At 42.7% G+C, this 134,608-nt stretch overlaps 2 protein-coding genes across 3 annotated transcripts; one reads left to right on the top strand and one right to left on the bottom strand.

Annotated features, from left to right (window-relative positions):
* The first annotated feature begins 16,036 nt into the window (after positions 1–16,036).
* On the top strand, positions 16,037–40,838 carry ankk1 (ankyrin repeat and kinase domain containing 1). Its single transcript, XM_060847011.1, has 8 exons — positions 16,037–16,239; positions 19,815–20,106; positions 21,530–21,672; positions 23,774–23,823; positions 28,287–28,442; positions 34,231–34,346; positions 35,062–35,137; positions 39,541–40,838. Exons 1-8 carry the CDS (start codon positions 16,037–16,039, stop codon positions 40,836–40,838), a joined length of 2,334 nt encoding a protein of 777 aa, XP_060702994.1.
* A 1,346-nt stretch (positions 40,839–42,184) lies between these two features.
* Positions 42,185–88,197, bottom strand: LOC132829627 (transmembrane protease serine 5-like). 2 transcript variants are annotated; one of them, XM_060846941.1, is made up of 13 exons: positions 88,079–88,197; positions 79,283–79,649; positions 77,936–78,034; positions 68,923–69,039; positions 65,285–65,420; positions 61,573–61,686; positions 60,514–60,557; positions 55,996–56,158; positions 52,646–52,824; positions 48,078–48,176; positions 47,847–47,989; positions 46,627–46,779; positions 42,185–44,374 (listed from the first exon to the last, which is right to left on the bottom strand). In XM_060846941.1, the coding sequence occupies exons 1-13, from the start codon at positions 88,079–88,081 to the stop codon at positions 44,351–44,353; spliced, it is 1,641 nt and encodes a 546-aa protein (XP_060702924.1). In that variant the 5' UTR covers positions 88,082–88,197; the 3' UTR covers positions 42,185–44,350. The 2 variants fall into 2 exon arrangements, with proteins under 2 accessions (XP_060702924.1, XP_060702926.1); XM_060846943.1 differs by lacking the exon at positions 46,627–46,779.
* Positions 88,198–134,608: the final 46,411 nt, after the last annotated feature.

Genomic DNA, 134,608 nt, shown 5'->3' with positions numbered 1-134,608 from the left:
TTGGTCCAGGTCGATGTGCTTATTGATTGAATCTGTGGATGAGTGCCATGCCTCTAGGAATTCCTTGGCTGCTCTCTGCTTAGCTTGTCTTATAATAGTAATGTTGAACAGTTGAACTCATGTTGCTTGTCATCTGCGTGTGTGGCTACTGAGGATAGCTAGTTGTGTCGTTTCGTGGCTAGTTGGTGTTCATGGATTCGGATTGTTAGCTATCTTCCTGTTTGTCCTGTGTAGTGTTTTGTGCAGTCCTTGCATGGGATTTTGTACACAACATTGGTTTTGCTCATACTGGGTATTGGGTCCTTCGTTCTGGTGAGTTGTTGTCTGAGAGTGGCTGTTGGTTTGTGTGCTGTTATGAGTCCTAGTGGTCTCAGTAGTCTGGCTGTCAGTTCCAAGTGCTCTTGATGTATGGCAGTGTGGCTAGTCCTTTGGGTTGCAGCATGTCCTCGTTCTATTGTCTTTCCCTTAGGCATCTGTTGATGAAATTGCGGGGGTATCCGTTTTTGGCGAATTCATTGTATAGGTGTTCTTCTTCCTCTTTTTGCAGTTCTGGTGGACTGCAGTGTGTTGTGGCCCTTTTGAACAGTATCTTGATGCAACTTCTTTTGTGTGTGTCGGGGTGGTTGCTTTCGTAGTTCAGGACTTGGTCTGTGTGTGGTTTTCCTGTATACCTTTGTGATGAATTCTCCGTTCGGTGTTCTCTGTACCATCACGTCTAGGAATGGGAGCTGGTTGTTCTTTTCTTCCTCTCTAGTGAATCGGATTCCTGTGAGTGTGGCGTTGATGGTCCGGTGTGTGTTCTCTATTTCTGTGTTTTTAATGATTACAAAGGTGTCATCCACATATCTGACCCAGAGTTTGGGTTGAATTTGCGGTAAGACTGTTTGTTCTAATCTTTGCATTACCGCTTCTGCTATGAGTCCAGAGATGGGTGAGCACATGGGTGTGCCGTTGATTTGGACTCTGGACTCATAATAGAAGCAGTAATGCAAAGTCTTACAAACAGGGAATTCCTAGAGGCATGGCACTCATCCACAATAAGCACATCGACCTGGACCCAATATACCGGGAAGCGGCAGATTCAAACCACTGCAAATGGTGGAGGAAAGATCACAGAAGTGCTTCAGAGGGGGCTCCCAAGTGCTGAGGATGTCACCTAGACAGGGGACGAAACGTCTGCAACACAAATTCCCAGCTCGGTGAACAGAACCACAACATCCCACACTGTTCTAAGCTCCAATGAAAATTAGCCCAGCATGTCCAACCTACTGACATAAACAAATCCACATTGCAGGTATCAATTTGGTAAATTACTTCTGAACTACCTCCAAAGCATTTATTCTTAAATAAGCAGACCAAAAACTACACAGAATGTGCTGTCACCAATGCCCATTACATGTGAAAAATAATATTGTTACTTTAATGTAGTAATCCTCTCGTAATAAAGCATCCCGTTGGCTTTCTTGATTTGGTGCTCCACCTACATACTAACTTTTTATACGGAACCCCTGGATCCATTGGTACTTTGGAATTCTTCGGATGTTCTTCATTTAAGTAATACCTTGCTTCTTTATTCTTCTTGCAAAAATGAACAACTCCACATTATATACTCTATCTGCCACAATTTTCCTCAATCGATTTGTATCTGCCTTCAGTCATCTTATGTTGACACAACCAAAATATTTTCCTATCTATCTCTGCGTTACTTTCTCATCAAATTCATTGGTATAAATTGTAAAAGGTTGGGTCTCCAATTCATATCCCAGAGGGATTTGGCACATCCAGTCAACAAGACAAAGACTCATTGCTGCATGTTTAGTTTTCTGCCAGTTAGCCAGTCTTCTATCCCGGTCAGTATTTTCTCCCTGAAGCAAGAGCTTTTATTTTCCACAATATCCTTAAATGCTGCATCTTATCAAATGCCTTCTGAAAATCCGAATACTGTATCTCTGCAGGCTCCCATTTTATCAACAATGCATGCTTCTAATTCAAATAACTCTAATAAACTCTAATAAAATGTCCCTTTCACAAAACTGACTCTTCCCGATTACCTTGAGTTTTCTTATGTGGCCAACTATAACCTCCTTCATGACCGATCCTTAAACTTTCGCTTTACAGTTATTAAGTACCTTATTGTTTCCTGTTTTATGCCTCCCTCCCTTCTTGAATAGAAGGGTTATATTTGCTACTTTCCAATCTGATGCAACGTTTCTTGAATATAGGGAATTTTAAAAAAAAACAGCCATGCATGTGCCACCTCATTCAAGTCACTAGGATAAAACTCAAACTAGAAACTGAACCGAAACACCAATTTCACACAAAAAAATTGTGATTATCCTTCTTACATTGATGTGTAAAATTGACTGTTAAAGCTTATAAGCCTGTCTCATTTTATATAATTCAACCCCATCTGCTATTAATCTTGCCTTATCCATTAATTTTCATTTTCTCCAAAAATACATTAATTGTATGTTGAGTTTCAATTTACATTGTCCATTCCAGTGGCTTTTCCTAGTAATTTATTCCACAACTTTATTTCATTTTGGTTATGAAATTTTGCAGCCTGAATACTTTGTGCCATTTTACTAGAGAAGTTGATCCAATAAAATATGATTTACACCTCCATTAAAATAGAGAATAATAAGATTATGCACAAATGCATTAAGCATTTCATGCTAAGATTTCCACAGCAGTGTTTGAAGGAGTTCCAAGAATGCAGATCTGATTTGTCGGAATTTAAAGAACTGTTAGATGACTCCTGCTGGTAGTAAATCCTGTTCTTTCAGAGATTAGCACTGCATTATAGATACTGTGAGCTTTAATTTGTACTGTAACTTGTTTGCAGGATTGAGTCTTTGCATTACTTAGCTCTCACAATATATGTTGGAAAATTAGATTTGTGTAAAACTCATCTGGACTGTTAATGTCAGTTTCGGCCCTTTCTCCTTTCAACCCTGTACACTGAAGCAATTCTTTCATCTTTGATGTTATTGTAAAAATCAAAATTAATTTCTTTGTGCATTTGAAGTCCTTTGTGTATAGTGCAATACATTATGAATTAATTAATTATTTTCTCGTGTATTTTACAGTGAAAAAAAGCAATAAAATTCGGCAAAAAGCTTTCCCACTGTTGCCAATATCCAGCACCATTTTGAATAGTTTGAAGAGTAAGAGAAAAAAATAGAAAGATATAGTTTAAAGAAAGTCTATCAGTCCTGAGCCAGTTCTTCATCAATGATGCTTGGGCTAATGTTAAGATTCTTGGTAGTGTGGATGGGCGGAGAGATCTCGGTGTCCATGTGCATAGATCCCTGAAAGTTGCCACCCAAGTTGACATGGTTGTCAAGTAGGCATACGGAGCCATGAGGTCATGTTGCAGCTGTATAAAACTCTGGTCCGGCCACACTTAGCGTATTGCGTCCAGTTCTGGGTTGCTGCATTATGGGATGTGGAAGCATTGGAAAGGGTGCAGAGGACATTTACCAGGATGTTAGAATGTATAGAATCCCTACAGTGTGGAAACAAGCCCTTCAGCCCAATAAGTCCACACTGACCCTCCAAAGAGCAACCCACCCAGACCCATTCCCCTGCCTTATTATCTTATATTTACCCCTGACTAATGCACCTACCCTAAACATCCCTGAACACTATGGGAAGTGTTGTGGTTCTGTTTGCCGAGCTGGGAATTTGTGTTGCAGACGTTTCGTCCCCTGTCTAGGTGGCATCCTCAGTGCTTGGGGGCCTCCTGTGAAGTGCTTCTGTGAATTTTCCTCCAGCATTTATAGTGGTTTGTCTCTGCCGCTTCCGGTTATCAGTTCCAGCTGTCCGCTGCAGTGGCCAGTATATTGGTCCAGGTCAATGTGTTTGTTGATAGAATCTGTAGATGAGTGCCATGCCTCTAGGAATTCCCTGGCTGTTCTCTGTTTGACTTGTCCTATAATAGTAGTGTTGTCCCAGTCGAACTCATGTTGCTGGTCATCAGCGTGTGTGGCTTCTTAGGATAGCTGGTCGTGTCGTTTCGTGGCTAGTTGGTGTTCATGGGTACGGATCGTTAGCTGTCTTCCTGTTTGTCCTATGTAGTGTTTTGTGCAGTCCTTGCATGGGATTTTGTACACTACGTTGGTTTTGCTGTTGCTGGATATCGGGTCCTTCGTTCTGGTGAGTTGTTGTCTGAGAGTGGCTGTTGGTTTGTGTGCTGTTATGAGTCCTAGTGGTTGTAGTAGTCTGGCTGTCAGTTCAGAAATGTTCTTGATGTATGGTAACATCAAGCAACAACGAGCACCCGAGCTACAAATCTTTTCACAAACTTTGGACTATGGGCAATTTAGCATGGCCAATTCACCTAACCTGCACATCTTTGGATCATGGGAGGAAACTGGACCACATGGAGGAAACCCATGCAGACACTGGAAGAATGTGCAAACTCCACAGAGAAGTTGCCTGAGGCTGGAATTGAACCCAGGTCCCTGCCTTGTCAGGTAGCAGTGCTAACCGCTGAGCCATCGTGGCCTGGTATGCAGAGAATGTCTTATGAGGAAAGGCTGAGGGCCTTGGGGCTGTTTTCGTCAGAGAGAAGATGATTAAAAGGTGACGATCAGAGGATTAGATAGTCTGAACATTGAGAGCCTTTTTCCTCGGATGGTGATGGCTAGCATGTGGGGTCATAGCTATACATTGAGGGATGATTGATATAGGACAGATGTCAGAGGTAGATTCTTTACTCAGAGAGTAATAAGGGTGTGGAATGCTCCGCCTGCAACAGCAGTAGACTCACCAACTTTAAGGGCACTTAAATGGTCATTGGATAAATATATGGATGATAGTGGAATAGTGGAGGTTAGATGGGCTCCACGTTGGATTCACAGGTTGACGCAACATCAAGTGCCGAAGGGCATGTACTGCGCTGTAATGTTCTATGTTCTATCCCTCCCTCATCACCTCGCCGCCATCAATACTGGACACAACCAATATTGAATTCACCACTCTTTCAGGTGCCATCTTTTGCTGCTGGGCCCATTTCACTCTGCCATTGCCTTGCCACCAGCTACACTGGCCGCACCAAAGTCAGAGTGTCATCTGTCGTTGCTGGGTCCACCTCATTGATGACATCATGATCCCCTTCCACTTTGCTGACCCAACCAACAATGAAGACACCAAGTCTTAGCGTTTCATGACATTCTGTTCGAAGAGCAGAATCTAAAAATAAAGCTGTTTGTATTCAATTCAGGGTGTAACAAAAACCATAATGTCTCATAGCCATGATAACTTTTCAGAAAGGTTGTCACTCTTCGGTAGGCAAACATGCCAGCCAATTTGTCTACAAGCACAATCACAAAAAGCATATAAAGGGAGATATAGTGAGGGAGAATTGTGATTAGGACAACAGAAAAATTCCTTTTTCAGTTAGTGCTATGGAATCTTTTGCGTTCTCCTGAACAGGCAGACAAGGTGTTGCTCTGACATTAGATATAAAAGGCAGTACCTCATCAATTGATGCTCCTCTAACCATTCACCATCTCTAATCCTTGATGCATAACTGGAATCTGCCTGTTATGCTCTGAATGGTTAATTGGGCAGGTCATTTAACCATCTGAGTTTGTCAGATATGCTAGGGTTGAAAAAAAAGCACTATGTGAAGACACAAAAACAGAGAGGTTTCAATTTCAAAGATTGGGCTGCCAATGATTACTAGCAATCTGCCAATTTAGATAAGCAAATTTGGCAATTGTAGCAATGAGGGGCCAAGTGTTCTACTGCTCCTAATTTGTATGAATGCCACTGTTGAGTGCAAATTCAGTGCCGATTGCTATAATCACTACACCAATTTATCTTCACTAAAGGCTAAAGACTTTGAATATTCAATTATAGAATGACATGTTCCTGACTGATTTCTCACTGCATAAGAAAACTCTGCAAATTCAAAGAACCCTCTGAAGTCATAATTTGGGATGAAAGAAGCTCATTTTGAGAAGCTATTGCAAATTAATGAAAATTTCCAATGATGAGTGGCCAAAGAAAATTTGGGTACATTTCAATAAGCAACATAAAAAACAGAAAAAGTTGAAATTTAACCCAAAAGTGATTTACTTATTTGCTTCAAGCAAGTTAAGAGAGTTGAAAGGATGACTAGCCAGGTATATTTATATTACCTGGAAAAGCGCAGCAGGCCAGGCAGCATCCGAGGAGCAGGAGAATCGACGTTTCGGGCATAAGCCCTTCTTATGCCCGAAACATCGATTCTCCTGCTCCTCGGATGCTGCCTGGCCTGCTACGCTTTTCCAGCACCACACTTTTCAACTCTGGTCTCCAGAATCTGCAGTCATCACTTTCTCCATATTTATATTACCTGTTGACTTTCACTAGTTAAGCTGTGTTAAATGTTGCTCATTGGATAACATTCTGAACTCAGAATTTGTATGTTCATATCCCATTCCAGAGACCGGAACATGAATTCCAGGCCAACCCTTTAGTGCAGGAAATGCAGGCAAGTGGGAAATCTGGTCTGTGACTTGCAAGTGCTGCAGGAATAAAGACATTGCTTGTTAGCTTGATGCAAAGGATCCTATGACACTACTTTGACCAGTTGTGTCCTGGCCAATGTTTGTCTTGCACTAAATAGATTATCTCGTCATTATCACATTGTTGTCCAACTGATCTTGCTATGTGTAAATTGGCTGCCTTGTTTCCTTCTTTATGGCAGTATCTGCATTTTAAAAGTACTTTGTTGCTGGCAGGATAGTTTGGGATATCCTGATTTTAGGATGTGAAATGCACCATACAAATGTAAGTCTTCCTTAGAAAGAACCCCTTACAAAGGAGTGGCATTGTGGCTCAGTGGTTAGCACTGCTGCCTCATGGCACCAGGGACCCAGGTTTGATCCCTGCCTTGGGTGACTGTCTGTGTGGAATATGCACATTCTCCCCGTGTCTGTGTGGATTTCCACTAGGTGCTTCGGTTTCCTCCCACAGTGCAAAGATGTGCAGGTCAGGTAAATGCCCATAATGTCAGTTGCCCTAGTCGGGGGTAAATATAGGGAAATGTGTCTGGATGTGGACTTGTTGGGCTGAAGGGCCTGTTTCCAGACTGTAGGGAATCTAATCTAATCTAACCATAAGTGCAATATTTCTGAGGGGTGCGATCACGGGCTGTACAAACACTTGATTAGACTAGACGGGATAAATTCAGGAAAGATGTTCCTGATGATTGGGGAGTACAGAAGTAGGAAGTCACAGCCTAAGGATATGGGGTAGACATTCAAAGCTGTGAAGAGATATTTCTTCACCCAGAATTTGATGAACTGAGAGTTCTCTGCCGTGGAGGCAGTTGAGGCCAAAATATTGAATATAATTCTTCAGGATAAAGGGATCAAAGGGAATGGGGAGAAAGCAGGAACAGGGTTCCAAGTTGGGTGATCAGCCATGAATGGTGGGGCAGGCTCAAAAAGCTGAATGGCAAAAGTGAGACTCTCCTGCTCCTCGTCTGCTGCCTGACCTGCTGTGCCTTTCCAGCGCCACACTCTCAACTCAAATAACTCAAAACTACTTCTGTTCCTATTATTCTATGTTCATATTTTTCAGCTTTCCTGGTCATTCAGTCAGAGAAAACCAAGATGAAATATTGAAATAATTTGGCCATGAATCTTTATTACGCCAGCTTGGGGAATGATGTGGAGGTGCCGGTGTCGGACTGGGGTGTACAAAGTTAAAAATCACACAACACCAGGTTATAGTCCAGCAGGTTTAATTGGAAGCACACTAGCTTTCGGAGCGACGCTCCTTCATCAGGTGGTAGTGCAGGGCTCAATCCTAACACACCGAATTTATAGCCAAAATTTACACTGTGATGTAACTGAAATTATAATTTGAAAAATTGATTGTCTGTTAAACCTTTCATCTGTTTGAATACCATGATAGTTTCACTTCTTTCAAGTGTAAATCACAAAACCTTTTTTTTTAAAGTTGCATTCTCAGGCTAGCTGTTAACAATGGTGATAGCTAGACAATATGTTGAAGGTGTTAGCCCCCTGTGTCCAAATCATTTCTGACTGTGCACTGCCTTTTTCAGCTACAATGAGAGTGCCTCCAGAAGTGTAGGTAGTATCCTGTAAAGATTCCGGAAGTAACCATGGTTCAATCCGATCTGTATCAGCAAACTTCTTGAAGAATGCTTCATTTTTTGACAGTGCCAGTTTAAAGAGAAAACCAAAACCAAAACTTTAATAAAGATGGTCTTCTGAGCCAATTAACATCAGGTCATTTGTCACCAGAGGTGGGGTTCACTCAGCTCCAGAATGAAACCCAATTCAGAAACCTTTTTATGTCCTCGGCCTTTTAAGGCAAATAAAGCCAAAGAGGTAACACTTACAGGCTGGATGCTTTACAATGCAGAGTAACACTAACAACATGGGTTCAATTTCTTCAGTGACTGAGGTTGCAATAAATTTCTCCCCTTGCCTGAGATGTAGTGATTCTCAGATAAAACCACCACCAGTCATCAGTCTCTAATGACAGAGTAGCTCTATGGTCCACTGGAAATGTTGTGACCTCATTGCTAGAAACGCTACAAAATATAATTCCAAGCACAGACTTCTCCGTGTCTAATCATTCCTTACTCTCATCTGTCACTTATGAATTAGGAAATAATAGCCAATTAGTTTCACAACAGTTGCTACAGTAAATTATTTTTGCAATAGTATTGCACCAAAGGAAGGAGTTCTAGGATCTCCAGCAGTGTAAGAATCCACCTGAAACACCTTCAGCCCACAGAATGACCCTCTGGAAGCTAGAAAGGATTTTTCACAGACACCCAGTTCTCCCTCTGCCTTTGACTGATCAAATATCCTGGTACCTGGTGCCTTTAATTGCTTCTCTGTTAGTCAGCACCTATTTCTAGTGCAATAAAAGAATGACTTAAAACACATTGGCCACAGAAGGCATAGGGCTTCCTCTGAAAGTGTATGAAATTTAAAACTTTTAAGCCATCATGGCGACCCTCATTAGCATTAAATTAAGTGACCAAACTTCTGACAGCTTATTTTTCGCACATTATTCAAATGTGCACTTGCAATGCCAAAACAGCAAAGGCTCCTGGCCAAGTGCTGCAAAATGGGATTACAATAGGAACATAGGAAGAGTAACACTTCGACCCCAGGGCATCAATGTGGACTTCAACAGCTTCCTCATTTCCCCTTCCCCCACCTCATCCTAGTTTCAAGCTTCCAGCTCAGCACTGTCCCCATGACTTGTCCGGACTTGTCCGACCTGCCTAGCTCCTTTTCCACCGTCTCCTCCCTGACCTATCACCTTCATCTCCTCCCCCACTCACCCATTGTACTCTATGCTACTCTCTCCCCACCCCCACCCTCCCATAGCTTATCTCTCCATGCTTCCGGCTCACTGCCTTTATTCCTGATGAAGGCCTTTTGCCCGAAACGTCGATTTCGCTGCTCGTTGGATGCTGCCTGAACTGCTGTGCTCTTCCAGCACCACTGATCCAGCATCTGGTTTCCAGCATCTGCAGTCATTGTTTTTACCTGGTCGTCCATTTAGCCCATTGAGCCTGTTCTGACATAAATGAGACTATGGCAGATCTGTGTCTAATTCTAAGGCTGTGTCCACGGATCCTAGTGGACGCTAGGAAGTTGTTTCCATTAGGCGAGGAGACAAGGATCATAGACACAGCCTTAGAATTAGAGGGGGTCAATTCAGAACAGAAATGCGGAGACATTTCTTCAGCCAGAGGGTGGTGGGCCTGTGGAATTCATTGCCACGGAGTGCAGTGGAGGCCGGGACGCTAAATGTCTTCAAGGCAGAAATTGATAGATTCTTGTTGTCTCGAGGAATTAAGGGCTACAGGGAGAACGCTGGTAAGTGGAGTTGAAATGCCCATCAGCCATGATTGAATGGCGGAGTGGACTCGATGGGCCGAATGGCCTTACTTCCACTCCTATGTCTTATGGTCTTATGGTCTTAACTCCATATACATGCCAGTGGCCCATTTTGCCTAATCTTTAATATCTTTGCTTATCCAAAATTTACTAATCTCAGATTTAAAATTAACAACTGATCCAGTATCCATTGCTGTTTGTAGACGAGAATTCCCAATATCCACCATCCTTAATATATAAAAGTGCTTCCTAACATCTCTCCTGAACAGTCTAGGTTAGGTGTTTGGTTTTGGCTAGTGCAGACTTGATGGACTGAAGGACCTTTTTCTGTGCTGTAGACCTTTATGAGTCGCTGACTAAATCAGCTCTGAAGTGAATCCAGAATGAAACACAATTCAGAAACCTTTTTATGTCCTCGGCCTTTTAAGGCAAATAAAGCCAAAGAGCTAACACTTACAGGCAAAGAGAAATTGCACTTTCTCAAGAACTTAACAGCAGAAAGGGATATAGAAATAATAAGAGTCATCCACAAACAATTACTTTCTCAGGGAGGTCAAGAGTAAGTAAAAGGGTTTTCACCAAAAGAAAATGAGGATAAAAGCACATAAGATGATAGATATAAAGCACAAATTCCTTGACTTGTCTGAACACTAAAAAGCGATTTATCAAATGCATAGAGGAATCTATGTTAGTTCTCCATACGGCACTCTATATGATAGAACGTCACAAACTGACAATAGCTTTCAAAAATTCTGAAATCCTGACCGAGCCAGTCCCACAGGACAGCACTCCAATAAATGTAGCATTGTTTCACAATACAGCCAGTTAAACCAACAAAAATCCTGTGCTTTCTTACACACATTTCTCCAAAACCAAACAATGTACCAATGGAACCACCTCCATTCAAAGAACCATGCAAGTTAATCCGAAAGCAAGAGACAAAAGGTGATTTTAATACACAGTCCTTGGTTGACACTTCAGAAATAATGATACACCTTCTTTGTTACATGAGATTTCTCACACTTCATTAATAGTTTAATATTGTATACAAAAGCTCAAGTCTCAAATTCCTGAAGCTCTGCAATACCATTAACCATCAGATTATAGAAGGAAACATCTTGAAGCCAACAAATTATAAATTCATGGGAGCTAGCACTCATGACAAGCAAAAGAGAGTTAATGTTTTGGGTTTATGACCTTTCATACACGGATACGACCTGATCTGCAGAGTATTTCCTGTATTTTATACCTATACTTTATGATGTCGGTGTAGAAGTAAGCCAATTGGCCCACCTTTCAATAAGATCACTGCAGATCTGGTAACCCTCACTTCTGCTTTCCTGTCTTTTCCCTATAATCCTTGATTCCCGTACTGATTAAAAATCTGTCCATCTCAGCCTTGGATTAATGTAACAATCTAGTTTTGACAGATATCTGCAGTTAAAAATCTCACAGCTTCACTCCACGCTTTGAGAAATTCCTCCTCACTTGACTCAAAACATTAGTTCTGTTTTACTTACCCCAAATGTTGCCAGACCCACTGAGTTTCTTCAACACTTTCTGTTTTGGCTTTAGATCTCCACCGTCCACAATCCTATGTTTTATGTTAAGGGGAACCGATGGGCAGATTGTGAGAAAAAGTTCTGCTAATTCGGGAATTAGAACTAGATTGTTCAAGAGGCAAATTGGGTCACACTTTCTCACAGCAAGGGCAGTACATATTTGGAACTCTAGGCTAAAAATGACAATTCTTTGCTAAAGTTAAAAATCACACAACAACAGGTTATAGTCCAACAGGATATTTGGAAACACTAGCTTTTGGAGTGCTGCTCCTTCATCAGGATTGCATAGTTACCTGATGAAGGAGCGTCGCTCTGAAAGCTAGTGCTTCCAAATAATCCTGTTGGACTATAACCTGGTGTTGTGTGAGTTTTAACTTAGTCCACCTCAGTCCAATACCGGCTCCTCCTCATCATGGAATTCATTGCTAGACCAGCAAATTTTCAATCTGAGATTCACATTTTTTAAATTGAGAAGCTACTAAGGGATATGTAGGGAAGGCAGGAATGTAGAATTAGGTCACAGATGAGTCATAATGTTGGATGGACTGAAAGCGCTTCTTCCTGTTCCTGTGTTCCTAAATGAGGAACTACCAATAATAAAAACAGAAAGATCTGGCAGCCTCTGTGGACAGAGAAAAACAGAGTTAATGTGTTGAGTCCAATAAGACTCCTCTTCAGAACTGAAAGGATCTGGAAAGTTTGGGAGAAGATTTGTAGCTTGGTTGCTCGTTGTTGTAGTTCTGTTCACCGAGCTGGGAATTTGTGTTGCAAATGTTTCGTCCCCTGTCTAGGTGACATCCTCAGTGCTTGGGAGCCACCTGTGATGCACAAAACACTACATAGGACAAATAGGAAGACAGCTAATGATCTGCATCCACGAACACCAACTAGCCATGAAACAACATGACCAGCTATCCTTAGTAGCCACACACGCAGATGACAAGCAATATGAATTCGACTGGGACAACACTACTATTATAGGGCAAGCCAAACAGAGAACAGCCAGGGAATTCCTAGAGGCATGGCACTCATCCACAGATTCTATCAATAAGCACATCGACCTGGACCCAATATACTGGCCATTGCAGTGGACAGCTGGAACTGACAACCGGAAGCGGCAGATTCAAACCACTACAAATGGCGGAGGAAAGATCCCAGAAGTGCTTCACAGGAGGCTCCCAAGCACTGAGGATGTCACCTAGACAGGGGACGAAACGTCTGCAACACAATTCCCAGCTCGGCAAACAGAACCACAACAGGATCTGGAAAATTGAGGTCTTTATGCTTGAGTGGAACAGATGATGACGGGGCGCAGAGCAAAAGACAATGTTAGTGATAAAAGGCGATAAAGGTGTAAAGTGGGTGTCAATCCAGATGTGAAAAGGCCAGTGAAGAGGGGAGGGAGTACATGATTGAGCAAGTGTTACGTCTTCTGCAAATGTGCTGGGTTGGTGAGGAAATATTAAGAGTCAGCAAGTCATACAGTCATAGAGCTGTACAGCTTGGAAACACATCCCTTGGTCCCACTGGTACATGCTGACTGGATATCCTAAATTAATCTAGTCCCATTTGGGAGAGGTGCTGGCATAAATGGATGGGCCAAATGGCATGTTGTTGTTCTGTTGGCTCATGATGAGAGACTGGATAAACTGGGTTTATTTTCTTTAGTGCAGGGAAGGTTTAGATGGGAACTGATTGAGGTGCACAAAGTTCTTAAGGACATCGTCAGGGTAGATAAGGAGAAACTTTACCCTGAGCAGATTGGCTAATAACCAGGTTTTAAACTGAGGAGCAGAAGGTTTCAAGAAAACATATCTTCACCCAGAAGGTGGCGAGTGTCTGCCTAAAATGGAGATGGAGGCAGAAATCTTCAAGACATTTAAGAAGCGGCACGGTGGCACAGTAGTTAGCAATGCTGCCTCACAGTGCCAGAGACCCGGGTTCAATTCCCGCCTCAGGCGACTCTCAGTGTGGAGTTTATACATTCTCCCCGTGTCTGTGTGGATTTCCTCCCACAATCTAAAAATGTGCAGGTTAGGTGAATTGGCCATGCTAAATTGCCTGTAGTGTTAGGTGTAGGGGAATGTGTTTGGGTGGGCTGCGCTTTGGAGGGTTGGTGTGGACTTGTTGGGTCGAAGGGCCTGTTTCCACACTGTAAGTAAGTATTTAGATGATTACTTGAAATTACATGGCACATAAGACTACGGGTCAAAGGTGAGAAAATGGGTGTAGAATAGAGATATATCTGATGAAGGTGGTGCAGACACAATGGACTGAAGGACCTCTTTCCAAGAAACAACTTGCAGCTGCTGTACTAGGTTTCCATTTTTGTCTGCTCTGAGGGAGTGGGCTGAGGTCAGTGAAGGAGCACCAACTGAGGGGACCAACTTTGCAGTCATCAGTGGTGGAGGTAAACTCTGTGGTGCCTGATTCCTGATGAAGGGCTTATGCTCGAAACGTCGAATTCTCTATTCCTGAGATGCTGCCTGGCCTGCTGTGCTTTGACAGCAACACATTTGCAGCAGTGATCTCCAGCATCTGCAGACCTCATTTTTTACTCGTAAACTCTGTGGTATCAGCTTTCATTTCCCCCTTCCACAGTCTTGGACCACACCGAACTTCTGGCATAAAGTATGCCCTCAGAACTCCTGGCAGTGCCATTTTTGAGACTGGCTATGGCTTTCTAGGTACATCTGCGGGATTCAGGGAGCCCTTTCGTGCCTGTGGGAACTTTGCACCACCTAGAGGGACCGTTAGCAGCATTCACAACCAATTACAAAACATAACACTTTCAATGTGCTCAAGGTATAGTTGCTGAAAATGATCCTCATAGTTGGGAAGTCTAGAACAACAGGGTCACAATCTCAGGATAACCTATGGTCTTTAAATCAGTAAGGATATCAAGGGAAAGGCAGAAAAGTGGAATTGAGAGTGATCAGATCAGCTATGATCTCAGAGCAGACTTGATGGGCTGTATGGCCTACTTCTGCTCCTATACCTTATGGTCTTATTAAGAGAGTAGCACGTAGGACTGAGATGAAGGGAATTTCTGTCAGCCAAAGGCTTGTGAATCTTTGGGATCCTCTCTGTGTGCTCCATTAACATATAGTTTATTCCAGAAAGATACAATACATTGTGGGATATTAAATAAATTAAGTGTTTTAAGGATAACACAAGAAGCTGGAGTTGAATTAGAATTTCATCAATAATCATAATGGTGAAGCAAACATGAATAGGTGAAGAACCTATTCCAGCTTCTGCTGCTTATGTTCTGAGGAGGAAAGTCCACATTGGTTCAGTTCAGTTATTCCAGTAGAGTCATAGAGATGTACAGCATGGAAACAGACCCTTCGGCCCAACTCATCCATGCTGACCAGAAATCCCAACAGAATCTAATCCCACCTGCCAGCACCTGGCCCATATCCCTCCAAACGCTTCCTAAGCATATACCCATCCAGATACCTTTTAAATGTTGCCTCTACCACTTCCTCTGGAAGCCAGTTCCACACACACACAGACACACATCCTCTGCATGAAAGAGTGCCCCTTAAGTCTCTTTTACATCTTTCCTCTCTCGTCCTAAAACTATGCCCTTTAGTTCTGGGCTCCCCCACCCCAGGGAAAAGACCTTGTTTATTTACCGTATCCATGCCCCTCATGATTTTGTAAACCTCTATAAGGTCATCCCTCAGATTCCAACACTCCAGGAAAACAGCCCCAGCCTATTCAACCTTTCCCTGTAGCTCAAATCCTCCAACCCTGCAAATCTTTTCTGAACTCTTTCAAGTTTCACTACATCTTTCCGATAAGAAGGAGACCAGAATTGCATGCAATATTTCAACAGTGGCCTAACTAATGTCCTGTACAGCCACAACATGACCTCCCAACTCCTGTAGGAGAAAGTGAGATCTGCAGCTGCTGGAGATCAGAGCTGAAAATGTGTTGCTGGAAAAGCGCAGCAGGTCAGGCATCATCCAAAGAACAGGAAATTCGACATTTCGGGCATTCCTGATGAAGGGCTTATGCCGAAACGTCGAATTTCCTGTTCCTTGGATGATGCCTGACCTGCTGCGCTTTTCCAGCAACACATTTTCAGTTCCCAACTCCTGTACTCAGTACTCTGACCAATAAAGGAAAGCATACCAAACGTCTTCTTCACTATCCTATCGACCTGCGACTCCACTTTCAAGGAGCTATGAACCTGCACTCCAAGGTCTCTTTGTTCAGCAACACTCCTGAGGACCTTACCATTAAGTGTATAAGTCCTGCTACTATTTGCTTTCCCAAAATGCAGCACCTTGCATTTATCTGAATTAAACTCCACCTGCCACTCCTAAGCCCATTGGCCCATCTGATCAAGATCCTGTTGTAATCTGAGGTAACCTTCTTAAACAAGTCAGTGCTTTCATTAACAGGAATGCTTCACAACAAGTCTCTTTCCATTGAAGATATTGCACAACTTAGTAATTGCCAATTTTCTGAATTACAACGTACTTGTCTTGAGACAGTGTGGTTTCATTTTACACTTGGTGCACCACCCTGACTCTGAACCAGGAAGTTCAGTTGCCAGTGTTTTCTCCTCTCACAATGGCAGGTGAGCCCATGAGCTCTCTCCTCCAGCAGCCATTTGCCAATGTCAACTATTTCACTGAGGACGACTTTGAGCCTTTCGACAAGATTGCGTCAGGAAGCTTTGCAAATGTCTTCAAAGCAAAACACAAACTATGGAGGGTGAACTTGGTTGTGAAGTGCTCCCATTTGTTCTGTGAGGAATCATCTTCATTTGAGAGGTGGGTGGTAGTCCTTATAGTTAATGGTGAGAATCAACCTCCTGGTGGTACTGTCTTTTCTGTAGATGGTTCAACCAAACCTGTTCAATATGATCAAAGTAAGAGCATGATAAACTAATCATTTAGGAAGATATGAACTGGTAATTAATACTTCATTAAACAGCAACTCAACTTGGTTAGTAATCTTTATACAAAGACAGTGTTTTACAGTAATAATAGCTACTAAACATGCGTGTCGTGAGCTATATGAAGACGATATAAGGAGCCTACGGGGATATTTCATAGAATCCCTACATGGAATCCCTATGTGGAAATAGGCCATTCGGCCCAGGTCCACACTGACTCTTCGAAGAGCATCACACCCAAACTCACCTTACCCTCCCCACCCTATTCCTGCATACCTCCCATAGCTAATACACCTAGTCTACACATTCCCAGACAATTTGGGCAATTTGACATTGCCAATCAACTCTAACTTTGTATCTTTGGACTGTGGGAGGAAATCAGAGGATGTTCCGGAGGAAACCCACACAGACATGGGGAGAATGTGCAAACTCCACACAAATAGTCACCTGAGGGTGGAATTGAACCCGGGTCCCTGGCGCTGTGAGGTCACTGTGCCGTGATATTGATAGGTTATGTGAGTGGGCAAAGATCTGGCAAATGGAGTAGAATGTGTGAAATGGTCCAATTAACAGAGAGGATAAAAAGAAGCATATTGTCCAAATGGTGAGAGGCTGCAGAGCTCTGAAATGCAGAGGGATCTGGGTGTTCTCCTGCCTGAATCACAGGTTAGTCCGCAGGTACAGCAAGTAATCAGGAAAACTAACAGAATGAGGGGAATTGAATATAAGAGTAGGGAGGTTATGTTTCTGTGTTCAGAGTTTTATGAGAGCCACATCTGGAGCTCTGTGTACAGTACTGGTCACTGTACTTATGGAAGGGCATTAATACATTGGAAGCAGTCCAGAGAAGGGTTACTTGCACAATCTCTGGAATGGAGAAAGTGAGGACTGCAGAAGCTGGAAATCAGAGCTGAAAATGTGTTGCTGGAAAAGCGCAGCAGGTCAAGCAGCATCCAAGGAGCAGGAGAATCGATGTTTCAGGCATGAGCCCTTCCTGAAGAAGTGTTCATGCCCAAAATGTCGATTCTCCTGCTCCTTGGATGCTGCCTGACCTGCTGCGCTTTTCCAGCAACACATTTTCAGCTCTAATCTCTGGAATGACTAGATTGCCTTATAAGGAAAGGCTAGACGGGGTGGGCCTGTATCGTCTGGAGTTTAGAAGAGTAAGAGGTGACGTAATTAAAACATGTGAGATCCTGAGGGGACTTGACTGGGTAGATGTGGAAAGGATTTTCCTCTTGTGGGATAATCTAGAACAAGGGGTGATAGTTTAAAAATAAAAGGGTGCCCATTTAAGACAGAGTTGAGGAAAAAAAACAATTCACTCAGAAGGTTGTCAGCGTTTGGAATTCCTTTCCTCAGGGAAAACAGGTGATGCAGAATCTTTAAATATTTTTAAGGCAGCGGTAAATAGATTCTTGATTACCAACAGAATGAACGATTATTGGAATATGCAGCAATTAGAGTTCAGGTTAAAATCAGATCAGCCATGATTCATTAATGGTGGAGCAGGCTTGAATCTTATTCTATGTGCATATGTCATAATGATGTCAGATCGCATGGAGCTAGGACTGAAGGCAGCAGAGTTATAGAGATGTCCTTTCTTATGCTTTATTGTATCTATACCTGGTTAGAGGCTAGGAATTCTGCAGCACGTAACTCACCTCCTGATTCCCAAAGTCTGTTTACCATTTACAAGGCACATGTCAGGGGTATGATGGAATACTGCCACTTACCTGGATAGATGCAGCTTCAACAACATTCAAGATATCACCCCAGACAAAACAGCCTGCTTGATTGGCAACACATCTACAAGCATCCACACCCCCCATACCCTCCACCACTGACGCTTAGTAGCAGCGGTGTGTACAAACTCCAAGATATGCACTGCAGAAATTCACCAAAAATCCTTGGATAACATTTTACAAACCCAAAACCACTTCCATCTCGGAAGGGAAAGACAGCAGATATGTGGGAACACCACCACCTGCTAGTTCCCCTCCAAGCCACTCACCATCCTGACTTGGAAATATATCATGGTTCCTTCAATGTCACTGAGTCAGAATCCTGAAAATCCTATCAATCAACCAGATGGATATCGCGATCCCTTCCCTTTCATGTACCCATCCAGATGTCTTTCAAATGTTGTAATTGTACCAGCCTCCAGAACAGGAAGGCAGATTACTATCTAAATGGAATCAGGTTAGGTAAAGGGGAAGTACAATGAGATCTGGGTGTTCTTGTACATCAGTCAATTGAAGCAAGCATGCAGATACAGCAGGCAGTGAAGAAAACTAATGGCATGCTGGCCTTCATAACAAGAGGAATTGAGTCTAGGAGCAAAGAAGTCCTTCTGCAGCTGTACAGGGCCCTGGTGAGAGCGCATCTGGAGTATTGTGTGCAGTTTTGGTCTCCAAATTTGAGGAAAGACATTCTGGCTGTTGAGGGAGTGCAGCGTAGGTTCATGAGGTCAATTCCCGGAATGGCAGGACTATCATATGTTGAAAGGTTGGAGCCACTGGACTTGTATGCACTTGAGATTAGAAGGATGAGAGGGGATCTGATTGAGACATATAAGATTATTAAAGGATTGGACACTCTGGAGGCAGGAAGCATGTTTCCGCTGATGGGTGAGTCCAGAACCAGAGGACACAGTTTAAAAGTAAGGGGTAGGCCATTTAGAACAGAGTTGAGGAGAAATGTCTTCACCAGAGAGTGGTGGGTGTATGAAATGCCCTGCCCCAGATAGCAGTGGAGGCCAAGTCTCTGGATACTTTCACGAAAGAGATGGATAGAGCTCTTAAAGATAGTGGAATCAAGGGTTATGGGGATAAGGCAGGAACAGGATACTGATTGTGGATGATCACATGATCATAATGAATGGTGGTGCTGGCTCGAAGGGCCAAATGGCCTACTCCCACATCTATTGTCTATTGTCCACTATTGTCCAGCTCATTCCTATACGCACTACCCTCTGTGTGAAAATGTTGTCCCTTAAGTCACTTTTAAATCTTTCCCCTCTCACCTTAAACCTCTTCCCTATTTGGACTCCCCTACCGTGGGAAAAAGACCTTGAAAATTCACCCTATCCATGCCCCTCTTTGAATCGTTAAAAAAAACTTCACAGTCTTTGCCTTAAGTTTTAATTCTAAAATTAAGTTTTTTATGTACGCCATAACGTTATCAAACAACTGGACATCTAGATTGGCTCATACTGGCTTCATATATGGAAGAAAGTTAATTCATTGCTTGTTAGTAACTGTCTCCTGAAGGTCAGCTGGGGATGGGAGATAAATGTTTGTCTTGCCAAATGATGTTCATGCTCCATGAATGAATTCCATACAAATCTGGGTAGAGTTGACATTTCAAGTGGAGTGAAAATTGATTCATAGCAGGATTACTTGAGGAAATGGATAATTATGACTATCTTTTCATGTCCATTTGTTAAAGGAATATGAGCCATCTACTGCAGGAGGCTGCAAGGATTTTGGAAATAAAGTTCAAGTATATCCTACCAATATATGGGATTTGTACAAGACCGGCCGGAATTGTAGTGGAATACATGAACAATGGTGCTCTGGATAAACTGCTTGTCAGGTGCACACTAACCTGGATGATGAAGTCTCGGATTATTCATGAGATAGCAATGGGAATGAACTTCCTGCATAGTATGAAACCACCCCTCCTTCATTTGGATCTGAACCCTGGAAACGTTCTGGTGGATGAGAATCTTCATATCAAGGTTGCCATGTTAAATATTCAAACTTATATCTGAGATTTTAAGTTCGGGGTTATGTCGAGGTCAAGTCTATCCTATCAGGTGGTTCAATGACAGGATTCAAAGGAAAACAGGGAGGTTTCCTGCCTAACATTAATATGATCATCAAAACGATTACCTGATTAGAATCACATTGCTATTTGTGGGCACTTGCTGTATGCAAGCTGACTACTTCATTTCCTACATTATAACTGTGTTTCAAGTCTTAATGAGATACAAATAGTTTTGGTCAACCTGTTCAAACAAAACTGAGGAGTAGGTGGGGTCTGAAATACAGCTCTGTTAACCGACCTGTTTAGACATGTTCTAACACACCTCTGGAACAGATAGGAATTGAACCTACGCCTTCCCAGCTCAGAGTGGCCTTCCCAGACCACAAGAGCACTCCTAACTAGGTCATGATGTGGAGATGCTGGTGTTGCATGGGGGTGTACAAAGTTAAAAATCACACAACACCAGGTTATAGTCCAACAGGTTTAATTGGAAGCACACTAGCTTTCGGAGCGTCACTCCTCCATCAGGTGATAGTGGAGGGCTCATCACACTGTAAATGTTTGCTATAAATTCTGTGTGTTAGGATAGGGCTCTCCACTAAGCTTTTCCATCATTGAGTCAGAAGGCTATGGGTTTAAGTCCTACTTCAGCCACTTGAGCATATAATACAGGCTAACATTCCACAGCAGTAATAAGGGAGTGCTGCACTTTCAGAGATGCTATTTTAAGCAATTTTAAACTTGACTCATCTGTAAGGAAGGCAGGCAGTGTTAGTGACTGATGCAGCAGAAAGACATAGCTGGAGAAATTAATTCACAAAGTGTCACTTTCTGCAATTCAGTAGGAGGGATTTCTTGAGGGGGTGGTGGTGAGCTACTTTCATGATCCTTGACAATCCGACTGAGGCAAGTATCGTAGATCTACTTTAAGGGGGAGCTAGATAAACTCATGAAGGAGAAGGGACTGGAAGGATACGTTGATGGGAATAGATGAAGAGAGTCAAAGAGAGACAGTATTCTGCAATATCAACTGAACGAGAGTGGTGGTATGCTATTGTAAGAGCTAAAAACATTGATGTTTTCCTTTTAATTTAATCTGCTTTGTTATATGGAAAACACACAAATTTTGTTGTAGCTGTTATTTAAGAGAAGTCCAATTTCTGACAAGTGGTGAGAGGCTACTTCTGGGCAATATTTGTGCAATAAGTGTGAATTCACCTGATTAAATATTGGTGAGCAGAGCTGTCTGTAGAGAGTGGGATGGAACCAAAATATTAACTACTTCTTCCTCTGCACTTCTCAACAATGTGAGTAACAGTCCCAGAAGAAAAGAATCATAACAGGCTTTTACCATTACAAAGATATGTGAATGTTAAACAATGTCCATGTTTTAGATTGCCAATTTTGGATTATCAAAATGGGAAGATTACTTGAGTAGCAAGGAACTAATTGAAAGGTCTGTGATAAGAGGAACTATCAGTTATATGCCACCTGAACTATTGAGTGGACCTTCTGGAGTCAAACATGATGTTTACAGGTGAGTGTTTCCAGGTGTTTTAGACTCAATAATGATTTTGAGTTTCCCTTATGAGTTTTGAGCATGTCAGTTCAAAGCGATTGCTGCACTGTTGGAGGTGCCGCCTCTAAGATGAGGTGGACATTGCAGGTCTAATGACACTTTTCAGATGAAAGTAGTGAGTTCTTTCCAGTATTCAGTGTAGCCTCTATCTCCAAATCAGTACTAAAACAGATTATCTACTCAGTATCATGGGGATATTGCTATGCGCAGATTGGCTGCTGTCATCATTAAAACTATGACTATGCTTCAGAAGCACTTCATTGTTGGAAGGTGTTTGGTATGTCGTGAGATCATGATATATGCGATACAACGTATTTCCTTCTGTTTCTCCTTACCTCTTTCTTTGTGTTAGTTTGCTTTACATTGTTTGACCCGATGTTTGTTCCATAAACGGTCAACCATTATTTGTATTTGTTCGAGAGAAATGAAAATCTCAAACCCGCATGCAGTAACTTATATCACCAGCACAAGTTAGACACCAGAGTGGTAATACCATTCACCATTGATGAGTTATAGTGTCTTGGTTAAGTATTACTTCATTTTAAAATGTTCATAATTGTTTTAGTAACACAGGAACGTGACTAGGCCATTCAGCCCTGCCATTCTAGATCAGCTCCTCAATGTTACTTCCCTGCACTATCTCCATATCCCTTAATGTCTTCAGTCTCCAGGAACCTATGAATTTCTGTGTTAAACTTGTTCAACAACGGAGTCTTCACAGCCACCTGGGGTCAGGAATTCCAAAATAAAGTGATTGGAACGAGGGCCAGGAAGATCTAATTAAGTATGAGTTCCCTGATTGGGGCTGTTAGCCTGGGCTAACTAAGGAGCCCTGGCTGACAGATATAAACAGGAAATTCAGAGAGTCTCCTCATTCTAGGGACTGGCTCTAAGCTGACTGGTCAGAGTCCATGTAATGTGTACATAAAAATAAAGGCTGACTTAGTGACAAAGGGATAAAGGGATATTGGCCTCTGCAGATATTTCATAAAGATTGAAGAAATTCCTGCTCAGCTTAATCTTAAATGCCGACTGCTTATTTTGAGATTCAATCTCCTGGTTCTAGTGACAGTAACTGGAGTAACATTCCATCTACTTCCGGTCTGTAATTATTTTTTAATTGTCAATAAGATCACCTCTCATATTTTGGAACTCTAGAGAGTACAGGCCGCTCTTGCACACTCCCCATAAGAAAATCGCACCGTTCAAGGAATACGTCTGGTGAACGTCCATCCTTCTCCCTTTGTAGAAAATATTCCCTTCCTGGGATACGGTGATCAAAACCGGACATAATCCTCTAGATAAGGTCTTATCAAAGGCTCTATACAGCTGCAGCAAGGCATCTTTACGTCTGTATTAAAAGTTCCTGGAAATGAGTCCGAACATTCCATTTGCTATTTTCTCAAATCATTTTCAAATCCCTTCCTGGCTTAACACTTGCCTATCTCTGTAACTTCCTCTAACCAAAAACACTTAGTTCTTTGTATTCCTCCAGTTCTGACCTCTTATGCAATTTGTAATCATGTGCCTTCAGATTTGGAATTCCTCACCTACACCTCTCTGTCTGTATTACTGTCCTTCTCCCATTAAACCTATATTTTTGATTGAGAATTTTGCACCAGCTATACTCCTGATGTGAAATGTATCTATTAATGTACCTGTTAAACACCTTGGAATGTTCCACTGTGTTAAAGTTGCTTTACAAATGCACATGAAAACAGAATTCTGTGGATGCTGGAAATCTGAAATAAAAGCAGAAACTGCTGGAAGAACTCAGCAGATGTTGGTGATGTTTTTTAATGTTTTGAGTCTGATATGAGTCTTCTCAGTGTTGAACTTGAAGAAGAGTCGCATCGAACTTGAAACATGAACTCTCTTTCTCTCTCCACAGATGCTGCCAGACCTGCTGAGTTTCTCCAGAACTTTCTGTTTTATAATATTATATAAATGCAAGTTATTTCCTTTATGTTGCATAAAACAGTTACCTGTTCATTCTGTTTAAGATGCCATTACTTGTTTTTCTGCCTTGAGGGAACTTACTGGAGACTTATCATTCTAGCTTTTCGATTGTTATGTGGGAGGTCCTGACTCAGCAGAAGCCCTATGCAGGTAATACTGTCTCTGATAGCTCATACATTCATTCAGTGTACGTAACAACTATTAGTCCCTTTTTCAGAATAATTGACAATCCTTGTGAGTAGGTTGAATCATTTTAAGAAAAACACATTTTGTTCAAGCTTTTCTTTTCGCACACATCGCAAGAAATATCAAAGTAAATTGAAACAAATATTGATTCTATATGAGAGGAGAATGCTGATTAGAATTTAGGTGGACTCTGACTGATAGAGGAGTTGATACAGACCCTGCACCAGTAGATGATGACTGACAATTAACGGCAAAACTGCGTGGCATATTGGTGCATACTGGAAGCTACAGATATTAATACACAGGGACCTATTCTCCTCAAACATAAAGAAAAAAGATTTACATTGTCCATGTTTCAACTCAACAAAATAGATGACAGCCTTTCTCTGGTTCATTTTTAGGACAATGTCTTGGCCAATCAGAGTCAATTAAAATTCAAAGCAAGCTTGAATGTTGAATAGGATATGATTTTTCAAATGGGATAATCTTGATTTATTCAGAAAAAGACCAACTTTCCTTTTTCTCCACCATGGAAACATGAACCTTTTCATAATTTCCAAAACATTTAATTATATAATAAATTCTCATTTTGATGTATACAGTATTCAGTCCTTACTCAGGATGGGTATGTTTGTAATGGAAAAGAAAATTCACTTGGCCATTCCCTGGAATGAAAGGGTTTCTTATGAAGGTGAGCAGGTTTTATATATATACTCATTGGAATTTGAAACAATTTTGTTTTTATTCATTCATTGGATGTGGGCATTGCTGGGCATTTAATAGTCGCCCTCAATTGCCCAGAGGGCACTTTGAGAGTCAACCACATTGCTGTGGGTCTGGAGTCACATGTAGACCAGACCAGTTAAGAATGGCAGTTTCTGTACCTAAAGGACATTAATGAACCAGATGGGTTTTCCAGACAATCAATAATGGTCATTGTTAGACTCTTGATTCAAGACTTTTATTGAATTCAAATTCCGCCATCTGCCATGGTGAGATTCAAACCTAGATCCCGAGAACATTACCTGGTTTCTGGATTCATAGTCATGAGGTCAGATGTACTGATTCTGGGTCCACTGTTGTTTGTCAATTCTATCAACAATTTGGATGAGAATCTAGGAGGTATGGTTAATAAATTGGCAGATGACACCAAACTTGATGGTATAGTGGACAGCGAAGAAGAATACAATGTGATCTTGAGTAGATGGGCCAATAGGCTGAGAAATGGCAGATAAAGTTTAATTTAGAGAATTTAGTTGTTGCATTTGGTAAGGCAAACCAGGGCGTTACAGTCAATGGTGGGGCCTTGGGCAGTGTTGACAAACAGAGGGATGGAGGGATGAAGCTTCATAGTTCCTTGACAGTGGCATTACAGATAGACAAAGTGGTGAAGAAGATGTTCCAAATGCTTGCCTTCATTAGTCAGAGCACTGAGTATAGGATTTGGGGCATCATGTTGCAGTTGTACAGACATTGCTGAAGCCACTTTTAAAACCTTGCATACAAGTCTGGCCATTCTGCTATAGGAAGGATGTTTTTAAACTAGAGAGTGTACAGAAAACATTTACAAGGATGTTGTTGCGGGGACTGGAAGGAGGGTTTGAGATATAAGGATAGGCTAGGACTTTTTACTCTGAAGCATCAGAGGCTGAGGGGTGATCTTATAAAATCATGAGGGACATAGATAAGGTGAGTAGCCAAGGTCTTTTTTCCAGGGTTAGGAAGTTCAAAACGAGAGGGCATAGGTTTAAGGTGAAAGAGGAAGGATTTAAAAGGAACCTAAGGGGCAACTTTTTCATGCAGAGGCTAGTGCGTGTATGGAATAAGCTGTCAGAAAAAATGGTGGAGGCTGGTACAATTACACCATTTAAAATACACCTGGATAGGTACATGGATAAGAAAGTTTTAGAGGGATATGGACCAAACACAGGCAAATTGAACTAGTTCAGTTGGGGACACCTGGTTGGCATGGACGAGTTGTGCTGAAGTGTCTGTTCCCATGCTCTATGACCCTCTGACCCTATGTAAGTTTGTTTTAGCTTAACAGCGTAGATGCTGAGCCGAGATTTCCTGTAATGGAGTGGTATAGAATTCAGCAGATGACATAGTTTAAAAATGAGAGTCTCCCATTAATGAAGGGGATGAGGGAAAATTTCCTCACAGTTTTGGTTGTATTTGGAATTGAGTTGAACAGAGAGCAGTGGAGGGATGGGTTATTGACTGTATTCATTACTGAGATAGACAGATTTTTGATTGATGAAGGATTGAGTTGTTGGGGGGAGGGTGTGGCGTGGGGGAAAACAGACAGAAAAATGGAGTTGAGACTACACGGAGATCTTAGCGACTGACAGAGCAGGCATGAGGGCTGAAATGGCCATCCCCTTTCTCTCATTTCTTATAGTCTTATGAGTATGTGTTTCTAGTTGTTGAAGACAGCTGAGTTTGAATAACATTCAGTTGTCTGTTTGCTTTAGTGTTTTCTCACAATAGTATATGTATAAAGCCCAAAGCTGTTATGAATCACTGCTCCTCAGCAAAGCATTTGATGGATTATGATTCATTGGCCTCCAAATGGTTTTGTGTGGATTGGCTAATCCCAGTGTGAATGCTATTCTAACATAATCACTCAAATAAATAGGTTAATGGCTGTATTGCAAAAATACATTAATAAATTACACTACCGATATGTTAACCAGCATGCTGCTACATCAATGATATCTCCTTAATGGACAAGTGAGAGCTAAAATAAATTTGTTAATGCGTTCTCAAAGATCCCTGGGTTCTAGCCAAAAACTCAACTGTTTTTCTTTGTCTCTGGTCCTTTAACTCATTCAAGGAGAATGAATGGCTGTATTTCATAATAAGCTGAAATGTGCCAGCAACATTAAATGCTATCCCAACCCAACCTCACTTTCATTGCTATGGTCTCTAGCCCTGCAAAATATAAAACCTCAAGTGCATATATGCAGGTGAGTTTTTAAAATACAATGTATACTCAAGGAGCCAAAGAATCCTTCTATTTTTACAAAGAAAGCGTCAATTTATATAGTCAACACGAGTTATGTATGAGTTTGCATATGGACACATACATGAATAAGTGTGATTTGGAGATGCCGATGTTGGACTGGGGTGTACAAAATTAAAAATCACACAACACCAGGTTATGGTACAACAGGTTTAATTGAAAGCACTAGCTTTTGGAGCGCTGCTCCTTCATCAGGTGGTTGTGGAATATAAGATCGTAGGACACAGAACTTAGAGTCATAGAGATGTACAGCATGGAAACAGACCCTTCGGTCCAACCCGTCCATGCTGCCCATATATCCCAACCCAATCTAGTCCCACCTGCCAGCACCCGGCCCATATCCATCCAAACCCTTCCTATTCATATACCCATCCAAATGCCTCTTAAATGTTGCAATTGTACCAGCCTCCACCACATCCCCTGGCAGCTCATTCCATACACGTACCACCCTCTGCGTGAAAATGTTGCCCCTTAGGTCCCTTTTATATCTTTCCCCTCTCACCCTAAACCTATACCCTCTAGTTCTGGACTCCCCGACCCCAGGGAAAAGACTTTGCCTATTTATCCTATCCATGTCCCTCATAATTTTGTAAACCTCTATAAGGTCACCCCTCAGCCTCCGACGCTCCAGGGAAAACAGCCCCAACCTGTTCAGCCTCTCCCTGTAGCTCAGCTCCTCTAACCCTGGCAAACTTATGGCAAAACTTTACAGTGTGATGTAACTGAAATTATATATTGAAAAAAACCTGGATTGTTTGTTCAGTCTCTCATCTATTAGAATGGGCATGTTGATTTTAGTTCTTTCATATGTAAATTCCAGAACTTTCTTAAAGATACATTCTCAAGTGAACTATTTTTAACAATAGGTGTCATGTTGGCCTAGATCTTTTTCAATATATAATTTCAGTTACATCACCCTGTAAAGTTTTGTTATAAATTCTGTGTGTTCTACGATCTCCACAAACACCTGATGAAGGAGCAGCGCTCCGAAAGCTAGTGCTTCCAAATGAATAAGTGTGTGTCTGTATCTGTGTGTGAGAGTGTGTGTTTGTGTGTGTTTGTCTTTGTGTGTCTGTCTGTATGTGTGTGAGTGTGTCTGTGTGTATGTGGGTGTGTGTCTGTGTATGTCTGTCTGTGTGTGTGTGTCTGTATGTGTGGCTGTGTGTGTGTCTTTGTGTGTGTGTCTGTACGTGTGTGTGTGTGTGTGTGTGTGTGTGTATATGTGTGTGTGTGTCTGTGTGTGTTGTGTGTGTGAGAGTGTGTCTGCATGTGTGTACCATTATTTAGCTGGCATTGTACTTGTTTATCCCATTGTACAACCAGCTATGGTCCTTCCTTGATTTAAGGCAAAACTGATATTGTTGAGACATTATATGAATCTTACTCATTCTTCCCATTCCAGGAACAAACGCCATGGCTGTATTTGTTAAAGTGGTGGCAGGAGAAAGACCGTGCCTAACATTCATTCCAGAAAATTCTCCACACGAGTGTGCACAGATGGCTGACTTGATGAAGAGATGTTGGAATTGGGAGTTGAAAAGGCGGCCTGCATTCTCAGGCATGAGATTCATTTCCTGTGGAACAAGATGTCTTTAAAAGTATTGTGAAACTATAGAATGTTGAACATTGGATATATAGAAAATATAGGTCAGGTATTAAACAAATGTTTGGATTTGACATGCCCAAATAGTACAAGACAGTTCCTAACATATTGTTCTGTGGTGACTCAAACCTTTTTATAATTTGCCAGCACATTCTTGGATTTCAATCAAAGTTTCAACATCTTTTATCAAATAAGTTTCAACTAACTGCACTAAGGAACACTTGAGAACAGTACATGATCCCGGTAACTCTGTGATTGCCTCTTGTTTAATGAGAATCAATTTTTTTAAGGAGCCTTGAATGTGCCATTATGGGTACTTTTACATGTGGTTTAGCATTACCCCAATTTGTGGGCGGCACGGTGGCACAGTAGTTAGCACTGCTGCCTCACAGCGCCAGAGACCCGGGTTCAATTCCCACCTCAGGCGACTGACAATGTGGAGTTTGCACATTCTCCCCCTGTCTGCGTGGGTCTGTGCGGGTCAGGTGAATTGGCCATGCTAAATTGCCCGTAGTGTTAGGTAAAAGGGGTAAATGTAGGGGAATGGGTGGGTTGTGCTTCGGCGGGTCGGTGTGGACTTGTTGGGCCAAAGGGCCTGCTTCCACACTGTAAGTAATCTAATCTATAATCTAATCTATCACCTGTTCTGGCTCCAGTATTGTGTTGTTGGGAGAAACAAAACCAACAACTTGGTTAGTGGCAACCAAGAAAAATGGGGTGGCACGGTGGTTCAGTGGTCAGCACTGCTGCCTCACGGTGCCAGCGACCTGGGTTCGATTCCAGCCTCAGGTGACTGTGTACAGTTTGCACGTTCTCCCCGTGTCTGTGTGCGTTTCCTATGGGTGCTCTGATTTCCTCCCACAATTCAAAGGTGTGCAGGTTAGATGGATTGGCCATGCTAAGTTGCCCCATAGTGTTCAGGGATGTGTAAGTTAGGTGCAGTAGTAAGCGGTACTGTAAAGCAATAGCGGAAGGGAATGGGTCTGGGTGGGTTACTCATCGGAGGTTTGGTGTGGACTTAATTGTTGGGCCAAATGGCCTGTTTCCACATTGTATGGATTCTATGAATAGAACTTTGAGTTTATATTGTAGCATTCTGCTCTCTGTTAGGACTTCTGGCTAAATTCATGTTGTGTTGAGTATTTTGGAAGGTTTTCTGCCCAAGGCCTATTGGGATTTTGAACCATATCTGATCAAACTTGCCTCATTAGCTGCTTACCCCATCCCCACCAGCATCCCTAGTGCCCACGCCGTTGTTAAAAGCTCATTGTATACCTGGGCAGGTACTGTCCGGAGCTGCCCTGCTCGATTCCTGGGATTTACTCTGGGTGCAGCAGGCGTGGGAAATCAGTGTACCGCTGGGAGGACAGGGACCTGGTTGGCAAGCTGGGTTACGTGGTGCAGAGCTTGGACTTACTTCACCACACGCATCCCTATTCGCACTGCCCACCGCCCCCTGGACCGACCTGTGCTAGCACCCTCTGTGACTATAACCAGCAGTGGAGGCCATATCTTCAGACCACGTCAGCCTGTGTGAGGCTGCCAGCCAGTTGAGAGTAATCTTGATCACCTTCTCCACTCCACCAGTGTAACTGCTACTCTCCCGTGGTAAGTCTTCTCACCGTTGTCTCACGCTCCCTCTCCTTGTGCTCCTGGAGCCACCTCCCACCAAGGGTCATGCTCTACCACTCTCACTGTTGGTTGCTGCATCTTCCCTCACTTGCTGTCACCCATGCCAGTCCCCTACAGCTCTGCATGCTGTTTGTGCTGCCTTAGTCATACCTGCGTGACACCCTCCCACCTGCACCACCAGCTGTGCCACCCACTTTCATCTCCTTTAATACCTGCCTCTCGCTCTTTGATTGAGGAGGCCAACAGCCAACAGTGGGGCAGAAAGGGTAAAGGTACATGGTGGGCTGCCTGACAATAAGCCCCTCACTCAGTGTGAGGGGAGCATCCCAACTGAGCATCCCGAGCGACTGGCACATTATTTCAAAGCTCCTGCCTTGGACTGCCCTTGACTTACTGTGTTGGAAACCCTGATCAAAGGCTGTCTCTGTTGACCACCGATTATTTCTGACAATAATCTGTAGCTTTTTGTGTCTGTAGTAAATGGCAAGGCGAGGCAGCAGTCAATGAGCCTTGTAGCTCTGGCTAAGGGGGTCAAAGAGCGACAAGGCAAGGCAGGGGTGGTGTGAGCATCCAGGCACATCTGGTGTGAGTGAGTGCTGAGACAGTCTGGAAATACACTGCTGATACAGTCCAGGAGCTGGGTGTGTGTCCCTGAGCACACAGTATCCTTGCTGCAACATTACAACTGTAGCTACTGGTGCAGCCCAAGGTACAGCATTGAATTCGAATTAGGAATAGAATTAAAATTAAGTTTATTCTCACTTGTACTCATGCAAGTGCAGGGAAAAGTTTACAACATCGCTGTTTACGGGACCATTTAGGAACAAAAGTACCTAGGTACAAGATCTTGGGAATAGATTTCTGATCACCTATCCTACTTTGGGTTGGCTGTTTATGCTCCATTATGGTTCCCTGAAGCACCATGTGATTTTTTACAATCAGCAGAATTCTGGAGGAGTCTGAATAGTTCAGCATTACCGTCCTTCATTCCATCTCAGATACAAGGTACCTAGGTACAAAAGTTGATAAAATGTAGAGCTGGAAAGGCATAGCAGGTCAGTCAGCATCAGAGGAGCAGGAGCTTCAGGTCGGGATTCTTCATCAGGGCCTAAGTACGAAATCTTAAGAACACTCAGAAAAATAAAAAAACACAGAACAGATGGATCTAGTAAATGAATCTGAAATGCCCCATGAGGGTCCTTTGGTCACTAGCACATGTCTAATGCCAGTAAACATTGGCGTAAAAGGAAAACAGCCAACCAAAGGAGACATTAAGATAGGTGACCATAAACCTGGACAAACAGGTATGGCGTGTCTTGAAGGAGGAGAAAGGGATGGCGAGATAGTGAGTGAATTCCAGAACTGATGTCTTAGAGGGCTTAAGATGCAGCTGTCAACAACGGAGTGAAGGAAATGGACAATTCACAAGACTGATGTAGATCGAGCTCAAAATTCTTGGATAGCTGGAGGGGTTTTTTGGAGGTGCGGGGTGAGATTGTGGGTGGAATTGAATCTGAAATTGAGAATTTTAAAATTGAGGCATTGTGGGAGCAAGAGTCAAGATAAGTCAACTGGCACAATTTGAGTTTCATTTATTAGTGGGTGGCACGGTGGCACAGTGGTTAGCACTGCTGCCTCACAGCGCCTGAAGACCCGGGTTCAATTCCCGACTCAGGCGACTGACTGTGTGGAGTTTGCACGTTCTCCCCGTGTCTGCGTGGGTTTCCTCCGGGTGCTCCGGTTTCCTCCCACAGTCCAAAGATGTGCGGGTCAGGTGAATTGGCCATGCTAAATTGCCCGTAGTGTTAGGTAAGGGGTAATGTAGGGGTATGGGTGGGTTTCGCTTCGGCGGGTCGGTGTGGACTTGTTGGGCCGAAGGGCCTGTTTCCACACTGTAAGTCTAATCAAATTGTTGTCACATCGTGTGAGAAACAGTGAAAAACGCTGTTTGGCATGCTTACTTGCAGATTATACCATACAAAGTGCAACAGGATCACAGAACAGAGTGCAGAATACAGTGTTACACCCGCAGAGAAAGTACAGAGAGAGACATCAGAATTAATGTTTGAGAAGTCTGTTCAAATGTCTGATGGTGAGCAAGTGGGACTAGGTGGAAATTAGATGAACAACAGAGATTTGAGAGGTCCAAAAATCGATCCATCAATAACAATTTATGAAGTGGGTGCCCTTTACCCAACTAATTTGTTTCGGATCAGAATCCAGCAGCACATGAAATGAGTTTTTACCATGAGAAGGCAGCTGTAATGAATCTCATCGCTCTGTCTTTTCTGCTGGTTGAAGAATCTAGCATCAATGTCTTACCAAATTAACCTGCTGACTGGTTAGTAATGTATTTACTCACTTGACCTGCATGTGAATGATAAGAGAAAGTAGGATCTTGGCCTATGTTTGTATTTTGGGTGGTGTGCTGCTTTCCAAAGTTAAAAGTAAAGTTGACATTGTCTGCCATAGGCTGTCCTCTCATTAAAGAGAGATGCATGGTGGTTTAAACCAAAGGTCACCATATCTCAGACGAGGGGAGAGGTTGAGAAGATGGGTTCTTCATGGTAAGCTCAAGCTGATGAGGGAATTAAACTACCACCATTGATGGTATCCTACATAATAAACCGACTGTCCAGCCAACTGACCTAAACTGAGACCTGTACTAACAATGCAGCAAACCTTTCCCACAGCAATTGAGGGCTTTGAGAGAGTGAGAGGGCAAGAGAAATAGACCAGATGAAAGTGTAGGATCAATGGTTCAAGTAAGACGATAACTGAGGTATATTAAAAGATTCTCTAAAATTTAAACATATTCAAAATGTAGCCAGAATGCAAGTTATTCTCAGCCAATTGGTAGGATGAGCTCAAAGAAGACTAGGCCAGATCACAATGAATTAGTGGAGCAGGCTCAAGAGGACTGAATGTCCTACTTCAACCGTTTCTTCTTCCTAATGTTGGTCCGGCTTTCCTCAATCCAAATTACACCAATACTACATTTCAGTTCACATGGGCTTCTACGACACTCAATGTTCCACAACCCCGAACCTAAACCCCAGCCAGAAATCAGTCAGTAATTGGTCCTGTAGAAAGCCCAGAACAGGCATCATCTTCTTGAAGTCATTTATCTCACTGAAGTTTGAAAATTAATGATTAAATTCTAACTAATTATGTCCAATATGTTTATGAAGGTATAATTATGCTTTTCCAGTTGAAATGCACCAAGTTCTGCTGACATTATAAGAAAATCAAAACAAAATACAATGTACATCTCAAGAATGGAAAAACAAATTGCAAAACCTTTTGAGTAAGATTCCAGAAATGGTGATTTGTGCAATTGGCAGAGTAGAGTAATTCTGCCCTTTGAGCCTAATCAGCCTTTTATAAACTCACACCTCAAAGCCATTTTCCTGCACAATCCTCAGATGCCTTTAATATCTAGAAATGAATCAATTTCTGTCTTGATCACAGTCAGTCACTGAACTTTTACAGCCCTTTAGGGTAGAAATTCTAATGATTCATCATCTTCTAAGTGAAGAAATGCAGCTTGGTCCAAAATGGCTTGTCCCTTATTCTGAGACTGTGTCTCTTAGTCTAGACACGTCAGTCAGTGGTCTTGCAGGATTAAAGTTACATCAATTTGGAAGTGACATAAATGCAGCAAATTTGTTTTCTGGTTACAGTATAATGTTTAAGAGGCATCTTTACCGATACATAAGCAGGCAGGGAATACAGAGATACAGACCACTTAAGGCAAAAGGCATTTAGCTTAGAAAGGCGTCATGTGTCGGCACAGGCTTGGAGGGCCGAAGGGCCTATTCCTGTCTTGTACTGTTCTTTGTTCCTAAGTCTCTTGGACATAGTTGTAGGTGAGGGGTTTGCAGAGCTACGTTTGCATTCTGGGTTATCCAGGTGAACAATGTTTGAGGAAATCCACATGTTACTATGTTCTATCAGAAAACAGGTGCAAACCAGTGATATGCGAGTTTCCTGGGGAAAGGATACGGTGCAGCTCCACTCTTACATCCACCTTACACTAAAAATATCAGGGAACCACCAGTTGACAAATCCGTAGTTTGTGAAACTAACCTGTATGCATTTTGCTCTCTAGAAATTGTTCTGGAAACTGAAATGCTGTACAACCTGTCACAGTCTCCACATATTGAAATCAACAGGCAAATAGAAATACCAAACCTGGCTCCTCTCCCAACAAGTAGCAGCATCCAGGTATGGTAACCTTTTTCTTATGACTGCATCTTTCGAAAAGCGTTGTGTTTGATTGTTTTAAAGAGAGGGACAGACAGGTAGGGTGAGCTGAGTACACATGGGAATATGCTGATGAAGCCATTCCTGAAGAAGATCTTATGCGCAAAACATCGACTCTCCTGCTCGTCGGATGCTGCCTGACCGGCTATACTTTTCCAGCACCACACATTTTGAATCTGATCTCCAGCGTCTGCAGTCCTTACTTTCTCCTACAAATGGGAGTATAATGACTGGCACTAGCCAGTTGATTTAAATGTCTGTGTGCTGCTAATTCAACACTTAACATCTGAGCAAGTATAGGCCCTAAAGTAGAGAATTCCACAGATTTGAAACTCTCAGCGGAAAGAAATGTTTCCTTATCCCAGTCACAAAAGGTCAACCCCTTATCCTGAGATTATATGACCCCCTAGTTCAAAACTCTCCAGCCAGAGGGAGCAATCTCTGAAGTCCTCAAACATCTATGTTTCAATTATATCACCTCGCATTCTTCTAAACTCCAGAATGTGTGAAATTTCTCAACGTTGAGATTTCTCACCTTGATGTGCACAGTAGTTTAATCAGCAAACATTCACAAGATGAGTACTAACTTATTACACGTCACTAAAGCAAATACAATGATAAGATTTAGAATTTCTGAACAGTAGGTCAATGGATTTTCTCTTTTCTTTTATTGTAGAATAGCAAAATAATTGCTGATATTGCAAACATTGAATTGCAGAATATGAATCTGGTATCAAAGTCTGAGGTTAATGGTGAGTATTTGCGGAGAGCTCATGCTGCGGAGTGTACTTAATGTATTGTACTGATGTCAAGAATCTGAGGCCAAGTGAGGAAAATATTGATTACAGTAAGGACTTCCTGGTTTTTAGGCTGTATTTGAAAGTGACCTTGATTCTCATTATTAATTCACCAGTTGCACCATCCAAGATCTCACATTTACATTAGCTACTCTCTTTCTTTTTAAATACCTGTAATAGCTCATACTCTTTGTGTTTATGTTTATTACTATTTTAGTTTCACAATCAGTTGCCTTCTTCTTTATTATCTTTTGAGTAATCTACCTCTGGTTCCTGAAATAGTCATTAATATTCTGGCCTACTATTAATTTTAGCTGCTTTGCATGCCTCAGTTTTTCATTGGACACTCTCCTTGACTGCCTTTGTTAACCATGTTAAAAATCACACAACACTACAAGTTTAATTGGAAGCACACTAGCTTTCGGAACACCACCTCATCGGGTGGTTTGTTAACCATGATTGGTTCATCCTTGTCATCTAAACCTATTGATATTTAACAGCAATTTTCTCCAACATGGCGATGGAGAAAAAAGTGTGGGGAGGACAAATATTGGTTAAGTTGACTCACTCAACCCCTTCTCAATGCGTCAGCAATTAGGATCTGGTTTTGAAGGACCCTAGGCAACATCCACCACCATTTAAAACTTTTAAATAGTCAGTGACCAGACACTTAGTCTGGCCCAAATACCTGTCTTCCCAGCAGGAGAGAAAAGTGATTTGTTTTCAATAGGGAAACAATGGTGACCTTCCCCCTGCATCTAGAGATGGGCCTATCATTTCTTCAAAGCTAGGACCAATCAGGAATGGCAATAAGGAGACAATGAACACCACTATTATAATATTTTGAGCAGTTTTAGTCGCCATTTTAAAGAAAGGATGTTCTGGCGTTGGAGGGGATCCTGAAGAGGTTTACAAAACTGATCCCGGGGATGGAGAGCTTGCCATATGAGGAGCAGTTGAGGACTCTGGGTCTGTACAAGATGGAGTTTAGAAGGATGAGGGAGAATCAGGATTCTGAGAGGCCGAGATAGATATTTCTGCTAGTAAGAGAGACTTGAACCCAACGGTACAGCTTCAGAGTAAAAGGATGTCACTTTAGAACTGAGATGAGGAGAAATTTCTTCAAGAAAAGGGTGGTGAATCTGTGGAGTTCATTGCCACAGAGGCCTGTGGGCATCAAGTAACTGAGTATATTTCAAATGAAGATGGATTATTTCTGGATCAGTAAGAGGATCAACAGTTACAGGGAGAAGGCAGGAGAATGGGATTGAGAAACATATTAGTCATGATTGAAGGGTGAAGCAGACTCAATGAGCTGAACGGCCTCATTCTGCTCTTATATCTGGTGATCTTTCCCCCTTTCCTTGCCTCTGAAGAATTCTCCCCTCCCATATTGCTCATTCTAGCCCTTGAAAATAGATTTAACAACTCAGCATTGCAGTTTTGAAGAACAGAGGCAGCACGGTGGCCCAGTGGTTAGCACTGCTGCCTCACAGTGCCAGGGACCCAGGTTCAGTTCCAGCTCTTGGGTGACTGTGTAGAGTTTGCACATTCTCCCCATGTCTGAGTGAGTTTCCACTGGGTGCTTTGCTTTCCTCCCAGAGTCACAAAATAAGATGTGCAGATTAAGTGGCCATACTAAATTGCCCCAAAGTGACTGGGGGTGCACAAGTTAGAAGGGGCTACTCATGGTTTAAAAACCCCATGCAGGGTTATGGGTTGGGGGTGTGGGATGCACTTTGGGAGGGTCAATGCAGTCTGAATGGGCCAAATGGCCTCTTTCTGCACTGTAGGGATTCTATGGACAGCATTCAGGCCTCAGGCAGGACAGGTGAGATGCCTTGGACAAGAAGCTCAGTGAGCAGCTGGAGCAAGCAAACATTCCTCGCCAGCGAGAGATTATCTCTGAAGGTCCTCACACCCCATTCCATGTGCACACCACTGAAGCCGACCCTAGGATGTGGTTTTGAAGTCAAAGTCACTATTGACCAATACCTCTCACCTGAGAGAGGGGCAACTGGTTGTTTGTTCAATCAGAATCATCACAGTAATCTCAGTGAGTCTGGGAACTGGGCCCACGCTGATGGCCTCATTTTGCATTTGACTTTACGATGAAGATGCCAATGATATAAACAAATTCTACACAGTCTTACTGGAGATAAGGCTGCTCTCATCTCATTGGAGAGATAGATAGAGATAGAGAGAGAGAGAGAGAGAGAGGTGACTGGTGTTGAGTTTAACCTAAGGGTCAGTATGCCTCAGGCAAGGGGACAACTTGAGAAGGAGAGTCCTTCATGGTAACTTCAGGCACTGAATCCACACTGTGAGAACATCCACAATGAGAGGCTGTCATCTAGTTAAATGAACGAATCCTTTGAAATTTTGATTCATTCAAAATTCCTACTTAAATTTAAAATTAAACTGTTACTGTCCAGACTGACACAAACAAATTGGTCACTTGAGTGAAGTGTCAGATGGAAGTTGGCACCAATGATATTTCACACCTCTTCTGGCATCTGTTCACTGATCTCCCTGTGTGAGTGTGGCTGGTTATACGTTTTGCATAGAGACAGATTGGTACCAAAATCTGACATCTAATTCCACAGCCCTTGCCACTAAGGATGGCCTTCAGATCTTCAGCCCCTAACTCTCTAAGAGACCTATCCAGTCCCCCTCCGCCACCTAGCCAAACTAATCCTCACCCTTAATAACTTTTTTTTTAACTCCTCCCATTTCCTTGAAATTCATTGGGTAGCACCAGGATGGGCCCCAGCTACACCTGCCTCTTTGTTGGCTATGTTGAACAGTCCCTCTTCAGTACCTACACAGGCACTGTGCCCCAACTCTTCCACCATTACATCGATGACTGCATTGGTTCATCCAGACTGAACTGGAGCAGTTTGTCAACTTCGCCCACAACTTCCACCCCGCCCCTCTCAAATTCACTTGGTCCATCTTGGACATCTCCCTCCCTTTTCTTGACCTCTCCATTTCCATCTCTGGTGACAGTCTCCATGATATTCACTATAAACCACAGACTCACGTAACTACCTGGACTATACCTCCTCCCATCCAGTATCCTGTAAGAGGTCCATCGCATTCTCCCAATTCTTCTGCTTCCTCCATATCTGCTCGGATGAGGAGACAGTCCACTTCCAAGTATCTCAGATGTCTACCTATCTTGAACAATGTGCTTACCCTGCTCTTGCATTCAGACAGTTCTCCCCTTCTTCCCACACTCCCTTCCCAGTCCCTCCCCATCCCTTTCACCCTCCCAGCCACCTACAGGATTCATTCCTCCCATTGACCAACCAGGTCGTACCGTCTGCCTGTCTTTACCTCAGAGAACATCTCCGGTACACCCGCACCAATCAACCCCACTGCCCTGTGGCTGAACATTTCAACTCTCCCTCCCACTCTGCTGAGGACATGCAAGTCCCTGGCCTCCTCCATCGCCACTCCCTCACCATCCGATGCCTGGAGGAAGAACGTCTCATCTTCCGCCTCGGGACCCTCCAATCACATGGCATCAATGTGGACTTCACCAGTTTCCTCATTTCCCCACCCCCCACCTTACCCCAGTTCCAACCTTCCAGCTCAGCACCGCCCTCATGACCTGTCCTACTTGTCAATCTTCTTTCTCACCTATCTGCTCCACCCTCCAATCCGACCTATCATCTTTACCCCCATCTCTGTCCACGTATTGTACTCTCAGCGACCTTCACCTCCCATTTATCGCTCCACCCCTGAGGCTCTGAGCCTCATTTCTGATGATGAGCTTTTGACGAATTTTCCTGTTCCTCGGATGCTGCCTAATCTGCTGTGCTTTTCCAGCACCACCCTGATCTTGATTGTCTTCACCTATCCCCACTTCACCACCCTGTCCTTGTCACCCTCTTGTTTTGCAGCTCCCCCAACACCCACCCCTAGACCTGAAGAAGGGTTACACCTGAAGCATTGATTTCTCCACCTCCTGATGCTACCTGGCTTGCTGCATTCTTCCAGTCTCCTGCTTGTCTGTGAGGGTTGGAGCTAAAGCAGCTTGGGATAAGCCAAATTATCATGTATATCTTACAAATTAATGCTGTTTGAACAAAAATCTTGGGGTCTGACCTGAGTTTATGTGGACAGACAAACCTACATTAAAACCCTTGGAACCAATCCCAGAGATAGTTACAGTAAAACTGGTTCCTGCAACTCCATCTTCCAACTTTTTCTCTTGATAATTAGTCAATGCTCGGGTCAGCTAAAAAAATATAGATTGGATTAAAATACAGTAACGTCCATATAGTGATGCCTGGAGCTCACAAGTATGATGTAACATTCATCTACATTCTTAAATATGTTTCTGATTGTAGATGATCTCTCCATTGACAGAAGGGAACTCCTGCAGCACCTACTAGAACAAAACTTTAACAACGTGAAGAAAATATTAAAGAAGGAACACGTTGCTATGAACTTTGTGGAGGACTACACTTTGTTGCACATGACTCTTTTCACCGGGGATGTGGAACTTGTCAGGCTCATACTGAAGTATGGAGGCTCTGTCAATGCTCAAACCTCCAGAGGGTTGACACCTCTGATTATAGCCGTACATCATAGGTTTGAGGATATCTCCAAGTTACTGATTGAAGAGGGAGCTGATGTGAACCTCACAGATGAGGACAACTGGGGACCTCTGCATTTTGCATCTCAGAATGGGGATGACCGAATTGCTCGGCTGCTGTTGGACAAAGACGCTGACGTCAACATCAGGGAGCATGATGGGTGGTCTCCACTCCACATGGCATCGCAGAATGCCCATGAAAATATTGTCCGAATTCTCTTCACACGCCAGGCCAGTGTCGATCTACAGGACAGGGACAACCGCACCCCTCTACACATTGCAGCCTATCACGGCAATTACAGCATCGCCAAGCTTCTGATTGGACAAGGAGCTAATTTAAACAAAATACAGGTTGGCTTCAGAACACCGATCCATTTGGCCGCTGAAAGGGGTTTCTTCAGAGTTGTCAGGCTATTGGTGAACAGTGGAGCTGACGTGAACTGCCTGGATCATTCTCACTTCAACCCTTTGCACTTGTCAGCTCTGAACGGCCACACGGGGATCTGTAGATATCTCCTGAAACATGGAGTGAATATCAACCAAAGGTCCTTACAGAATTGGACAGCCCTGCACCTTGCCTCTATGAAGGGACAGATCACAACCATCCACTTGCTAATTGAGAATTTCTCAGATGTTGATGGTGGTGGTGACAGCGAGTGGACTGCTTTGCACTTGGCGACATACTACAACCACAAGGAGGTTGTCTCAGAGCTCCTAGTCAGTGGTGCCAATCCTGATGCCACGGATATGTCAGGGTGGACTCCCCTCCATCTTGCTGCACACAAGGGCAGACTCTGCTGTCTAGTGACGCTACTTGACCATAAAGCCAATGTGAATGTTGCCAATAGGTTCGGGTGGACCCCACTGCACTTGGCTGTGCTGAATGGGAATACTGCTATAGTGAAGAGGCTGATCAGGGAAGGTGCCAATTTGAAAGCTGAGGACATGTATCAGAACACACCACTCCAGCTAGCTTTGAAACACCAGAAACAAAGTGTAGTCAATGTACTTACAGGGGAGGAGCCATCAAATGACGACACCACTGACTGAACCCCAGAGTCTAACATAATAAATGCAATGACCCAGAGGCAGCAAAGAAAAATGTAGTGTGTAAGAAAACAATTCTTCCATATTTAGTTTAAATTACTTCAATTCAGGCTGGACTATTATATCAAAATCCCCTTTGTCAAGCCGGTGTTAAGCATGCACCGACTCACAGGGCTCCTATCTGACACTGTGGATCCAAACTGCTTAGAACATCAGTGGAAATGGGAACTAAACCTTCAAGTATCCTCTGCCAATCTGATCATCTTACTCAACTCTGACAGTCCCGCATTATCCCCATCAACCTTGTTTCTTTCCTTCATGCTTACAATTTGCTGACTCGATCTCACATAAAGTGGATGATTCCATCATTCAGAATATTATGCCAGCAGAGACAAACTGTGAATCTTTTTGAGAAGCTTTGTGAATGGATTGAGTGGACATATGAGCCAGGAGCAGCAATAGTTCACTTGGCACCTTCATCTTGCTCTATCATTCAAAAGGGTCATGACTGATTTGGTTATAACTTTAAATCTGCCATTCTGTCCTGTCTCATGAACATTTAACCCCTTTGTTTACCAAGAAACTACAGGTCTTTGTCTTAATAAATAATCAAAGACTTTTCTCTCAACACCTTCAGAGGATGAAAATTCTAAAGACTCAAGATCTTCTGCAAGAAAACATTTAACCTCATCCCTGTCTTAATTGGTCAGCATTTTGTTTTTAAACAGTGACCTCTGGTTTGAGATTCTCCCACATGAGGACACATCCTTTCCCCATTCATCCTGTCAAGCGTCATCAGTATGTGATATGTTTTAATCAAATTGCCTCTTATTCTTTGAAAATCTTCTTTCCATTCCCCCTTTCCTCTGTTTCCATGTTTTCCCTCCCCTTCTCTCTTTATCTCTCTCCTTTAATTCTGCAGTACTAATTCTCCCACCCTACCTTTGCAACAGTCTGTGAGTTCATAGAATCATAGAATCCCTGCTGTGTGGAAGCAGACCATTCAGTCCATTGAGTCCATACCTACCCTCCAAAGAGCATCCTGCCCAGACCCACCCACTACCCTATCCCCACATTTCCCATGGCAGATCCACCTAACTTGCAGATCTTTGGATTGTGGGGGAAACCGGAGCATGTGGGGAAACCCATGCATTCATGAGGAGGATGTTCAAACTCTACACAAACAGTATCCAGAGGCTGGAATTGAACCTGGCTCCCTGGCACTGTGAGGCAGTAGTGCTAGCGACTTGGAGTCAGGAGTGTGGGATTGGTGTATCTGCATCAGTGCCAGAGAACATTAAAAGATAAATCAACGCACAGAAGGCTCGTGAGAATGAATAAACGAACAGTTTAATCAGAAAAACAATTTATTTGTATTCCAAAGGCAAGCAATATACAAAACAAAGTTCAATCAGGGAAATAAATGCGGCTTGAACTTCAAATCGCCCATTCCCATTTATTCCCTATAACTTTTACCACCAAGAATCTCTTCCCCTCTGTTTTAGACTGAGTCAATGCCCCTGATTCTACAGCCTTCCAAGAAGGAATTCCAATAAGGAAGTTTAGGGAAGGTAATTGAAAATTTGAGCAAAACAGTTTAATGAAGCATTTTGAGGGAGGAACAAAGATTAGAGAGAAGCCAATGCTTGGGAAGTCGGATTTAATGAATTTGTGCCATTTCCTGGGAAGTTCATGCGTTGACTGGCCAGGAGGCCTATTGATTTAGTGACTGGCACACCTCCAACAGGCTTTTTGGCAAAAATTACATTTTAATATTTTTGCTTACTATCCTTAAATATTAATATATTCTGAACACCTTTTCTGGAATTCATGAGTAAATTTTGTATTTTTTAATGTTTATCTCTTTGAATGTTTTCATTATGCCTGTAACAATTTACATTTTAAAGGAATTATAGAGTCATTGAAAAATGGAAGATTGCCATTTGTTGAGCTCTTTGAAGAGTTCCCCAGTCAGTCAGATTCTCCTGTGGCACTGCATGTTTATGTCTCTGTGGTACACATCCATCTTCCCTTAGAAACCAATGATCATCTTTATTATAACCCCCTCATAAACAGCGAGTTCCAATTCATCACCACTCTAAATATACATGTATATTTAACCATTAGAAAACCCTTAATATATTAAAATGTTACAGGAACACAATCAGAATTAAATTGACATTGAGCAAATGAACATTTGAAAAGGCAGCAGTAGTAGGCCATCAATCTCTTTGAGCCTGCCTTGACATTCAATAAGATCACAGCTAATTATATTTTGAATTCCATATCCCCATCTCACCTTTCTATTAAGAATTGACACACTTCTGTCTTAAAAGCATTCACTGACCCCATTTCCACTGCCTTCCAAAGCAGAGAGCTCTTGTAAAGAGTTATTAGGTCTGGTAATCAAAAATATGAACAATAAAAATGAGCATTTTAAAGGAGGAACAAGAGATAGAGAGAAATAAGCTTGGAAATAGGGAACATTAATCTCTGCATCTGATGGCATGGTCATTAATAGTGCAGGTCTGAAAATCAGGGATGCATAAGAGGCCTATATCCCTCTTGTTCTATAAGATGACTACCAGATGTCCCCTTTAGAGAAAAATAATTCTCCTAATCTCTGGGTTCAAAGGAACTCCTCTTAATCTTAAATTATGTTTTTGAATTTCGGTCTTCCTCACAAAAGGAAACATATTCTGGATATCGACCTTATTCAGTTCCCTCAAGATCTCATATGTTCCAATAAGATAAGACCTCATTCTTCTAAACTCCAAATGGACATATGTTTAACATGTTCCACCTTTCCTATCCACAGTGGGGTTAAAAACACAGTGCTTTGGCACCAGACTTCTGCAGCAAAAACTTTGCTCTGATACATGTGAACAAAGTAAAATGCTCACAAAAAATTCAGAGGTTTTTAAAGCCAAAGTATTTGGCAACAATACCAACTGGTGTGGTTTCACATTAGCATGTAGTTGTTAAGGATGGCCATGCTGCATATGTCTTGTCCATAACATTCTCAAAGATTTGTACTGCAAACAGAGAAAGACCCCCAGACAGTGAATTTGTGAAGTTTGCAAAGAATGTCTTTTAATTTTTGATTTTTGATGAGGTGAATGTCAAAGTGCTCAGACTCATGCAGGTAACACATATCAAACCTTGTTAATTTAATGGGTTTTAATTGTGTGAAGAGCAGTTTTTTTTAGAATGGAGTTAGTCTTGGAGGTTGTAACTGACTGCGTTGTGAATTCTAATTTCCCATTATGGGAAAACCAGATTACTGGACACAGTTTAAAAACAAAGCACATCCACAATTTATCTCACTCAGTGAGGTTAAGGTCATATTTTGTTTCTTCTTTTTCTCATAATGAGAAAATAATCCATGCAGTTTCTCCAGATCTAAAGTCAGGGAACAGCATCTGTGTGAGCCCTTCAGCTTTCTCGGAGTCACTGGCTTGTCTTCTTCAATGCATTACCTCCCTCATGGTGTTTAGAAGACTTGAGAATCTTTTCTAAAAAGCAGAGGTATCGAAGCGCTAAAAGGGAGAACAGAATACACAATCAAGGTTTTTATTCCTCAATAAGCGATACAGGAACAGAAGGAGGCCACTCAGCCCTGAGCCAACTCCACCAATCAACGGATTCATGACTGGTCAGCACCTCATCCACATCCACCTCCCCTAAATGTGTAACTATTGATTGTTTTGCTGGTCTATTTAATCAATTATGGTTAAAGCTGGTCAATTATTCAGGGTTAATAGTTTTTATCAGATTGCATTAAGAGTAAATTGTTTGGTTGGTTTACTGGACTTGTGACAGCCATTAGCAAAACCTTTGCTTTAAAAAACAGATAATTGTCTAGATTAATTTTGACTGAATGGAAGGTCATGGTGGTTGTTAAAATTGGCTTCACTACTCGTGGATTAGGAGAGAGGCAATACGTCTATGTTCACTATGCCAGGCTTTCTAATAGAGAATGTGCAGAAGTGGAAGTCAGGCAAGACATGTCTCAGCTTAGTTGTGAAGCCAGTCATGGTCCAATAGCTTGTAGAGAGCCACGGTTTGGGTGCACATACATGCAAGTCAATTTAAATCAGGTTATGTCCCCACCATTTATAATGAGTGTGTCCCTGTGAACATGATTGTCCCTGTATGTGAGACGATCAGTTTAACTCAGCAAAGCTCTTGACTGTGAGGTCACCTTTGTGAAGCTAAAAAAAACACTGAATTTTCCAGTCTGGACTTTAGTTTAATTCTGACACTTCGTCACTTATTACAGAAATGCAGAGCTGACTTCTTGAACATAACTGAGGAGCTTGTGAGGTCCCTTCAGAGGCTGCGCTCACATAGAGGCTCCAGGTTATTAATAACTGCAGTGAGCAGCAAACCTCAGAATGTTTGTGTCTTTTCTTGCCCCATCTCCATTCTCTTTGATTCTGGAGGACTAACTTTTCTATCATTCAATCTCTCCTGGCTTCTACCCAACATGGATCTTCCTTTATGTCCTTGTCCAGTCCACCCCAAGCTCAAATCTTATTTTGTTTCTAATATTTTTCCCATTTCTCTAATATTTTTCTGATGGAAGATCACAGATGCGAAATTTTAACTCTGTCTCTCACAGAAGCTGCTGAACCTGCTGAGAGCATCCACCATTTACTGTTCTTTTAAAAACCTTCACTAATTGAACAGGCTGAGAAAGGACATTAGAGAATTAGATAAGGTTAGGGGCAGAGATGGAATACGCGTTAGGTTAAGGTTAGAGTTAGGGTTAGGTTTAGGATGGGTTAAAGTTAGGGTTTGGGTTGGGATAGCCCTATCACATATGTTTTTTTAATGGCAATCTTGGCAACTTGACAGTCGTCAATTCTGATAGATTTATTCCAGAATCATTCGTCATGGTGGGATCATGAACTCCCATTTCCAGATCATTAGTTCCTCTGGATTACCAGACCAGCAGTATAACTTTGTGCTACCATATGCTAGTGTGTGTGTGTGTGTGTAAGTGTGTGTGTAAGTGTGTGTGTGTGTGTGAGTGTAGTAATTGGTATTAATGGGATGTTAAATAAAAAACAGAAATACCACAGTTTGACAATGTCTGCGGAGGGAGAAACAGAGTTAACATTTTGAGTTTGGTGTGATGCTTCTTCAACCCTCACACTGAACCTGAAATGTTCTCTCTGTTCTCCGCTCCACAGAATTTGCCAGACCTGTCCTGCACTTTCGGCTTTTATTTAATTTTGCAGCAAGTGAATATTTTACTTTTCATTAATGAGCTGTTTTCCACCTTTATATGTCTTTGCATTTTTACACTGGAACAAGCTAAGATTTTTCCCAAAGTAAACACAAAGCTTAGACTTGATTCCTGACAATTTTGCAATTGACATTAATGCAGATGCAAAACTTCTTCTTTTGAAAATGTAGGTTTGAAGTGATGGATAATAAGTTAGAAAGCTTGTTCAATCCCAGTCATTTTGAAAGATAGATGGATTGAGAGGATAGAGATGTATTGGGCGTGACTATTATTAATGTTGAAAGTGTGTTGCTGGAAAAGCACAGCAGGTCAGGCAGCATCCGAGGAGCAGGAGAATCGACGTTTCAGGAACCTGAAACCCGAAATGTTGATTCTCCTACTTCTCAGATGCTGCCTGACCTGCTGTGCTTTTCCAGCACCACACTCTTGACTCTGATCTCCAGCATCTGCAGTCCTCATTTTCTCCTAGTGACTATTATTCATGAAGTTCAAGAGCAATAACATTGCCCTTGAATTCTCTCAAAGCGGATTGCTTACCTCAATAGTGCTGTATATCCAATCCAGGAACTCAGACACTTTTGTGTAAACTCCTGGGTGATTGGCTTCAGCACAGCCAATGCCCCAACTCACTACTCCGGTCAACTGCCAAGCTTGGATGTTCTCGCAAACCAAAGGGCCACCACTGTCTCCCTGCAAAATATATTCACAGCCAGTGCTCAGTAAATCCCTTTTGTTTAATTTATTTTTCATGGGATGCACGTGTTGGTGGCTAAGCCAGTACTCATTGCCGGTCCCTATATGCCTTTGCTAAGTGGGTGGTGGAGCAGGTACATCTACAACACTGTAAAGGGGGAAGGGTTACACTGAAGGAATGGTGAGATGATTCAAATTCAGGATGGTGTGTGCATGGCTTAGAGGGGAACGTGAAGGGCTTGTAGGCGGCTGCAGAAACTATCCCCAAATGAATGCAAATTGTCAGTCTCACTCAGAGATGTGAGAAATGGAAGAACAAACTGCAATGGCAGGGGAGGGGGGACCAGCATTTGAGTTAAGGTCACAAAACAGGGCAGTGAATGAGGAACTACTTCTGTGTTAGGTATAGTATGTTTCCTGGTAGTCTACCTGGGGTACGTATGTTTCATGATCCAATAAGGACTATAGCCACTCTATATGGAATCTAGTGCTCAGAAGAACTCAAAAACCTCTAACCCACACAGAGACAAACATTCCACCCACTAATGTCAGAGCAAATAACTTAGATTAACAGACTCACCTGATGAGAATGAGAAGCCAAGTCATTTTCAAATAAAAACGCAAGTGCTGGAGAGACCCAGCGGGTCAGGTGGTATATGTGGAGACAGGCATAGAGTTAACATTTTGACTTCATCACTTCTGAAAATATTGGATTTAAAACATCAACTTTCTTCTCTACGTACAGGTTGTCAGACCTGTCGAGTTTCTCCAGCACTTTCTGTTTTTAAACTGAGTTGATTGCTAATTTTGGTGCTCATATTCCAGGCTTAATCTTAAAATGTCTTTGTTGATTCATTTCAAGTTGTACTGCTCAACGTTTGCAACTGAAAACTGAAGTTCTGAGGAGGAGCCATATTGGATTGTAAAAGGTTAATTGACCGCATGGATGCTGCCAGACCTGCTCAACTTCATCAGCTTTCTCTCTTATTCCAGATTTCCAGCATCTGACATAACTCGATGGTATTGAAATAATTTCCAGTCCATGGTCAATGAACTCAACTTACCTGGCATGCATCAACTTTGCCCTCCTTATAACCTGCGCAGAACATTCTAGAAGTTATGGCACCATTGTACATGCAGCTGCTGTTACACATCTCAGTGCTAATGATTGGGACAGAAGCTTCCTTTAAAATATTTTCTGTCTGATCTGGAAGACACAATCAGGAATGAGTGAGCCGTGTCCAAAGATTCCCCTACGTTGTAAACAATCTATGTATGGTGCCTCTCACACTTACAGGCATCCAGTTTTGCATGACCCCAGCCAGTTATCCAACACTGTTTGCCCGGTGTGATCTGTTGATTGTATCCTGGCAGACAAACTGCTCTGACTGTATCTGTAAAAGAGGAGCAATGTGGCGATCAAAACTGGGAATCTGAAATAAAGAAAGAAATGGACCCCAGTCTATGTAAGAAAAAAAGGCAAGATGATGTTGCTGATGGAAATGTGTAGGAACAGAAGAGCATGACACTGTCCTATCACCCCTCGTCCAGGAACTCCCCACATGCGTTCAAGACATCACCCATGTCCTCCACCTCCTCCTCCTTCCGTTTCCATGGCCCTCATCTTCACCATGGATATCCAATACCTCCATCCGCCATGACCAGAGCCTCCAACCCTCCGTTTCTTCCTCTCCCAACGTCCCCACCAGTACCCTTCCACCAACACTCATTCGTTTGGCTGAACTGGTCCTCACCCTTAACAATTTCTCCTTCGAATCCTCCCACTTCCTCCAGACCAAAGGGGTAGCCATGGGCACCTGTATGGGCCCCAGCTATGCCTGTCTCTTTGTTGGCTATGTAGAACAGTCCACCTTCTGTAGTTACACTGGCACCACTCCCCACTTCTTCCTCCGCTATATTGGTGACTGCATTGGCGCCACCTCATGCTCCCGCGAGGAGGCTGAGCAATTTATCAACTTCACCAACAAATTCCACCCTGACTTTAAATTTACCTGGACCATTTCTGACACCTCCCTCCCCTTCCTGGATCTCTCCATCTCCATTAATGACAACCGACTTGACACCGACATTTTTACAAACCCACTGACTCCCACAACTACCTGGATTACAAGTCTTCCCACCCCACCACCAGCAAAAATACCATCCTGTATTCCCAATTCTTCCGCCGCCGGCTTATCTGCTCCCAGGAGGACCAGTTCCACAACAGAACACACCAAATGGCCTCCTTCTTTAGAGACCGCAATTTCCCTTCCCACGTGGTTAAAGATGCCCTCCAACACATCTCGTCCACATCCTGCACCTCCGCCCTCAGACCCAACCCCTTCAACCGTAACATGGACAGAACCCCCCTGGTGCTCACCTTCCACCCTACCAACCTTCGCATAAACCAAATCATCCAATGACATTTCTGCCATCTCCAAATGGACCCCACCACCAGGGATATATTTCCCTCCCCACCCCTTTCCGCCTTCTGCAAAGACCATTCCTTCCGTGACTATCTGGTCAGATCCACGCCCACCCTCCTGTCCTGGCACTTGCCCCTGCCACCGCAGGAATTACAAAATCTGCGCCCACACCTCCTCCCTCACCTCCATCCAAGGCCCCAAAGGAGCTTTCCACATCCATCAAAGTTTTACCTGCACATCCACAATATAATTTATTGTATCCATTGCTCCCGATGCAGTCTCCTGTACATTGAGGAGACTGGACGCCTCCTAGCAGAGCGCTTAGGGAACATCTCCGGGACACCCGCACCAATCAACCACACTGCCCTGTAGCCCAACATTTCAACTCCCCCTCCCACTCAGCCGAGGACATGGAGATCCTGGGCCTCCTACACCGCCGTTCCCTCACCACCCGACGCCTGGAGGAAGAACAACTCATCTTCCACCTTGGAACACTTCAACCCCAGGGCATCAATGTGGACTTCACCAGTTTCCTCATTTCCCCTTCCCCCACCTCACCCCAGTTCCAAACTTCCAGCTCAGCACTGTCCCCTTGACTTGTCCTACCTGCCTATCTTCCTTTCCACCTATCCACACCACCCTCCTCTCTGACCTATCCATACCACCCTCCTCTCTGACCTATCACCTTCATCCCCACCCCCATTCACCTATTGTACTCTTTGCTATCTTCCCCCACCCTCCTCCCTGACCTATCACCTCCATCCCCACCCTCATTCACCTATTGTACTCTATGCTACTTTCTCCCCATTCCTACCCTCCTCTCATTTATCTCTCCACTCTGCAGGCACTCTGCCTCTATTCCTGATGAAGGGCTTTTGCCCAAAACGTCGATTTTCCTGCTCCTCGGATGCTGCCTGAACTGTTGTACTTTTCCAGCACCACTCTAATCTAGAAGAGTATGATAGGCCATTCAGTCCATCGAGGCCACCCAGCCATTCAGTACAATCATGGTTGATCAAACACTTCAATGCCTGTTACCCACCCTATTCTGATAACTGTGTACTTCATTGGTAATCAGAAATCTTTCACTCTCTAATTTAAGCATACTCAAAGACACTGGACTTGCGTAAGGGTCCATAGATCCCTGAAACACAGGTGGATAAAATGGTCAAGATGGCACACAGCATAGTTTGCCTTCTTCTGCCAGGGCATCAAATATAAAAGTTGGCAAGTTATGATACAGCTGTACAGCACAATACAGCACAGGAACAAGCCCTTTGGCCCAAAGCCCACACCTATTGTCAGGTCTTATTTAAAACCGCTCTCTATTGCCCTTATGCAGTTTCTATCTCTCTGTTTGCCTCCTGTTCATAGGTTCACATTTGGAATATTGTGTGCTTTGGAGAGGGTGCAGGGAAGGTTTACCAGGGTATTGCCTGGTCTGGAGAGTTTTAGCTATGAGGAGAGGTTGGATAATCTTGGATTGTTTTCATTGGAAAGACGGAGACTAAGGGGTGACATGGTAGAGGTCTACAAAATTATGAGAGTCACAGATAGGGATGGTTGGTCAGAAGCTTTACCCCAGAGTGGAAAGGTCAACTACAAGAGGGCACCAGGCCAAGGAGAGAGGGGGAACGTTTATGGAAGAAGTGTAGGGAAAAGTTTTCTGAATCTAAACATACTGCCAGTGAAGATGGTGGAAGCAGGGACATTAACAACTTTCAAGGAGTAATTTGATAGACACATGAATGGGAGGCGAACAGAGAGATAGAAACTGTATAAAGGCAATAGAGAGCGGGTTTAAGTAAGGACTGGGAATAGGTGTAAGCTTGGTGGGCCAAATGGTTTGTTCCCGTGCTGTATTGTATTATATTGACTGACTTTCCTCAGGCCTATGGGGTGGTGGATTCTAAAGATTCACAACCCTTGGAAAAACAAAACCTTCTTCTCTTCTCAGAATGAAGTGCCAACCGTCTTACTTTTAAATTGTGCCCCCCACCCCAGTTTGAAATTCCCCAATAAGTAGAAACTTCGTACCAGCATCTACCCTTTTTATCTCTAAGTATTTTATAAATTTCAACGAGATCATTTCTTATTCTTTGAAACTCTGGAGAATACAGACCCAGTTTGTTCAATCTCGCTTTGTCAGACAGTCCTACTATCCTGGGAATCAGTCTGGTTTACCCTTCATGGCACTCTCTCTATGACAATATCGTTTTTCTTGAGATAAGGAGACCAACACTGCACATAGTACTGCAGCTGCAGACTGACAAAGTTGCTAAGCAATTGAAGCAAGGGGTCACTACTCCTGTACTCAAACCAAAGCAAGAGGGGCTTGTCAATAAGTCACCATTTCTTTTGCTTAAAGTATTTAAATTCAAGTCTGTAACTCACGTGAGAGAGTTTGATCGTAAACATTCTGATGTTCCTGTCTTTTATGAACACATCTGCTATGTGAGAGAGATTTAAAACCTTGCTATTCTGTGGGGACACTCAGCAATGTAGCTGCTGTGTTTGCATTTTTATCAACTTTGGTTGTCGTTCAGTTATTTTTTTCCCCTGTTTCATGTGTGTTTCTCTTTTGAGTGGGAATTGCACCATGGGACATCTCAACCCAGTTCAAACTTGGCTCGTCTTCCCCCTACCCTCCCAAGCCAACTATCGCACACACTGCTTTTTGTAGTATTGCAAAGTCTGTAGAGTCTGTGCTGCACAAAGTGCTGACTGTGATCTTCAAATCTGCCTCATCAGAGACTCACCACTGCTTGCTATAGATTGACACAAACCTACCCATTCATACTGAGCACCTGTGGTGAAACCCACCCACTAAACAAAAAAACAGAAACTGGAAACAACGTTCACAGAGTTTGCATTTTGGGCTTCCGTCATAACAAGGTTCCTCCTTTGTCACTGGGTAAATTAAAGGTTGATACTCATGGCCTCAGACAGCTGCAGGACAGGAAGGCCATCTACGAATGAACACCCCTTTGCTAGACTTAATCATGGCAGAGCGGCAAGATGGTGCGATGATCCCCTGACTAAATGCCCCCCTCAAAGGTGCCTCGTTGGAGTGTATTAAATTCCATCCGTCCAACCAGTCTATTGCAAGCCAGTTGCTGCTGGAAAATCTCTGATTAGAGACAATGGGACCAAGGCTCCTCTGTGATGCCTACCATGGTTGAGCAACTGATCTCACTACAGTTGAGTACAGTGTAACTGGTCCCTTGGCTCAGCTATGAAGGAGGAGTGCAGAAAGCTGGTTGCGATGAAAGGTCCCACAACCCACCAAAGCTTCTGGGGAAGGTAGAGGCCAGAGAACTGGGTCAAAGGCAAAGGGAAACTAATTTGCCTCTGCCAACATTTTCTGGGAATACATTGTACAGATTCTAGCAGAGGAAGGAACCATCTGCTTGTCCAAATTAAACAAACATTCATACCTGAAAATTCCACTGGCTTTTCTAGCTTCATGAGGGCGATGTCGGAGTCATGCGTGTCATCATCATAGTCATCATGGTATATGATTTTCTCAACTGTGTAGCTGGTGACACTGCTGAAGAAGATGGTCTGTCTATCCAGAACGCCAGCATACACCAACCAACTGTAGGGATGGGGTGACCTGAAACAGAAGGGGATGGGTGAGCTGCCCTGCACCTCTCGAAGGAACATGGGAACACAGAAAATAGGAGCAGGAGTAGGCCATTCAGCCCTTCCAGCTTGCTTCGTCATTCAATATGATCACCCAAATCAGTCCTCTGTTCCCGATTTCTCCCCATACCCTTTGATCTTTGTAGCCCGGTGGTAAATGTCTTTTCCCTAGAGTGGGGGATTTCAAGACCAGGATGAATATTGTTAAGTGAGAGGAGAGGGATTTAAAAGAGACATGAGGGGCAAGTGTTTTACAGAGCGTGGGTTCGTGTGTGGAAAGAACTTCCTGAGGAAGTGGCGGACGTGGCTGGGTACAATTAGGCTTGGAGGGATATGGGCCAAGAGCAGGCAGGTGGGACTGGTTGAGTTTGGGATTATGTTCGGCATGGACTGATTAGATTAAAGGGTTTGTTTCCATGCTGTGTGACTCTGTGACCCAATATCTATCTCCTTCTTGAAAACATTCAATGTTTTGGCCTCAATAACTTGCAGTGGCAGAAAATTCCTCAGACTCATCACTTTCTGAGTGAAGAAATTCCTTCTCACTTTAGTCCTGAATGGCCTATCCTGCATTTCCCTGTGATCAGGAACATCCTTCCTGCGTTGAACCTGCTTGAATTTGATCAGTTTACAACAACTTCTGCAGCAGGTGGTAAAACAGCTCAATGTGCTGCACCGGAACAATGATCAGCCACTATTTGACAGTAAGCCAGAGAGGGTGATATTTGCAGCCGGGGCCAGAGAGACAGATTTTACAGACCATCTGAAAAAATGGCAAGTGGAGAGGCAGAGAGATTTAGGGAGGGGATTCCAGAGTTTAGCACCAAGCAGCTGAAGACACATCAACCATTCCTGGAGCGATGATAATCGGGAATTCTCCAGCATTCAAATGAAAGGAATGAAGCCACACACGGAGGCTATTCTGCCCTTTAAACATGTGCCACCATTCATTTCAATCATGGCTGATCTGCTTCTTAACTCCACTTCTCCACTTTGGCTCTGTGACCTTACCTATTGATAACCTATCAATTTCAGTTTTTAATTTTCAGCTATTAACTCAGGGCTTTGACAGTGCAATCTGCATCTACCATCAGCCCAGCAAGGTAAGAAGAAACCCCTGCTAGGATCGATATGAAATGGGTTTGAGTTTCTAGACATTGGATTTTAGAGGGTGTGAACTGTAATATCTGTAGTGTCATACCCAGGAGAGGGAAGCCATAACTTTTAGATAATACCATCAAAAGTTGGATACGGACAAGCTATTAAATTGGCTGCTACAAATCATGGGACCTTTGGTATTTGAGCCACAGAGCTGAAAATGTGTTGCTGGAAAAGCGCAACAGGTCAGGCAGCATCCAAGGAGCAGGATGCTGCTTGACCTGCTGCGCTTTTCCAGCAACACATTTTCAGCTCTGATCTTCAGCATCTGCAGTCCTCACTTTCTCCACAGGCAAGCATCAAGTTTTTGGCAAATACTCTAATCAGACAACATCGCCCAGGTAATGTTAACTTATCACTATCTGGGCAATTCACACATCTCTTTGTTTAAGGATATGTTGCTCAGTTTCATAGTGGACAAAAGATCAAAATTCAATTTGTGACAGATGGATTAGCAAAATGCTAATTCTCAAAAACACTCAAAAAATCAGATGAAGAGTATAGTTAATACAGTCTCTTTCTTTTTTGTTTTGGATTTTGTTCTTTAAAATTGAGGGGAGTTTTATATAGTGAAGAAATTACAGTATGTGTCATGGTTTACTGCAGTCAGTATTGGTCAGTGTCTCCCACTGTATCATGATGGCCTCCTCCATCTGCGGAGAAGAGGGTGCATTTCAGAAATATCAACCCTGCAACACAGGGTTTGGATCAGCATAAACACCACACCTCATTTGGAAAAGACCGTGAAGTTGTGAAAAGCCACATGGTGAGGCAATCATATTTTCTCCGTCTGTCTAACAGATTAATTCAGAACAGTTTGTGGATGAGAGCCACCACAGTCATCTGAACCATTAGTTCAGCCAGTCTGTGAAGCGGACTGAGAAATAGGCTGCAAAATCTTCAAGTGGCTGAAAAAGCTTTCCATGAGAATCCTTGAGAACCATCCCCAACTGCAGGAAACCTGCACCTTCTAAGGTCTTTGCCTCAACTTTAAAGAATCAAATCTATGAAAGAAGCCAGACTCTGAATTAACTGGAATTTATATCTGACCTTTGCGAGCATGTTTGAGAATTAAGATGTGCAAGGTTGCTAATTGTGTGAGAGTAAATAACTATTTTTAAACTCACAAAAGCTTGCTGCTAAATTATTTAATTGGGTATGGATACTTAAATGGCGAGAGAAGACTCATCTTCCCAAACAGAATATACTCATAAAGGGTTGAAAAAGAACACACATATTTTGCATCAAAGGAGTCATTCTGGCTCTGAATAAATATGCAATAAAAAAAGAAAATATTTGAAAGCTCAGCAAGCAAACCTACACCCAAAATACAGATTGATCCTATGGTATGAGGGTACACCACTGAGGAAGAGAAATGAAGGATTCCTCATCTTTTGGATTGTATCTTAGATGAAAAAAAACTATGCATTGATATTCCTATGAAATGACAGAGTGGTTCCATTTCTCAATACTCAAATCTCTTGCATTTAAACTTAAAAAAGACACAGTTTGTCCATTGAAACACATATCTGTTTGTAATGTCTACTGGAGGTGAGGAAGGGTTTACAGTGTCCTTAGAGGAAGGTCTGTTCAGAGCAAACTGTCTATTTACTCAGCAGAGTCTATTTGATCAGTGCAAGACATTAAACAATCTACAGAGTTCATTCATAATAACCCTGTAAGAAGTGCAGCAGAGAGAACAACACATCTGGGTGAAAACAAGCGGTATTGTCAATAATTATACAAAATAAATGATGTGTGTGAAGGCAATCATTATAGTTATGCAATCTCATGTTGTGATCCACAGGGGAGTGGGTGGGGGATGTTGAAGTTTATCGATATTACACAGGCATTTCCATTATGCCTGGGAATAGCAAGGCGAAACCCTTAACCATCAACTCCCTCAACCAGAATATGGACTGAGACATAAATGATCTGTACAATATTGCTTAACTTTTATCTTCTGTGTTGATGGATGATGTACCTGAATAAACAGTGTGCTGCAGTTATGATCCAGTATCCGTCAATGATGGAGCCTCCACACATGTGTTGGTAGTTATTGTACAGTGTGACCTGCCAGGGCCAGTTCCCCTTTTCAGCTTCCTGTCCCCCGATGATCATGGAAAAGTCATGCTTCTCTCCACAGCCTTCATGTTGAGAGACAGAGCAAATGAAAGATGATAGAAGTCGGATTTAGATAGAGCTGTTTACAACTGCTTGACACCTCAAAACACTTTAGAATAAATGAAGTACTTATGAAACATAGTCCCTGCTATGTTGTTGGAAATGCAGCTGCCAATTCATGCACAGCAAGATCCCACAACACAACCATGACCTGACAACCTATTCTTGCGATATTCATTGAAGGATAAATATAGGTTGGGACACCCAAATTATTCTTCAAGATACCACAATGGATTTTTTTCCCATTCTCTCAATAAGGAGACAAAGCCACAGCTTAGCTCCTCATTCAAAAGAAAGCATCTCTGACTAGGCAGCACACCCTCAGCTGGGGCTGTCAGCTTCGACCTTTGTGCCCAAGTCCTGAAGTGGGACTTGAATACAGAAATCAGAAGTTAGGAGCGCTACTGCCTAAGCAGATATATCACAGTTAGAGTTCCTGAATGCCAATTGGCTCAATAGCAGACTGTTGGTACTTGGGATGAGAGCCGACTGTTTTGACTATGACAGGTTGTTACAGTTAGAGATTGTGCGTGTGCAAAGGAGGGTGTCTCTAACGGCCCAGAGGCAAATGGTGTGGGCAGGTGTTCAGTTGAAGAGGTGGAGAAGGGGCTGGGTGAAGGGAGCAAAAGACGGGTGGCATGATGGCTCAGTGGTTAGCACTGCTGCCTCACAACACCAGGGACCCCGATTCAATTCCAGCCTCAGGTGACTGTCTATGTGGAGTTTGCACATTCTACCCGTTTGTGTGTGTGTGTGTGTGTGTGTGTGTGTGTGTGTGTGTGTGTGTGGATTTCCTTTGCGTTGCTTGAAGGTTTCCCTAAATGTGATAGCCCCACAGTGAAGAATGATCAGATGCTGGACTATAGTGGGCACTGGGGAAAGAGTAGCAGGAGAGGGCTGTATGATGTTATGTACACATGTACTGGTGAGGTGTGTAGCCTGGCAATTAAATGGCAAATGGGGTAGTTATGTGCAAGTAAACATCAACCTTGGTGCTGTGAGAAGCTTTGGCTTGTGTCTTTTGTCAACAGAAATCGGCAACACTGGACTGCCAATGCTTGACCAGGTATAAACTTCTCAACTGGTGCCACCAGAGACAACAATTTATTTAGGGTTTGCACCATGGTGCTTTCATCCGGCTATGGTAAGTGGTAGAATCCGGTTGAGAGGAGCACTTTGGAGTGGGTTAGATAGCTAATGTAGCTAATGTGGCTAATGTGGGATGATACTATGAGAAAATGCCATGGGGTGACGTGGTGGCTCAGTGGTTAGCACTGCTGCCTCTCAGCGCCAGGGACCCAGGTTCGATTCCAGCCTCAGGCGACTGTCAGTGTGGAGTTTGCACATTCTCCCAGTGTCTGCGTGGGTTTCCTCCAGGTGCTCCAGTTTCCTCCCATGGTCCAAAGATGTGCAGGTCAGATGAATTGGCCATGATAAATTGCCCATGGTGTTCAGGGATGTGTAGGTTAGGTGCATGTGTCAGGGGTAAATGTAAAGTAATATGGGAATGGGTCTAAGTAGGTTAGTCTTTGAAGGGTTGGTATGGACTTGATGGGCCAAAGTTTCCACACTGTAGGGATTCTATGGTACCTGCTTATAATACTTGACTTGCAAACAGCCCTAATTTGCTCCAGAGTTTTAATGAACTAACAGACTTTCCACATGGTGTAACCTATAAGAGCTAAGGGAGATCCCAGGTGAAATCTTTGGTCTGTACTGAGTTATTGTAACTCGGTTAGAATATTGGTAGCTTTTTAAGATTACTTCAATATCTCTCTGGTCATTGGTCTTGGATTCCCATCCCTGATATCTTATGGAGTGTATATTCCTAATACAGGAAAAGCAGAATACTGGTGATATCATTGACTTAGAGAACTGATGATTTGTGGGCATTGGTTTGAATCCCATCATGGCAAATGTTTGAAATGTGAATTCATTGATTGAGTTATTGTGGTCTTGCGTACCGAGATACAGTGAAAAGTATTGTTTTGCATGATATACAGGCAGATTATACCATACAAAATGCACCAAGGTAGCAAATCAGAGTGCAGAATACAGTGTTACAGCCTCAGAGAAGGTGCAGAGAGAGGGATCAGCATTAACATTTGAGAAGTCAGTTCAAAGTCTGGTAAAAGCATGGGAGAAGCTGTTCTTGAATCTGTTCGTTCATGCATTCAAACTTTTATATCTTCTGCTTGAAGAAGAGGAGGGTAGAAAAGAATATAACCAGAGTAGGATGGGTCTTTGATGATGTTGGTTGCTTTCCCAAGGCAGTGGGAAGTATAGATGGAGTCAATGGATGGAAGGCGGGGTTACGTGATGGACTGGGCTGTGTTCACAACTCCCTGGAGTCTCTAATGGTCTTAGAGCAGTTGCCATACCAAGCTGTGATGTACCCAGATAGAATGTTTTCTATGGTGCATCAATAAAAATTGGTCACAGTCATTGTGGACATGCTGAATTTCCTTAGCCTCCTGAGGAAGTAGGAGCATTGTTGTGCTTTCTTGACTGTTGTGTCAATGTGGATGGACCAGGAAAGATCGTTGGCATTCATTTTTTTTTAAATGTCTGGATATAAATGCCGTTCTGTAACAATTGTCACTAAAAAAAAGCCTATCTGGCTCATAAATGTCCTTTAGGGAAGGAAACCCTTACCTGGTCTAGATACATGTGACTCCTGACCCCCAGTAATGTGATTGACTCTTAACTGCCTTCTGAAATGACTTAGCAAGCCACTCAGTTCAACAATAATTAGGGATGGACAATTAATCTTGGTCCAGCCATTGAGACCCACACCCATGAACAAATTTTAAAAAAAGGTGCTGACATCAAAAATGATTCCTGTAGCCCATCTGTGTATATGCATCTGTGACTTCCTGCCATTAACAGGAAAGGAAAAGAACAGCTTTTCGAACAAAGCTCGCTGAAGCAGTGAAGATTGGTTGCAGTCACCCCAGCAGCTGCCACACTGCTCTAAAGCAAGTTCAGCTTCACTGCGTAACACAGGGTACAGACAGTAATGGTTCCCAGAGTGATGGTGGTGTAGATTCACCCTTCTGAGGTAGAACTAATCAAAACTATGCCACTAACTCTAAGACCATTTGCCATACCGTTGCATCTGAATTAACAAAAACACTCTCCTGAATCACCCCAAACCTTTGAATGAGGAAAATAGTTTTCAGTTTTACTGGTTTTGCATCAAATGCCGTTCTAACTCTGCATATGTAAGCCACCTAGTGGTGCTCAGAAACACTGCATTTAAAAATACTCAAGGAACAACAGTGCACCGTACTCCCTGTGGATTATGTACAGACACAGTAAACCACCGAGTGGTAAGATCTGGATTGGGCTCTGGAACCTACCAGAATATCCAAACAGACAAAGTGCTGCATTGAAGAAGCTGTAACTCAGTTCCTTTGTACCAAAGATGGCACCGTAAGTGGTGACATAAAATTTTCACTGTACTCATTTGAGTACATGCAGCAATAAAACAAATTTATTCATTCACTGATATGGTGGGATGATATAAAGTGGGAGAAGGCTCATGCAAAGCACAGATCAGTCTGTGTGGAATGGACTGTTTCTCTGCTGTAAAACCTATGCAAACCTGAATAAAAATATTCCAAGTCAAGTGGTTGGTTTTCCACCCGGATGCACTCACACTTTTCAGGTTCCAAACATCATGATGCCAACTTTGTGTAAACTTTCTCAACTGGCTGATGAAAGGACAATGTCAAAAATTAGTGAGTCATCATATTATTTGTCAAATGTATTTTGCAATGACACAGTTCCTTTCTGGCTCCTCCTTGTCTCAAAGCACAGATGGATCTCTTTAAAAGCAACCTCTCCCAAAAAAAACTAACAAAATCTTAATCCATCCATTGTTGCTGCCACATACTCTGCTGGGAATGAATTTAATGTTCCTGTTTGTGGCAGAATTGCTTCATCAAGCAATTATTATTTTCTTTGAGGAGAAGCAGATGGTGGGACTAGTTTCGTTTGAGATTATGTTCGGCATGGACTGGTTGGACTGAAGATTCTGTTTCAGTGCTGTATGACTGTATGACTGAACCCCTGGAATCTTTGTGATACTTGGGGCAGCAGTGATGGTCAGGAATTCCAGGATATTGATCCTGGGATGATGACGAAACAGTTAGTACAGGTCCAGGTCAGTGTGCCATGTGACTTTGAGGAGAATGTAAAAGGTGAAACCTTAGTAGTTTCCAGTGTTGATTGAGGTTGTGTACATTCCCCGGTTTGAGGACAATGAATCAATGCAATGCCCATTAAAGATTCCATTTTGAACACTTGCACTTACCAGAGCATTTCAGTTTTATTACTTTTCCAGATGCACAGCTAGCCCTGGAGAAAGAAATAAGAAGAATTAATTATCAGGAAGATGCTGTGAGGATTGCAAACACCTGTCACCAAAAGGAATTAACAACTAATTGAACGATGGTTGTATTTTATATCACTCTCTTAAGCTGATTTAGGTTGATGCTAACAAGGATGTTTTTGGAAATAAAGGAAAATTATTGCCTTTATGCAATGCCTTCTTTGGCCTCAGGATGTCCCAAGGCACTTTACAGCAATAGGTCAGTTTTTGAAACATAGTCACTGCTTTAATGTAGGACAAAGGCAGCCAAAGTGCACACAGCAAGCTCCCACACACAATAGCATGATAATGATCGAATTGTCTGTCTTTGTGAAGGGGTGAGGAATGAACACTGGTCAGCAGAACTTCATGGGATGTCAGTGTCATTGGCGAGGCCAGCATTAATTGCCCTAATTGCAGAGTGTGTGGTTAAGAGTCAGCCACTTTGTGGAGGGACTGGAGTCACACATAGGCCGGACCAGGAAAGGAAAGCAGTTTCCTTCTTTAAAGGACTTTAGTCAACCAGATGAGATTTTCCTGATCATTGACAATAGTTCCATGATTATTGTTAGACTCTTGATTCCAGATTGTTAAAAAAAATTGAATTCAAATTCCACACTCTTCCATGGCAGGATTTGAACCCAGGTCTCTATGACTTATCTGGGTTTCTGGATTGATTCCTGATGAAGCGCTTATACCCAAAAACATCAACTCTCTGCTCCACGGATGCTGCCTGGCCTGCTGCGCTTTTCCAGCGGCACACTTTTCAACTCTGACTCTGCAGCATCTGCAGTGCTCATTTTCTCTCTGAATTAATAGTCTAATGATAATACCAACAGCACCTTTGCCAATGGAAACTGATCTAGCCTGTAACCACTATGAAATCTTCCCTCAAAATTATCCTCTAAAGAGCTTGTTCTTTCTACCTCACAACTGTAGACCCTTACCCCTCTGCTCTAGTGTAAATGTAACATTTGTGAGATCTGAGGGAATGGTACAAACCTATAGCTCCACATCTTCTCTAAATCTCTGTTGTATCCATCAGAGACTTCAACAAATCCTTGTGTGTAGTTGGCTCCAATCTCACTCACACTTATTTCACTGGAGTTCAGGTACCTGCAGAATAATGCACAAATGTTTGGAATGATGTCACACCCAATGAATTTATTCAGTTCCCATTGATATACAATATATCCCAGGCCTCAGCAGAGTGTTAACAGGGGCCATTAACACAAATACCTGATTGCCAGTTCAAATGTCACACTTGTCAAGGAATGTGTCTCTCACAGATTGATGTTTTCATCCAGCTACTAAAGGGCTCCTTATAAAGTTAACTCTCCATTTCCTGGACTTTTTCATTATCAATGGAAGAATGCTAGTGACTGCTTTACTCAGAGAGTAGTAAGGATGTGAAATGCACTGCCTGCAACAATTACAGACTCGCTAACTTTATGTGCATTTAAATGGTCTTTGGAGAGGTGTATGGATGAGAATGGTTTGGAAAACACGATGGCACAGACAGGAAACAGAGGGGGCTAACACCTTCAACATCTTAACATATTATCTGGCTGACACCACTTGTTATAGTTAACCTGAGGATGTAACCTTTTTTAAAAAAAATGTTTTGTGATTTACATATGAAAGAAATGAAACTGTCATGGTCACTCTAACAGATGAGAGACTCAACAAACAATCAAGGTATTTTTCAATGTATAATTTCAGTTATATCACGCTGTAAACTTTTGCTATAAATTCTGTGTCTTACAATTGTGTCCTCCACAACCACCTGATGAAGGAGCATCGCTCCGAAAGCTAGTGTTTCCGATTAAACCTGTTGGACTTTAACCTGACATTGTGTGATTTTTAACTTTGGATGAGAATGTAATGGTGTAGGTTACATGGATTTCAGGTTGGTTTCACAGGGGGGTGCAACATTGAGGGCTGAAGGGCCTGTATTGTGCTGTTATGTTCTATGTTTTAAGTCAGTTTGCAATCAACATTCCCAGGCAAGCCATCAACATTTCTACATCACACTCGTGATTGATTGATTTGATTTATTGTCACATGTACTTCAGTACAGTGAAAAGCTTTGTTTGTGAGCAGTCAGGGCAGATCTCTTGTTGTGTTTCGAGTGTGACATCTTGGATGGAGGCAGATCAGCTTTCTACTGTGTTATGCTTCGAATCCTCAGGACTCTGTTGGGACTACAATTGGAGATCTCACCCTGTTTAAGGTGTGAAGATTCTGCTCTGAGATTGGGAGTGTGATGGACAGCAGCTGTGGTACCTTCCCAATGAGCTGTTAAAGAAACTTCGAAGCCTGCTTTGCTAAACTGAGAAGCTGAAGTGATGCAGTTCTTTCTCACTCTGTCAGCTTTTCTTATCATTTTAAAAAAAACCTTTGTGATCTCTTTGAAGTCTTGTTGCTGCACAGTGTATATCAAAAGACATGTTATCCTGCAAAACACAGCCAAAGGGCTGCACATTACACACCGACTTACAACAGCAACTTATATTGGTAAAAATCCCTTAACATAATAAGGTACTTTGTGAAGCATTGTGAAATGAGAATCTGTCAGCTCAGCATGTGATCCTGACAGATATTAACAGTAAACGTACTGGCCATTGCAGGTCAGAAATGGCTATCTCCTCATTGTGCCTCATACTAGTGGAGTGGTATCTTTTAAACTATATTTAAGCAATTCCTATCTCATAGAGATGTCTGTGGCTAATCACATTTGCAGTGGGGTGACCTTAGAGAGGTTGATAAAATAATGAGGGGCATAGATAATGTGAATGGTAGGTGTCTTTTCCCTAGAATGGTGGGATTTCAAGACAAGGCGGTGTAATTTTAAGGTGAGAGGAAAATGATTTAAGAAAGATATGAGAGGCAATTTTTGTGGTTTGTGTGCAGAATGAATTCCCAGAGGAAGCAATGGATGCAGATACAGTTACAACATTTAAAACCATTTGGAAATGTTTTGAGGAAAATGGACCAAGCAAAAGCAGATGACTCTAGTGTAGTTTGGGATTATAGTCAGCATGGACTGGTTGGATCAAAGGGTCTGTTTCTGTGCTGTATGACTCTACGATTTAATTAAAAATTAGGGAAGAGGGAGCATGCTGGGCCTCCTGATACTCTTACTGCTTTTAGAGGGAGGTGGGCATCACAATGGGTAGGGTGCCTGATCTCCCCTAAAAATTCTATTATGAATTACCACCCCACACCCCTTACCTCTCCCTTACTTTTGGTGTTACTGTATTCCCCTTCGTGGGTTCTGCGTTAAATTGAACAATTGGAAGCAAGGTGAATTTACACATGGTGAATAAGACCACAGGTGATTTGGCATGGAGAAAGCCATTTGGTTGCGTGTGATAGCACTACTGGATATAAAAACGGGAAACAAAACATAAGACATAAAACAAAAAAGAGAAAGAAAATCAGAACTAAGAGGGCTCCGTGATGCAGCGGTAGAACCCCTGTCTCTGAGTGAGGAGGTTCACATGGGAGTCCCATCTGCTCCAGAGGTGTCTCATAACATTCCTGGATGGTGTGAGAAAAATTATCTTAAATTAAAACCAGATACTGAGCCTCATAAAGTGAGTCTGCTGGCCAGAAAGCTTAGGTCAGGAGGCAGGTTTTAGATAAACAGAGAGTTTGTGGAAGAAATTAGGACCTAGGCAGCTGAAGGCACTATTATAAACAGAGAAGTGATTAAGACCAAAGATGCTTAAGATGCCAGAAATTGAGGAGTGCAGGTATTTAAGATGAGGAGTGCAGAGAGTTATGAGCCGAATGGCCGAATGGCCTTACTTCCACTCCTATGTCTTATGAGGTAATTAAACAGATAGAGAGGGGAAAAGCCCTGAAAGAATTTGAAAACAAAAATGTCAACTTCAAAATCAAGGCATAGCTTCAACAGAGGAAATTATATATCGGAGAGAATAAGGGTGGAAGTGACATGGTTTGATGAAGGAGATGTCCAGCAAAGTTTGAATAACCTTGAGTTCTCAACAGTAAATAAGGGAGACCAGGCAGCACAGCTATTGCAGATTTAGCCTAGGAGTGACCAAAGCATGAATGAGGGTTTTTACAGCAGATGAATCGAGGCAGGGGTGAAGTCAGGTGCTGTTATGGTGGTGAAAGTAAGTGGTCCTGCTGATAATGTGGATCTGTGATTGAACATACTCCTATAAATAAGGTATTGTGTGTTTTCCAGTATCCTGTACTTAACATTCCTGCTTAGTGATACTCTTAAGGATGCTAATTCATCCTCTATGTATGACACTATTGAATGTGCTCTGTGCACAGCTTACTACAAGTAATTTATTATTCTGTCTTCAACTCTGTGCACAGCCTGAACATTTCCCTGTAAATACCGGACAGCTTGTTATCTCATTCCTAACAGTCGGTAATTTTAATAGGAGTTTGTGAGGGTAACTAGAAGCAAAGAATTAGATAAGTTGGGTTCTGACTGAAGCTCATCTTATTCAGTGTCTGCTTATCCCTTATGGGGTGCACTGTGGTTGGAGCCTGGATGAGGACCAGTGACACCCTCAATGTTGGCAGGTCCTGGAACTTGTGAATGGTCAATGAGGTCGACCTGATCAAGTTCAGATGTATCTCCCAACAGGGCTAGCAAGGGGATACACTGAGCAGAATTTCAGATATTCTGATTGTACAGTAATGTATCAAGTGAATAATCACAGCGTACTTAATACGTCCCATGTATCTGCACATCAGTTTACCCAGCGAGGAGTCCCATCTCTCATCACACACAGGAAGCCAGGCCTGCCAGGACTGGTGATGTATTTCCAGAAGAGAGTTCTCAGTGTTAATTCTGAAAGAGACTGAACACAAACCATTGGTAGTCAGAGCAGAGTTCATTCTGTGATGCAGTTGACATGGATTCTTTTTGATTCAACTGACTTTATTTTCTCACTATCTTCAGGTGGACCATTGAGAATAGCTTCTCTGAACTAAGTGAGCATGAGGAGCTGACTCACAGCAGGAGTACTGACGGAGGTCACTAGGTCCATCCTGCCTGCGCTGGCTCTCTGAATCAGCATTATGACTTAATACCTGTTTTCTCCTGCCTTTTCCCTGTCTCTGGGAACAGTGTAATTCCAGAAATCCAGGAGCAGTCTAACATAAGGAGTAGCGTGAATTCAGGAACAGGAGCGAGACCATAAGGCATAAGAGCAGAAGTAGCCTATCGAGTCCATTCCACAAAGTCATGCCAGATCTGATCATTCTGAACATCACTAATTTGTTTTATCACCCAACTCTGACTCTCCTTATTGATTAAAAATCTGTCCATTTCAGCATTGAATACACTAAACTTCTACAGCCCTCTGCAGTATAGAATTTCACAGATTTATTACTCTCTAACAAAAATTCCTCCTCATTTCTGTCTTAAATAGGTGACTCTGAGATTATTCCCTCTGGTCCTACCATTCTGCATTTATCCTAACAAACCCCATCAGAATCTCATATGTTTCAATAAAGTCTCTTGTCATTCTTCTGAACTCTACTGAGTACTGAGCCAACCTACTCAAACCCGCCTCATAAGAAAACTTTCCAAACACAGGATCAACCTAGTGAGCTTTTTCGGGATTACCTCCAGTGCCAGGATATCTTTCCTTAGATAAAGGGATTGGAACTAACAAAATATTCCAGTTATGGCCTCATGAGCTTCTTGCATAGAATTAACAAAACTTAGTCATAGAGTCATAGAGATGTACAGCATGGAAACAGATCCTTCGGTCCAACCCATCCACACCGACCAGACGTCCCACCTGCCAGCACCCGGCCCATATCCCTCCAACCCCTTCCTATTCATATACCCATCCAAATGCCTCTTAAATACTGATTAGCAAGGTTAGATCTCATGGAGTACAGGAAGAAGTAGCCATTTGGATATAGAACTAGCTCAAAGGTAGAAGACAGAGGGTGGTGGTGGTGGGTTGTTTTTCAGACTGGAGGCCTGTGACCAGTGGAGTGCCACAAGGATCGGTGCTGGGCCCTCTACTTTTCGTCATTTACATAAATGATTTGGATGCAAGCATAAGAGGTACAGTTAGTAAGTTTTCAGATGACACCAAAATTGGAGGTGTAGTGGACAGCGAAGAGGGTTACCTCAGATTACAACAGGATTTTGACCAGATGGGCCAATGGGCTGAGAAGTGGCAGATGGAGTTTAATTCAGATAAATGCGAGGTGCTGCATTTTGGGAGAGCAAATCTTAGCAGGACTTATACACTTAATGGTAAGGTCCTAGGGAGTGTTGCTGAACAAAGAGACCTTGGAGTGCAGGTTCATAGCTCCTTGAAAGTGGAGTCACAGGTAGATAGGATAGTGAAGAAGGTGTTTGGTATGCTTTCCTTTATTGGCCAGAGTATTGAGTACAGGGGTTGGGAGGTCATGTTGTGGAGGATTAGACCACTGTTGGAATATTGCAGGCAATTCTGGTCTCAATCCTATCGGGAAGATGTTGTGAAACTTGAAAGGGTTCAGAAAAGACTTATAAGGATGTTGCCAGGGTTGGAGGATCTGAGCTACAGGGAGAGGCTGAACAGGCTGGGGCTGTTTTCCCTGGAGCGTCGGAGGCTGAGGTGTGACCTTATGGAGGTTTACAAAATTATGAGGGGCATGGAGAAGATAAATAGGCAAAGTCTTTTCCCTGGGGTCGGGGAGTCCAGAACTAGAGGGCATACGTTTAGGGTGAGAGGGGGAAGATATAAAAGAGACCTAAAGGGCAACTTTTTCATGCAGAGGGTGATACGTGTATGGAATGAGCTGCCAGAGGATGTGGTGGAGGCTGGTACAATTGCAACATTTAAGAGGCATTTGGATGGGTGTATGAATAGGAAGGGTTTGGAGGGATATGGGCCGGGTGCTGGCAGGTGGGACTAGATTGGGTTGGGATGTCTGTTCGGTGTGGATGGGTTGAACCGAAGGGTCTGTTTCCATGCTGTACATCTCTATGGCTCTATGACTCTAAATGTTGCAATTGTACCAGCCTCCATCACTTCCTCTGGCAGCTCATTCCATACACGTCTGTGTGAAAAAGTTGCCCCGTAGGTCTCTTTTATATCTTTCCCTCTCACCCTAAACCTATGCCCTCTAGTTCTGGACTCCCCAAACCCAGGGAAAAGACTTTGCCTATTTATCCTATCCATGCCCCTCATAATTTTGTAAACCTCTATAAGGTCACCCCTCAGCCTCTGACACACCAGGGAAAACAGCCTCTCCCTATAGCTCAAAACCTGGTAACATCCTTGTAAATCTTTTCTGAATCCTTTCAAGTTTCACAACTTCTTTCCGAGAGGCAGGAGACCAGAATTGCACGTCCTTGAGAAATAAAGGCAATGTTTTATCACCTTCCCTTTTAATACTGAACTTGAATGCCAGCTTTTCTAATTCATGCAGTAGGACCCTCAATTCACTCTGTGGTAGAACTTTCAGCATTCTTACTCCTGGAACAAACTAACCGTTGGAGCAGACTCAAACCAGGAGCGGAGTATCACCAGGGAGGGACAAATATCAGGACCAAGTTTATTCCAGGTCAACTCCAAAGCAAAACAAATCAGGCCAACTGGAGCAGACCAGTTCTAGGAATACAGTAACCCCAGAAATAGAGTATCATCAAAAAGCTGACAAACTCCATGAGCACGATCAGAGCAGCTTAGCTCCAACAGCTGAACAACTCCTGGACTCTTTACATATCAGCTATTTCTAACCCATCAAATGCAAAAAGAGAGCTGTTGGCTGAGGCATCAATGATTAAGAGGGATGAATGGAATAATTCTCTGGATCAGTGGTGCTGGAAGAACACAGCTGTTCAGGCAGCATCCAACGAGCAGCGAAATCGGCTTTTCGGGCAAAATTTATTCCTGTTTTGCCCGAACCGTCGATTTCGCTGCTCGTTGGATGCTGCCTGAACTGCTGTGCTCTTCCAGCACCACTAATCCAGAATCTGGTTTCCAGCATCTGCAGTCATTGCTTTTACCTCCAGAAAAATTCTCTGGCAGAGTTAACCTTCATTTAATGTTTACAAATACGTAAAGCCAAGTATTTTCCAACAGAACTATAGAAAACATCAGGCAAGAATAGAAGTTGCTGGAAAAGCTCAGCAGATCTGGTGGCATCTGGGGAGAGAAATCAGAGTTAACATTTCAGGTGAAATGACCCCTCCACACAATTCCTCAAGTTCTGAGGAAGGGTCACTCGACCTGAAACTTTAACTCTGATTTTTCTCCACAGACCTGCTGAGCTGTTCCAGCAGTTTCGACTTTTTGTCTTTCATTTACAACATCCACAGTCCTTTCAGTTTTTACAGAAGACACCAACCTGCGCTTGGGGGTGTACTGCTGCCATATGTGTCGGTTCCATTGCAGAGAGTTGTGGGTTCGTTACCTCCAGTAGGTATGGAGTTTTTATTCTCAATTGGTCTCTCCAAATACTTCACTAACATAGTACAAAAAAAACATTAAAAAGAAAGAGATTTTTAGTTGCCAGAACAATTTAGTGGCCTGGAGTAAATCTGTCTCACTCCTCATGTGCAGTACCATAATCGGAAAATGCATTACATTTGGTAACCTATTGGTTTGTGAAAAGTTATGAGGGTTTTGTTAATCTGCCCCATATCTCTGGCATTCTTCTTTAACAGCAGTTTCAAAGATGCTGAATGAGTGATAAAGAAACTTCATTTTCCTAGTTTAAACTACAAAAGGCTTTAAAGTGAACGATTATCTATTTCTTTATTGTTCTTCTATTCTACGAAGTAATGTTTAACTTTTTAAATTTTGTTTCGCTTACTGCTTTGTACCTAAGCTTCTTTTGTACCTCGGAACCTTGATAACTAAGATGCCACTATGTGTGGTGACATTATGCACCTTTGGCTGTACTCCAATACTTGAGTGCACATGACAATGAAATCTAAAATCTAAATCGGAACTGCTGCTTCTTTCAATGATTCCAATTGAGGAGAGTGAGTGAGTTCTCCATGTCTCAAACTAGTTAGCACTCATCTACCTAATCAAGAACAGACAATATTGCACGAGATGAAAATGAAGGTTATCAGTCATGCTTTTTGCGTGTCATTTTTAAAACTTTCCTGATGGGATGTGTGTATTGCTGGAAGGACCAGCATTTGTTGAAGGTGGTGGTGAGCTGCTTTCTTGGAACCGTTGGAGTCCATACAGTGCAATATAGTGCTGTTAGGGAGGGAAGTCCTGGGATTCTGACCCAGTGACAATGAAGGAACAGCGATATAGTTCCCATTTCAGATGGTGTGTCTCTTAGAGGATATAATGTAGCTGGCAACTTTCCCATGTGTCTGCTGCCCTTGTTCTTGTGGCTGGTAGAATTGGCAGGTTTGGAGGCTGCTGACGAGGGATGTTTGGAGAATTGTTCATTCGGTCTGTGATGACCACATCTCATGAGTGAATTAAATAAAAATTGTCATCTTAAATTGGTTTTCAGTTTCTTGCAACGTTATGACTCCAGAGTTGACTCAGATTATCTGTGATGTTGACTCAGCTAAGGAGTGGCTCCCATCAGCAAAAACATGCTTTAATATCCTATATAGAATCAGCCCTCCCATTCTTTTCATTCCAGTATTGATTATACTCTCCTGGGCGGTGGCTCAGTGTTTATTACATCAGCAATATTCAAACCCTCAGGAGGAGTCAGATTTAAGCTTTGTTAAGCAAATCAACTCCTAACTCTGTCAACATTTACTAACATTATTTACACAAGTAGAAAATGTGAACCATTTTATTGAAGAAAGGTTACTCTTTCTCGGAATATTATGTTTTGGATAAAATTCTTCTCATGGATTGAATATAACTAAAACCGGACTTGCAATTAAAGATAAGGCAAAATAATTTTTCTGCTGGTTTTCACTGGAGGAAATAAAATGGAGAAAATAAAATCAGCCCATCAGCCATTGTTCCTTGACCATCCTAAAATTATTGATTCTTAGAAGATCAAAGAGACTAGTTTCACTCAAAAGGTCACTATCTTTTAGATCTCTTTGAGGGATCTATGTGAAGATATAATAATCTCAAAATCAGAACCAGTCCAATTTATCAGAGAAATTAATAAACACTTTTTCACACAGATGACAGTCATAGAGCCTTGGAGTCATAGAGATGTACAACGTGGAAACAGATCCTTCGATTCAACTCGTCCATGCTGACCAGATATATTTACTAATCCTGTCCCATTTCCTATATCCCTCTAAACCTTTCCTATTCATGTACCCATCCAGATGCCTTTTAAATGTTGTAATTGTACCAGCCTCCACCACTTCCTCTGGCAGCTCATTCCATACACACACCACCCTCTATGTGAAAAAGTTGCCCCTTAGATCCCTTATTTATCTTTCCTGTAGTTGAAGTGAAGAACTTTCTTCCACAGGAAACAGCTTACACAAGCTCAGTAATAACCGTAAAACACAAAATGAATAGGTTGTGCTCAATTGAAAAGATGGAATCAAGGTGAGTAGGTGATGGTTAAATCTAAATCAGCCCTGATTGCATTGACTGGTGGATGAGTCGGTTAGGATTGTATTCACTGTTTAGAAGAAAGAGGAGGAATCTCATAGAAGCCTTAAGACCAAAAGACATAGGAACAGAAATTAAGCCATTCAGCCCATCGAGTCTGCTTCACCATTCCATCATGGCTGATAAGTTGCTTAACGCCTTTCTCCTGCTTTCTCCCCATACTCAAGTATCTATCTATCTATCTATCTACCTATCTATCTAAGTCTTAAATCTACTCAATGACCAGGCCTCCACAGCCTTCTGTGGCAATGATTCCCTACACTATGGCTGAAGAAGTTTCTCCTTACCTCCATTCTAAAAGGTTTTCCCTTTATTCTAAGGCTGTGCCCTTGGGTCTTAGTCTCTCCTACCAATGGAAACATCTTCCCAACATCTACTCTGTCCAGGCCATTCAGTATTCTATATGTTTCAATTAGGTCCCCCCTCATCCTTTTAAACTCCATCAAGAATAAATCCAGGGTCTTCAAACATTCCTCATATGTGAAGCAAAATATTTAAAATCCTAATAGGACTAGATTCTACATTCCAGTTTATAATTGATTTGTATCCAGTCAACTGGCGTACGTGCGAGAAATCAAAATGACACTGTACATGATTGTGTCATGCACCTTTATTAAATGCAATTGTTTGATGCAGAATTGTTTGTACCTGAGCTGGGAGAGACATAACCATGGGTCACAGTTTCAGGGTATGGGGTAAACTTTTCAGAACTGAGTTGAGGAGAAATTTCTTCATCTAAGGAGTGGTGAACCTGTGGTGTTCACTACCACAGAAAGCAATTGAGGGCAAAACATGTGTTTTCAAGAAGGAGGTATAGCTCTAATTGCAAAAAAGGATCAAGGGTATGGGGTGGTAGGGGGGAGAGCTGGTGAAGGCTGGGTTTAGAGTATTGAGCTTGATGATCAGCCATAATCATATTGAATGGGTGAGCAGACTCAAGGGGTCGAATGGCCTACTCCTGCTCCTAACCTCAGACTAGACAGACAAAATGACTTCTTTCTATGTTCCTGTTTATAATTGATTTGTATCCAGTAAACTGGCATACATGTGAGAAATCAAAATAAAACTGTACATGATTGTGTCATTCACCTTTATTAAGTGCAATTGCTTATAGTTGCCCAGGGCACGGCCATACTCGCCGAGCTGTGAGGGAATACTCGAGGCAAACATTCTGACTGAGCTAGGTGCCAGTGCTGTCTCACTGCTGAGCTCTGGGATAACCACAATGGCCATCCTGTATTGCAAATGCAGTACCTGACAAAGACCTTTACCATAGTGGAAGAATTTGATAGATTAAACATAGAGAAAATGTTTGTATTTGTCAAGAAGTCCCATAGTAAAAATCATAAATATAAGATTGGCACAAATAATTCTAATCAGGAATTCAAGGAGAATTTCTTAAACTGAGAAGGAGGCTAAAATGTGGAACATACTATTGAGGTAAATACAAACATATTGACATATAAATTAAGACTTCTGACCTTCTGACCTACCATATGTCTTTGTGCGATTAAATGCAAGTTTGCTACAATCCTTGATTTCTTTTAGTGAACTAGAGATGGTGGGGTTGCTCTTTGGAATGTTTCTTTCTCATTGAAGTGTACCTAATCTCTTTTTTTTAATCTATTGATTGGCTCCTTTACCTACTTTGCCAGTTCACTCTGTTTTCATGCTCTCAAGTTACTTTCGTTCAACTTTAAAATACTAGTCTTGGACCCATTCCCCTCTCGCTCAAACTGAATGTAAAATTCAATTGTATTATTATTATTATTATTGCTATTTACAGCTCCGTCACTATAAAATCATTCATAAGTCTCAAGCTGCAAAATATTATGTCCAGTATAACTTATTGGCCGGTTGCCTCTATAAAGTCCAGCCTGAACAAAACATCACAAAAGCATTTAATGATCTCCTCAAAACTACCTTTGTCCATTTGATTGCTCTAATGGGTTAACCTCCCCCCCCCTCCCCCCACAATTATTGGTCTACTTTCCATGTGATAACACTGTTTGGGGGTGCGAGTGCATCACACTGACTTCTGGATTTTATAATTTCTTATGGACAGCACAGTGGCTCAGTGGTTAGCACTGCTGCCTCACAGTGTCAAGGACAAAGAAACCAGCAGATGCTGGAATCCAAGGTAAACAGGCAGGAGGCTGGAAGAACACAGCAAGCCAGCAGCGTCAGGACGTGGAGAAGTCGCTCTTTCGGGTGTAATCCTTCTTCAGGACTGGGGGTGGATGTCAGGGGAGCTGTAGATAAAGGGGGAGGCAGGAGCAGGGTGGTGAAATGGGGATAGGTGAAGACACCCTCCTCTGTCTTGCCAAACTGGTCCTTACTCTTAAACAGTGTCAAGGACCCGTTTTCAATCCCACTCTCAGGCAATTGAATATGTGGAGTTTGCACGTTCTCCCTGTGTCTGTGAGGGTCTCCATTGGGTGCACTGGGTTCCTCCCACAGTCCAAAGGTATGCTGATCAGGTAGGTTGGCCATGGGAATTTGCCCAAAGTACCAGTGATGAGTAGGTTAGGTGGATTACTTGTGGGAAATGCTGAATTACAGGGAATAAGATTGGGAGGAGGCGTGGGTCTGGGTCCAATGTCCTTTGGAGGGTTGGTGTGGATTCGATGGGCTGAATGGTCTCCTTCTGCAGTGTAGGGATTTCTATAATTCATCGTTCCCCAAACCACTTCTATGGTCTGGTTCCTTGAACATATGACATCCCTCTCTGTTGGCCTAATACTATCACTATCACACAGACATATTCAGGTCCCAATCTACCACAAATAAAATGATGCTAGATAGTTGGACAGCTAGTTAAACACATGAGAGAATGAAATACTGACAGGATAAAATGAAGCGGGGTGGGATTATGGTTGTGTGGTGTGGGTTAGTTTACTGATTGACCTTTCTCTGTGTTGGATGTAACTCAGAAATAGGTGCAAACAACCAGAAGAAATTCACAATCCTCAGTGCAACAGAGGTTATCAGTAAGAGTGAGAGCAGAAATTATATTTAAATGGTGCTTTGTAAGGCTGTGCGAGGTGTGCAACCATTGATTAATAGCATTCAGGCATGTGTAGGCTTGGTATGTTCATCAGGGGAGATGAAGAGTAATAGGGTAGGGGAATGGGTCGGGGGGGTTACTCCTCGGAGGGTCGGTGTGGACTAGTTGGGCCTGTTTCTACACTGTAGGGACTCTATGATTCTATGAAAACATTTAGGTGAGGTCAGCTGGGTGTGATTGAAAATATTTGTATTCTTGACTCACTTTTAGTTGCAAAATAAAATCCAACTCACATTGATTCCAAAATCCTGTGAAACTGGTTTCGAGTTAGAATCGGAGTAGAGTTCAACAACTTTCAGATCTGATCACTGCTGTCATTTTGTTCAGACTTCAGTTATTTCTGATTCTGCTGTTGGAATTTATCCTTCCTCTAGACTGGACTTTGGTTTCTTAATTTGTTCCGTCATTTTAATTATATTTAATCACAGACCTGACCTTTCCTTACATTCCATCCTCCTGTCTTGCCTGTATTTCCTTTCTCTGTACTCGTTTAACTCCTATGTTTGATAATTCATTCATGGGATGTGGGTGTGTCACTGGATAGGCCTGCATTTATAACCCAATTCTCATCGCTCTGGTGAAGTCGGGGTGAGCCGTTTGAACTGATGGAGTGATGGGGTGTTCCATTGTCACCTTTTGCCTCTTCAAAGCCTTACAGGAACGTAATTGATCTGAACATTAACTCTGTATCCCCCCCATGGATGCTGCCTGTGTATCTGCTGAGCATTTCCAAGGTCTTATGTACCCATTTCAGATTTCTGTCCGACTCTTTGGTTCTATGTTCATGTAAGGATTCCTCGTTTTGATCACCAAGCTCTACAGTGGTAAGAGCTGAAAATGTGTTGCTGGAAAAGCGCAGCAGGTCAGGCAGCATCCAAAGAGCAGGAGAGTCGAATTTTCGGGCATGAAGAAGGGCTCATGCCCGAAATGTCGACTCTCCTGCTCCTTGGATGCTGCCTGACCTGCTGCGCTTTTCCAGCAACACATTTTCAGCTCTGATCTCCAGCATCTGCAGTCCTCACTTTCTCTACAGTGGTAACGTCACTGGACTAGCTACCCAGAGACTGAGGCTAAGTCTCTGGAACCATGAGTTCAGGACTCATCACAACAGCTGATGGCATTGAAATTCAGTGAATGAAACCTTGAATTGAGGGTTCTTGTAGCACAGTGGTAGTGTCCCAACCTCTGAGTTAGGAGAGTTACATTCAAGCACCAGCTGGTCCAGAAGTTTGTCGCAACATTTCTGAACATATTGTTAGGAAAATCTTGAACTGAAAGCTAGTCTCAGTAATAGTGACCATTGATTGTTACAAAAACCCAATCACTCTACATAGACTTTATAGACACGACCAAGGCTTGGGAACGTTATGCTGACAATACAGAGAAGTTCATCAACGTCCACTTGTCAACTCCATGTCAAGATGTCAATAATGGTCCTCACCCTTGATAGTAATTCGACAGAATCCTTTGAGGTCAAGCAGGGATGCGTCATTGGACCCATTCTTTCCTCCATCTTCACTGGCACCATTTCTTCCCTTGTCAACAACAAGCTCCCCAGTGGGTCTAGGCTTTATGACAGGATGAATGCAAAACATTTCTAACTCAACTGGTCAGAACCCGAGAACAATCAACACCGACCTCACTTGTACACCTTCAGTCTGTGGATGATGGTGTCATCTCTGTTCTCTCGAATAAGGATCTTTGAGCCTCGCATTAATGCCTTTATGGAAACATTCTGAAGAATTGGTCTCAGCTTCAACCTCGGCCAGTTCATCTCTCCATTAAGATCCATGGAGAAATCCTCCCAAACGTTTGAACATTTCTCCTGTGTGGGAAGCTACCTCTCATCTGAGGATCACATTGATATGAAGGTTCAACAATACATCCAATCTGTGAGCATTGTTTTTGGATGCCTAAGGATGACTGTGACAACCATGCTGATACCAAGACCCTTGTACAAAAGGCTGTCATCCTTCTGACTCTTCTATATGGCTCTGAAACTTAGACTACATACAGACTCCACCTCAAGGCCTTCAAGATATTCCATCAATGTTGTCTGAGAGAGATTCTATGCCTCAGCTCAGAGGACAGATGTACTAACATCTGCAACCTTGCAGCAGCTAATAGCATCAGCATTTGGGCCATGAACTCAACTCTGCTGGGCTGGCCTTGTGTTGAAAATGCCTGAGTTCTGACTGCCAAAGCAAATCCTCTTCACCCAGCTCAAGGAAGGCACTCAAACGAGAGGAGGACAAAGGAAGTGTTTCAAAGACTCCCTGAAGGCTTCCCTCAGGAAATGCAACATCAATGTCAATGCAAGGGAGATGCTTGTTCAGAAGAAACCAACTTGTAGGAAGCTGTTATATGAAGGGATACAATTCTTTGAGTATACCCATTGGTAAGACGAATGCGGAAAAGGAATTGGAGAAAAGACTGGCAACAATCTCAAGTCCAGGGACCAATTCCACCTGGAAACACCTGGCGAACACCTGCGGTGGGAGACCTGGCTCTAGGATCAGGCTCATCAGTCACACAAGGACCCACAGAACATATTCATACTCATTAGTGAGTGACTGCCAATGAGCGTCCTACTTCTGAGTCAGGAGTTTGGGGTCTAGCTTCCATTGGCAGAGGTCTGTAATAACATCTCTGAATAGGTTGATTTGGAAAATATTAATTTTTGAATTCAAAACAATGTCAGTTATAGTGAACATTGATTGTCACAGAAACACATTTGGTTCACTAATGTTATTTAGGTTGGAAATCTGCCTTCCTTCACTTGGTCTAGACTACCTGTGACTCTCAGCAAGGTGTTAAGACTCTTAATCTCCCTCTAATATGGTCCAGCCAGTCACTCAACTTGAGGGACATTAGCAATGTCTGTCAACGGAGGGGAGGAGGTGGGATTGAATAGATGTATGATCATTGACTTCTGCACTGGGTTAGGGAGGAGAGATAACTTCAGCCAATGATCCTGATCATATTTTAGCAATACCCTGTTCACACATGAAGAGTGGTTCCTTGCAAAGACACAGATGGACTCTGGACATTCATAGAGCAGGATCCCATCTTCAACCACTTCAGGTTTAAGATTTTGAGCAAGAGATGCAGGGGGAATATGAGGAAGGACCTTCAAATGTTTAGAGTGGCAATGATGTGGAGCAAGGATGGTGAAAATGACAATGATCAATGGTTTCCAAAGGAAATTGGATGAGCACTTGAAGGACATAAACTTAGAAGACCATGAAGAGAGATGAAGAGATGGGACTGACCTCCTACAGAGAGTTAGTATGGATCTGATGGCTGACGGGTCTCCTGTAGCATCACGACTCTGTAGTTCTAAAAGGTGAATAACTGAACTTCTATGTGGCATTTCAAATTTGCCTTTTGAATTGTGCCATTAAGCCGAACACGGCAAAACATCCCCTAATCTGCTATTGGTGTTCAATGACTGCAGTAAGATGACACTATTAGGAACAGTGCCCTGCAATAATTCATAAAGCAAGGCTTCATAATTTAGAGCTGCTTATTCTGCTGTTCTGTTAGCCTCCAGTTAATACACAAATGTTAATCATCCACGGGGGTGCAGGAAGAAGGAATGGCAATTATCGGGCCCGATGTTAAGATGTGACTACTTACTCAAGTTGATAACTTAAAACTTGAGATGGTCCTTTCAAAATGCCCCACCTTATGCAGAGATCCTCTGAGAAACATTTAGTTGTCTTACCGACAAAATATATTCCAACGACAATTGCAGAGAAGATGGTGACTGCACAAAGGAGAACTAGGATCCTCTTGGTTGCACGGGGTGGTCGTCTGCGAGGTCCTAAAGGAACAAGATGACAAATGGATTGAATGTAACCATCCCCCTCTTCAGCAGGAAATCTGTCTATCACTAACTCCCGTTGGATAGACAATAACCTGTACTTCTAGAGAGAGGTCTTAATGCTGAAAACTTCTCAAAATACTTCACAGCAATAAATTTGGATCACATACGAAATACTAAAAATGGTAAGTTTGATTAAAGACACGAATCCTACAAAGCATCTCAGAGGAGAGAGTGAGGTAGAGATGAAGGAGAGGAATTTCAGTACCTTGTGCGTAGGACTAATAAGGCATAGCCGGCATCACTGACTGATTAAAGAGACACATGTTGTGAGCACAGCATGCTGAGGAACATCAGGTCACCTTGCCTTGGTTCTCAGCTCTCTCTATTAACTGGTGTGTTTCCTTACTTCATGTTCTGGGTCTTTGTAGTCTAGTTATAGACATCAATCATTGTGCTTAGTAAGACCTCCATCATCATTGGATCATGGGATGGTAGAAGAGAAATAAATAGACATTAGTCTTCCATCTTCCAGCAATTCCTTCATTGCTTATCTACTCATGAGCAAGAGTTTATGAATTATAAAGATTTTTATGTTTATAGGCATCATAGAACATAGAGTTGTTAAGACTTGAGATTGAACAGATGTATAAAATGCTTTCATAGTTCCTGGATCATTCAGTGTCATAACAAGCTGCATCTAGTTGGTGTCTTTTATGTTGTAAAATATCCCAAACACCTGCTCGGGAGTTATTTTTGACACTCAGACTTTAAAGCAGATTTTAAGACTGGTGATCGGAAATCTACTGCCTGGAAATGTGTTGGTAATAGGTTCAAATGAGGCCTTACTGAAATTCTGAAATACTTTGTGGCATTTCAATTTTTGTCTTTTGAATTGCACCATAAAGCCAAACACGGCAAAACATCCTCTAATCTGCTATTGATGTTCAATGACTGCAGTAAGTTGACACTATTAGGAAATGTGCCCTGCAATAACTCATAAAGCAAGGCTTCATAATTTAGAGCTGCTTGTTCTGTTGTTCGGTTAATACACCAGTGTTAATGATCCACGGGGGTGCAGGAAGACGGAATGGCATTGGATGTTTACGTTGGAGAGTAATGCTGTGCAGGGATATGGTCAAAAGGCAAGATATTGACACAAGACAATAGAGTTAGTACTGGCAGGATGGGCTGAATGGCCTCATTCTGCACTGTAGTAATTGTGTATGAGTGCTTTTCCAGACTTACTGAATCTCCTACGCCAACGCCTACGACGCACAGCTTCAGAGGGGCCCTCTGCTATTGATGCCTCTAACAAAGGTACAGCCTGGGGTTCAGTCGGTTTCGTAGTGAGATAAGAGTCTTCCTTTGAAGCCGGTTTTGTCAATTCAGATCCCAGACTGGAGTCTTGCACAGGCAGCTCAGGTGCTTCCAATTTTGACTCTGCTAAAAGGGGCACACCCACCGCCTGGAGCTCAATGCATTTGGAGCTCTGAGTGCAGTCTTCTGAAATCTGTGCTGGTGATGTATCAATGGCTGTTGCTTTTACTAAAGGTATAATCTCTCCCTGGGGTTCGGCGGTTTGCATGGTCTCAGAAGGTTCAACGTTCAAATTCTGTAATATTGAAAATTACTCATCAAAGATAGCAGGAGTATATATAAAGCAAGGCCAGAAGTCACACAATGCCAGGTTATAGTCCAACAGGTTTAATTGAAATCACAAGCTTGTCATGTGACTTCTGACCTTGTCCATCCAGTCCAACACTGGCACCTCCACATCATTATTTAAAGCAGTTTAACAATAACATTTTACATTTGTATAGAAGCCATAAAGTTTCTCCACAGAAGTATTAACATTCTGTTACCAAGCCATATGAGGACAGCTGACCAAAAGTTGGCCAAAACAATTGATTGTAAAGACATATTGAAGGAGGGGAGAGAGGCAGACAGGTGAAGAAGCTTAGGGATAGACCTTCAGAGCTTAGATCTCAACAACCAATGATAAGACAGTCAAAAAGCTGGCAATAAACACAACTCTAGATTTGGAGGGCCACAGCCATCCCAGGGAATTTCTGAGGACATTAAATTTCAAAGCTTTACTTCAGAACCAATAATATTCAATCAAAGTATTGTGTCTGATGTAAATTCCTGCATTAATATTTCCCATTCAACTTTACCATGTCAGCTGTTACAATGTTAAAAATCACACAACACCAGGTGTGACAACCACCTGATGAAGGAGCAATACTCCAAAAGCTGGTGCTTCCAATTAAACCTGTTGGACTATAACCTGGTGTTGTGTGATTTTTGACTTTGTCCACCCCAGTCCAACACTGGCATCTCTAAATCATAGCTGTTACAATGTAATTGTTGTGGTTCTGTTCGCCGAGCTGGGAGTTTTTGTTGCAAACGTTTCGTCCCCTTTCTAGGTGACATCTTCAGTGCTTGAGAGCCTCCTGTGAAGCGCTTCTGTGCTGATTCCTCCGGCATTTATACTGGTTTGAATCTGCCGCTTTCGGTTGTCAGTTGCTGTCCGCTGCAGTGGTCGGTATATAGGGTCTAGTTCGATGTGTCCGTTGATAGAATTCGCGGATGAGTGCCATGCCTCTAGGAATTCCCTGGCTGTTCTCTGTTTGGCCTGCCCTATAATAGTGGTGTTGTCACTAGAAAGGGGACGAAACGTTTGCAACAAAAACTCCCAGCTCGGCGAACAGAACCACAACAACGAGCACCCGAGCTACAAATCTTCTCACAAAATGTAATTGTTGGCGTTGGCCACTAGTTGGCTCTATCAAGTGAGTGTCTCTGAATGCAATTGCCATCCTTTGTGTTGAAACAAACTGAACTTTACAAAGGGACTATGAGCATTGCCAAAAGGTAATTATAAACTTTGGCTGTGGGTACAAGCTTCAGATCCTTCAGCAAAAATCCAAATTGACATTTCTGTGCAGTTCTGAGTTGAAGATGCTACCATATGGTGTTAACTCCAGGTACTGGCAGCCTGTAAGCTAAATGTTAAACAGTCCAGTGGTACTACTGTGGGAGATTTCAAGACCGGGGACACATTTTTAAGGTGAGAGGGGAGAGATTTAAAAAAGACACGAGGGGCACATTTTTTAACACAGAGAGTGTTTCGCATGTGGAATGAACTTCCTGAGGAAGTGGTGGATGTGGGTAGAGTCATAGGGATATCTTCGAGTAAAAAATGAGGTCTGCAGATGCTGGAGATCACAGCTGAAAATGTGTTGCTGGTCAAAGCACAGCAGGCCAGGCAGCATCTCAGGAATGGGCTTATGCTCGAAACGTCGAATTCCCTATTCCTGAGATGCTGCCTGGCCTGCTGTGCTTTGACCAGCAACACATTTTCAGAGTCATAGGGATGTTTAGCACAGAAACAGAGCCGTTGGTCTAACTTGTTCATGCCGATCAGAAATCCCATCCCAATCTAGTCTCATTTGCCAGCACCCACCCCATATCCCTCCAAACCCTTCCTATCCATATACCCATCCAGATGCCTTTTAAATGTTGCAATTGTACCAGCCTCCACCATTTCATCTGGCAGCTCATTCCACACACGCACCACCCTCTGCATGAAAACGTTTTCCTTTATGTCTCTTTATATCTTTCCCCTCTCGCCCTAAACCGTTGCCCTGTAGTTCTGCACTTCCCCACCCCAGGGAAAAGACTGTCAAGTTATCCTATCCATGCCCCTCATGATTTTATAAACTTCTATAAGGTCACCCCTCAGTCACTGATGCTCCAGGGAAAACAGCCCCAGCCTATTCAACCTCTCTTTATAGCTCAAATTCTCCAACCCTGGCAACATCCTTGTAAATCTTTTCTGAACCCTTTCAAGTTTCACAACATCTTTCCAATAGGAAGGAGGCCAGAATTGCACGCAATATTCCAACAGTGGTCTAACCAATATCCTCCACAACATGACCTCCCAACCCCTGTACTCAATACTCTGGCCAATAAAGGAAAGCATACCAAATGCCTTCCTCACTATCCTATCTGCCTGTGACTCCACTTTCAAGGAGCTATGAACCTGCACTCCAAGGTCACTTTGTTCAGCAACACTCCCTAGGACTTTACCATTAAGTGTATAAGTCCTGCTAAGATTTGCTTTCCCAAAATGGAGCACCTTGAATTTATCTAAATTAAACTCCATCTGCCACTTCTCACCCCTATGGCCCATCTGACCACGATCCTGTTGTAATCTGAGGTAACCTTCTTCGCTGTCCACTATACCTCCAATTTTGGCATCATCTGCAAACTTATCAACTACACCTCTTATGATCACATCCAAATCATTTCTGTAAATTATAAAAAGTAGTGAACCCAGCAACGATCCTTGTGGCACTCCACTGGTCACAGGCCTCGACCACCACCCTCTGTCTTCCACCTTTGAGCCAGTTCTGTAGAATTGCAATGTTTAAAAGACATTTGAATAGATAAATGAATAGGAAAGGTATGGAGGGATATGGGCCAGGAGTGGGTAGGTAGGATTAGTTTAGTTTAGCATTTGTTTGGCATGGACTGGCTAGACTAAAACAGACAAATTGGTCATTATCACATTGTTGTTATTTAGAGTTTGCAATGTGGAAATTGGCTGGGACATTTTCAAGAAACTCAGCAGGTCTGGCAGTGTCTGTGGAGAGAAAGTGGAGTTAATGTTTTCAGAACTCTGAACAAGGTCAGAAGTCGGGATGTTTGCCCATGATTGCAAAATATTTAGCACCATTTGTAACTCCTCAAATATTGAAGCAATCCATGTTAAAATGCAACAAGCTCTAGACAATATCCAAGCTTGGGCTAACAAGTAGCAAGTAGCATCCCAACACAGAAATGTCAGGCAATGATCATCTCCGATAAGAGACAATCTAACCACCACTCCTTGACATTCAGTGGGGTTACCTTACTGATCCCACACTGTCAACATCCTAGGGCTTACCATTGACCAAATACTGAACTAGACTTACAACATAAACATAATGGCTACTAGAGACTAGGAATACAGTGGTGAGTAACTCACCTCTTGACTCCCCCAAAGCATGTCCACCATCTACAAGGCACAAGTCAAGAAGGTGATGGAATACTCCCCACTTGCCTGGATGAGTGCAGCTCCAACAACACTCACGAGGCTTGACCCATCCAGGACAAAGCAGCCCACTTGATTTGGCACCACATCCACAAATATCCACTCCCTTCACCACCAATGTTCAGTAGCAGCAGCATCTACAATTCATAAGATACACTGCAGAAATTCACCAAAGATCCTCAGATGGCATCTTCCAAACCCAATAATACTTATGTTGAAAATGTGTTGCTGGAAAAGCGCAGCAGGTCAGGCAGCATCCAAGGAGCAGGAGAATCAACGTTACGGGCATGAGCCCTTCTTCTCCTGCTCCTTGGATGCTGCCTGACCTGCTGCACTTTTCCAGCAACACATTTTCAGCTCTGATTTCCAGCATCTGCAGTCCTCACTTTCTCTATGAATACTTATATCTAGAAGGACAAGGACAGCAGATACCTGGGAGCACGACGACTTGTAAGTTTTTCTCTGAGCCATTCACAATCCTGACTTACAATATATTGCCATTCCTTCACTTTTGCTGGGTCAAACTCCTAGAATAGTGGGCGGCACGGTGGCACAGTGGTTAGCACTGCTGCCTCACAGCGCCTGTAGACCCGGGGTTCAATTCCCGACTCAGGCGACTGACTGTGTGGAGTTTGCACGTTCTCCCCGTGTCTGCGTGGGTTTCCTCCGGGTGCTCCGGTTTCCTCCCACAGTCTAAAGATGTGCGGGTCAGGTGAATTGGCCAAGCTAAATTGCCCGTAGTGTTAGGTAAGGGATAAATGTAGGGGTATGGGTGGGTTGCGCTTCGGCGGGTCGGTGTGGACTTGTTGGGCCGAAGGGCCTGTTTCCACACTGTAAGTCTAATCTAATCTAATCTAATTTCCTCCATAAGGGCATTGTGGGTTTATCTAAAGCACGTGGACTGCAGTGGTACAAAATGGCAGCTCACCAAAACACCTTCCTAAGGATAATTAGGGATAGGTAGTAAATGCTGACAGCGTGTGATGCCCAGATCGAAAGAGTGAACAAAAATGATGTCTTTCCCTAAAGAAAAATGAATGAACTGGGTGGGTTTTTGTGACAATTGATGATCATTCCATGGTCACCATGACTATAACAAGCTTACAATTTCAGGTATTGGAAAATGAATTAGCAGAATTTAAAAATACTGCGATAGGATTAAACCTAAGTCTCCAGAACCATAATCTGGGCCATTCCATGGCATTGTTGTGGTTCTGTTCGCCGAGCTGGGAATTTGTGTTGCATACGTTTCGTCCCCTGTATAGGTGACATCCTCAGTGCTTAGGAGCCTCCCGTGAAGGGCTTCTGTGATGTTTCCTCTGGCATTTATAGTGGTTTGTCTCTGCCGCTTCTGGTTGTCAGTTCCAGCTGTCCGCTGCAGTGGTCGGTATATTGGGTCCAGGTCGATGTGCTTATTGATTGAATCTGTGGATGAGTGCCATGCCTCTAGGAATTCCCTGGCTGTTCTCTGTTTGGCTTGTCCTATAATAGTAGTATTGTCCCCAGTCATCCACATATCTGACCCAGAGTTTGGGTTGAATTTGCGGTAAGACTGTTTGTTCTAATCTTTGCATTCCCGCTTCTGCTATGAGTCCAGAGATGGGTGAGCCCATGGATGTGCCATTGATTTGGACTCTGGACTTATAGCAGAAGCGGTAATGCAAACATTAGAACAGTCTTACCGCAAATTCAACCCAATCTCTGGGTCAGATATGTGGATGACACCTTTGTGATCATTAAAAACACAGAAATAGAGAACACACACCGGATCATCAACGCCAAATTCACAGGAATCCGATTCATTAGAGAGGAAGAAAAGGACAACCAACTCCCATTCCTAGACGTGATGGTACAGAGAACACCGAAAGGAGAATTCACCACAAAGGTATACAGGAAAGCCACACACTCAGACCAAGTCCTGAGCTATGAAAGCAACCACCCAACACACAAAAGAAGTTGCATCAAGACACTGCTCAATAGGGCCACAACACACTGCAGTACACCAGAACTGCAAAAAGAGGAAGAAGAACACCTATACAATGTATTCGCCAAAAACGGATACCCATGCGATTTCATCAACAGATGCCGAAGGGAAAGACAACGGAATGAGGACATGCCGCAACCCAAAGGACTAGCCACACTACCATACATCAAGAGCATTTCCGAACTGACAGCCAGACTGCTTCGACCACTAGGACTCATAACAGTACACAAACCAACAGCCACTCTCAGACAGCAACTCACCAGAACGAAGGACCCGATACCCAGCATGAGCAAAACCAATGTAGTGTACAAAATCCCATGCAAGGACTGCACAAAACACCACATAGGACAAACAGGAAAACAGCTAACGATCCGCATCCATGAACACCAACTAGCCACGAAATGACATGACCAGCTATCCTTAGTAGCCACACATGTAGGTGACAAGCAGCATGAGTTCGACTGGGACAACACTACTATTATAGGACAAGCCAAACAGAGAACAGCCAGGGAATCCCTAGAGGCATGGCACTCATCCACAGATTCAATCAATAAGCACATTGACCTGGACCCAATATACCAACCACTGCAACGGACAGCTGGAACTGACAACCGGAAGTGGCAGAGACAAAGCACTATAAATGCTGGAGGAAACATCACAGAAGCACTTCACAGGAGGCTCCCAAGCACTGAGGATGTCACCTAGGCAGGGGATGAAACGTCTGCAGCACAAATTCCCAGCTCGGCGAACAGAACCACAACAACGAGCACCCGAGCTACAAATCTTCTCACAAACTTTGAATTCCATGTCATTACCTCTACACAACAATTTTCCCAGGTTGAGAGAAGAGGAGAGAAGAGGAGGGAGGAGGAGACAGGGAGTGAAGGTGGCACAGTGGCTCAATGGTTAGCACAGCTGCCTTACAGTGCCAGGGACCCTGGTTCAATTTCAGCCTCAGGGGACTGTCTGTGTGGAGTTTGCACATTGTGTCTGTGTCTGTGTGGGTTCCCTCCAGTTTCCTCCCACAGTCCAAAGACATGCAGGTTAGGTGAATTGGCCATGTTAAATAGCCCACAGTGTTCAGGGATGTGTAGGTTAGGTACATTAATCAGGGGTAAATACAAGATAGTAGGATAGGGGAATGAGCCTGGGTGGGTTACTCTTCAGAGGGTCGGTGTGGACATGTTGGGCAGAAGGGCCTGTTTCCACACCGCAGAGCTTCAATTCCGATGAGACCTTCTACGAGGCTAACAGAAAGGAGAGTGTGAGAGATAGTCCCTTGGAATGAGGATGACACTTGTTCATGGCAAGAACCTACATATGGAGGCTGCTGTCTAGCAGCTAGTGCAGTTCTGGCTGACCAGGAAAGTCTTCTGCTCTCATGGTCTCCCATTAGAGGGATTTACAGATTAATGATCAACTTTCATTCTGATACACTTCCATGGCCATCAAGCTCTGAGGATGTAGGGACACTGCCCACTGTGCCACACTGTTTAAGAAGGAGTGTTGGAGAGAGTGTCCGAGAGATGGCCTTGGAAATCAAGAACTAGAAGAATGGGGGAAGGCAAGGATTAGAGAAAGTGACGAGTGAGGGAGAGAAGAATAGGGAGGAGGAGACAGGGAGTGAAGAAAAGAGAAAGGGATAGGTGAGGAAGAGGGAAAGGGAAGGAGAAGAGCATGGTGGTAGAGAGAAAGGGAGGAGGGAGGGTCATTGAATTCTCATCCTGAAGGAAAGAAATGATTTTTATTTGTGCTGAGTTCCCAGGAGTTTCATTAGTGTTTATGTTCTTCTGTTCTCACATCCCAATCTATATTCAAGCTGACACATGCTCACTGTCAACAAACTGAGATATTTCCACATGATAGCAAGCCCATTTATTATAAGAGCTTTGTTCACTGGTGCATAGAACATAGAACAATACAGAGCAGAACAGGCCCTTCGGCCCCCGATGTTGTGCCGACCTGCGAACCATTCTCAACTCGTCCCCCTACACTTTCCCAAAATCATCCATGTGCTTATCTAAGGATTGTTTAAATCTCCCTAAAGTTGACTACCTTAGCAGGTGGGGAATTCCACGCCCTTGCCACTCTCTGCGTAAAGAACTGGGGCTAATTTCTGCAATAGCTGTTACATTCAAAGGGAATGGATTAGTTTCTGATCCTTAGGCAAGAGGCAGACATTGGTGACTTGCAAAGAGGGTGTGCCTGTTAAACAATGACACCCATACTTCTGCATGGAACATTCGCATGTGATCTGCCTGTCAAACCCAACTTGGCATTTATATGCGTAGCTATATAAACATAGTGAAAGATTCCCAGGTGTTTGTCATGCTATCTATGATTGTTTAACTGCAGAAAACCTTTTTTACAGAAACAGGCGATTTGGCCCTGATAGTCTATGCTGGTATCTTTGCATTTCTCTCACTGCCCTGTAACTGTGGTAGAGGCGGAAATCCTCATGAATGTTAAGTAGTTTAGACGTACATTTGCTCAACCAAGGAATACTAGGCTATGGACCAAGCAGCCTTAACACCTCAGAGAGAGAGAGAGAGAGAGAGAGAGAACGCAGTGCTTCCTCAGCACAGCTTAGAATTTGCGTTTGGGTAGTGGTTTCCTAACCAGAATGCTACCCAATGAGACATATTTGATTCCTTCAACTTTCAGCATTATTCCAACGTAATTCTGTAAATGCATAATGTGTTGCAACATTTAAAAAAAAGAGCATTTTGAAAATTTGGGTACAAGCCACTTTTTAGCATAAAAAATGAATATAGATGTAGAACTGATGAATCAGGTCTAACTGAAGTGTTAGGATATTTGTTCCCCTTCAGGTGCTGACTGACTAACAATGTATAATCAATATTTTCAACAAAGTTACAATAAAGAGAACTCTTAAAAAAAATTAATGTAACCAGTACTTCAGAAACAGTGATTTAAGTTCCTAATTTGCTAGTCTTACCATAATTGAAGGTTTTCAGTAAATGCGACTCATGGCTGTCAGTGTCTGGAGTTTTGGAGCTTTGTTTTATTCTGTGCACTGTCCAACGACACTCTGAGAGATGCTGCAATCAACCGAGCTCTTCTTTAATACAGCAATCGCAAAAGTTATTCAGCCGGCAAAACCAGTTGCCCAATGTCACTGCTACAGGCAAATTCCATAAATATAATTGAGCTGTTGCTGGGCAACAAATAAATTTACTTTTCAACCAAAGCAGGTTGATATTACAGCAGTAATGTCACTGGGCCAGTAACCCAGTGTCCCAGACTCATGGTCTGGGGACCCGATGGCAGCTGGTGAAAGCTAGGAATGAGAGTAGGCCATTCAGTCCCTTGATCCCGCTTCACCATTCTAGCTCATGCCTGATCATTTATCTTATTGCCACTTTCCAGATACCATAATGCCATTAGCATCTAGAAATCTTTGAAGATATTATTGACTGAGTTTCTGGGTCAATTCTGGGACAGAATTCCAAAGACTCACACCCTCTTGAGGATATAATTTCTCATTGCAGTCATGAAGTATTTGGAGACTGTGTCCCTGGTATAAGATCACTGAACCAGGGGAAGAATTATTTCTACATTGAGCTAATTAAGAACATTTATAAGATTCAATGAGATCACTTTTCATTCTTCAGAGCTCTGAAGAATGCAGGCCCAGTCCCCTCAATCCCTCCTCAAAGGACATTGCTGCCATCTCAGGGAATCACTCTGATGAGTCTTTGGTCCACTCTCTGTATGGTGGGTCCTTTTTTAGGTAATGGGACCATAATGGCACATCATACTCCATACAATTAATGCCTTTTATCCACAGTATCCTCAGAACCCATCACACTGTGGATGAACAAACATCTACTAATCTCTACTTTAATTATACCCTAAGATTGAGCTTCCACAGCCCTCTGGGATAAAAATTTCCAAAGATTCACAACCCTCTGACTAAAGCTATTTTTCTTCACCTCAGCCCATGTTCTTAAACTGTGCTCCTAGTTCTGGACTCACCAAGCAGGAGAAACATCTTACCTTACTCCCTCATCCCCTCACCTCCCTCAGACATCCGACACCCCTCGATCCCAAACTCTGACTGAACCCTGTCCCTCCTGCAGCAGTCACAGAATGTGGCAAAATCCCAGGTTATCTTTGAGAAGGTGATGGTGAGCTAGCTTCCTGACTTGCTCAGTCCAATTGGTGACATAATCTAGGGCAAGTAATGTTTTCATGACTCCCCACAAAACCCAGGATTGTTATTCCAGTTGGCTGAGCTGCCCTCCCAGGCTTGAAACTTCCTTTTTTTGTTTACTACAATCTGGAGATGAGAAGTGGAATTACCCACCTTTCAACTCATTCTCCAGGTGGAAGGAGGTCAAGGTGAAGGTGATAGGCCAGATTGGGGGTGGGGGTGGAGAGGTCAGGAAAAAGATCGCAGGTGCTTAGGAGTTAACTAAAGTTAGTCTCGGTAATTGTGATCAGAAAAGCTTCAATCTATTTGGTCCCAGTTTATTTGGTCAAGACCAGCAATTATTGCTCATTCCATACTGCCTTTGAAAAAGTGATGGTGCACTGTCCTCTCAAAAGTTTGATGTGTTGTAGATACATCACAGCACTGTAAAGGACAGAGTTGCAGGAAGTTAATCCAGTAACAATGAAGGAACAGTGATGTTCTGTGGTACAATATGTGTGGGTATTCACATACACCTGCTGACCTTTCCCTTCTAAGGGTGGTAGTGGTCAAAGATATGGAAGGTGGTGTTGAAGAAGCCATGGTGGAGCCATCTTGTAGATTGATGTTGAAGGGAGTGAATGTGAAAGGTGGTGAATGGAGTGCCAATCAAGCAAGATGTTTTGTCCTGCAGGGCGTTGAACTTCTTGAGTGCTATTTCAGTTGCATCCAATCCAGGCAATGATAAGGGAGTCAGGAAGTGAATTACTTATTGCAGAATTCCTAGCCTTGGATTTGATTTTGCAGCCACAGAGTATATTTAACACTTAAAAGTATTTAGATGTGTTCTTTTGATGCCAAGGCTATGAGTCTAGAGTGCAGTATAGGAAAAGCACAGCAGAGCTAAAAATGTGTTGTGGAAAAGCGCAGCAGGTCAGGCAGCATCCAAGGAGCAGGAGAATCGATGTTTCGGGCATGAGCCCTTCTTCAGGAATGAGGAAAGTGTGTCCAGCAGGCTAAGATAAAAGGTAGGAGGAGGGACTTGGGGGAGGGGCGTTGGAAATGCGATAGGTGGAAGGAGGTCAAGGTGAGGGTGATAGGCCGGAGTGGGGGTGGGGGCGGAGAGGTCAGGAAGAAGATTGCAGGTTAGGAAAACTTTGCTGAGTTCGAGGGATTTGACTGGTGGGGGGAGGGGAAATGAGGAAACTGGAGAAATCTGAGTTCATCCCTTGTGACCATAGCAACACGACGGCTGGAGGAAGAGCGCCTCATCTTCCGCCTAGGAACCCTCCAACCACAAGGGATGAACTCAGATTTCTCCAGTTTCCTCATTTCCCCTCCCCCCACCTTGTCTCAGTCAAATCCCTCGAACTCAGCACCACCTTCCTAACCTGCAATCTTCTTCTTGACCTCTCCGCCCCCACCCCAACTCTGGCCTATCACCTTCACCTTGACCTCCTTCCACCTATCGCATTTCTAACGCCCCTCCCCCAAGTCCCTCCTCCCTACCTTTTATCTTAGCCTATTGGACACACTTTCCTCATTCCTGAAGAAGGGCTCATGCCTGAAACGTCGATTCTCCTGCTCCTTGGATGCTGCCTGACCTGCTGCACTTTTCAAGCAACACATTTTCAGCTCTGATCTCCAGCATCTGCAGTCCTCACTTTCTCCTAGAAAAGCACAGCAGGTCAGGCAGCATCTGAGGAGCAGGAGAAATGATGTTTCAGGCAAAGCTCTTCATCAGGAATGGAGCTGTGAGCCTCGCGGGTGAAGAGATAAATGGGGAGGGGGACTGGGGCTGGGGGGAACGTAGCTGAGAGTGTGATAGGTGGATGGAGGTGGGGGTGATGGTGATAGGAGGCTGGAGTTGATAGGTGGGAAGGAAGATTGACAGGTGGGACAGGACATGAGGATGGTGCTGAGCTAGAAGGTTAGAACTGTGGTAATGTGGGGGGGGAGGGGAAATGAGGAAACTGGTGAAATCCACATTGATGCCATGGGGTTGGAGGGTCCCAAGGCGGAAGATGAAGTGTTCTTCCTCCAGGCGTCGGATGGTTAGGGAATAACGATGGATGAGGCCCAGGACCTGCATGTCCTTGGTGGAATGGGAGGAGGTGTTTAGATTACTTACAGTGTGGAAACAGGCCCTTCGGCCCAACAAGTCCACACCGACCCGCCGAAGCGACAACCCACCCATACCCCTACATATACCCCTTACCTAACACTACGGGCAATTTAGCGTGGCCAATTCACCTGACCCGCACATCTTTGGACTGTGGGAGGAAACCGGAGCACCCGGAGGAAACCCACGCAGACACGGGGAGAACGTGCAAACTCCACACAGTCAGTCGCCTGAGGCGGGAATTGAACCCAGGTCCCTGGCGCTGTGAGGCAGCAGTGCTAACCACTGTGCCACCGTGCCACCGTGTTGAAGTCCCTTTTCCTCCCCGGCCCTATCTACTTTCCACAAAGACTATTCCCTCCACAAGTCCCTCATTAGGCACCTTCTCTCCAGCCCCATCTCCCTCCCAATTATGTCTCCACCCTCTCGGCGCTCAGCCCCATTCCTGATGAAGGGCTTTTGCCTGAAACATCAATTCTCCTGCTCCTCGGATGCTACCTGACATACAGTGCTTTTCCAGCACCACATTCTCCACTCTGATCTCCAGCATCTGCAGTCCTCACTTTCGCCTATACAAGGCTATGAGCCAAGTGCTGGAAAATGGGATTAGAATAAATAGGGGCATGTTGTTGACCAGTGCAGACTCAATGGGATGACAGGTCTTTTCTGTGCTGAAGACCCCCATGACTCTGTGATGCTATGTAATGGGTCCAGTTCAGTTTATGGTGCATAGTAACCTCTAGAACGTTGATAATGGAGAATTCAGCGATAGTACAGCCATTGAACATTAAGGGATGATAGTTAGATTCTGTCTGGTTTATGAGATCAGTAAGATGTATAAAAATGAGGCTTATTGTCTTCATTTATCTGTTCAAAGTTGCATTAATTGCTCTGCAATCACTTATATGGAATCTCCATAGTCTATGATGGATTTGTAAAATAGAATGACATCAGGTCGACCCACCTAGACAGGAATTTGATTAAATCCTGAATACTTGCTTTGCTTACAATGTACAAATTAAATCCGCAGGGAATATAGTTGCCATTCATCCTTGTCTGAAAGTGAAGGTAAGGTACATTCTAGCTCATTGAAATCCTGGCAACATTTATCCCTCAATCAACATCACAAAGAGAGATTGTCTGATTATTGACACATTGCTGTTTTTGGGAGGTTGCTACATGCAAATTGATTGCTGCGCTCTTTATATTACTCAGAGGTGCAGTGTTGGACATCAATTTAAACATCAGACAACACCAGGTTATGGTCCAACAGGTTTAGTTGGAAAAACTAGCTTTTGAGGTGCTGCCTGTTCATCAGGTGGTGAAAATTTTTAACTCTTTACAATACGATAGTGACTACATTCAACAATGCAGTTGATTGTCAATGAAGGATTTTACAATGTTTGGTGACCATGGAAGGTGCTATTAATGATAAATCTTTCCTTCAATGGAATAGACAGCTGCTAACATCTCCGGGACACCTGCACCAATCAACCCCACTGCCCCGTGGCCGAACATTTCAATTCTCCCTCCCACTCTGCTGAGGACATGCAGGTCCTGGGCCTCCTCCATCGCCACTCCCTCACCACCTGACGCCTGGAGGAAGAACACATCATCTTCCGCCTCAGGACCCTCAACCCCAGGGCATCAATGTGGACTTCACCAGTTTCCTCATTTCCCCTCCCCCCCACCTTATCCCAGTTCCAACCTTCCAGCTCAGCACTGTCCTCATGACCTGTCCCATCAGTCAACTTTCATTCCCACCTATCCTCTCCACCTTTCTCTCCGACCTATCACCTTTACTCCCACCTCCATCCACCTATTGCACTCTCAACTACCTTCCCATCCCCCCACCCATCTCTCCACCCCCAAAGCTCCCAATCTTAATCATGATGAAGGGCTTTTGCCCAAAACGTCGATTTTCCTGCTCCTTGGATGCTGCCTGACCTGCTGGGCTTTCCCAGCATCACTCTGATCTTGACTCTAATCTCCAGCATCGGCAGTACTCTCTTTCACCTAGCTGCTAGCCTGGATCTACTTTGAACCTATCCTCCATATTTTAATGTGCATTCTCTGAATGTGTCTGACAACGGCAATCTGGGACTTCTTTCTCTGCTCATTGATCCTTTTGCCTGAATCTGATGAGCTCAGAACGCCTCCAGAATTGCCTTCCATTTTCCAGGAATCAAAGATTAATGTTCTCATTTCTGTTCTTTCACACAGTGAATAGTGAGGGTCTTGAATGCATTGCTGAGTGTGTGTTAGAGGCAGCTTCAATAAAGGCCTTCAAAAGGGAATTTGGCTGTGATTTGAAAAGGAACAATGTGTAGGGAATAAGGCAAAAGGACGGGAATAAATGAACATTCATTTGAACAGCAGGCACAGATATGATGTATTTAATGGTCTCCTTCTGCACTGTAATAATTCGAATTTTGTCATTGATTCTGCTTTCAACAATGTTTAAAAAGAAATTTAGAAAAGCTCTTCTTATTTGCTTTTGATCACATGCTTTTGCCTCCTATATATTGGATAAGGGACGAGAATGTAAATGGTATTTGATTGATAATTAATCTGTATATCATCTATTCTGGTAAAGAGAGCCTGTGTTCTTTCTAACAAAATTAAAAATCACACAACACCAGGTTATAGTCCAACAGGTTTAATTGGAAGCAGACTAGCTTTCGGAGCGACGCTTCTTCATCAGGTGATAGTCGCTCCGAAAGCTAGTGTGCTTCCAATTAAACCTGTTGGACTATAACCTGGTGTTGTGTGATTTTTAACTTTGTACACCCCAGTCCAACACTGGCATCTCCAAATCATTCTTTCTAACAGTGTATGAAGGTGGGCGAGTGTGAGAGAATGCTAGACTTGGGTGTCGAATCAGATGGCAAGAGACTTCTGTGACAAGATCTCGAGGAGTATACCTGATATCTGACCTTTTAAACAGAAAGAAAAAAAAATGGGGTGATTTTCTGGTGAGTTTTACCTTGTGTTTTACAAACCTGTGGCATTGACAACACTGCAAAACTGTTTGAAGGTTTTGTTCTCCACTGAGCTGACCTTATGTACAGTTTCTACAAGCCCCCCAACAAAATGTGATCGTTAAACAGAGCAAGATGTACTTTGTGTTGACCGCACCTTTAAGCTCAAGTCATTTTTGGATCGGTAATTTCGATCTTGTATCTGTGTCCTTGTCTTCTTAAAGGGACCACGACTGCAGGAATTAAAGGAAAGTTAGCCGGTATTGTAAAATAATGTCAGAAATGTTGAAAGCAATTATATACGTGTAACAGGTAATGGCACTCACTGCCTACTTTATTGTTGCACTCATCTTGTACACAGTCAGAAGATCAATTGGCAGAAAATAGAGACTGAATATGGGGAACGATTACTGGAAGTAAGGATACCTATACAGCAGGATGTGAAGAAGGTAAATGGTATGTTAGCATTCACAATGAGAGGATTCGAGTACAGATGTCTTGCTGCAATTGTACATGGCCTTGGTGAGACCACACCAAGAGTAGTCTGTGTAGTTTAGATTAGATTAGATTCCCTACAGAGTGGACAGGCCCTTCGGGCCAACCAGTCCACACCGACCCTCTGAAGAGTAACCCATCCAGACCCATTTCCCTCTGACTAATGCACCAAGCACTTTGGGCAATTTAGTATGACCATCCACTTAACCTGCACATCTTTGGACTGTGGGAGGAAACCGGAGCAACTAGACGGAACCCACGCAGACACGGAGAGAATGTGCAAACTCCATAAGACAGTCGCCCGAGGTTAGAATCGAACCTGGGTCTCTTGCACTGTGAGGCAGCAGTGCTAACCACTGAGCCACCGTGCTGCCCCCTATGTTCTGGCTATCAAAGGAGAACAATGAAGGTTTACCAGCTGGGATGCCAAGACTGAAATGAAGACAGACTGGATTGGTGAGGATTAATGAGGAAGAATGGAAGGTGAGGGGAAGCGGTCTCACCCTAACCTATAAAACTATACAAGTCAAACCTAGGAAGGATGTTACCAACAACAAGCAGCTCGAAACAGAGATTACACTTTCAGAATGGCCAGTTAGGAGTGAGATGAGGAAAAATATCTTAACCCAGAGAATGGTGTGCCTGTGGAATTCAGTACCACATAAAATGGTTGAGGCCAAAACGTTGACTGTTTTCAAGAAGGATATAGATATAGTTCATAGGGCTAAAAGAATCAAAGAGTAGGGGGAATAAGGGGGAACAGGGGACTGAGTTGCATGCTTATCCGTGATCATATTGAAAGGCCTAATGGGTAAAAACAATGACTGCAGATGCTGGAAACCAGGTTCTGGATTAGTGGTGCTGGAAAAGCATGGCAGTTCAGGCAGCATCTGAGGAGCAGTAAAACCGATGTTTTGGGCAAAAACCCTTCATCAGGAATACAGGCAGAGTGCCTGAAGGGTGGAGAGATAAATGAGAGGAGGGTGGGGGTGGGGAGAAAGTAGTATAGAATACATTAGGTGAGTGGGGGAGGGGATAAAGGTGATCGGTCAGGGAGGAGGATGGAGTGGATAGATGGAAAAGAAGATAGGCAGGTAGGACAAGTCATGGGGACAGTGCTGAGCTGACCTGAGAGGCCGAATGGCCTACTTCTGCTCCTATTTCTATGTTTCTATGCACCGATAGAGGCTCCAATTTTCTTTCTTACGCATGGCTTATCAGGAATCCCTCTCACTCTTACCAGCTCTATGCATGTTGGTAGGATGTATAGAAGTTGATTATCAACCTGTTTGGCCATGCTATGATTATATCTTCATCAAGCCATGGAGCGGGGCTCGAACCTTGAGTTTTGGCTCAGAGGCAGGGATGCTGCCCACTGCACCTCAAGACCTCCAGGACTATTCTGTAATTCTGTCACATTGAATGTGGCTCCTTGTTGTGACCATGATGTTTGTCAACAATAGTGATATTTACTTTTTTGGTATAAGACCATAAGACATGGAATAGAAATAGGCCATTTGGCCCATTGAGTTAGATCTACCATTCAATGCCATCATGACCAATCTGATAACCCTTAACCTCACTTTTGGCCTTTTCCCAAGCATGGAGAATGAAAGAGTTGAGCTGTAATTGAGAAATATTCCAGGCACTGGTCTTAGGGTATTTATATGTAATGAAAAGGACTAACATGCTGACTTCAGACAAATTGTAAAGAGAGATTCAATGTCCAAAGCTCTCTGAATTTTAACGGGACTAGATTGGGTTGGGATGTCTGGTCGGCATGGACAGGTTGGACCGAAGAGTCTGTTGCCATGCTGTACATCTCTGACTCTATAACTCTATGACAAGTTGGCATTTAACACTGGAGATGACTGAAGCATCTAATTTTGTTTGGTGCCTAGATTCTTGATTAATGGCCATAAATGCAATGACAAACTGACTGTAGTCACTGAACCTTCATTGTACGATAGGGAGCACAGATTTCTTCAACATAAATAGGAGCATAATTAGGGACAAAGGGTCATTGGTTGGGGGATTGATTTGACAATTCCATTATTAACTCACACACCAAGGGGACAGTGGAAATCAATTCATGCGGAAATCTTTTGCTTTTAAATGTAAACAGATCATCAACCATTAGAAGCAAATAGGAAACTAAATTTTTATTTTAAACTAGATTTTGAAGGTGCAGTTTAGATTTTCTATAAACCAGGCTGGTGAGTTTGAGACCTTAACGACTGAGCATAACTGTTTAGTTTTGTATTTCATAAGAGATAAGATTTATACATTTGAATTCAGTCTATATTAATTTGCATCTTTGGGATATGGCTCCAGTTATATTCGGAGCCTATTCTCCTCTGGGCACCGATCAATGCTGCTGCTTCTCTGCATCTCACTCGCACAAATCCAAACCACAGCCAAAGATATCCGGCCACGTGCTTGCAGAGTTTGTTTATAGGGTGTGAGAAAGTTTTCTGCATTAAGGAACTCACTCCATAGGTGCGCCCCCTGGTCAAAAGTTTGTTACTTTAATCCAGTTGTGTCTTTTTCAGGTGCTTTTAACTCAATGACATGAGATAAGTCAGTGTCGATCAACTGATTGCAGTTAGTTAAATTGTAGAGGTATTAGAATTAGTAACTTCAGCAAGATGGATGATCCTCCTACTTTATGTAGATAATAGCAGAAGGACCCTCTTTGAATTAGTAGTAATTAGCTGTCATAGTGTTCTAGTGCTAACAATTAATATATCCATCACATATTTCTCAAAAGGTCTTTGGGGAGGGAATGAGAGAACTTCAGTCACAGGAAGCAGCATCACTTGCACTGAGGTGACAGGTATTCTCTCATTAACCTATTCAGAGATATTATTACACATTTCATAGAATCCACATCATGGGATTAAGCCAATTGGTCTGCAGCGGGACTTAGAGTTCTCATCCCATTGAAAAGGTTGAAGTCATCATTGCCCTACCAAACTATAGCACTGTTCTCTCATGCAAGACAAGAGTGATGGTGATTTAACCTGAGGTTCATCAAGCCTCAGATGGGGGGAGAGGTTGTGAAGAAGAGTCCTTCATAGTAGTCTCAGTAGGTGTGGGAATTGAAATCTTCTAAGAGAAAGTGAGGACTGCAGATGCTGGCGATCAGAGCTGAAAATGTGTTGCTGGAAAAGCGCAGCAGGTCAGGCAGCATCCAAGGTGCAGGAGAGTCAACATTTTGGGCATGAGCCCTTCTTCAGGAATTCCCGAAACGTCGACTCTCCTGCTCCTTGGATGCTGCCTGACCTGCTGCGCTTTTCCAGCAACACATTTGCAGCTGGGAATTGAAATCACAACCAGCCAACTAAGCTAACGACCCACTTACTCCTTCATCTAACCATATCAGCATACATTTCTTAATATCTCTTTCATGGCCTGAGGTTGGAGGAAGGGAGATGTGGCAGGAGAGCTGAGAGAAGGATGTATGCAGGAGATGTGATTGTGTCTGGGGAGAGAGGAGGTGTGGCCAAGGGAAGTAGATAGTTATTTGGGGAAGTGGGACAAGTGTTGTGTTGTATCTCACAGTCAGTATGTCTTTCAAACATGCTAATGATATTTTCTGCAAGGTTTGTGAAGGTTTGTAACTCAGGTTGAGGTTTAAGGTGTAGATTTGCTCGCTGAGCTGTAGGTTTGATATCCAGACCTTTCATTACCTGGCTAGGTAACATCATCAGTGGCGACCTCCAAGTGAAGTAAAGCTGTTGTCTCCTGCTTTCTATTTATATGTTTGTCTTGGATGGGGTTCCTGCAGTTTGTGGTGGAGGAGAACCACCTATGCAACGTATTCAAGAAGAACGGATACTCAAAAAATACAGTCCGCAGATTCCTCAAGAACAAACCATGACAAGTAGACCAAACACAGCCAGAAACCCTAACCACCATACCATACATCAAAGAAGTTTCAGAAATGACAGCCAGACTACTAAGACCCCTCAGAATCCTAGTAGCACACAAACTCACCAACACTCAAACACTAACAAACTTAAATGACCCAGTACAACCCATGGACAAAACCAATGTTATCTACAAAATTCCATGCAAGGACTGCCACAAACACTACGTAGGACAAACAGGAAGAAAGTTAGCCACCAGGATACACGAACACCAGCTAGCTACAAAAAGACACGACCCCCTCTCCCTCGTAGCCCTACACACAGATGAAAGAAACCACCAGTTCGACTGGGGACAGCACATCTATCCTGGGAGAGGCGAGAGAATTCCTAGAGGCTTGGCCCTCGAACCACAACGTCATAAACAAACACATAGATCTAGATACCATCTATCAACCCCTCAGAAAACAAACAGGAAATGACATTACCACAAACCCCAGGAACCCCATCCAGGAGAAAGATATAAATAGAAAGCAGGAGACAACAGCTTCGCTTCACTTGGAGGTCACCACTGTTGATGTTACCTAGCCAGGTAATGAAACGTCTGGATATCAAACCTACAGCTCAGCGAGCAAACCTACACCCTAAATGCTAATGATATCAATATTGTATCTTAACATGTGACCTAAATTATAAACTTCATTTTCCATCTTAGTATAGGACCAGTTGAGGCATGAAACTATCGAAAGCTTGCTGCTCTATTATAATCTGACAGTTTACCATTAGCCAGACATTTATGTGCCTGTACATGCAATGTTTATGTATAACCAATAGTTGTAAAAATTGTCTGTTGAGGTCTTCAATATTATGCCATTCACATCTAATTTCTTATATTATGAGGAGTAACATAAGTATTGCAACAAAACAACAGGCTGCATGCAAAATAAAATCAGGAGGGAGTGATTATGGAAGAGTGGGTTACAGGAGAAAGGGAGCTGGGTGGGAATGAAGGAGGACACCGAGGGGAAAAGGCCGCTAGCATTTTTTTTACCTTTTTCCCAAATCTAATAATGCCGTGTACATCAAAATTATACAGTCCTTAAATTAAATTGGGATAATTAAGAGGTCCTTAGGCATAAATTTATACGCCTCACATCCCTCACTTAACAGTTGAAAGCAGCTCAGAAGCTAAATCCATTCACCATGCTTACATTAGGCTGAATATAGGAAGGATGTTGTGAAAATTGAATGGGTTCAGAAAAGATTTACAAGGATGCTGCCAGGGTTGGAGGGTTTGAACGATAGGGAGAGGCTGAATAGGCTGGGGCTATATTCCTTGGAGCATCGGAGGCTGGGGGAGAGGGGGGTGGGTCTTATAGAAGTTTATAAAATCATGACGGGCATGTATAGGGTGAATGGTCGAGGTCTTTTCCCTAGGGTAGGGAAGTCCAAAAATGGAGGGTGTAGGTTTAAGGTGAGAAGGGAAAGATTTAAAAGAGCCAAAAATAGAAATTGCTGGAAAGGCTCAGCTTTTTCTGCTGAGCTTTTCCAGCAAATTATATTTTTGTCTCTGATTTATAACATCTGCAATTCTTTCAGTTTAAAACAGACCTGAGGAGGAACTTATTCAAACAGAGGGTGGTACATGTATGGAATGAGCTGCCAGAGGAAGTGGTGGAGGCTGGTACAATTACAATACTAACAAAGCACCTGGATGGTTATATGAATAGGAAGGGTTTAGAGGAACATGGGCCAAATGCTGGCAAATGGGACTAGGTTAATTTAGGATACCTAGTCAGCATAGATGAGCTGGACCGAAGGGCCTATTTCCATGCAGGACAACTCTATGACTCTATGTTTGAAGGAAAAAGGATTTCTGGACTTTTGTTCACTGCTTTGGGGTCACAGTATACAAACAGTTATTTTTTCTATGAAAGCCCAAAGGTTTCACCAACTCATGAAAAAGAAAATGATCTTTCTCATGGAAATGTGGCTTGGTGCAATTAAAAATTTAGTTTTACCAGATGTCCTATCAGCTGTATGAGAGGGAGAATTCGCTGGTGGATTTAGATCTCAGGGGAAAATTATAATATTTGTAGGGCTTTGGGTTTTGGTTCAGAACCTTACCGCTACAATCAAATTGGGGTGGGGGTCGGTGTGGTGGGTGAACCCCTGAGCTATGTGAGAAAGGAATCTAAAGTAAAGAGATTTTGCAAAGTACTGGTCAGACCACAGCTAGAATATTGCGAAATGTGATGGGTCCCTTCCCTATGGAAAGACATATTGGCATTGCAGATAGTCCAGAGAAAGTTCATTTGGCTCACCCGGGCATGGGGAGGACTATCTTTTCAGGAGGTGTTGAGTAGGTTGGCCAGGTACTCACTGCAATTCAGAAAAATGAGCGACAGTTTTACTGAACCATTCTTTGGGAATTTGAGATCTGAGAGGCTGTTTCCCCTTGTGAGAGCGACTACGATCAACAGATATAAACTCAGAATAATAACACCGTAGGGATTCTAAGGTGTCGCAGATTTAAGGTAGAGATGAGGAGAAATTTCTTCTTTCAGGGGGGAGGAAGTAGACCAAGACTGAATTATTAAGCATACTCAAGGCAGAGACAGATTTTTAATCAGTAGGGAATCAAGGGTTTTGGGGAAAAGGTGGGAAAGTGGAATTAACAGATCAGCCATGATCTTATTAAATAGCAAAGTGTTTTGACAGACTGAATGGCCCACTTAAAATCATAGAATCTCTACAGTTTGGAAACAGGCCATTTGGCCCAACAAGTCCACACTGACCCTCTGAAAAGTGTCCCACCCAGACCTATTCCCCTACCCTATTACTCTACATTTATTCCTGACTAATACACCTAACCTGCGTATCCCTGAACACTGTGGGTAATTTAGCATGGCTAATCCACCCCAACTGCACATTTTTAGACTGCGGGACTCGAAACCAAAGCACCTGAAGGAAACCCACAAAGACATGAGGAGAATGTGCAAACTTCTGCTGGTGCTACGTCTTGTGATCTTATTATCAATTTTTGGAACAATCACCCATTGGTTAATTAGGCAATTAGTAGTCAGATGGCACACTCACTGTCCAATTAAAGACAGGGATAAGCAGTCAAAGCTGGAGAACCAATCAGAAACCTTTGACCATTTCAGAGGGCAGTCAAGAGTCAGCTGTGAAACTTTTGGGCTGGAGTCACATGTAGGCCAGACCAAGTAAGGATGGCAGATATTACTCCTTAAGGGATATTAGTCAACCAGATGGATTTTCACACCAATCAATTTTAGTTTCATGGTGCCTGTTATTGAGACCCGCTTTCAATTACTGATTTGTTAATAAATTGGATTTGAATGTCATCAGTTTCCATGGCAGAATTTGTATTGTTGTCCACAGAGCATTAGCTTAAGCTTTCTAGATTATTAGCTTAGTACAAACTCATGCTGGCTTTACCAGCAACACCAATATCTCATTAACAAATACATTCTCAAAGAAATAAAGTACCACTATATCACTGTCTCCACCATTATCGCAGAAGGAATGGAAAAATTCCACATTTTTGAAGCCTGAGGAAAAACTAATTTTGTAATACAACTATCTCACGCAAACTGTTCCAAACCTGACCATAGCCTGCTGCAGAGATTCCAGGCAGATTGTTGACCAGTTCAGACTACATCCCCGATCACTAAATATGTTATAAATACCAATAGCCAGTCATCAAGCAACCAAGCAACAAAGTTAATTGCAATCCTAAAGTAGGGCTCTTGTACTGCAATGGTAGAGTCCCTACCTCCAAGCCAGGAGACCGAGGATCAATTCCCATTTACTCTCACTCATGTCATAACATCTCTGAAATGGTGGATTAGAAAACATAAATAACCCATTGACAGCCATCCTATGTCAGCATTTCCAATTAAATGACGAGTTGTTTTTACCTGTACAGCTGCATGCATTGTTGGCATTGACTGCAATGGAGGTCCTTCATTCATCATTGGTAATTACTGCAGTGGACTTCTCAGCTTTTCCCTTTTCCAATTTGAAAAAGAAAATCAAAAACAAGCAGCTAACTGCTTTAAAGAACCTCAAGCTTGACCATTTTGCATTGACTTGAAAGGAAGGACAATGTGTTTGTTTGAAAATAAAGTTTCTCTGCTGCAGGACAGAGAAAGATGATTTGCTGTGTCACTCTGACCTGTGCTCTCTCCCAGATGTCCATGTGCATTGTTCTATCCAAGTACAAATTCGCAGTGGGGAAGAAGGCTGTTTGGAAACAAATGGTCAAGATGTAGTATTGCCTGCGAGGCTTCAGCTGTTACTGCTTCATGGAAATGAGAGAGAGAGAGAGATGTTCATTTATATAGAAATGAGTCAATTACGTGATTAGCTCTAGGGAAGAACTCTGTCATGTGGTTCCATTAGCTGCAAGTTGTTTGCTGTAGATATGATCTTTTTTCCACAATCCGTTAATATTTAACCGGGAGATTTTTTTCAGCCTCCACATCTCTAATCTAGTATTTTGCATGATCAGTATAGTTATCTACAAAATATCCAGAAGCTGGGCGGATGCTATTTGTTAGTCACAGGTCCAATGGCAATAACACAGTTTAGACTTTGACCAGTTCAGTGGTAGCTGCAGTGTTGCAACTTTAAACCTTCAAACCACCACTTATAGCACCGTTTCTTAAACAAGCGCTTCTTCCGCTGTCAAGTTGAGTCTTTGCTCCCTCTGTACAGGTGTACACAGCAGCAACACTAGATGTTGCTTAAAGTGAGATGCCAACCTGGTGAAGGTGCAACAGTGGACTAACTATGTGACAAAAAGTGGGAAGAGTTTACAATAGACAGGGCAAAGAGATCTCACAACAAAGGATCACATCAGAGCTCTGCAGTCCTGTCACAAACAGATGTGAGTGGGTGGGGGACATTTAAGCAACTAATCGAAGGAAGGAGTTACCAAATAAAATGGTTTGCCTCTGTGATGGGGATCCCAATACATCAGTGCAAAAGACAAACCTGAACCATTTGTAATCATTGTTAACCAGAGGTACCAAGTGGATGATTAATCTTGGCTTTCTCCAGAAGTGTCCATCTTCAGCCAATTAGATTGACGTCAGATGATATCAAGAAATGGCTGAAGGCACTGAACACAGGAAAGGCTGTGTGTCCTTGCAGGATCCCAGCATTAGTACTGAAAATTTGTGCTCCAGCACTCGCTATGCTCCTATTCAAACTGTTCCAGTCTGGCTACAACACAACAATGTGGAAAAATAGTCCAGATTGCCCTGTCCACAAAAATGCTGTACAAATCCAATTTGGTCACTTATGAACCCATCAATTTACACTTGATCATCAGCAGAATAATGGAAACAATTGTTGATTGTGCTATCAAACAAAACCTACTCAGCAATAACCTGCTCACTGATGTTCAGTATCGGTTTCACCAGAGTCATTTGACTCCTGATCTTATTAATGTACTGGTCCAAAATGGCAAAATAATTCAACTGCAGAGGAGAAGTGTAATTGACTCTCCTTGAATTTGAGGCATCATTTGATTGAGTAAATTGAAGTTAATCAGTTTTGGGGAGCTCTTCACTTTTTGGTGTCATATCTAGTCTAAAAGGATGATGATTTTGTTGTTGAATGTCAATCATCTTAGTCTCAGGACATTGCTACAACAGTTTCTCAGTCTCTTAGGTTCAACCATCTTCATCTGCTTCATTAATGACCTTCCCTCCATCACAAAGTCAGAAATGGGGATACTTGCTGATGACTTCACAGAATTTGGTCCATCTGCAACTCCTCATATACTCAAGTTATCTATCCCTGCCTGCAGCAACACTGAGACAACATTCAGGTAAGGTTTATAAGGAACAAATACACAACAAAGAAGAGCCTAGGTAATGACATCTTCAACAAGAGGGAGTGCAACCATCTTCTCTTGGCCTTCAGTGGCATCACTATTGCCGAATCCACCATTATCAATATTCTGGGGTTTAGAATTAGACCTAACTGGGCCAGCCATAAAAGTAATACGGCTAGGAGAATACGTTAGGAGTTCTGAGGTGAATAATTCAACTGACTTCAAAAAGCTTGTTCCCCCCATCTGCAAGGCACAAGTCAGGACTTTGACGGAATACCTTCTACTTGCCTGGATGAGTGCAGCTCCAAAAAACTCGAGAAGCTTAACATTAACCAGGTCAAAGCAGTTCACTCGATGACACACCCTTCACAAGATGGATGTCACTATTCACCAAGCCTCCTCTGATAGCACCTTGAAAATGTGTGACTCTGCTTCCACGCTGCAAGACTCTGTGAGTATTTATGAGTTTCTTAAAAAGCAAGAGCAGCAGATACATAGGATCACCACCACTTGCAGGTTCGCCTCCAAGCCAGTCACCATCCTGTGTTCTGAGAAAGAGTCACTGAACCTGAAATATTAACTCTGATTTCTGATACTGCCAGACCTGCCGAGCTTTTCTGGCAATTTCTGTTTTTGTTTCTGATTTCCAGCATCCCCTGTTCTTTTGTTTTTTTTTCTTCACTCACCATCCTTACCTAGGAGGTATTGCTCCTTCATTGTTTGCTTTGATGTCTTACCAGGGCAATGGCAAAGTCTGAAAACTCAGGAGGTCTGGGTTTGTGAAATTCATGTCAAAAGTAGCATTTTTGTTTTAGCTCCTTTTGGCTCTCAGCAGCTGTTCAGATGGAAAGCCTGGCTGTTGGGTGAGCAGGAGCCTACAGCCAGGGACCTCTGGGGTACTGACCCCAGCACCTGAGAGCTGATGAGGCCTGAGATCAGGAGGGAAGTGGTTGACAGCTTCCTGGATGCAGTGGGACTGGTTGAGCTCAGGATGATTTACTTACTTTGGTAAATCCAGCAGCTCACACCTAGCTTTCACTACCACATTTCCCAGCCTCTGGAAAACCCATGCTACTGCTGAAAATCTTCAAATGGTGCTCCCAATTGCCTCTCCACAGTGGGACACTCACTCTCATAGTCTTGTGTTGCATTTTTATGGTCACCCTCCCCAGATTTAATTATAAAATGATAACCCTGTTGAGCGGCTCAGTGGTTAGCACTGTTGCCTCACAATGCCAGGGATTCAGGTTTGAGTCCACCCTCAGGCAGTGGAGTTTGCAAATTCTCCACGTGTCTGTGTGGGTCTGCTTTCCTCCCATTGTACGACAATGTGCAGGTCAGACGGATTGGCTGTGCTAAATCGTCCACAGTGTGCAGATTAGATGGGTGAGCTGTGGGACATGCAGGGTTACCGGGTGGGTCTGGGTGGGATGCTCTTTGGAGGACCATTGTGGATGTGATGGGCCAAATAGCCTGCTTCCAAACTTTTGGGATTCTGTGATTCTTCTATGTCCTGCTGGGGGTGGGAGGGGCAAGACACAATTTAGAACTGCATCATTTAAAAACATTTGTAACTTCACCATTTTTCCTGTTGCACTTTCTTTATTAAAGCAGCTTGTGAGTTGGACAGAGTACTTCACACCATGATTAAGGAGTTTCCACAGTTTGTGGAAGGCTCTGCCTGATTGACACTTTAATACAGCCCCAGGATCCCAGGGGAATGAACATGATTTGATTTGAATTCAAAAACAGTAAGGCAGAGCTGTAGTTCCACAGCATCCACGCATTTCACTCATTTGCTCCTCATTGGATTAATGTGATACAATTAAGATTCTTTGGACAGTTAGCAGCTGTGCTCGTGATCAGGTTTAATTTTGAGATGGCCTTTCTGTTTCCTTTATTGTTATTACAGTCAGATTTACTTCAGGCACCTCATCAAAATTTTTGCACAGAGTATTTTATCTTGTCCCCTGTTGCATAATTGGTGCTATATTAATATTAAAATTAATGTGTTCACAAACAAAGCATTTATGATTTTAATTTGAAAGTAAACTGTGTAGGTGTAATGATGATGCTTTTATACCTTGGTGCCTACTGATTTAAGCCCATACATAACATAATCCCATCTGCAAACACCTGCTGCTCATAAACCATCTGAGAATTTTTGTGTTCCTCCAGTTTGATTTTTTTACGCTACCCTGATATTAATCATTCCTCATTCCAAGTCTGTAACTTCAGCTGCTGAATTCCCTCCCTAAAGCTCGTCACCTTTCTACTTCTCTCTCTCTCTCTCTCCTTCAAGATGCTGCTGAACACAATTCTCTTTGACCAAGCCTTTGGATTTCTCCATCCTAATATCTCCTTCGCTAGTACGGTGTCAGAGTTTGCTTGCTAATCCTTGCTACATATGAGGAGAAAGTGAGGACTGCAGATGCTGCAGGTCAGAGTCGAGAAGCCTGACATGTAGTGCTTTTCCAGCGCCACACATACTGACTCTTGCTATGTAGTACCCCATTAAAATTGCTATATAAATGAAAATTGTCATGAGCGAGACCTCCTAATGGAGGAAATTGCAGGGATTTGCTCTCAATCTTCCACCCACTCACCATTCCTTAACTAAAGGATTACTAGTGAATGGAATTCATGAAGCATTGCTGAGCTGTTCTGAACAATAATTAGACTTAATGAAATCATGTAAAAATGCCCTTCCTGCTTTGCTGTAGTCATGTGACCTCCACTGTGAGGCACATCAACTGGGAGAAGTAGCCTGAGACACTTCAAAAAATAATTCATTCTGAACAGATTGCTCGCTCCTACACTCAGAACACAACATCTTCTGTCCGAAAGAGATGAGGTAGGTACCTCTTGCTCTTGGTAGAATTAGTCCATACAAACTGGAATTTAGAGGATTGAGAGGTGATGTTATTGAAATGTATCAGGATTCTTGGGGAACTTAACAAGGTAGACACTCAGTGGTCATTTCCCCTAATGGGACAGTTTAGGACCAGAGGGCATAATCACAGAGGAAGGAATCTCAAATTTAAGTTACCTGCAGAGGGTTGTAGCTACTCGATCATTAAGTATATACAAGGCTGAGATAGACAGATTTTTAATCAATAAGGAAATCAAGGTGAAATAACTCTACAGAGCCTAGTATTCCATCACCTAGTCACCCTTTACTTACACATACATATATCTGACATTGATCTGGCATCCTAAGATCAAGCTCTCAGAGTGAACGTAACCTCTTACACTCCTGATTATATCTGTCAGTCAGGGCTCTCTATCAGGCCCAGGTTAAGAGCCCTAACCTGGGAACTCAGAAACAATGAGATCCACCTGGCTGACCTTGTTGCAATCACTACACAAGGGAAAAAGACAGGAAAGTGGAGTTTGAGGAGACAAAACCCGATGGGCAGAATGGCCCACTTCTGCTGTGATATCTGTTATGCTTATTATCAGATCAGCCAAGATCTCATTGAATGGTTAAGCAGACAGAACGGGTTAACTGTCCTAATTCTGCTCCTACGTCTTATAGTTTTATTGACTAAAACTTCTTCAGATAACCATCAAAGTTTTTTTTCAAGGTTAAATAAGTCCTACAAAGAAGGTAGTATTTGTTCCCTGTGAAGTACAGAAAGTATTTAATTAAGGTGCAACAAAATTTTTTTGGGTAACTAAAGAGAAACTGCTTCCATCAATGAGTGGGGCAGTAGCTAGATGACGAAGGTTTAAAATAATTGACAGAAGAACCTAATAGAGGATAAAGAGAACTTGTTCACAGCTAGGCATTATGGTTGATTGGACATTGGAAAAACATTCAACAGAAACTTTCAAAAGATAGCTGGAAAAATATTTGAAAAGTGAAGAAGAGGTGTTTTGGGTACAGACCAAGAATAGGGGAACCAATAGTACTCTGAAAGAGTCAGCACAAGCATTTTGAACTGAATGGCCTTCTATTGTACAATCATATGAAATACTACAGAAATGCTGGAATTATATAATAAGTTAAACAATGTTAGGAAAGATGTGGAGGAGGTGGTGTTGAACTGGGGTGGACAAAGTTAAAAATCACACAATGCCAGGTTATAGTCCAATAGATTTATTTGGAAGTACAAGCTTTCGGAGTGACGCTCCTTCATCAGGTAACCTGATGAACTAGTTACCTGATGAAGGAGCAGCAGTCTGAAAGCTAGTGCTTCCGAATAAGCCTGTTGGACTATAACTCGGCATTGTGTGATTTTTAACATTAAGAAAGAAACAAGCACAGAGAAGGCTGGAGAAACTCAGCAGGTTTGGCAGTGGAGAGAGAAACAGAGTTAGTGTTTCAAGTCAGGTCTGATTCTTCTTCAGAACTGAAGAAGATATTTCCAATGAAGACACAGTTCTGGAGAGGAATCACACTGAACATGTTAACGTGTATCTCTATCCACGGATATTGTCAGACCTGCTAGGTTTCTCCAGTCTTTTCTGCTCATGTTTGAAATTTCCAACATCTGCAGTATTTTGCTTCCATTAGAGGATTTGAGCTACAGGGAGAGGCTGGACAGGCTGGGGCTGTTTTCCCTGGAGCGTCGGAGGCTGAAGGGTGACCTTATAGAGGTTTACAAAATTATGAGGGGCATGGATAGGATAAATAGACAAAGTCTTTTCCCTGGGGTCGGGCATAGGTTTAGGATGAGAGGGGAAAGATATAAAAGAGACCTAAGGGACAACTTTTTCACGCAGAGGGTGGTACGTGTATGGAATGAGTTGCCAGATGATGTGGTGGAGGCTGGTAAAATTGCAATATTTAAGAGGCATTTGGATGGGTTTATGAATAGGAGTGGTTTGGAGGGATATGGGCCGGTTGCTGGCAGGTGGGACTAGATTATGTTGGGATATCTGGTCAGCATGGACAGATTGGACTGAGGGTCTGTTTCCAAGCTGTAAATCTCTATGACTCTATGACTCATAACATTACAAATGAAGGTAGCCTCCTTGACCATTGACACACATCACAAATCTTATGATTTCTCCATGTGTTTCCCAGCAAGCAAGCTCTGTATTGGGCTTATGGATTGTGAGATCCTCATTTTGATATCCGGTTTACGTCGATGGTGTTAAATTCGTGGCCTATGATTTAACATTGGATAAACTGAGCACATTCACTCTTTGGGTTTCTCACAATGCAGGAGTGATTTAAGACATGGAGTGCCAATGCGCCTGGCAATACTTGGGATGGAGGAAGCAACAATGCTTCCTAAAACTGTCTACAAACAATGAAGTTTTCTTTGCCTCCTGTCTGGGTCAGGTCAGGGCTATGGGGAGAATGCGGGTAAGTGGAGTTGAAATGCCCATCAGCCATGATTGAATGGTGGAGTGGACTCGATGGGCCGAATGGCCTTACTTCCACTCCTATGTCTAATGGCCTTTTGGTCTTAATTTGTAGAGATTGTTTGCTGTGATCAGTCAACATGATGGTGTCACTCTCACAGAATGGTAAAAGGCTACATTAGAGACAAAAAAATGGCAGTATCTGAGAAGAGAGAGACTGAGTTAACATTCCAGTACAACGATCTTTCATTAGACATGTGAACTAAATGGATCTCGGTACTTTTTGATGGAGTATTTTTAATAAATTCCATCAGCTGAAGTTTAGATGATGACATTAACCCATTCAAGCATTCTCATTAAATAATTGGCAATGATTAGAAAATCCTCTGGCTCGATTTCAACCCGAAATTCTGTGAAAAGTTGGGCCATCAGGTTGAGAAAAGACAGATGTCCTGTGAGCCAACCCTGCAGCTTACTTGGAATCCTAATATGAACATTTGGAAACAGTTGTATCTCCAGTCACTATCACACCTCCTGTCATTGGCAATCCCTGAATGTCTTATGATGACTGCGGCATATGGAGGTAGAAATTGAAGAGACAATTTCTTGCGCTGTTTCAATCTTTGTCCAAATGATTCTGTCAGGTTCTGTGCAGACAGATGACTTTGGCACATCTCCACTTGTGCACAGGCGTTTGAATTCTCTGCTGAAGATTACATTTTATTATTGACAAATGGTTAATTAGATAATTAGGATTGCTCAGAGAGCACAGCAATGATTGCAGTGCCACTGTGACACCGACAGCATTGTTTAAAGAACATTGGACAACTGTTAATGAATTTCAATATAGATTAACTGAAGATTCCAGGCAATCATATGATAATGGTTCAGCAGTTTAATTCAGCTATTTAGAACTTCGGATTTTCCATCATGTTCTGAAGCACCTGACTGGTACTAGATTAGATTACCGACACTGTGGAAACAGGCCCTTCGGCCCAACAAGTCCACACCGACCCGCCGAAGCGCAACCCACCCATACCCCTACACTTACCCCTTCACCTAACACTACGGGCAATTTAGCATGGCCAATTCACCTGACCCGCACATCTTTGTGACTGTGGGAGGAAACCGGAGCACCCGGAGGAAACCCACGCAGACACGGGGAGAATGTGCAAACTCCACACAGTCAGTCGTCTGAGACGGGGATTGAACCCGGGTCTCTGGTGCTGTGAGGCAGCAGTGCTAACCACTGTGCCACCGTGCTGCCCCGTGGTACTAGTGTAAGGGGTGGGAATTTGACACAGGTGCCAGATCAAAATGGGTATCACCACATCATTTGTCCAATGTACACTTTAAATGACCGTTCTCCACATGCAAGCCTAGTTAATGAGTTATTAATTGTTCTCAGGATATGAATGTTCCTGGAAAATCTGGCAAAGGGGGCTATTGCTCACCTCAAATTGTCACATGGAATCCTTACAGTTTGGAAGCAGATCATTCAGCCCGTCAACTCCGCAGTGACCCTCTGAAGAGCATCCCATCCAGGCCCACTCCATCCTGTGGCCCTGCATTTGTCAGGGCTAATCGACCTAGCCTGCACATCTTTGGGCTGTGGGAGAAACTGGAGCAACCACAGGAAACTCATACAGACACGGGAAGAATGTGCAAACATGCAGTTGGCCGACACTAGAATCAATGCTGGTTCCCTGGCGCTTTGGAGCAGCAGTATTAACCACTGAGCCACCTTGATGCCTTAAGGTGGCATTGTTAGGTGATTTGAATGGGGAGGCTGATGGTTTGATCTGGCTGAGTACATGGGTGGCTGTGTGGTTAAAACTCAACATTGTTGAAGTGGGGTTGGAGTTACAAATAGACCCCTATCAAGGAAGTATGACAGGTTTCTTTCTCTAAAGAATCAATTGGCTTGTTACAACAATCCAACAGCTTCTTGTCATCTTCCACTGACACCATTTTATTGTTTTACTTACATATTTTAAGTATATTTTTAAATGTGTTTTTAAAAACAGAAATTGAATTGAATTGAATTTATTGTCACGTGTACTGAGGAACAGTGAAAAGCTTTGTCTTGCAAGCAATACGCAGACAGGTCACGGAGTTAAATAGCATAGATAAGTAAATAATAGGTAAACAGCAGCAAAAACAAAAACACAGGTACAGGCGAATGTTAAGAGCTTGTGAGTCCATTCAGTATTCTAACAACAGTAGGGTAGAAACCATTTCGAAACCGGCTTGTGCGTGTGTTCAGGCTTCCGTACCTTCTCCCCCATGGAAGAGATTGTGAGAAAACATTGCCAGGGTGGAATGGATCTTTGAGAATGCTGGCGGCCTTTCCCTGACAGCGGGCCTGGTAAATGGATTCTACAGATGGAAGGTTGTCGTTTGTGATTGTCCGGGCAGTGTTCACCACTTTCTGTAATCATCTCCAATCTTGAATGGTACAGTTGCCATACCACGTAGTGGTACATCCAGATAGAATGCTCTCAATGGCGCACCTATAAAAGTTGGCAAGGGTATTCGCCATCAAAGTGGCGTGGTGAGATTTGAACACTTGATCGCAGGATTATTTATATTCTTCAGTGGAGGAGAATCCTATCTTCAGCTGTGTCTGCTAACAGGAAATGCTGATGACAGGACTATTGTCTGATTTTTAAAATTTTGTGTATGAAAATAACCCACAGGCATTGAGATTAATTGCAGTATCCCCACTGCTACCTCACTTCACGTTCAATTGCAAATAAACTAGAGATTAAACACCATGTCTTCCAAGTCTATAAGATTTGATAACTCATGCGACAAGATCACTGAAGCTTATCAAAGGAGTTATAACCTTCTCAGGAGCAGGGATTATAAACTGTCAGAAGTTCTCATGCAGTTAAAATTTGTGAGATGTTTTCGTGAGCAAATGGGGCTCAGTTATTCCAATTGGTTGCTGGGTCATTTCGGTGTCCATTCCTGATCAATACAAAAGGAAAATATTAAAAAAAACATTTAAAAGTTGGGCTGGGTTCCTCTGGATGGTACTGAAAACAACAAATGCTGGAGATCACAGCAGGTCAGACAGCATCCATGGAGAGAGAGCAAGCTAATGTTTCAAGTCGAGATGACTCTTCATCAGAGCTGAAATGATGTGTGGAGGATGCAGCTTTTATGTTATAGTTTGAGGGGAGTAGGTGTAGTAGGTGTAGAGTCCTGGTGAAGAAAAGATGTTGATAGCTCAAATTAAGTGCTCAGAACGTGAGAATGGCAGAACAATGGTTTGTCTCCTTCCAGACTGGATAGGACAGCATGTGGGATGTGGGGAGGGGAGGACATGATAACAAGCTAAAAGAAATGGAAGAAATGGTCTACAGTTTGAAAGTATTGAACTCAATATTAAATCCAGAAGGCTGTAAAGTGCCTAGTCTGAAGATGAAATGTTGTTCCTCTAGTTTGTGCTGTGATTCACTGGAACACTGCAGCATAGAGAGGTCAGACATGTGGGGCATGTGACCAGGACGTTGTGTTAAAATGACCAGCTACAGTGAGATCAGGCTCATGTTGTGTATGGACTGGAGGTGTTCCGCAAAGCTGTCAACCAATCTGCATTTGGTTTCTCCAATGTAGAGTAGGTCACATTGGGATGCTCTGGATGATGTTGAGTTTCTTGAGTGTTGTTTGAACTGCAAGAAGAGGAGAGCATTCCAATGCACTCCTGACTTGTTCCTTGCATCTGGCGTTGATGATTTATCTTCCTTCCTTTTAAAAGTTATTATAGATTGCCTTTGAATGACTGTTTCTATATTCCACATCATAACATCCCCTTTATTAACTTCTTGCTGTGTTTGTCGGCATTAATTTTAATCGATAATTAATAATCTTAATCCCCTAATTGCTAATTTATCTTCAGTTGAAATTGGGAAAAACCTATTCCCTTGTTATAACTTCTCACAGTTAGTCAATGCTCCTGGACATAAACAACCTTTTTAGTTGAGTAGATTGTAACGTTCCCCCATGGATCAGTGATCTTCTCAACTAAAAAAGCAAATTACTGGAATCTGGAACCAAAAGAGAAAATGCTGGAAAATCTCAGCAGGTCTGGCAACATCTGATGTTTTGAGTCTAACTGACCCTTTGTCAAAGCTAAAAAAAAAGCGAGAAATAAGGAGGTATTTATACTAGGCTGAGAGAAGGTGAGTCATGGCTCCAGAAGCAAAAGTAGCAATAAAGAGGTGATACTGTCATTATCACCTCTTTATTGCTACCTTTGCTTCTGGAGCCATGACTCACCTTCTCTCAGCCTAGTATAAATACCTCCTTATTTCTCGCTTTTTTTTTAGCTTTGACAAAGGGTCAGTTAGACTCGAAACGTCAGCTCTTTTCTCTCCTTACAGATGCTGCCAGACCTGCTGAGATTTTCCAGCTTTTTCTCTTTTGGTTATCTTCTGAAGTAAGTTGCTGAGTGGGAAAGCCTTAGATTTGATTTCTAGTCTGTGCCATGTTAGATAGTGTTAAATCAGGACACACTGGCAGTGCTGTCTATTCATCCCTGTTATAGCATTGTTTTTCACCACACATGTTTGAGTCACAGCAAGAGACCTATAAGCTTCCAAGAGTTCAATACTCTGTTGGGCTATTCTCCTCACTTTACTTAAAGAACAAAGGAACATTGGAAATAGTGAAGACCATTCGGCTCTTCAAATCCATTTGACCATTCAACATCACATCTAATCTCTATCTTAACTCTACCCACCTTGGATCCATATCCTTTGTGTAGCAAAAGTCTATTCATCTCAGAGTTAAAAGGACTAATTGAGTTGGTATCGACTGTGGGAGAGAGTTCCACATTTCTATTACCTATTGATGAAGATGTGCTTCCTAACTTGTCACCTGAATAATTCTGATTTTAAAGTTTTTAAGATTTTTCAGTCCCCTTTTCTTAGACTTGCTTCCAGCCCACCAGCAGAAAAAATGTCTCCCTCAATCAATACCTTTCAAAATTCCCAAATTCTAAAAAACCTTAATTAATATCATCGACATTTCCAGCCTCCACATTCTCTTCTTCCAATGTAATCGACGATAAAAGAAAAACTTGGAGTTTAGCAAAGCCAGAATTGGTTTTTGGAAAAGAACCCTAAATCTTCTAGGAGTATGTTCAATGAATTATAAATTCTGCAAGATTATAGAAAGCAAGTTATTAAATGTCTACACGTTATGAAAACAAAGGTGACTAGTTCGAGAGGGAAATGATATTTTGGCTTAATTTCCCTGTTGTGCTTAAAGATCTGTGTATACTTTACCTGGATCAGTAAAAGTGATTCCCTGAAGGCTAGGCATTTGTTGATATTAATTACACACCAAGTATGATAGCTTTCTTTTTCTCATAAAAATGGTTTTTAATTAAATTCGAATGCAAAAGTAGTTCTTTGTGTCAGCTCAACATGACCTAAAACTTAATGAATTTCCGTATGAGATGAAACTTTGGATAAGTTGAATTTCCACCATTGAAACCTCTTTCCTTTCCTGCCTCCATATTGGAGATCAATGTAAATTTTTCCAGAAGTGAGACTTTCTTGGTTTAATCCTGGTTTAACAATCAGGCCTGAGGTTATGCAAAGTTCCTTCAAAATTTGACTTTTTATCCTTGGATTGAAGCTTCTGCTTCTTTGAGTGTAAACGTGTGATTTAGTGGAGATGTTGAGATTAAGGGAGTTAATGGGGTAAGATAGAGAGAATCTTCTCTTGTCTCCGGACTTTCTTTTTTCTTTTTATTCACTCATAGATGTGGGCGTCATTGGCTGGTCAGCATTTATTGTCCATTCTTTGTGCCTTTGACCTGAGTGCCTTGCTAAGCCATTTCAGAGGGCAGTTGAGAGTCAACCACATTGCTGTGATTCCTCTGCAGCTGTTGATATACACCTGGGCATCCCCAGTAGATGTTGATACACACCTGGGGATCCCTGCAGATACTGACATAACCAGGGTTTCCCCTGCATATACTGGCATTACCTGGGGATCCCCTGCAGATGCTGATACACACCTGGGCATCCCCTGCAGATACTGGCATAACCAGGGTTTCCCCTGCAGATACTGGCATAACCAGGGTTTCCCCTGCAGATGGTAATGCTAGATTCCTTGTTCTAAACCCAAAATTCAGCACCAGCTCTCAACAGAGCAATGTTGCTCTCTCAGAGCACAGTTTTCATTTTCTTACAGCTCTAAAACACCATGTTGGTGTGTCAACAGATGCAACAAAAAGTAAAGACCAAACTTTTGAAACACTAAGCTCACCAGACATGAGAAAGAGAGAGCTATGAGGACTTTAATTGGTCTCTGGAAATACCTCAAGGACCTGGCATTTTGAGTGCTTGTGATAAGGTTGTTTTTATGGGAACAATTCCCCATATAGAACAACGGCTCTAAACCATCCAAGATGGCACATTCACTCTGAGGAATATAAAATATAGATGATTCATTTATTTATAAGTTGAAAAAGGTCATGAGTTTCTCAAATGCCCCAAGGAAATTAGTCTCCTGACTGGATCATGACTTGCTGACAGTCCCTTATGTCATAAAGTTTTACAGGTTGAGTATAATTTTTTCAATATGTTCCTGGGATCATGATTCTGAGGTGGGAGCACAGTTTCTGAACTGTATGACTGGACTGCCAATGACATCTGGAGAGCAAATCTGTTGCCTCAGCTCCTGACCAGTTTCATTTCTGGATCGTGGTTGACTTGCCTGTTCTTTGTGCCATTTGGTCTGTTGTGGCTGGAATATTTTGAAATGTCACTTTCAATTGACCAGAGACCTAGAAGGGAGGGCCACCGCTACAAGGTTAAGTACAAAGGATGCAGCAGGAGGAACAGGGCAAACATAGTTTACACAGAGGATTGTAATGTACTAGTAGGCCTGAAGGGCTCACTTTGTCAACATTTTAATAGATTTGGAATGTGGTTAGCGAAAAGATGATTAAAGAATATTGGAAAAAGCTTGCTGGGCAGATAGGATTAAGACCACAGCTCATTTGGAAGATAAACATCAACAGGATTGAATAATCTTTTTCTGTATAACCACTCCAGTGAGGGAGAGAGAGAGAACGCAGCACAGAAAATTGCAAGTAAAGTGCTTTAGGATGAACATTGGACTGAAAGAACATTAGAGGAATTCTAAATCCACCAGAATACCCTGTAGTTTGCTATTGATTTTAAAAATGCTCTGAACCTTTGCGTCTTAGCAAATCAACCACAACTTAAATTGAGTGATGTAGGCCTTTCTGTGAAGAGAAAGAAACTGGTTCAACATTTCCGGCTTGAGGCGGGTGACTGAAATCATCAGCGAAGGTTATTAAATTTCCTCTGTTCTACCAGACCTGGGACAGAAACCATCTCTTTCGGCTGCTATTAAGAGCTGTTAAAGAGGCATTATTGGTCTATTTGATTTCCCAGGCAACATATTGCTTTCAGTGGAGTTACAACCATGAGAAGCCTTTGTCAGTTTACAGTATTTCAACAAAGGTAGAAACATATAGCCTTAAATGATTTGGAGATGCCGGTGTTGGACTGGGGTGTGTAAAGTTACAAATCACACAACACCAGGTTATAGTCCAACAGGTTTAATTGGAAGCACTAGCTTTCGGAGTGCCACTCCTCGATGAAGGAGCTAATGCTTCCAATTAAACCTGTTGGATTATAACCTGATGTTGTATGATTTGTAGCCTTAAATGAGGCTATTCTTTCCATTGTGCCACTAAGGTCTCTCTAAATGAGTGGTTTAAGTAACTCCTAGATTTCTCCCCATACATGTGTAAATCTTTCCTTTGCATACACATGTATGAATTATTACAGTGATTAAATCGTGCCTTATCTGATCTATTGCTAAGCCAGCAGAGGACAGCACAGCATTGCTGTGAATCCATCTCAATATGTTAAATTATGTGAAAACTGTTGGAAAAAGGCAATTAGCCTAAGTAATGCAGAGTTAAGTCTTATTCTTTCTCTTAAAATGTATCAAAGTTGCATCTGACACTGTGGGAAACCTCCAGTGAGGGACTTAAAGGACTGAATATAAAGGGTTTATATATTACATCTGTCTGAAGGGTGGCTCTAGTGAATTTTTATAACTCACAGAGGAGGTGTATGACTGGTAGATCATAAAAATAACTCAATGTCCTTTCCCTACTTTTTTTTACATTTTGCTATGAGCATGAGTTGAAATTTCTTCCTCCCAATTCCCTCATTTTTAAAAAACTTGTGCTTCACCCATTGGAAGTGGGAATGATTTGGCTAGACCAACTGTCCCTTCTCAATATTGAGAACTCCAACTTGGAGCATATCAACCAAGCCTTTTTTAAGATTAAGCCTGGAACATTGAAGACTGAGATTAGCAATCAGCTTAGTTTAAACACAGAGAATGCTGGAGACCAGGCAGCATCTGTAGAAAGAGAAACCGTGCTAATGTTTCAAACCCTAATATGACTCTTCTTCAAGAACTGAAGAACTCGAAATGTTAACTCTTGTTCTCCCTCCGCAGATGCTGTCAGATCTATTGAGTTTTTTGTTTCTGTTTCAGATTTCTAGTAATAAAGTTCTTTGCTTAATTTTGCTGAAGACTCTTATCTGTTTCAATAACATCAGTAATTAGGGTCTGAAGTCATTCATGTACATACATTGTTCTGTACCAATAATCGCATGACTGGAATTCCTCCTTGTGAAAAGTGATGATTATAAGTTTAGCCAATCATTACAGACTGACGTAACATCATAAAGACGTGCAGGATGGAACAGCTCTCTCTCAGCAGCTTTTTATTTCTCTGTTACAAACGTTATAATCCCCACCCTGACATTAGTATTGGGTAAAATTGATCTCAGCGAGAAACCTGGTTTGATAGACCCTGCTTTTATTATTTATTTTTAAAACGTGGAAGTCAGTTTCAATTTCACAAGAGCCTGCCAGTTTGCTTTGAACACAAAGAGTAAAACATTCCGTGAACAAGAGACGTGAGTATTATCTTACTGGACAAAAAAAAAGTAGGAAATATTTCATTACACCTCATAAAATAATCAAAACTTACACTATTCCTTTAATCCCAGCAATATTCTTACCAGCACCAAAACTCCAGTAAAACTCCACCGAAGTGTCAATGTCAGGCTGGTGCAGGTGCCATTGGTTTCTTTCAGCTGAATTTCTTGCACAACCAGAAGATGTTTTTCTTCAGCTGGTATCTCTCTCTCTCTCTGAGACAACAAAAACAAACTGCAAATTATTACATTAATTTCAGAACAAACACAAGTTGTCCAACTCAGTTTTCAGCAGTCCTGCATAATTTACTATTTGAGAGTTTCTTAGAAACATGTACACAAACACACATGACATTTCTATACACACACACACGATAAAATGCAACACTTAAAACAGCACACACACATATAAAACATAACAGCACACACATACAAAACATAACACACGCACACACACACAAAAAACATAACACACACAAACATAAAACATAACACACACAAACATAAAGCATAACACACACAAACATAAAGCATAACACACACACACACACAACATAATACACACACAAAAAACCCTTTTTGGATTTTTATATTCATTGTATTTTCCTAGATCACCTATTGCTAGGCATTGGCACAGTTTTTTCAACTTCTATTTCGACTCAATTACCAAACCCCACCTTTTCACTTTCAGGCTTGTAAAATCTTAGAGAGCTTGCCTTATGAGGAGAAGTTGAGGAAGTTGGGCCTCTACTCATTGGAATTTAGAAGAAAGAGAGGCGACCTTATTGAAACATATCGGATTCTTGGGGGATGACAAGGCCCATGCAGAGAGGTTGCTTCCCCTTGTGGAGGAAGTTAGGTCCAGATGATATCATCTCAGAATAAGTGATCACCCGTTTCAGACAGGGATGAAGATGAATTTCTTCTTCTTCTTGCGGGTGGTGGATCTATGGAATACCTTCCTGTGAAGTGCTATAGAGACTGGATTGTTAGGTATATTCACGGATGAGGTAGACAGTATTTAATCACTGGGTTTGTCCTGGGTATTGGGGGAAAAGGGCAGGAAAGTGGAGTTGAGGATTGTCAAACTCTCATGACCTCACTGAATGGAGGAGCAAATTCAATGGGTTGAATGGCCTATTCCTTCTCCTATATCTTATGGCCTTTTTAAAAAAAATGCATGTGAACAAACTGGGGCAGCACAGTGACTCAGTGGTTAGCACTGCTGCCTCACAGCACCAGGGATGCGGGTTCAATTCCCACCTCGGGCAACTGTCTGTGTGGAGTTTGCACATTCTCCCAGTGTCTGTGTTGGTTTCCTCTGGGTATTCTGGTTTCCTCCCACAGTCTAAAGATGTGTAGGTTAAGTGAATTGGCCATGCTAAACCACCCTTTAGTGTTAGGTGCATTAGTCAGAGGGGAATGGGTCTGGGTGGTTTGCTCTTCAGAGGGTCAGTGTGGACTGGTTGGGCCGAGGGGCCTGTTTCCACATTGTAGGGAATCTAATCTAATTTTAAAAAGCTGGTCTCCAGACTTCATGGCACCAAACTCACAAGAACAACTTCTTAAAAATGAAACATAAACTGAGTTCGTCCTTCTTAAGACTTAATGTACAAAATACAAATTAAACTTAATGTTGTGCTGTGATCCTAACACAATTTAGATGACTTCACAAGGTAAAGAACTTTAAAATACAGAGAACTTGAAGTGCCCCAGCACCAACCCTTCAAAAGAATAGATTGCAGTTCAAATGAAGCAGTCAAAGAATAATAAGTCCACAACAGACAGAACCCCAAGGGAACTCGGAGATCATCATATTTACCTCAGAACTTGTAATTCCTTTAATTCATGGACTTCCTCCAATGGGGTGTGTGTGTGTGTGTGTGTGTGTGTGTGTGTGTGTGTGTGTGTGTGTGTGTGTGTGTGTGTGTGTGTGTGTGTGTGTGTGTGTGTGTGTGTGTGTGTGTGTGTGTGTATATAAGAGAGAATATGTGCATGTGAATGTGTGTAAATATGTGTCTGTGTGAAGATGTTTAACATTTTAATCAGTTTTACACTTTACTTGAATGAGTTTGAAGCGAAAATATCTCCTTATTAACTCAAGAAATCTTTCAAGTTTATTCCTCCATGCATCTTTGTCCACTGTCAAATATGCACTAAATTGGAGAAATACATCACAACTCTTTAAAAATTCAAACTTTATTACAACCAATCTTGCTATCCAAGAAAATGAATTTATTCACTCCCTGGACTTGCTTGTAACAGTAGAAATGGAACTGCAGTGACTGTGACTATAGTTCTGCAAACAAAAAGATTAGCAAGGCTTTACAGATTCAGGTATCATAACATTAGTCTTGCTGTCAGCCTTGATAGACGGTATGAGGCTAGGGCCTTCATTTTCGAAACTGGCACAATTTAATCTCCTCTAGGGTTAGACTGGCGTTTATAAAGAAGTTATATTGCCAGTGCAAAGGGTAAATTAGCTTTGGAGTTTCATCAACCCCATTTTTAAAAAAATATACTTTTGTATTGTATTGTACAAGCAATTCAGTCCAAACAGTTTGTGCTATTATTTATGTTCCATGTGAGTTTTCTCCCATTCTTCTTCATCGCATCCTATTTGCATGTCCTTATATTCCTTTCTTAATCACATTTATCTAGCTTTACTTCAAATGTTTGGCAGCAAATAAAGACCCTCTACTTCTGAAGAACCCGATAGTATAGATAATTTATTAATTCTCATTAGCTGATATCAATATATGGTGGAGAGGCTATGGAGTCACTTTTGCAGAGCAATAAGTCTCCTACTTATCACAAATGATGCTGATAACCTCTCAATGTAAGCTGATTAAAGGTTAACATTCTAAAGTACATACTCTGTATACAGTATTGTTCAAGTCTCATCGTTATAGAGCCATAGAGCACTGAAGCAGACTCTTTGGTCCAAATCATCCATGGCAATCAAATTTCCCAAACTAAATGAGTCCCGCTCGCCTGTATTTGGCTGACATCCCTGTAAATCTTTCCTATTCATGTACTTATCCAAGTGTCTTTTAAATTTTTCAACTACCTGCATCTACCACTTCTGCTGGCAGTTCATTCCTCTTTGTGAAAAGGCTGCTCTTCAAGTCGCTTTTAATCTTTCTCCTCGCACCTTAAGAATATGTCTGTTAGTTTTGAACTCCCCCACCCTCGGGAAAAGATCTTTGCTGTTCACCTAATCTCTGCCCCTCATAATTTTATTAACTTCTGTAAGGTCATCCCTCCAGTGAAAAAAGTCCGAACCTATCCAGCCTCTCCTTATATCTCAAACCCTGCCATCTCAGCAACATAGTGGTAAATCTTTCCTTACCCTCTCCAATTTAATAATATCATTCCTACAGCAGGTCGACCAGAACTGTTGTACTTCAGTACTTCAAAAGTAGCCTAACCAACGTCCTGTACAATCTCAACATGATGTTCTAACTCCTATTCTCAATATTCTGAGCAATGATGGCAAGTATGGTAAATGCCTTCTTAACCACCCTTTCTACCTATGACACAACTTTCAAAGAACTATGTACTTGAACCCTAGGCCCCTCTGTTTGACAACACCCTCAGGGTCGAAAATTGTGGTGCTGGAAAAGCACAGCAGGTCAGGCAGCATCCGAGGAGCAGGAGAGTCATGTTTCAGGCATAAGCCCTTCATCAGGAATGACACATTGCTGATGAAGGGCTTATGCCCAATATGTCATCTCTCCCTGCTCCTCGGATGTTGCCTGACTTGCTTTGTTTTTCCAGTGTTCTAGTTGTCGACTCTGATCTCCAGCATCTGCAGTCCTCACTTTCTCTCAACATTCCCCAGAGCCCTATCATTAACTGTATAAGTCCTGCCCTTGTCTGTTTTACCAAAATGGAATACCTTGCATTTATCCAAATTAAACTCCATCTGCCACTCCTCAGCCCATTGGCCCAATTGATCAAGATCTCTTTTGTCATCATAAATAGCCATGTTTTATTCTGGGATATAACTTGTCCAGTTTTGCCATTGGCTGGGACCATCATATTCTCTGCCGAACAGCATTGTGGGTCTACTCTCACCAGGTGGTTGAAGAAGCAGCTCATCACTGCCTTCTCCAGGGAAGTTGAGGAGGAGTGATAGCTACTGGCCCAAAACAGGACACCGACATCCCATAAAGAAAAAATAAACAAAACCTTCCTAACAGAGAAATCATGAGGCTTTTGTTAAAGGAATGCAGAATGTCTTTCAATACTGGTTAATCAGAATGAAATTCATTTTGGATGGTTGTCTGATATGGATTATAATGATTGATAACTCATTTTACATTCTGTCCAATTTCTTTTTCTCTTTTCTCAATGGAGAATAAAACCTGTTGTCAATTTACTATCAACCATTTTGCAGGAATGCCTCAAATTAACTTCATCCCCAGAGAGAGGCATGTGACAGAATATAAACACACAAAATTGACAGATAGGAAAAGACATTCAAAGCCACTCGAAAGAGCAGGACGTGGATTTATAGCTTGAAACAGCACACAATTGGAATGTCCCAGAGCAAACTACAGCAAATGAAGCACTGTTGCTATTTCAATGTCAGATACATTGTACTCAAATGGATGCTCATCCTTGACTGAACTTACAGCCACTGATTCAGAGGCAAGACCAATCTGCACCACACCAGAAAACAATATGCAATAAAAGACATGCTGGGTTATCAAGTCTGTACCATATTAATTAAAGGGTCTACCATTACACCCTGTGAAAAAGTAAAAATATTATTGAGTAGATCATAAAGCCAATAATGGACAATCATAAGGCCAAAAGGAGCAGAAATTAGGCCATTCAGCCCATCTAATCTGCTTTGCCATTCAATCTAAGCTGCTAGGTTTCTCATCCCCATTCTGCATTGTCCACCCCAGTCCAACACTGGCATCTCCATACCTTAAAAAATATTCATATCTCCTTGAAAATAGAGTCGCAGGCAGATAGGATAGTGAAGAAGGCATTTGGTATGCTTTCCTTTATTGGACAGAACATTGAGTATGGAAGTTGGGAGGCCATGTTGTGGCTGTACAGGACATTGGTTAGTCCCCTTTTAGAATATTGTGTGCAATTCTGGTCTCCTTCCTATTGGAAAGATGTTGTAAAACATGAAAGGATTCAGAAAAGACTTACAAGGATTGGAGGATTTGAGCTACAGGGAGATGCTGAACAGGCTGGGGCTGTTTTCCCGGGAGCATTAGAGGCTGAGGGGTGACCTTATAGAGGTTTATAAATTCATGAGGGACATGGAAATAATAAATAGACAAGATATTTTCCTTGGGGAGGGAGAGTTGAGAACAAAAGGGCATAGGTTTAGGGTGAGAGGAGAAAGATATAAAAGAGACCTAAGGGACAACCTTTTCACACAGAGGGTGGTACGTGTATGGGATAAGCTGCCAGAGGAAGTGGTGGAGGCTGGTACAATTGCAACACTTCAAAGGTATTTAGATGGGTATTTGAATAGGAAGGATTTAGAGGGATATGGGCCAAGTGCTGGCAAATGGGACTAGATTGGGTTGGGAAATCTGGTCGGCATGGACGGGTTGGACCGTAAAGTTGGACCGTAAGAGACACTAAATCAATACTTTTCATCAGTATTCACTCAGGAACAGGACACTGTTGCTGATGTGAATATGGAGTCACAAATGATTAGAATGGATGGCCTGGAAATATGCAGGGAAGAGGTTCTGGGAATATTGGAAAGGATGAAAATAGATAAGTCTCCTGGGCCTGATGGCATTTACCCTAGGATCCTATGGGAAGCTAGGGAGGAGATAGCAGAGCCATTGGCCTGGATTTTTATGTCGTCATTGTCAACGGGAATAGTACCAGAGGACTGGAGGATAGCGAATGTGGTCCCCTTGTTCAAGAAAGGGAGTAGGGATAGCCCTAGTAACTATAGGCCAGTGAGTCTGACTTCAGTGGTGGGCAAAGTCTTAGAGAGAATGGTAAGGGATAAGATTTATGAACATCTGGATAGGAATAACGTGATCAAGGATAGTCAGCATGGTTTTGTGAAGGGCAGGTCGTGCCTCACAAACCTTATTGAGTTCTTTGAGAAGGTGACTAAAGAAGTGGACGAGGGTAAAGCAGTAGATGTTGTGTATATGGATTTTAGTAAGGCGTTCGATAAGGTTCCCCATGGTAGGCTAATGCTAAAACTACGGAGGTATGGCATTGAGGATACATTAGAGGTTTGGATTAGGAATTGGCTGGCTGGAAGGAGACAGAGGGTAGTAGTTGATGGACTATGTTCATCTTGGAGTGCAGTTACTAGCGGTGTACCACAAGGATCTGTTTTGGGACCATTGCTTTTTGTTATCTTTATAAATGATCTAGAGGAAGGGCTTGAAAGCTGGGTGAGTAAGTTTGCGGATGACACAAAAGTCGGTGGAGTTGTGGATAGTGAGGAAGGAAGTGGTAGGTTACAGCGGGATATAGATAAGTTGCAGAGCTGGGCAGAAATGTGGCAAATGGAATTCAATGTAGCTAAGTGTGAAGTCATTCACTTTGGTAGGAATAACAAGATGATGGATTACTGGGCTAATGGTAGGCTACTTGGTAGTGTGGATGAGCAGAGGGATCTTGGTGTCCATGTACACAGATCTCTGAAAGTTGCCACCCAGGTAAATAGTGCTGTGAGGAAGGCATATGGTGTACTGGGCTTTATTGGTAGAGGAATTGAGTTCCGGAGTCCTGAGGTCATGTTGCAACTGTATAAGACTCTGGTGCGGCCTCATCTGGAGTATTGTGTGCAGTTTTGGTCGCCATACTATAGGAAGGATGTGGAGGCATTGGAACGAGTGCAGAGGAGGTTTACCAGGATGTTGCCTGGAATGGTAGGAAAATCTTATGAGGAAAGGCTGAGGCACTTGGGGCTGTTCTCATTGGAGAAGAGAAGGTTTAGGGGAGATTTGATAGAGGTGTACAATATGATTAGGGGTTTAGATAGGGTCGACACTGAGAACCTTTTACCGCTAATGGAGTCAGGTGTTACTAGGGGACACAGCTTTAAATTAAGGGGTGGTAAGTATAGGACAGATGTTAGGGGTAGATTCTTTACACAGCGGGTTGTGAGTTCATGGAATGCCCTGCCAGTAGCAGTGGTGAACTCTCCTTCTTTATGGTCATTTAAGCGGGCATTGGATAGGCATTTGGAAGTTATTGGGCTAGTGTAGGTTAGGTAGGATTCGGTCGGCGCAACATCGAGGGCCGAAGGGCCTGTACTGCGCTGTATCTTTCTATGTTTCTATGTTCTATGTTCTATGCTTGCTTAATGGCTACTACTTGATAATTTTGAAGAAGGGCAGTTCTCTCTGACATCCTGGTCTTCTTCAAACAAGATAGTTTGTTTTTGAATGTATCTGTTTTCTTTTAATTGCCTGTAGGCTGTGAACATCACTGGGGAGTTGTTGCCGGTTTATTGCCCATCCCAAGTTTCCCAGTGGGCAGTTAAGAGTTAACCATGTTGCTGTGAGTCTAGAATCACATGTGGGTCAGACCTATTAAGGATGGTGGATTTCCTTCCCAAAAGGAGCCTGATGGATTTTTACAACAATCAACAGTGGTTACATGATTACCATACATCTAAGTTTTATTTTGTTCACTCCCAGGATATAGGCATCACTGGCTGGGCCAACATTTGTTTGCCCATTCCTACAGAAGGTGGTGGTGAGCTGCCTTCTTGAACAACTGTACATTTGTGGTTGAATACTTGTATCTGAGACTCACCTTGTGATTTGTCGATCTACAGGGCAGTAAAATTAGAAGGTGCATGATAGAATAAAAATATAACTTGCCAAAAAAAACTTTTTAAAAATAGGCAGCACAGTGGTTAGCACTGCTGCCTCACGGTGCCAGAGACCCAGGTTCAATTCCCACCTCAGGCAACTGTCTGTGTGGGGTTTGCATATTCTCCACGTCTCTGTGTGGGTTTCCTCTGGGTGCTCCGGTTTCCTCCCATAGTCCAAAAGTGTACAGGTTAGGTGAATTGGCCATGCTAAATTGCCCGTAGTGTTAGGGGAATGGGTCTGGGTGGGTTGCTCTTCGAAGGGTCGGTGTGGACTTGTTGGGCCAAAGGGCCTGTTTCCACACTAAGTAATCTAATCTAATCATTTCATGTAAGTAGACACACAATGCCATGTGTGAGGATTTTGACCCAGTGGCAGTTTTTATTAAATAGAAATTTCTCCACCTACAATTGCAGGATTCAAAGCCATGTTCCCACACAGTAGCCAAAGGCTCTGGCATTGCTAGTCTCCACTCAGTACCGTATACCAGCACCTCCCCTTCATTACCACATTGTTGTTTGTGGGAGCTTGCTGGGTGTAAAACATTCTAATTTACACTTTGGTAATTGCAGGTCAATTTTCATATTTTCCTTCTTTTTTTTTACCTCGTGTCCTTTTCTGATAACTCTGTTTGAACACAGACTGAGAAAAGCAGACTTTTAAATGTATGGCAGATGCTGGAGGTTAGACTCTAGAGTGTGGTGCTGGAAAAGCACAGCTGGTCAGGCAGCATTTGAGGAGCAGGAAAATCGATATTTCGGGCAAAAGCCCTTCATCAGGAATGAGGCTGGGAGCCTCGGGAGTGGAGAGATAAATGGGAGGGGCGGGGGGGGGGGTGGGGTGGGGGAGGTGTGGGGGGAAGGTAGCTGAGAGTGTGACGATAGGTCAGCCGCGGTAGTCAGGCTTGTGGATCTTGGGTAGGAGGTAGAATCGGGCAGTACGGAGATGATAGTGATACCTTGGCCGACCTCTCAGCTACCTTCCCGCCAACCTCACCCCCTCCCATTTATCTCTCCACCCCTGAGCCCCCAGCCTCATTCCTGATGAAAGGCCTTTGCCCGAAACATCGACTCTCCTGCTCCTCAAATGCTGCCTGACCTACCGTCCTTTTCCAGCACCACACTCTAGACTTTTATGTGTGTCTATTGGAGAAAATGCTGCAACTTTTCAAGTTTACCCTTCAGCACCTAGTTATCATTTTGGTCCCTGCCTCTTAAACCAGGCGGGTCAGTGATGATAACTGCCATTAATCTTTCTATATTTATTTTCGTTGCACTTGTTAGCTCCTCAAAATGTGATCCTGAATGTTACAGGAGAGGTAATTAGGAGCTGAGCATGGTTCAATGTTCATCATGTTAAACACATTAATCGTGTTTTACATTGGTAGAGAGAAAATCCATTTGTCACGGTTAAATTGTGTTTGGAGCATGTAAATCATTCTTACTGCCTCTGCCAGAATAATATGTCACCATCCTCACGCATTTCTGTTGTGGGTTCCTCCTTTACTTCAAATCAGTGGGATGCTTTACAAACCTCGAGGGATGGCCAGTTTATCACTTGAATGTGAAACTGTCGCTTCAGAAATGTTTAAGGTCTTTAGGCATCATTGAACAGAAATTAAAGCTTTTTGCCATAAGACCAAAATAATTTGAGGTTGATTTCTGTACACTCAAAATAATCTGCTGCCTTTAAAAACTCTGTGGGTGCTGCAATTGGAATTTGGCAATCCCCTTTATCTTCAGCTTCTCTTGAGGTCTTTGAAAGCAGATTAAAGAGTCTTTCAATCTACAGGAGCTGTCTCTTTGTCAGCTCTTCAAAAGAAACACCCATTTAGTCCCATTTCCCTAATTTGCCCCTATTTCTGACACGGTTTGGTTTTTCCCTTTTCAAGTATATATAGAATTCAGTTTTTGAAACTTGCTAACACAAACAAGGTCCCCAACACAGTATTGACCTGTCTGGGATCCCACTGACGCAGACCTCGATTAGAAAAAGACTCCTTAACCATCTTCTTCGGCTTCCTGCCAAATAGCCATTTGTGGATCCAATTTGCCTATATTCTTGAATGCCATTGGCTCATATTAGTTATCAGCCTCCCAACATCAAAAGCATTGCCCTCATCTACACACCTCATCACCTCTTTGAAAAGTTCAATCAAGTTGTTCAGATGTCACCTCCCCTTAACAAAACCATGCTGACTGTTCCTGATTAATCCCAGCTTTTCTAAATGCACATTAAATCTATCTCTCAGCATTGCTTCCAATGGCATCCCCACCATTGATGTACAATTGACATGACATGGCTTTTCAACATTCACTGCTATTAACCAATTGTGTGAGTCCATTGAACTTCCTGAGGCATCCATTCCTTAGGACTTGGCTCTTGGGCAGAGATTGCCATGGTTATATACTATTCCTGATGAAGGGCTTTTGCCCGAAACATTGATTTTCCTGCTCCTAGGATGCTGCCTGACCTGCTGTGCTTTTCCAGCACCACTCTGATCTAAACTCTGGTTTCCACCATCTGCAGTCCTCACTTTTGCCTATATAGTCCCACTGCCTTCTGATTGTTCATTTGGAGGCATCCTGTTCTTCACCATAGATCATCTCAAAACTCTCCTTTTCAAAGTCTGCAGTAATGGACCTGATAATCTCAGAGGAGAAAGTGAGGACTGCAGATGCTGGAGATCAGAGCTGAAAAGTGTGTTGCTTGAAAAGCACAGCAGGTCAGGCAGCATCCAAGGAACAGGAGAATCGACATTTTGGGCATAAGCCCTTCTCCTGCTCCTTGGATGCTGCCTGACCTCCTGCGCTTTTCCAGCAACACATTTTTCAGCTCTGATAATCTCAGAGTCTCCTTTCCATTCATGTTGTGCTATTTTTCATTGTTCAGGTTAGATTCACTTCCAGCAGGATTGCCCATATCTACTCTGCCAAAATGCATTTCCCTTTCTAAGGGTAGACATCAGCTTTAGTTGGTGCTGATATGTTATAATTTTGGGCCCTTTGGAGACAAAGCCAACGAGAGTGTATTTCAGGCTGACTGCAGGTAGCAGAATGTTAATATCATGTATTATAATTCCCACACTCATTTTCCTGTGCATTCCAAATGAGCCCCTTCACATTTGAAAAATGAAAGAAATAAGTCTTGTTCCTGTTTACAGAAACCAGCGAAACAATCTCAGGCTGATGATCTGACCTTTCTTGCAGTTGTATTTATTACTAATGAGGCTAGATCATTTCTGGAAGCCAGGCTCATGATTCAGTCTTTTTTCACTGACATTCATAGAAGCTTATACAAATAAATCATTAACCTTTACAGTAATCAGCTGTGACTTGTCAGAAATCAGTGCATCTTTAGCAACTGGGGGAAGGTGAGAAATGACAATGACATTTCAATCCAAGTTCACCTCAGGAGTCAACTGGTTTAGCAACTTCCCACTCCAGTACCTGGAGGTGGGATTGGAATCAGCCAGTTTCATCAGCTCCTCAATCATTCATGCATTTTCCGCAACACAATATAAAAAGGTGTCAATAGACCATTGTGTATAGGGAGCATGGATGACAAAACTATCTCCCATCCATCTCCTGCTCGCTCAGCTTCCTCCCTGTATCAGCATTTCCATGATGTCAGGGCATGGGTTCATGGATGTCTCCTGTGAGTTCGGATCTGAGCTACAGTAGCACCAAACATGACAACACCTCCGAGCCTCTGTTGTTTGCTTGACTTTCTCCCATCTGCTTCACCTGCAGTAAGGCTGTTCTCACTTACATTGATCTCATGTGCACAATGAGTCATTGACAATAATTACTCACAGGAGCAGGGAGTGTAAATTTAAGTTTGTACACACTTCCCTCAGTATCCCTTACACACATGGCTTGGAGAGTGATGGTCCATTGTTTGGGAAAATTGAGAAGTCACAGCACCAGGCTATAATCCAACAGGTTTATTTAAAAAAAACTGATGAAGGAGCAGCACTGAGATCTTGTGAGTTTAAATAACTCTGTTGGACTATAACCTGGCGTTGTCTGATTTCTGACTTTGTTCACCCCAGTCCGACACCAGTATCCCCACAGGAAAATTGAGATTTTGCTTTATTAAGTCACACATTTAAAACATGTTTTCACTCCTCAGTTAATAGATACTTAAAGAATTGAGGGAGACATTGACAACTGTCTGTTAGTTTCAACTGAGAATCAGTTGGTAGCTCTCTCCTCTGGTTCAAGGCCTACTGCAGAGACTTGACATTCTGACATTCCCAGTGTTACACTGAGGGAGGACTGTATTGCTGGAGATCTCCTGTTCCCTCTCAGACGCATCTAAAGAAACTTTCTCAAAGAGGAGCAGAAAGGTTTCGCCAAGTTTCTGGATGGTAATTGTCTCTCAACAAGCATCTCTATGAAGATTGAAACACAGTAAACACTGGAGAGACTGAACAGGTTTGGCAGCATCTGTGCAGAGAGAAACAGAAGAAGAACAGAGAAACAGGAGAATTTTGAGAAGCATGGCACTCATCCAAGGAGTCCATCAGCAAACACATAGACCTAGACCCAATATACCGGTCACTGCAATGGATTACCAGAATGGCAATCAGAAGCAGCAGAAATAGAAATAAATAAATTCCAGAAGACAAAGTACAGCAGCACTTCACAGAAGGCTCCAAAGCACTGAAGATGTCACCTAGACAGGGAGCAAAGCATCGGCAACCAACTTCCCAGCTCAGTGAACATACCCACAACCACAGAGAGAAACAGTTAAAGTTTTGAGGATGGTATGGTGCTTCTTCAGAACAGATTCTGAACATAGAAAGGATGATGCTGATGTCCGGAGAGTCCAGAACAATGGGTCTGAATCTAAGAATAAGGGGTAGGCCATTTAGCCTTGAGATGAGGAGAAATCTCTTCACCTAGAGTGTTGTGAACCCTTGGAATTTTTAGTCACAGAAAGCGGTTGAGGTCAAAACGTTGAATGTTTTCAAGAAAGTGATAGATATAGTTCTCAAGGGTCAAAGGGTATGGGGAGAAAGTAGGAACAAGATATGAGTTGGGTGATCAGCCATGATCATATTGAACGATGGTGCAGGCTTGAAGGGCTGAATGGCCTCCTCCTGTTCCTATTTTCAATGTTTCTATGCTGTTTTGGCTGCCTGATGTGTGCGAATTGCTTGGTGCATTTCCATATTATAATATAGAACAATAACAATAGTGACTACACTTCAAAACCACTTCATCGGCTGTAAAACTCTTGGAGCAGATATTTGGATGCCATGAGAGGACGCCACATAAACACAGGTTCTTTCCTCCTAAAGAGGGAGAAACAAGCAGGTGATTCAAGTGATCAGCAAAAGAGGTCAGCCTGAGGGCCATCTGAACTTGACCCTCCGCGCAACCAATCCAGAACAAAATTAAATGCTGGCAACCGAGAATGGGCGAGGGTCAAGATTGAGGGTTCAGACCACAGCATTGCTACAGAATCAACAGGAGCTCTGTTGTGCCTTCAGGCTTCAGATTAAGGTGAAAGATATCACGTTTATTGACCTTGCCTTTGGTGGTGCTTTTGTTGCCGGTTTAAGACATTGCCCAAAGTCCAGGAATGCGATTCAAGTCAATACTGTCTTGCCAACTCTACTAAGATTCCTAATGAAGGGCTTATGCCTGAAATGTTGATTCTCCTGCTCCTCGGATGCTGCCTGGCTGGCTGTGCTTTTCCAGCACCACAGTCTCGACTCTGATCTCCAGCATCTGCAGTCCTCACTTTCTCCGACTAAGTTTACACCAGGCTGTTTATAGACTGTCTGTTCCTAATCTGAGTATAAGGGTGGATTCTGGATTAGTGGTGCTGGAAGAGCACTGCAGTTCAGGCAGCATCCAAGGAGCAGCGAAATCGACATTTTGGGCAAAAGCCCTTCATCAAGAATTACAGCCGTGGAAGAAATGGGCTCAGGGTTTCTCTCCTAGTTCTGATACTCCGGCCTCTACTCCCCATTATCTCACAGTCCAATTACTGCTCTGAAGCACAAACATTGTAGAAACAACCCTTGGAAGGGCAATTAAAATGAAAGTGAATTGAAAGGAATGTGTCTGATGCATATTATTGCTGTAAACTCATTCATCATTGCAAATGTGTGAATTCTGCGCAGCACCCCAGAGTGCAGTGGTCAAAAATACGTTGTGTGGAGGAGACGGTGTTGGACTGGGATGGACAAAGTTAAAAATTGCACAACACCACGTTCTAGAAACCGGGTGGACTACAACCTGGTGTCATGCAATTTTTAACAAAAATACATTGACAATGTAGCATTGCTGTATCATTTCAAATTAAAACAAAATACTGTAGATACTGGAAATCTGAAAAAGACAGAAAAATGCTGGAGAATCTCAGCAAGATTTGTGGAGAGAGAAACAAAAAGTTAACATTGCGAGTCCAATATGACTACATCAGAATGAGAGAAAAAAAAAGAGGTTGGAGAAAGTGAGTTTCAAGAAAGTGAGAGAGTTGTCAATTGACAACAAAGTGAACAAAACACAAACGAGACAAGGCTGTGAGGTGGGGGTGATGTGATATAAACGAAGGACAGGCTTTGTGATGTCAGGCTGCCTTTCATACTGCAATTTATAATGGTTTTACATCCCTTTATCTTTCACCACCATCTACAGCCTCTCTTGTGCACAGGGCCTCTACATTGCTTATTCCTTTGACCCTTCTCCACCTCTGTCAAAGTTAAAACAAACTCTCACTTCTTTCAGCTTTAAGAAGATTTACCTCTTAATGTTAACTGCTTCTATTACCACAGATGCTGACAGACCTGCTGAGTTCATCCCGCTATTTTTGTGTGTAACATCTAATTTCAGCTGATCTAATGCTAGATGTATTGGTTCTGTACCTCACAGTTCTTCACATTAGCTGAAACCCTCTACAAAGAAAATAATCCAGTCATTATTTACTCAGTTTCTCCCAATACATTAGCAATGGGGAGCTCAATGTCAAGTACTCTCCCAGTAGACTCTACTAAGATTCCTAATGAAGGGCTTATGCCCAAAATGTTGATTCTCCTGCTCCTCGGATGCTGCCTGGCTGGCTGTGCTTTTCCAGCACCACAGTCTCGACTCTGATCTCCAGCATCTGCAGTCCTCACTTTCTCCGACTAAGTTTACACCAGGCTGTTTATAGACTGTCTGTTCCTAGTCTGAGTATAAGGGTGGATTCTGGATTAGTGGTGCTGGAAGAGCACAGCAGTTCAGGCAGCATCCAAGGAGCAGTGAAATCAACATTTTGGGCAAAAGCCCTTCATTAGGAATAAAGGCAGTGAGCCTGAAGCGTGGAGAGATAAGCTAGAGGAGGATGGGGGTGGGGAGAAAGTAGCATAGAGTACAATGGGTGGGTGGGGGAGGGGATGAAGGTGATAGGTCAGGGAGGAGAGGGTGGAGTGGATAGGTGGAAAAGGAGATAGGCAGGTCGGACAAGTCCAGACAAGTCACGGGGACAGTGCTGAGCTGGACATTTGGAACTAGGGTGAGGTGGGGAAGGGGAAAATGAGGAAACTGTTGAAGTCCACATTGATGCCCTGGGGTTGAAGTGCTCCAAGGTGAAAGATGAGGCGTTCTTCCTCCAGGCATCTGATGGTGAGGGAGCAGCGGTGAAGGAGGTCCAGGATCTCCATGTCCTCGGCAGAGTGGGAGGGGGAGTTGAAATGTTGGGCCACGGGGCGGTGTGGTTGATTGGTGCGGGTGTCCCAGAGATGTTCCCTAAAGCGCTCTGCTAGGAGGCGCCCAGTCTCCCCAATGTAGAGGAGAGCGCATCGGATACAATAAATGATATTAGTGGATGTGCAG

This window comes from Hemiscyllium ocellatum, chromosome 29 (genome assembly GCF_020745735.1).
Source record: "Hemiscyllium ocellatum isolate sHemOce1 chromosome 29, sHemOce1.pat.X.cur, whole genome shotgun sequence".
Taxonomy (NCBI): Eukaryota; Metazoa; Chordata; class Chondrichthyes; order Orectolobiformes; family Hemiscylliidae; genus Hemiscyllium; species Hemiscyllium ocellatum.
Note: the sequence above shows the minus strand (reverse complement) of the source record. Positions and strands in the feature narration are given on the sequence as shown.

Excerpts from the sequence above, each read along its gene's own strand:
- ankk1 (XM_060847011.1), top strand. The coding sequence starts at position 16,037 with ATGGCAGGTGAGCCCATGAGCTCTCTCCTCCAGCAGCCATTTGCCAAT. Across the intron at positions 16,240-19,814 it reads GAATCATCTTCATTTGAGAG|GAATATGAGCCATCTACTGC; the intron begins GTGGGTGGTAGT and ends CATTTGTTAAAG. Across the intron at positions 20,107-21,529 it reads ATGAGAATCTTCATATCAAG|ATTGCCAATTTTGGATTATC; the intron begins GTTGCCATGTTA and ends TCCATGTTTTAG.
- LOC132829627 (XM_060846941.1), bottom strand. Across the intron at positions 56,159-60,513 it reads AATAAAACTGAAATGCTCTG|GCTGTGGAGAGAAGCATGAC; the intron begins GTAAGTGCAAGT and ends CTCAACATGAAG. Across the intron at positions 46,780-47,846 it reads GCAAAGTTGATGCATGCCAG|GGAGACAGTGGTGGCCCTTT; the intron begins GTAAGTTGAGTT and ends TATATTTTGCAG.